Source organism: Neomonachus schauinslandi, chromosome 7 (assembly GCF_002201575.2).
Source record: "Neomonachus schauinslandi chromosome 7, ASM220157v2, whole genome shotgun sequence".
Lineage (NCBI taxonomy): Eukaryota > Metazoa > Chordata > Mammalia > Carnivora > Phocidae > Neomonachus > Neomonachus schauinslandi.
The window spans coordinates 77,068,640-77,212,818 of NC_058409.1; the positions used below are offsets into that span (position 1 = coordinate 77,068,640).

At 35.6% G+C, this 144,179-nt stretch overlaps 3 protein-coding genes across 19 annotated transcripts in view; 2 read left to right on the plus strand and 1 right to left on the minus strand.

Moving 5' to 3' along the window:
• Positions 1 to 4,846: 4,846 nt before the first annotated feature.
• GIN1 (gypsy retrotransposon integrase 1) lies at positions 4,847 to 32,869 on the minus strand. The gene is made up of 8 exons (XM_021699124.2): positions 32,803 to 32,869; positions 23,317 to 23,462; positions 21,274 to 21,467; positions 18,858 to 19,163; positions 13,951 to 14,142; positions 13,676 to 13,852; positions 12,899 to 13,184; positions 4,847 to 6,325 (listed from the first exon to the last, which is right to left on the minus strand). Exons 2-8 carry the CDS (start codon positions 23,456 to 23,458, stop codon positions 6,051 to 6,053), a joined length of 1,572 nt encoding a protein of 523 aa, XP_021554799.1. The 5' UTR covers positions 23,459 to 23,462; positions 32,803 to 32,869; the 3' UTR covers positions 4,847 to 6,050.
• Positions 32,870 to 32,979: 110 nt separating this feature from the next.
• On the plus strand, positions 32,980 to 102,438 carry PPIP5K2 (diphosphoinositol pentakisphosphate kinase 2). 16 transcript variants are annotated; one of them, XM_044917065.1, is made up of 32 exons: positions 37,063 to 37,295; positions 41,985 to 42,180; positions 44,705 to 44,795; positions 45,994 to 46,079; positions 47,554 to 47,708; positions 48,962 to 49,063; positions 50,201 to 50,362; positions 51,474 to 51,595; positions 53,050 to 53,151; positions 54,272 to 54,358; positions 55,100 to 55,175; positions 55,257 to 55,366; positions 56,079 to 56,164; positions 58,526 to 58,651; positions 58,795 to 58,916; positions 59,175 to 59,357; positions 65,252 to 65,393; positions 66,161 to 66,384; positions 72,249 to 72,376; positions 72,928 to 73,042; positions 77,738 to 77,782; positions 78,306 to 78,413; positions 78,505 to 78,621; positions 80,301 to 80,468; positions 82,816 to 82,989; positions 84,274 to 84,346; positions 85,902 to 86,021; positions 86,913 to 86,975; positions 88,786 to 88,845; positions 90,464 to 90,604; positions 94,411 to 94,536; positions 100,721 to 102,438. In XM_044917065.1, exons 1-32 carry the CDS (start codon positions 37,182 to 37,184, stop codon positions 100,831 to 100,833), a joined length of 3,837 nt encoding a protein of 1,278 aa, XP_044773000.1. In that variant the 5' UTR covers positions 37,063 to 37,181; the 3' UTR covers positions 100,834 to 102,438. The 16 variants fall into 16 exon arrangements, with proteins under 16 accessions (XP_021557237.1, XP_044773004.1, XP_044773005.1 ...); XM_021701523.1 differs by lacking the exons at positions 77,738 to 77,782; positions 88,786 to 88,845 and adding an exon at positions 82,021 to 82,137; XM_021701527.1 differs by lacking the exons at positions 77,738 to 77,782; positions 88,786 to 88,845 and adding an exon at positions 82,021 to 82,137 and having other exon boundaries at positions 58,798 to 58,916.
• A 36,276-nt stretch (positions 102,439 to 138,714) lies between these two features.
• Positions 138,715 to 144,179, plus strand: part of MACIR (macrophage immunometabolism regulator) — an 18,759-nt gene continuing 13,294 nt past the window's right edge. For both annotated transcript variants that reach the window (XM_021699107.1, XR_002480833.1), the window contains exon 1: positions 138,715 to 138,844. The gene's annotated coding sequence lies outside the window, so the exon portion shown is untranslated. The remainder of the gene's footprint in view (positions 138,845 to 144,179) is intronic.

Below are 144,179 nucleotides of genomic sequence, written 5' to 3' on the forward strand. Positions count from 1 at the left end.
ATTGTTTATTTACCACATAAAATTAAAAAATGTATATGTATATATTTGTAAGGATGAAATTCTAAATAAAAAGAGCAAAACCTAGAACAAAATACTGCTCAGAAGCTCAGAGACTATAGATTTTGTATTATGATGCAACATAAAAACATGATATTAGAGAAAGAGAACCATTCCATTTAGTATTTTTCTCTCCATCACTATATGAAAATGGTACAGGGGAAGGATTAAAGTCAGATGCCCTTTCCTTTAGTTTCTCCTCCATTCTCCACTTCAATTCCTGAGACCTTTCAGAACTAACAGAGACTTCACTGGGATGTAGGGGAGAGGAATGAAGTTGTCATTGGCTATCTGGTCTCCTCCAGCTGCCACCCGGCCAAGGAATTGGCTCTCCTGTGTGTTCCTCACAAGGACCTTCAAAGTTTGAACAATGAGGTGGTCAGAAATAGGAAGTCCCCTGGTCCCAGTGCCACTTACCTTCTAAACAAGTTGTGGGTGGGTACACAAAGGAAGTAGCATTAATGGGCATAAGGAAGAAAGGGGGTGAGGAGAACACTGAGGGATTGATTAGAGGAAGCAAAAGTCATTTGGCCTGGGACTCAAGCTCAGGGCAAGCTACCAATCTAGGTACTTTTTAATTTGATGGCACTGAATTGATCTTTGCCTGCTTAACATTAATTAACACTGCACAAGGCTAGCATTTCCCACTGAATAATAAAAGCACTTGTAGAAAACAAAAGTTTGAAATAAGTTTGCTTTTTAAATGCTTATTTTTTCTTTTAATTACTACTTATACTGGTTAGAAACTCCCACTGGAAGCGGCACAGTCCTTTTTAGATGTGTGAACAAAACATTGTTACAACTTTCTATACAGTCAAAAATAAGCAGAAGAGAATACTTACTTTTTTTTTTCAAGGCTTAACATAGGGATCCCAACAAGATGTCTGTGCAAAAGGCTACCAATGAGATTTTAAGATTGGATGTAAGTAAAGAAATGTATTCATTAAGAACTATGGGTACTACTTTACTATCCTATTGGAATGTAAGCTCTAGGAGGGTAGGGATTTTTGTTTCTCATTAATATAACCTCAGTGCCAGAACAGTACTTGGAGCAGAGCAGGCATTTAATACATATCTTTTTTGAGTGTATGAAAGAATCCCATAGCTAAATATGTATTAAGTTTTCTTTTATATATCTTAGTGAGTTGCTTTTTTTTTTTTAGACAGTCACGTAAGAAAATTTTACACTGGAAAAGTTAATCATATTTAAAAATAACTTTTCAAGCCAGGATATTATTCTCATTTAAAATATATTTCTCTTTTGGGGCACCTGGGTGGCTCAGTTGGTTGAGTGTCTGCCTTCGGCTCAGGTCATGATCCCGACATCCTGGGACCGAGCCCCGCATCGGACTCTGTGCTCAGCGGGGAGCCTGCTTCTCCCTCTCCCTCTGCCTGCCTGTCTGCCTACTTGTGATCTCTCTGCCAAATAAATAAATAAAATCTTTAAAATATATATATATATGCATATATATATGTATTTCTCTTTTATTGTAGCACAGCATCTCCATTTTCTTTCTTTTTTTTTAAAGATTTTATTTATTTGACAGAGAGAGAGAGAGCAGCAGAGGGAGAGGGAGAAGCAGAATCCCCACTGAGCAGGGAGCCCCATGTGGGACTCGATCCGGGACCCCGGGTTCATGACCTGAGCCGAAGGCCGACGCTTAACTGACTGAGCCACCTGCCCTTAGCATCTCCATTTTCTAGTATATGTTTTTATGTGTTCATAAAAATATACCACAAGGTGGCATACAAAACCTCAGAGACATTTCTGGAATTCTGTCAAAATTTTACTATATACTTATAGAAAACCTCCCTGAAATCCAGGCAAGAGGATTTGCTTGAGGGCTAGGCTCTGTCCCACTCTAGCATATGTCCCTCCCTACAGGGCGAGAAGACCACAGAGCCCAGGGACATGCCCCTTCTCACCTGGAGAACCTCTTCCAAGGCCTTCCTGGTCCGTTCTAGAAGGGCAGATGAAGCAGGCGAGCACATTCCAAAGGTCTGGACTGCTCAGGCAATGCATCTGCAGGAGCTGGGATAGGTTGTCCTTGGGACAAAGAGAGCTCTCTGAGTCCATCTCTCTCCCTGCTTTGCCACTCATTAGTGCAGGGCTTGAGGAGTCCAAGAATTCTGGGAACCTTAAGAAGGCATCTTTGTGAAGGTAGAAACAGTTTGTTAGTGCGATTTATAACTTCTGATTATTTACACATATGGTATGTGGACCTCCATTTTCACTGACAGGGCCCTGCAAACATTAGAGACAAGACTGTATATGTATATAATTCATTGATTTTTTATGATGTATATTTGCTCACTTATAATCTGTACCTGGAATCTCTACATTTCAGAATCCTGAGATTTCAATAACAAAATCAGCAGCTTATTTGAATAGCTTGTATTGGCTATCAGGAAGTAAAAATGATTCATCAAAATGGTCTACAATAGAATTTGTGAACAAAGGTAAGTACAGCAGCTATTATGCTTATCTACCACTATTTTGGTTTTCCTCCTTCCAGGAATATGGTAGGACTGTACTTACCTATCCTTTGGTGTTAGGTGTGGCTATGTGGCTAGCATTTTTTTGAGCTCTGGTTTATACTCTTTTTTTTTTTTTTTAAAGATTTTATTTATTTATTTGAGAGAGAGAGAATGAGAGAGAGCACATGAGAGGGGGGAGGGTCAGAGGGAGAAGCAGACTCCCTGCCGAGCGGGGAGCCCGATGCGGGACTCGATCCAGGGACTCCAGGATCATGACCTGAGCCGAAGGCAGTCGCTTAACCAACTGAGCCACCCAGGCGCCCTATACTCTTTTTATAGTAATTTTATTGAGATTGAATTCTCGTATCATAAAATTCACCCTTTCATAGTGTACACAGTTCAGAGGATTTTAGTATTTTCAGTTATGCAACTAACATCACTAACTTTAATACTTTTGTACCATTGCCACAGAAAGAAACCTGTACCTGTTAGATTATGACTAGGTTTGACCACTGCAACTTGAGTAGGAAGGTTGTACATAATGTGACAGCAAGTCTTTTCATAGCTAGTGCTGGGTTCACCACGTTCTCCCCTTGCCATGGTGGCTGGTGTATTCCACAGGTGAGGCTCCATCAGCCTGCATCTTGGAGGATACAAATGGAACCACGCCCTTAATGAACCAAGAATGTGGCTAAGAAATAAAGTTTCATTGTGTTTAGTCACTAAGATTTGGGGGTGGGCCCTAGACACAGCATAGCATAGCACACCATGATCCATACACACAGGATAAAGATCTGTTTGATCGGGGCGCCTGGGTGGCTCAGTTGGTTAAGCGACTGCCTTCGGCTCAGGTCATGATCCTGGAGTCCCTGGATCGAGTCCCACATCAGGCTCCCCGCTCAGCGGGGAGTCTGCTTCTCCCTCTGACCCTCTTCCCTCTCATGCTCTCTCTCATTCTCTCTCTCAAATAAATAAAATCTTTAAAAAAAAAAAAAAGATCTGTTTGATCAGAAACTATCTGAGGCAGAGTTTTTTTAAAGGTGCTTAGAAATTGTAATTATAAAAGACTCATTACTAATCACCTTCTTATAATGAAAAAGAGGCTGATTTTGAATGAGATGATTATTGAAGGAAAATCACTTCATTTAAGCTAAGAAAAGGACACTTCAACAATTATATTTACCATCGAGGGTCCAATATGACTCCATCATGAACTTTGGTCTGCTGATGGGAACATGATAGATATCACTATTTGGGACACTATGCTTTCTTAAGGTTTCTTTCTGGAATCCTACCTGGAATTTACTTGGGTCTATGGTATAAGATAAAGCCCCAGATTGGTATTTTTTTCCTCCAATCATTTACCCTTCAGCCCATATTAAACATAATTTAATCTTTCTTCTTAAATGAGTAATTGCAATATCTCAGGTCTCCATTTTCAGTATCATATCACTGTTCAGTATGGTTGATACATAAAATGTGAGATATTCTGTAGATCTTAAGGTATGCTCTATTCATTAATAATGCTACCAGCATAGTTTAGGTTTCCATTACTCATCATCACTATAAAATCGTATCAACGAATCCCCATTCTTTTCTTTTCCTCTAATCTTTTAGCTGCCACCAGATTAAACTTACCAAAATGTAGTTCTGATAATGACACTTCCCTATACAAAAGCCTTAGATAGGGGCTCCTGGCTGGCTCAGTTGGTGGAGCATGCGACTCTCTTCATTTGGGGTATTGAGTTCAAGCCCCACGTTGGGTGTAGAGCTTACATTTAAAAAAAAAAAAAAAGTAGTAGTAAAAAACAGAACCAAAAACCAAACAAAAACTTTCAAAAACCCTCAGAAAATAAAAAATAATTTAGCTAGGTATTCTATTACTTTTGCTAGGGCTGCCGTAACAAAGTACCACAAACTGGGTTGCTTATAAAAAAGGTTATTTATTGTCTCACAGTTCTGGAAGCTACAAATCTGAGATGAAGATGTTGACAGGGATGGTTCCTTCTGAGGGCTGTAGGAAGAATCCGTTCTATGCCTCTTCCTTAGTTCCAGGTGGTTTGACAGTAATCGTTGGCATTCCTTGGCTTGTAGAAGAATAACCCCAATCCCTGCCTTCCCCTTCACATGGTACTGTCCTTGAGTCTATGTCCAAATTTCTTCCTTTTATAAGGACATCAGTCATATTAGATTAGGACCCCATTCAACTCCAATATGACCTCATCTTAACTAATGTTTACATCTGTAATAACCTTATTTCCAAATGAAGTTACATTCTGAAGTACTAGAGTTTAGGACTTCAACACAGGAATCTGGAGGTACACAATTCAATCCATAACAGTATTCAAAGCCCTCCACAAGGTTTCCTACTTCCCTTTTCAGCTTTATTTTCCCATAGCTTACTACTTCACCTTACACCTGAGGCACTGCAGACAACAAAAAGCTTTCTGTGAATCACTACAGTATTTTTCTGTCTCTGTTCATTTTTCTTCCTCTAATTCTTTTGTACCCTCTCATCACATCCTGTGTATTCTTCAAGGTCAAACTCAAATGATCCTTTTAAGCATAAATCTAAGTTTTCTATTTAGAAGTAACTTCTTTTTTTTTTGACTCCCTAGGTGTATTATTTGTACTTCTCTAATGGCATTTTGCATGTAATTTGTAACTTGTGTTATACATGGCTTATATGGTCTATAATCCTTACCAGACTGTAAGTCCCTTATGAAGATAAGACACACATCTAACTCATCCTTTAACTTTCCCACGGTATCAAAGTGCTTTATAACAAATATTTGTTGAATAAAGTTATAAATATCATAGAGCTTATAGTTTAAAATCTGATAGTACTTATTTTATCATTAGCATTTACTCAAGACTACAGAAAAAAAATTTTATTAATGGGTGCTTTTGACTTTAATACATGTTATGGAAATGCACAAATGTTTTCAAACCACTATACAGATTCAAATACGAATTCTGAGCCTAGAAGGTGAAATTATCAATGTCCTATAAGAGCCCATTAAACAACCCTAAATTCTTTCCTACAATAGTATTTTTAAAAGTTCCAATGACACAAACAAGTTTCACTTAATTCATTGTTATAGTTGAATAAATATTTATTAATCCCATTCTAGGCAGTTCAAACTTATTTTTTAAAGGGGAGAAATACTCCCCCCTCCAATTAAACGGAAAACATGGTACCAATACCAGAGAAAGATCTGATACTCTTGAGCTGGAATTTAGTTTCCTTCCTAAGAAGCAATCATGCTTTGCCTAGTCTATTTTCATAAGAAAAAGTGAATTCCATATATTATATGCTTCCTTTGCCTTTCCATATATGTACTGACGTTCAAACATGACACAAGTTTAGATAAATTAATAGTTATAAAATAAACCTTCAGGATTTAGTCATTCAGAGCGTGTTAAGACACTTCTATACAACTTTTTTTAAATGGAAAAGATAAAGATTCAAAAAGAAAAGATAAACAAGCACTTCACATGCATTTTGGTATTTACTAACTTAAGTACTCAAGGACTTGGTTTGAAGAGTCCAACAGACTGAAAGTCTGCTTTTCAAGAGTACTATGATCTTCTATCAATGGAGAGATTTTGGCATTTCTAAATTCTAATAGTTCACGATCTTTGCTTGATGTTAGTAATTCATTATCGACTACGCCAATAGTTGCATCTTCTACCAGAATATTTGCTTGGTATGCTCCAACTGGAATTTCAGGCAATCCAATGTAGTCATGATCTGCCACTACTGAACCTTGTAAGAGATAAAGACTGTCTGAAAGAAGAAACATCGTAAGTTCACCTTTTAGAATTACAATTAAACATCATTTTAAAATTAAACAATGTTAAATGAGGACAAAATCCCAAGTAATAAAAACTAACTCTAAGATTAACTTCTGGTGGGTTCTCCTATCTCCTAAATAAATATACATGTCAAAGAATGAATAAAATGATACATACATTTGACAGTTCATATATATAGAATTCAGGAAAGACCAAAGATTTTAAAAGAGCCAACTCTGGGGCGCCTGGGTGGCTCAGCTGGTTAAGCGGCTGCCTTCGGCTCAGGTCATGATCTCAGGGTCCTGGGATCGAGCCCCACATCAGGCTCCCTGCTCCACCTCAGTGGGAGGCCTACTTCTCCCTCTCCCACTCCCCCCGCTGGTATTCCCTCTCTCACTGTCTCTCTGTCAAATAAATAAAATGTTTAAAAATAAATAAATAAAAGAACCGACTTTTCCTGTTCCCTTGATCTGTCTTTGGCAGGTATGTGAGGGAGTAGAAGCAGCTGAAGATTATGGTAAAGATTAAAAGCAAAGTTATAAAACTCTATTTTTGATGATGACAGGCTTAACATACTTTTGCAAGGCACTTCTGAGTCAATTAATGGGATATTGAAAGATATTTAACAAATTAAATCCTTATTGTAACTTTAATCTTCATAGAATCCATATTAGGATAATGTCAAGTTGTTGATAATTAGGGCAATAATATTGAGTTGTTTATAATATGAAATTATAAACTAAAATGAAGATGAAGTTACTAGCATCAGGCTTATATGTAAGTAGGCAGTTTAAAATGCTTAGCCTATTTTAGTCTAATTTAATACCAAAATGCTCATGAATTTCTAAGGTGGAGCTAAATTCATACTGAAATACTGACAAGGAATTTCCCTTTAATTCTATTTTTTTTTCCTTTAATTCTATTTTGAGCAAATTTATCATCACTATCAGGAAAAAAATGCTTAATATGAATGTTAAACAGATGGCAAAGCAGTAGCATCTTTATAAAAAAAGGTTAATGTATATAAAAGGATTCCTCCCTACGTGGTATTTTAATTCATTACAACAAGGAACTCTTCCACCATAGATGATTAACTTCCTGGACCCCTGCCTTCTCTTTCTGGATTTTCTCCCAAAACATTAATGATTCTCTTTAAGATTTTAATAGCTTAAAGAGCCCTCAAATTTTAAGTTCAAGAAATAGCAAAAGGAAGATTAATTGCCCATTAGATCAGAAATCAAGGGAAGTTTCTCAGAGCAGATAAATTTCCTAATAAACCCTGGAACACGATCCTATTCAACCCATTCTCGTACTAATATGTGAAAAGCTCACTGAACCTATTCCAATCCCGTAAGTTTACACACTTAAGAACTTTTGATTTAAAAACTTAAAAAGATCAAAGCCATGCTGTTCTCTACCCACAGATGGCCTAAGTGGACTTGAGTTTGTATGGACATTTAGTTTTGTACATTTTGTTCTTCATTAGGCAAAGTATACTTGGTATTTTAGTTGTGAGAGGTTTTTCCAAGTTTTACCCCACCAATTCTTATTCATGCAAAAGTAGTAATTAGATTGAAAAAGATGGTAAGATATACATATTTATGATGAAAACAAAAGTATGGATAATTGATTTTTATATGTTAGCATGGATGAATTACTGCACAAGAGAACAATTCTGAAAGATAAAAACCAAATCATACAACTCATGAGAAGTGTTATTGCCCAAGAGCAGCAAGAAGGAGCAAAAACATGACCAATGCATTTGAAACACTTTTAGAATGTGTTGCAGGAGGTTCAACATCAAAGTTCACTCTTAGGTTTGTAATACTGGAGAAAGCTAGACACTAATATGTAAGAGAACTTTAAAAGGTTAGGTATGGGGGCGCCTGGGTGGCTCAGTTGGTTAAGCGACTGCCTTTGGCTCAGTTCATGATCCTGGAGTCCCAGATCGAGTCCCGCATCGGGCTCCCTGCTCGGCGGGGAGTCTGCTTCTCCCTCTGACCCTCCCCCTCTCATGCTCTCTCATTCTCACTCTCAAATAAATAAATAAAATCTTTAAAAAAATAAAAAAAGGTTAGGTACGATAAAAGTATTGCTAATGAAATTTTTCAAATAAGCCATGGGAATTCCATATTTCAAGGCTTGCACAATGCTGCAAAGTATCGGTGACAGCAGATACCATAGATTTAAGGTATTTCCAAAGATCCTTACAAAAATCTTTGATGAAGGAAGTTTCCAGTCTCAAAAATTATTTTCCATACAGATAAAGCAAGTCTCTTTTAGAAAAGTATGTCCAGTAAATATGTATCAATAGGGAAATATGCATAGACATAAAGCTCTTAGAAGTTGCCACTTTGATGTCCTGGAAATGCATTCACAGACCTTGAGCTTAAGCACCTCTTAGTTACACTAGACTTTGAAACAAATGGACTTTATCAACCTCACTTGTTTTTAAGAGGAGAGCTTCTATGTGTCATATATCTATACATATGTATATGTCTTTATATAATACACATACTTTCTCTTTTAAATGAGTGATAAATTTTAATGTACCTATTTAAAAAAAAAAGGTACCTATTGTAATAAAACTGTAGAGAACAAGAACTATACCTGGCAAATTCCACACAAATCACTTTATATGAAATGGAAAATTACTCTGGAGATTTCAAGCCTTGTTTGTGTAGGAAAAAAGCCCCCAAATTCTCATTCATGTGTTTCAACTCCTGCTATGGTCTAAATCTACTGGAGCCAACAGAAATGCTCTTTAACATCAAAACAAATTACCAAAAATTATCAGAAAAGAGACTTTTGAGACCCTACACATACGATTAAATAATAATCAGATACACTAGGTTATATCAAATATATTATTAAAATTATTTTCACATATTTCTTTGTAATTTAACATGGCTACTAGAAAACTTAAAATTATATTACTACATAATTTTTGTATTTTATATATATATCTTATTGGTCAGTACTGATGTAGGATAATCCTGAATTAGGGATATGAAAAAGAACAAGATAAATACTGCCCCCGAGAGAGAGAGAGGTAAACATACCATATTAAAGCATTTTTCTATTCAGTCATATTACATAATAAGCTTATTTTTTCATTCTATTAATTTAATTATCATTATGACATTTGTTTGATGAAAGCATTATTTCAGTTTTGACCAGACTGAATAATTAAGTCTTTAGGTTTTTACAAACGAAGGTAAGGTGTTATCAGCCGTTTTGACTTACTTTTCCTTATGTAGTTTTAAGGAGTAAAAAAATGAAATTAAGAAATAAATTTTTTAATTTCTCTAAGGCAAAAAATAAGTTAAAATTAAAGTCTCAGAAAAGTCAGAGTGATTCGGATTAGTTTATTTCATCAAACATAAAGAAAAGTACACGGTTTTTGAATACTAAATTTTCTTATTCTGAAAAGAGGTGACCAGACTAATTCTATATATAGCCTGATATCCTAGAACTATTAGAATATACTGCCACACTAGTAATACCCGCCCTTTCTTATGATAAAGCAACAAATAACTGTAATCTGATAGTACGTAATTGTCACTATGATAGATAACCAACACTAACAACAGAGAACTGAATGACTCTCAGTTTAAAGATGATACAACTAAGAGTCCAAAGGGAGGCTCTTTGTTAATAAAGTAAAAATCATGGGCTTAATAATAAGGAACTAAGATTTGTTTTGTTTCATGAATGTAGACCATAACTGTGGTAGGGAGAATAATGGGCCCCTAAAGATGTCCATGTACTACAACTCCCTGGAAATGCATTACCTTACATGACAAAGGAGAATTAGAGAAGTGATGGAATAAGGCTGATAACCAGCTGACCCTAAAATAGGGAGATTATCCTGCATTATCCAGGTGGGCCCAACAACAAGGGTCCTTAACTGTAGAAGGGGGAAGAAGAGAAGGCTGCAGTGACTTGTGATGTGAGGAGGACTCTACCTGTCATTGCTGGCTTTGAAGACAGAGGCAGGAGACCACAAGCCAAGCAGTGTGGGCAGCCCCTAAAAGTTGGAAAGGCAAGGAAACAGGTTCTTTTTTAGGGCCTCCAGAAAGGAACACAGCCCTACCAATGCCTGATTTTAGCTCAGTAAGACCTATCTATGTTGGAATTCTAAGCTATAGAACTGTAAGACCTGTTTTAAACCATTAAATTTATGATAATTTGTTATGGTATCAATAGAAAACTTATAAAATAATGAAAACCATCTCAGAAACTGTGAAGGGCAATCAGCAGACAGAAATCTATCACAACTCCTATCCAAAATAAAACAATAAAACTACTCAAAATCTATATTGGATAGAATAATGAGTCAGTAATATTTTTCTTTTCAGAGGGGAACATTATGATTACAAAGAGATATAATGGTATGTCCTAAAACTTACTAAAATAATTAGTCTTGAAAAAGTACCTGGCATTGAACGACACAAAATGACATAGGCCTGCTTAAAATAGCAGAGAGAAATATTGTAGACCTAGTACTGAATGTGCTCCCTCTAGGTTATGTTCTAGATAAGAGTGGATAAGTGGTTGGCAACAGAAGCTTATCTGCTTTGGACAGTGAGTCTTTAAAACAGCTACGAGATCTCACAGCTGGTAAGAGTAGCAATAACAAGTACAGACAGACAAATTCATAGTTCTTTTGGCTATACCTCTTCCAAATTTATGTCAAATGAAAGAACAGGATTTAAGACATTCAAAGGCATTTAGTTTGCTTTACACTTTGTTCAAGGACTCTTTAAAATCAGCTTCTGAGGCAAAGATTTGCAGGATAATATGTGATACTGAAGAAAAAGATGGCAGAAATCACATTTATTTTGAATTTCTCCAAAGAAAAGAAACACAAAATAAGGAACAAATAGTAATCAAGAACAAGATTCCAGGATGGCCAGGTCACACTTCCTTTGGTTAACAAGAAAAAACAATTTTACCCATCTACCTCAGTTTCTTACATGTACTGGTACTAATATTATAATTTCCTTTATATTACTGGAAGAAATATGTGCAGAGAATTCAAGCATGAGGGAAAAATTAGACTTCCTCTGTTTAGAAACTGTTCTACTCAATTGGATTCTGAAATATGCAGGAGTAGCAAAATGTTTGGCCTCCTTTCTGAGAAAGTCTTTGGCAAGAGCAAACTGTAAAATGTTGAAGTAAATTCTGATACAGCAACATTCTAAATGTAAATTTTGTATTAATTAAGGAAGGCTAACACATTAGAAGGCAGTGAGTCCTGAATGCTGAGGTTAGGGAGAAAATCTTGCTAAAGAAAGGACAACATGTACCTGTATAATCTTTTTCTCTTCTACTTAACTTACATAAGACAGAAATCATAAAGGGTAGCTCAGTACTGAGAAGAAGTACAAGGAATGAAAGTGCCGATCTTCCAACAAAGAGAATGAAGGTACTGCGAGCTTTCAGAATTAGAACAGTCCAAGGTAAGTTTACTAATAGAGCAATCAGGCTGTCACAAGCAGAAGGAAAGGTAGGAAGAGTTTTTAACTTGAGAGTTTTGATCCAGATCAGAAGCAATGTTGAGCTATTTACTGCAGCCCCCAAGGGCCTTTTTATCCTAAAAAAATAAGGTAAGTGTAAATGTTGTTACTGTTGCTCTTGTAATATTCACTTATGCCTGTTAAATAACTCAGTTGTTTAAAAATGTACTAAATTCATCTTCCACTAATTGTTACTCATATTCAAATATTATTGATGCTTTATTTTTCTTTATAGGAAAAGTAAAATTAACTGGCTGAGGTACCAATTCACTCCCTCTCAGTTATCCACCCCAGAGAAACTCTAGGGATCAGTTACAATAGGACAGAATAAAACAGTCTCCATTAAGTGGAATTTAATCTGAGAGCCATAGCAAAATGTCATTTATCTCTTAATCTCTGCAAGAAAGGGTTAAAGAAATCAGGATATCCTTCTGACTGTTCAAAACCACATGTGGGGGCAAGTATAATCTTGTTCAGGCTATCGCCTCCTCTTATAGCACCTTACAGCATTCTGGTTACACCACACCCCACACCCTCCCCTGCATCTATCATGACCTGACTATGGCATAACACCAAAAATTAATCATTTTTTTTAAAGTTCCCTAGTATATTTATCTCACAACAGAATTCTGGATAGTATGTTTGGTTTTGGTATCATTTATCTTAGTTGGTATTTTCTCAAGTTAAACCGAGACACAAAGTGACAAAATATTGTGAAAGTGAAAATCGAGAAGATGTAATTCTTCCTTCTGTCAAACAGGTCTAGTATCTCCTACATGAACTGTGGGGTAAATGTGTGAAAAGTACCCTAGAAATCAGAATAGGATCTCTTACAAGCCTGACAGTTGCAGAAGAGTCATTCTAATAAAACAGAATACCTGAGATCTAAAATTATATACCACATTTTATAAAAATGAGAAGGGAAAAGAAAACCTAACTAAGAGAAGGGGTTTTGGCTGGGTTGCGGGTGGATTCTTATATTATTTTTAACTTCCCTCCTCATTCACGGAAAGTAAAAATGTAAAGAAATGACAGATGCTTACCTTGTTCACTGGACTCTCTTACATAGGGCTTCAGGTGGGACATTTTGATAGGTCTTTTAAGTCGAGTCCCAGTGTTGTCTCTCAGAACAGCACATCCACTTTCTGTAATATAGTCTATGACACAAGGTCCAACCCATTCAGACTGGAAACGACCGTCCTTCCACCAATTTTTCCTTTGTCTTAAAACTTCATGACCCACTTTTAAACGAAATGGATTTAATTGCTTTGGTTTCTTTTTAACAATGATTTTGCTTTTATTCAGTTCATCAGGATTGTTGTTCTCCATCTTCAAGAGCATAATAAAAGAGAGAACAAAGGGATGAAAGAGCTGTAGTTTCCTGAAGGTAAATGCAGATAATAACAAGATGGTTACTTATTGAGATACTAATACAAAGCAAAAATGAATCCCATTTAATCCTGAAAGTAATATTTCAAAACTAGTATCATTACCCCAACTTTACAAAGAAGTTAAACGGAGAAAGGTTAAGTAATTGGCCCAAATCAAACAACTGGAAAGCAACAAAATCAGGAATATGAATTCAGCTCTACTTGATTGCAAAGAACAAAGTTTTCCCATTACTGTCTCTCAGAATTTTAGAGCTAATAAGCACACTGCGTAATCAAAACAAAAGCAGAATTTAACAGAAAAAAATTTGGCTTTAGTATATCATATGTATACCACATGTGTGTGTGCATCTGTATGTATGTGTGCATGCTGAAAATTTTAAAATTACTTCATGGATTTTTAGATTATAGTTTTCTATTAAACAGAATCACCTGTCCTGCTGAAGTTGTCTTATTCTCCATTATTTTATCAGCTTCTTTAATTGCACCTAAAATTTTGGCAAACATACTTGTATCATCACCATCCACCTCATGAAGAACATCTGAAGTCTCAGGCATATAAGGATTGCGATTAAACATTTGAAAATATGGTGTATTTTTAGGAGGTTCCTATTTTAAGGCAAATGGAAAATGATTTGTAATAAATTATTTATGTAGCCAAGAAACAGTCATAACTCAAAAGTACAGAATTATAAAAAGACACATACCAAGTGAGTTACATTGAAGGCAAATGAAATGGCTGACAGGTGATCATCCCAGTTGTTTGGGTGGTCAGCACAGTGTTTAGAAAGAAATGCTTTGATTGTGCTAGGTGTACTTTCAGTTGGATTAACAGTTTGGGAGGTATGAGAAATTACAATTTGCTTTGTGCCAAACAATCCACACAGTTCAACATTGATCTGAAAAATATATAAAAGTTGACTTTAAAATTCATATTTTAAATGAGATCAGGACTTGAGCTTGACTGAAAGGTTTCAAAAGAATCTGAATCTTGCCTTTTTCATTGAACCATACCCATTCTATATAAAAACATACATACCATATTTTGCAATTACCATTTATTGAGTCCTTACTATCTACTGGTCAATACACTAGATGTTTTACATTACTGTCGTTATACCTTACAACAATCATGAATTCTCATTAACCCCATTTTAAAGATAAGAAGCTTTGGGAGGTTAAGTGCCTTGCCAAACATACATATACAGCAAGGAAATGGAAGAACAGAATTTAACACTAACTCTGAGTTCATATAACATTTTAATTCAGCAGACAATTTCTCAAATAAACACTAGGTCACATAAACCAGTTAATAGTTACATGACTTTGGCAGGTAACTAAACTTCTGTGTACTCAGTTTCCTATCTGTAAAATGAGGAAGATCCTACCCAGAACCCTTTTGAGAATTTTATGAGTAGATGTTTGTAAAGTACCTAAAACAGTTATTGGCAAGTATTAAGCACTTTATAACTTATAATGTTATTATTATTGTTGTGGTTATATTTATTATCTGCAGGGCCTAAAAAAAGTCAAAATGAGTTTAGAAAACTTCAAACAGTAAGCCTGTAAAATGTAAAATAACTTATTTTTCCCACCTTATGCCTCAGATTATTTTTTATTATTATTTTTAACTGGGTAAACTTTTGGTTAATAAACTTGTCTTTTAAAAGATTGTATTCTTATTGCCTAAGTGTAAGAAGACAAGTAGTATCACAGTAACTAAAAAGGTAAAGCTAATAAAAAACCTACCAAAACCAAAACCACATTTCCCAAGCTTCCTTGTAAGAAAGGAGTAGTCATGTGATATAGTTGTGGTCAAAAAGATGTAAGTGGAAGTTACTGGGCTTTTAAAAGTTGTTGGGTAGACTCAGCTGCTACTAGGTATTTTACCTATTGTCCTCCTCATTCTTTCTGTCTGAAATACAGATTTTTGTGGCATGGGCTCTGGCAGCCAAATTGTGAACCTAAGACTGAGAGTCACATCTCAAAGATGGTGGAAGAGAAAACTAGAAGCATGGGTTCCCAAAGACATTCAGGTTACTCTTCCAACCTTGGACAGCCTGGCCTTCTTTTACCTTTTGGAGTTTATATATTGGGCACGAGAGGAGTTCTCTTACTTGCAGCTAATACAGTTCCTAGCTGATATATGTACTAATTTAGGCTGCCACCTTTGAAACTTAAAAAAAAAAAAAAAAAGATTTATTTATTTATTTGAGAGAGAGAGCACGAGTTGGGGAGGGGAAGGGAGCAGAGGAAGAGGGAGAGAATCCCAAGCAGACTCAGTGCTGAGCGCAGAGCCTGATGTGTCCCATGACCATGAGATCAGGACCTGAGCTGATACCAAGAGTGGGATGCTTAACTGCGCCACCGAGGCACCCCTTCTTTTAATCTTTTAACTCAAAAGTAGTTAAAGAGATATCTTTAAAAAAAAAAAAAAAGGGAAAAAAAGAAATATTAGAGGGGCACCTGGCTGGCTCAGTGGGTAGAGCATGTGACTCTTGATCTTCAGGTTGTAAGATCAAGCCCCACATTGGGTATAGAGATTACTTAAAAATAAAATCTTAAAAAAAAAAAAAAGAGAGAAAAAATCTCAGAGAATTGGTATCATTTGAGTCAGCCTCAATCTGAGGTCTTGATCAATGCTTTTAAATGACTGAGCTCTGGAAAAGGGTCAAACAACTTCTTTGTTTCAAGAGGTTGTTGCCTAAGAATGATTCAATGAATTCATTTGTGGGATGCCAGCCTGATATCCTAACCCCAGAGCCTTTTTTTCTCCCATCAAACCAGACATTCTATTAGTTGTTACAATTTTGGTTTTCCATAAGACCTATTTTTAAAATCAAAGAAGCAGATTTTCCTTTGGAAACATTTATTTTCTTTCCTTTAGAGTTTTACAAAAAGTCTGTGCACTTTAGTGAAACATCTATATTTTCATCCAACTGTGTTTGTAATACACAAACTGTATGCATCCACATTGTAATATTCTAATCTTATTTCAACACTTCAGCAGTGTTTGGTACGTTTTTGCTGACAAAAGAAAACATCATTTTGTCACCATTATGCTAATATTTAAGCCATTTACATCACAGCAAAAAGAACAAATTTTCTCAATCATCTGTGATTTTTAGGTTTTTTGCTATTGAACTTCACAAAAGAGGCTTATAAACATTTACTGTTACCTTTGGTAAAATTTCCAAAGTCCTGGATTATCACATGACTTTAAACATAACTGGAAAAACTGGTGATTCATAATAGCTTCATACTGTCATTATTTTTATCTCTAAGCACTTTATGTACTTAGGGTGAGGCTTTTCATTAGATATGGTGGAAGCAAATCAGTATTTCAAATCAGTTTCTTGATATTTTGAATTTTGGTGACCAATTTCCTATCAGATCTAATTAGTTCATATTTGTTTTCATCTCATTAAAGTTTCTATAAAAGAACTAGTACCAGGAGTTAAGTAGAAGTGTCAGCTCTATCACTTTCTTGTGGTTGATAGGTAACTGCATTATTAGTATTATCTTATTCTCACTGTAAGAAACTTAAGCCACATGACTATTCCATGAGGAGTAGTTTGGTCAAAACTAGATGATATTCAGAAATGCAATTACTACTGAAAACCAAGAATGAGCAAGGGAACTACTATAAACCTCTTTCATGTTGTGGATTCTTACTCTTTTCTCAAGATACCTTCATATATCATGTGTGATGTACAATCATCTGCCTTGTCGATCCGGGATGCTATTAATCATCTCTACACATTATTAGCAAAACTTCCTTTCTTTCTTATTTATTAGATAAAAAAGAAATATAAGCAGAAGTTCTAACATTGTTATCCCATAAACTGGATTGTTTCATACACCTCATTTTGACCATTGCTGTGTCAGTCACAGCAGGCAAGATTATGTGATAGTTACAAAACACATTCAAGTCTCAGCTTTAATGTAACAACCTTATTGCTTGCTCCTATGAACTTGGCTATGGGTCAGGGTGTCTCTTCAAGGCAACTATTCTTGACTACGTGCCTTAGCAATCCTAGATGAGAGGAATTCCACCACCCTATAATGTAGTATCTGGAATGTTCAGTCAATTCCCCAGAAAAAATATTAAGTATTATTACTATTTTTTTCAGATAAGTTAAAATGGTCTTAGTTTGCAGTATTCATTCCTATTTAATTTGAACACTTTTCCACGTTTGTTATTTATTTCTTTACAGATTTACTTATTTGGCAGGGGGGGGAGCACGCCATATGTACAAATGCATGGGAGCCAGAGGGAGGAACAGAGAGGGAGAGGGACAAGCAGACTCTGTGCTGAGCACAGAGCCAACACGGGGCTCAAACCCAGGACCCTGAGATCATGACCTGAGTGAAATCAAGAGTCAAACACTTAATCAACTGAACCACTCAGGAACTGGGAACTTGGGGATTTTGGGAGGGTTTCCATCATTCCCTGATACAGATGGCTCACAGTGCTTAAACTATACAAACAAGGTAGTTTATGCTGAACACCTTTTTTCCTTTAGGAATCTAGGATTCTGGTACAAGCCAGGCAGAGGGTGCCTTTGTGACCGGCTCCCAGTAAAAATCCTAGGCACTGAGGGGCGCCTAAGTGGCTGTCGGTTAAGCATCTGCCTTCGGCTCAGGTCATAATCTCGGGGTCCTGGGATCGAGCCCCACATTGGGCGATCTGCTCAGTGAGGAGTATGCTTCTCCCTCTCACTTTCCCTCTGCACTCTCCCTCTCTCTCTCTCTCTTAAATAATAATAATAATAAAAGATTAACCTTAAAAAAAAAACCCTAGGCACTGTGTCTCTAATGAGCTTCCCTGGTAGATAACATTTTACATGTGTTTGCTATAACTCCTTGTTAACAGAATTAAACATGTCTGGCTGTGTCTGATTTTTTTCTTATACCAGTACTGTTTAATTATGAAAATTTAAAAATATGCCTTAAGTGTCATAGTCACTATTCCTTTTTTAGAATTTTCATATATATTCTTGCTTGCATATTCTTTCAAGTTAACTTTAATCTGGAAAAAGATGAGGGCAAGAAATAAGCTCCCTCCTTATTAATGCTGATTAGAAATTAATTACATAAATTAATTTTGATTTGGGAAAAAATCAGTACCTTTCAATATTGAATATTCTCATTCATAAACATGATACATTTCTCCATTTAGTCAATTCTCCCTCTATATGTCAATCATAGAATTTTTTTTATGATTTTATTTTTAAGTAATCTCTACACCCAACATGGGGCTTGAACTTCCAACCCCGAGATCAAGAGCCACATGCTCTACCCACTGAACCAGCCAGGGGCCCCCCCATCACAGAATTTTTAAGCTAGAAGTAAACAAGGATTATTTGGTCCAACTTCCTCATTTTAGTTTTAGGAAACCTGAAGACAGATTTACAATTACTGAGTTGCACAATTAATACAAAAATCCTGGTCTCTTAGTTTCCAGTCCAGCTACCTTTGTGCTATACAATATTAAACTTCTATACCTGTAGCAGTTTATATAAACTTACTAAGAACCCTATAATGCACAGGTGTGCTAGGCATTGAAGGTAAGTAAAATATGCTCTTAGACCTAACTAATTTTTTGTCTTACCTCATGAATGAACTCTTCTCTTTGGTCCATTATTATTTTGTGAGGCGGTCCATATAAGAAAAATATATTGATAATAGCTTTAGAAATTTCTGATGCTGAAACATCACAGAGAGGCAAAATCACAACCCATTTTGTGAACAAATCTGTCATGATTATAGTATAAACATGACTTCTGTTGCTTGCATGAAATGGGCCCATCAGATCAACAGTAACTATACTCCATGGATTCTCCACCTTGAGAAGGTGCTGTTTAGGTGCTAGAATAACTGTATTTTTTGCCACTTGGCAATGCTGACAAGCATATACCTATAAAACAGACACACAATAAGAAAAAAGATATATAGATGTTAATATATTCAACATAATAAAAGCAGTCTTATAAATATGAAGTTTTTATTAAAATTGTTAATAGTTACTTTGTGTTTCGAAGGAGAAACTTTTAGACTATTCTCAGAATAGAATAAAACCTTCTGTTCAGAAAAACAAGCAAATATGACTTGCTATTACAATCCACTGACTACTTTAAGGGGTCTTATTCACATAGAATAATTCTAGTTTACAGTCAACAAATATTATGTAAATAAATCTTAAAACCAATTTCTTACATCAAATTTGTTATATTTTTAAGTCAGTATCTGAATACACAATAATTTCTATAAGTAAAAGATTTTTCTTTTAAAGTTATCATTCCTTTTTTTTTAAATTTTATTTTATTATGTTATGTTAATCACCATACATTACATCATTAGTTTTTGATGTAGTGTTCCATGATTCATTGTTTGCATATAACACCCAGTGCTCCATGCAGAACGTGCCCTCTTTAATACCCATCACCAGGCTAACCCATCCCCCCACCCCCCTCCCCTCTAGAACCCTCAGTTTGTTTCTCAGAGTCCATAGTCTCTCATGGTTCGTCTCCCCCTTCTATTCCCCCCCTTCATTTTTCCCTTCCTGCTATCTTCTTTTTTTTTTTTTTTAACATATAATGTATTATTTGTTTCAGAGGTACAGATCTGAGATTCAACAGTTATCAATCTAATAAATTCATTCACTGTTCTATTTCAATAGTATTTATTAAAATGTAATTTTATTAAAAAAATACTTACAGATGCCAGCAATTCCTCAAGGCCCCAGCAAAACAGAACAAAAATAAAGCCCATGCTGCCATGGAGCTTTTAATGTGAGTGGGATGAGAACTGATTAACATATGGATGGTGCCAATGCTCAACATATTTCTAGAATTCCACTTTGGAAACCACTTTCAAACCAACTTGTGAACAAAATTTTATAAACTCTCTTTGAATTAGTTACTTTTAATCAAAAGTCTTATTGTCCAATTTATCTACTAGCTTTCATCATAAATAAGCTCTATTTCTAAAAATCATATCCATTCTCAAATGATAAAGATTTGACAAAGATCAAAGGAATGTGTGGCAGGTTCTAAAGGCAAATACAAATATTGAGGTCTTGGAATACATGCACAGACTACAAACTGATAACTTACAAACGCTATTTAAATGTTGGTTTAGTTCTTTATACCTGAAATGACAATCTTTTGATATACTATTATAATTATTAAAAGGATTCTCACATAGATACCAAGTCATATAGAGTACACTAGAAAGAGTAGGGATCAGATGATCTACCAGTAAGAATACCAGAATTCCTAAATGAATATCCTATAAGAAGCTGAAGGTTGAAATAAGTTATAAAGTTACAAAACTCAGACTAATTTCATCATTTTTACAACTTGATTTTGCCTTTAGTTGGTTTTGGGTCTCTGCCATATTTGACATTTTTTACATCAAGATGAGATATGCACAAAAGAAGAGAGCACACACTGGACCTGACCTATGAACAGATTCTCCTCTCAAGAAAAGATTATATGACTGCCATCAAAGAGGTAATCATTTAGTCAAAGGAATTTCAGCCCGATTTGAATTCTGTGATACGTTAAGAGTTCAATGATGAAAATCTGTTTATAAATAACCTATTTAAATACGCTATTTTTCAAATATTTAAATAATGTTTTAGTTCAAATTATACTTTAGTGATTTTAAAGGAGAATTCTGAAAAACTGATTTTTTTTCTTTTTTTAGAGAAGGAGGGGGGAGGGGAAGAGGGAGAGCGAGAATCTTAAGCAGGCTTCATGCCCAGTGCGGAGCCCCAAGTGGGCTGAGATCATGACCTGAGCTGAAATCAAGAGTCAGGTGCTTAACTGACTGAGCGACCCAGGCGCCCCAAAGGAGAATTCTGATGGGAAGTAAAACTCCTTTTAAATGTTTTTGTACAAACACTACCCATACAGAAAGTACTTAACAAGAGGTAATATCCAGAGTAAATCTGGAGCAATAATGAATTTTGGATATCTGGTACAAAGGTATTATTTAAAATATTCTTAATATATAAGCCATACCCACTGTTTGACATCATTGGTCACAGAAGTCCAGTAATAATTGGATTCCACTAGAGTAAGGGTCCTGGATATGCCATGATGAGCTCCAGTGTCATTTTCATGGCATTCTCTTAAGACTTTCTTTTTTTCTTCTTCTGAAACAATTACCAAACGATTTTGTTTTCTGTCTTTTCCAACATAAAACAGCTTTTTTTCTGGAATAAATAATAACAAAAAGACATGACTGCAATTTTTAGAGATCAGTATAATTTTAAGATAATCTAATCAAAGCCTTATCATCAAACCATTATGGTTTTTAAAAATCTTTTTCCCTCTAAGATAGAATATTTATTTGTAAGGCATCCATACAACCTGAAAGGTCCTCAGCTGTTATGCTTACTTGATATGTAGGAGGATCACTAGTTGCTATAATTTTGTAGCTATCTATACCAGTGGAGCTAGTTTGTTCACCAAAACATGTGATAACTACAGGAGTATGAAATTATCTTTCTATGGGAGTACTCAAACTGGAAAAATACTTGCAGGCATCTCCTAAAAATGGCATGAATTAGCAGATGAATTATGTACAGATAAGCAACTTCTGGAACAGAATTTTCCAAAATAGTGTTTCACCATAACTTATATTTTTGTAAGCAACCACACTGTTAAGTTTTTCTAGATTTGAACAGGAGGTGAGATCTGTAAAGCAGGAAAGTAAGAGAACCTTAATCCTTAAGACAGTTCTCTGTTTTCCTTTGGAGGGCACCTGAGAAGAAGCCACAGCTGGAAAGCAACTGAGGTAGGGAAAGAATCACTCTCTCTCCAGTGTGGATGAGGTAGCTATTCAAACTCCAAAATACAGCACTAAGTTACGAATGTGTTTAATTAAGCATATGCTGAGTGAAACATTCCTTCCTTCAATTAGAAGGTAAGCAACTTAAGGGCAGGAACCTTATGTACCTTATTCATCAGAGTATTAGGCCTAAAATGTGACTGACACACAGTAGGAACTTGGAAAACATTTGTTGCATAAATGTTTAAATAAATAAATGAATGAATGAATCATAACTTTACTAAGAGGTAATAGGTATACTTAAGAAGTATAAAGGAGTTATAGGAAGGGGTATACACAGAGAGATATGAGGAGGTATTTATATATTATTTTAAAGGTTTCTTGAACTGCTTTTCAGGAAGCATGATTTTATACCTAGAGGCAAAACTCCCATTAATTAATAGCACCAACATTCATTTAGTTGTCTGGTGATCTAACTTCTGGCTTATTTCATCGCAAACTTCGCTTCCCTTTTAAGGAAGAGGAGAAAGAAGGAAAAATTACCATAATCTTTCAACATAAATTTTCTATTGCCTTTCAAATATTTAATCCATTCAGGGAGATTAGGTACCCAAAAATGAATGTGATCCTGAAAATATCTGATGGCAGGGAGACCACAGAAATAAATATGGTAAGAAGTTAACGTCAACATTTTCATATCAGCATCAAATAAGCTCTTCATCGATAGTGACATAAGTGCTAGAAAATGCCATTAAAGTAGGAACTACCTGAGGAAAAGAGCATGAGAGGTTAATTTAGGTGAGTGTTTTTTTTTTTTTTCATGGTATCATTTTGTGTCTATGATTTAAAATGCCCTTTTCATGCTTACTGGCATTCAGTTAGTTCACTGTGATTTTTATTTTGCTTTTGACTGAGTGGCATCATTAATTACACCGGTAATTGTTAAGCAACAACAAGTTACCGCAGAAAATTCTCAGTATTCCACAAAGAACACATGGAAAAGCATCTATATTAACTCTACACTTGGGGCATAAAGCTTACCTTTGTTTCTTTTCTTTCCTTTTTTTTTTTTTTTTTTTTAGAGAGAGAGAGAGCGGGGTGGGGAGAGGGGGAGAGGTTAGTGGGAGAGGGAGAGAGGATCTTAAACAGGCTCCACACCCAGCCCAGAGCCCGACACCTGGCTTCATCTCAGGACCCTGAGATCATGACCTGAGCCAAAATCAAGAGTCAGATGCTTAACCAACTGCGCCACCCAGGCACCCCAGTGTTACCTTTGAAGATAAATTTTTTTGCTGCTCTTCTTATGCCACTTCTTTCACTTGGTAGTGTAGTTGGATGATATTCACCAGTTCGTTTATAATATGCAATCTGTTTAAGATGAAGGTCACCATTTTTTCCACTACGGACCATCATGAAACTAGGTAAAAGATATTTAAAGATATAATTTAAATGATAAGCTCATTCAGTTGCTATTTCAGTTCAGGCTTCTGTCATATTTCTGCTTACATATCAATTGAACATTCCCAGAATATTATCTGTGATGGAGATAAATATAGTACAGAAAAGGAACTGTGTGATGTATATGAACTAAAATATTCAAAAGCTATTTTTGAGATATATCACGTCACATTATCTTGTCTCTTTCCATGTGAAAAGAAATGCTGAAAATTTTCCACATACTGGGAAAAAACAAAATAAATAACTACACTTTAAAAAGTTTTGCTTAAAGTCTCTCACTACCATCAGTTGAAATGTTACTTACATAGAATGGTTCTGTTATGTGACATTTAAATACATGGTAGGTTATAAAGGGGAGAAATAGTTTTTTTTCCTTCCAAATACATTCATAGTCATTGCAAAATGCAAAAAAAAAAAAAAAAAAGTCCAAGTAATTTATGAAAAAGATCTATTTTGGAAATGTTTAAACGATAAATGACAGAGATGATATTTAGCTATGCTAGATCTCATATACTCTTCTGAACTACATATAAGCTGCTTTTTCTTGAATAGAAATGATTTTTGGTCCTGTACATATTTTCTCTATATTATAAAGAAAACTCTGGCCGCAATGGCCAAAACAAAACAAAACAAAATAAAATTTGTCTATTTTAGACCATAAATTATATGGGAAACCATTAAGTTAAAAAGAAAAAAAGCCCCTTTCATTCATATTTTTAGGTGAAACAAACTATTCTGTGCAGATTATTCTGTTTGCCACCACCCCCACCCATCCAGATCAATTTTTGGCCTTTCTTTCCCTGCTACTGTGCCCTAGGAGACTGACCCTTGAAAACTACATTTATAGTTTTCTGATTAGGCTTGTCCAGTGGGAGGTACCAGGAGGCAAATCAGAACACAGAAGAGGTCAGGATATTTATTTCCCAGGTCCTTCCTTAATTGAGGCTGCAACCCTCTACAACTACAGCTCCTCTTGAGTAGCCCATCTTCCATGTCTTTAGTTCTCACTGGAAGTTTGTAACATTATTTCTTCTTTTTGCTAATTCAGGGGCACTATTCCATCATTATTCCCTACTGTTACTAATCTCCAGGGGCCATGTTGATTTCTTTGACCCTGTTCTTTGGTCTTTAAATAAGAACTTAATTTTCTTCAAATTTCCAGGGAATGTATCTTCTGTTTCCTTTTTTTTTTTTTTTTTTAAAATTTTTTTTATTTATTTGAGAGAGAGCGAGAGAGAGCAAGAGAGAGCATGAGCAGGGTGGTGGGGGTGGAGAGGGAGAAGCAGGCTCCCCGCTGGGCAGGGAGCCCAACTCACGATCCCGGAACCCTGGGATCATGACCTGAGCCGAAGGCAGATGCTTAACTGACAGAGTCACCCAGGTGTCCCTATCCCCTATCTTCTGTTTCCTACCAGGACTCTGACCCAAATGCCTAAAATTTTTAATTTCTAAAAACAATATTGATGTTTACTGATTACTAGAAGATCTAGAGATGAAGCTACAAGAGAGTATTACTGCAGAGGGAATGTTAGAATAAAAAAGAATAGACTGTGCCTAGGAACCTATGGCTTAAATAGCCTATTAAGTCTCTTCCCCTATGATACAGCACTTTCCACATTCAATAACCATCTTTCTGATCTTTTTATAACTTCCAGTGAGGATATCAGTACATTTATAATATCTCTTGGGTCAGCACAGTGCAAGCTATTTTATGGGATATATAAAGATCTCTCAAACAGGACACAAAAAACACATTCTTAGAAGAAGAAAAATTATAACAAATTGTACTTCATCAAAATCACAACCTATTCAAGAGACATCTTTAAGGAAAGGAAAAGGTAATCACAGACTGGCAGAAGATATCTTTAATATATATATATATATCTAACAAAGGACTCATACTCCGCATATATAAACAACTACAAATCAAAAAGAAAATGATAAAAACCCAACTTAAAAAATGGGAGTAAAATCTTACATGGCACTTCAAAAAAAAAAAAAAAAAACAAACAAACCCAAATGGTTAATAAGCAAGTGAAGATCAACATCATTACTCCAAAAAGCAAATTAAAAAGTCATAATTTTTGTAACTACACACTATCAAAAAGGGTAAAATTAAAAACACAGACAACGCCAGCTGTAAGGACGGGTAACAAATGAAACACACATGGTGGGAGTGCAAAAGGCTACAGCTACCTTGGAAAATTGAGTTTCTTCTAACTAAACACTTGTCTACCCTAAGGACTTGACAAATCTACTTTCAAGTTTATACCTCAGTGAAATGGATACATGACTATCAAAAGATGTGTACAAAAATGTTCACAGATTTTTTGTAGTCATAATAACCCCTAACTGGAAATAGTAAAGGCATCAAGAGATTTTACTATGTATATACTCAGTCCTTGTCCTGTGGCCGTTTTCAAGTTCCATGATGCTCTACCTCTTAGTTCTTCTCAAACTGTCTTTGGTGAAGTACACCATTCCCCCTGACCCCCACCACCCACCCAATCTGTCACAGAAGACCTCTTGATGGCTTTACTTTAATGTCATCTTCATTATGGTTTTTCCCCTGCCAAATGATTCTATGGCAAACTTCCACACTTCATCAATTTTCATTTTAGGAAAACTTGTGTGGTATCAAGGTAATACAGACTATACAGACTACCTAACCATTTGCCTGCCTGTCACTCTAGCTCTGTATTAAACCTCCTCAACTCTTAAAACAAACCAACAAGCAAAAATCGTTTATCCTATTTTCGACTCCAGGGTACACTGACTCAAGCTCTTCCAAGTCCAAGGGAGAGAAAGAACTGTCCTTTCTCATTTCTTTTTTAAGATTTTACTTATTTATTTGACACAGAGAGAGAGACAGCGAGATAGGGAACACAAGCAGGGGGAATGGGAGAGGGAGAAGCAGGCTTCCTGCTGAGCAGGGAGCCCGATGTGGGGCTCGATCCCAGGACCCTGGGATCATGACCTGAGCCGAAGGCAGACGCTTAACAACTGAGCCACCCAGGCGTCCCTCTCATTTTATTTCTTAAAGATTTTATCTTTAAGTAATCTCTACACCCAACATGGGACTGAAACCCACAACACCCAGATCAAGAGTCACATGCCCCACTCACAGAGCCAGCCAGGCACCCTGCCATTTCTCATTTTAGATTAAATCACTAGGGTCTATATTCTGTAAAATATATGACCCCAAATTATTATTTTCTGTGAAGGGCTTTTGGAACCAACAAATTATTATTTTCTGTGAAGGGCTTTTAGATGGTTCTAAACCATCTAAAAGAAAACCTTGAAACATCAAATCCTAGACAGCAGCTGAGCATGGATATCTGGAGGAAGAAGTGATTTAACAAATAAGATAAAATCCTTTATTGCCTCCCTTTCAGAGATCAGTAAAGGTTGCAAAACCTGAAGGACCTTAAAAAGACAAGGCCGTTTCAGGCCTATAAAAAGCCTCCAGGAGCAAAACACTAAACTCTTACACCTTAGACAAAATACAGGTCCCATAACACATAGGGGTATGGGTAATTTTTACTGGTAGAAAAAACCCGGCTATTGGACAACATGAATGTCTCCCTAAACCACACTGATGTCCATTATTTTGTCCTTATACTTAAAAACTTCTGTCTTTTAAGTTCCCCCAACTGCCCCCTCCAATTCTCTAGGGTATCTTAGTCCATTTGCGGTGCTATAACAATATACCATAGACTGGGTTGCTTATTAACAACAAACATTTATTTCTCACAGTTCTAGAGGTAAAAAGTCCAAACACAAGCTGGCAGATTCACTGTCTGGTCAAAGTTTGCTTCCTGGTTCCTAGATTACCTCTTTGCTTTGTCTTCACATAACAGAAGGTGCTGGAGAGCTCTCTGACCTCTCTTTTAAAAGGGCACTAATCCCGGGGCGCCTGGGTGTCTCAGTCGGTTAAGTATCTGATTCTTGATCTCAGCTAAGGTCTTGATCTCAGGGCTGTGAGTTCAAGCCTCACATTGGGCTCCATGATGGGCATGGAGACTACTTTAAAAAACAACAATGAAGGGCGCTAATTCCATTCTTGACGGCTCCATCCTCATGACCTAATCCCTTTTCAAAGGCATCACCTCTAAATACCATCACACTGGTGGTTATGATTTCAACATACAGATTTGTGGGGGGTGTGTGAGGGGAGGGACACACAAACATTCAGTATATAGCACTGGGGATACCAGAAAACCTTTTCTCTAATTACTCAATATAAGATGAAGCCCTCAGTACATTCAAGAATCTGTGCTATGAGGATACTCTTGGCTGTCCTACCTAAAATACATGAACGAAGATTCATGTTCAGTAAAGTCTATTCACTGAAATTAACCTCTCCACTTTCAAACCCTTAACTTTTAAAGAACTGAAAATACATCAAAATAGAATAATTCACTCTCCTCAGAGCAAGCCCATAGTACAAAAGGTCAAGGAGTAAAAGAAATCAATAAACAACATTTTGGAGACTGAGTTCTTTGAGGTTTTTGGCTTTTTGTTTGTTTGTTTGTTTGTTTGTTTTGGTCATCATTAAAATGGTAGAGTGGACTCTTCTAATGGTGGAAGACATAAAAATCAGAAAATTTCTACATATTTTCATATTTCACAAGTGTGTTATATAAGGGTCAGCTGTCTTAGTAAAGAAGAGAACATTAAAGGGGTGATCATTTATTTGACACAGTTACCTTGAATCTTAATTTAAACTATTCATCGTCCTAAGCACATTTTTATCTTCCAAATGAATTATTAGAGTGCTCCTGGCCATCTCCACTGCTTACAGACAAAGTCTGAACTACTTAGCCAAGCCTCTACAACCTGGCCATCTCCACTGCTTACAGACAAAGTCTGAACTACTTAGCCAAGCCTCTACAACCTGGCACAAAACAAGCCTTACAGTTTCTCCTCTCTCTTCTTTATATACCTTTGCCCACATCCCAACCATTCTCTGTACCTTGGTTTATGTCACCATTTCCCCTGTGAATGGTTTATCCTTCCAATTCTATCTTATCAAATCCTTTTTTAAAAAGATTTTATTTATTTATGAGAGAGAGAAGCAGACTCCCTGCTGAGCAGGAAGCCCGACTCGGGGCTCAATCCCAGGACTCAGCTATCATGACCTGAGTAGAAGGCAGATGCTTAACCAACTGAGCCACCCAGACGCCCCTATCTGATTAAGTCTTAACCAGTTTTCAAAATAAATCTCTAGCGCCTCACTGAAGCAAGCCTTCCATGATATCTGAGTCTGAAGTGATCTCAACCTCTCCTGACTTTCTCTGTACCGTTGTAGAACTTCCTATGTTTTACTCTCTACTACAGTTAGGCCTTTCATCCATATAACTTTTTATTTGTTCATTCATTTACCAAGTCCTTAAATCCTTATATGCACTAGGTTATGGGAATACAAAGTTAAATAAAAAAAAATCAAAAATCTTTTGTTCTTTCATTTTTTTAAAAGATTTATTTATTTATTTGAGACAGAGAGGGAGAGCACGAGTGGGGGGGGGAGGAGGGGCAGAGGGAAAGACTCTCAAGCAGAAACCCCCTCAGCATGAAGCCCATTGCTGGGGCGTGATCTCATGACTCCGAGATCATGACCTGAGCTGAAATCAAGAGTCAGATGCTTAATCAACTGCACCACCCAGGCACCCCCAAAAACTTTTGTTCTTTTAAAGGCAATTTTAAGAAAGTGAAAAGAACAATCACAGCTGGAAGAAAATGTCTGCAGTACACAAATATAATAAAAAACTTGTTTTCAGAACTTTAAAGAACTCTTATTTTTTTCAAGTTTTTATTTAAATTCTAGTTAGTTAAAATACATGGTAAAACTGGTTTCAGGTGTAGAATTTAGTAATTCATCACTTACATATAACACCCAGTGCTCATCGCAAGTGTGCTCCTTAATACCCATCACCTATTTAGCCCATCCCCTGCCCACCTCCCTCCACCAACCTTCAGTTTGTTCTCTATAGTTAAGAGTCTCTTATGGTTTGCTTCCCTCTCTTTTTTTTCTTCCCCTATGTTCATCTGTTTTGTTTCTTAAATTCCACATCCAAGTGAAATATGGTATTTGTCTTTCTCTAAGTGACTTATTTGACCTACTATAATATTCGAGCTCCATCCCCATCATTGCAAAGAATTTGTAAAGAATTCTTAAATCTCAATAATAAGGTACAAATAATCCAATTTAAAAAATGGGCAAAAGATGTGAACAGACCTTTCATCAAAGAAAATATGATTTGCAAATAACACATGAAAACATGCTCAACACAATGAGACATTTAAAAATGCAAATAAAAAACAAAATACTGCTATACATCCATCAAAAAGGCAAAAAAACAACAAAAAAGAAACAAAACCTAACAATATAAGTACTACCAAGGATACAAAGCCTCGCTGGTGAGAATACAAAATGGAACAAACATGCTGGAAAACAGTTTTAACTCAAGAGAAATGAAAGTACATATCCACACAAAATGTATATGTGACTGTTTCTAGAAGCTTTATTCCCAGCTGAAATCTGAAAACAAACCAAATATTCATCAACTGGTGAGTGGATGAACAAATTATGGTAGATCCATATGGTGAAATACTACTCAGCACTGATAAGGAACTAAAAATATACTTAACAATTGGGATAAATCTTAAAAATCATAATGATTTTTATGCTAAATGAAAAAAGTCAGACACAAAAGGCTACACACTATATGCTATTATTTAAATGACATCTGAAAAGCCAAAACTACAGGGACAGGGAACAATTTCTTTTAATTAAAGGAGAATTTTTCAATTAACTGCAAAGGCAATTTTTAAGAATTGCAAACATTTATACAATGCTTTACTGTGATGATCCTCACAACATCCTATGAAGTATGCACTAGCTGTATATCCACTTTATAAGAAAATAGAGTTTCAGAGAGATTACCCAATTTGCTCAAAGCAACACAGTGAGTGGAGGCACTGACATTTGAACCTTGCTTTCTGGGGCTTCAAATTTTGTTGGCTTTTTCCCCCTGCTACACTAATAACTTCTATATTGTCAACCTCAGATTTCATAATACTTGGTTGAGGCCTCTGCTAGTTAAGTTATAAAATGATTTTGTAATTAATAATTCAGATTACATATGAGAAGTGACAAAGTTATTAATCTTTAATGTTTACATCATTTCACATAGTTTGGGACACAGTGGACATTCACATATTTGTGAATGAGCAAAGAATTATTTGCCTTTTCTCATAGGAAAGATAGCAGTGAATTAAAAAAAGAGCACGTTTCAAACGTAATTGCTATTTCACTTAGGAAAACATTACTTCACTTATATATACACACACACACACATATATATATATATAGGGCACTATAAGTAGGGTGTGTCTAAGAAGTCATGGCTTTTAGTAGTCAAAATTTCTGGTGTATGAGTTACTTAAGCTTCAGTATCCACATTTGAAAAAAGAAAATAATACTTATCCCTCCTTTTCCATAAATATCAGGATCAATGAGATTAAGGATTTGAAAAGTCTTTTGCAAATAGTAATTCAATATATAATTACTATTAAAATATTTAGTTATTGTTATCATTCATATCAAGCTGTTCAAAGTAATAGAAAACACTTTCCTTTCTCAAAACCTTTATCTACAAGGAAAAAGATTTTAAAATCTCATTTTCACTAATGGTGATTAATGTTTTACTGCTAACCAGGAAACCCAAAAGACTCAAGAGTTGTATACTTTATAATGAGTTTATAGTCTACTGTGGTTCAGAAGCTTAAATACATAAGAAAAATCTGTTCACAAAAAGGAAAATCATCCTCCAAATCAAAAATTTGCTGCTAATATTTGGCATTTATATACGGGAATAATTTAAAGAACCAGTAGTTTTTTCTTTTCAAAATACACTCACCATTTGATCCCTAAAAACCATCTGAGTAGTATGAGAAAAAAGCTTTAGGCTGTAATATTAGAACAAACATAAAATATCTTCCTATAACCAAATATTAAACAAAAGTATTATTTACAAGGGAGAATTAAGTGACTTATGTTACCAAAATGAAGATTAAGCCTTCTTTAAATAGTTCTTATTTTTAAAAATTTGTGTTATAATAAGTACTTGTGTATTAAAATATGTAGGGATGAGAAGAGGAGGTGAAGGTGGCTGATTACAACTTCTAATTTTGCAAGAGGAACTGTCAGGTTCAAATTTAGTTGAACTTTAACACTAGGTCCCTAATACAATGTCAAATAAAATCAATAAGTATTGTGTAAATATTTATTACTTAATTCATTTAATTTTATCTTGTGTATGCAAAAAGTAAGGCAGTTAAGTATCACTTTAAATAAAATGAGAATTGGACAAAACCCATCAAGGCCAACAACTCTCCAAAAAGTTGTAATATGCATGTGTTCCAGCTTAAAAACTTAAATTTTGCAATATTTCAATAAACATATTAACTTGTGATCAGAATTTTTACTTCGGAATTAGTCTACTTTAATCTCTGAAAAAAAGAAGAGCATAATTTTATGTAATGTCTTAAGACTGGGAAATCTAATTACACCAGAACACTTCTAATCGGCTTCACTTCAACCTACAAATTCGCTTAACAAAAATGCCTTCATCTCCATACGCATATATATAAAGCCACATATGATACATGAATTTCCATTTTGAAAATTATTTCTCTACTTTGGCTCAGAAACGCTCATTTAAGGAAAAACCACACTGAGGTAGTGTTTTCCTTTAAAACTACCGGACAAGATTCTCCCTTGAACTCGCGATTCTCCCCGCCACACGCGGTTTTAATTTGGGGCAAAAAGGTAATATTCTAGATTAAATGACAACTATGGTGAAGTAAGTGGGAGAATTCTTTAACGTCGGCCAACTGCGGCGGTCAACTTTTGAACCTGCTCGCGGTCTCGGACGCTACTTTAACTATCAGAGAGCATTTCCAGGGAGTTTTAATGGCTCGTTAATCAACTCTTAAGGGCAAGGTCCAGCTAAACTTAGCATGATCAGGAAAACGATCTCAAGTAAAACTCGGTTACACAGACGAAGCACCTCCCCACGCTCGACCACAGAACTCGCCCCTTTTCGACTCAGCTGGCGCGGGACACCGCAACGCCCAAGCAAGGCCCTCTAGCCCCAAGAGCGCCTGCGCAATCTCCACAGTCAATTAAAACCGTCCTTAAACTAGTCGATGCAATGGTTTTGAAATTACTGTCAGGTGATGCCTCACTTTAAAAATCACTAGATATAACAAAGCATACCGGAACGACCACTCACCGAAAGTGGTCCTAAACGCAAACGACAGGGTCTAAGCTTCCTCTCGCGACTTATCTGGTGCTGCCGGAAACGGAACTACCGGTGTCTTCAAGAGGGGTGTATTTATGGGGGCCGTGCGGGCCGTTTGGCACTTGCCGGAAAGCGTTCCGCCCGGTGAGGTTTCTGTGTGAGACCCGAGGCGGGAGGGGAGAGGCGTGACCAAGATAAGGGAGGCGTAGTGCTTTGCAGTACCTCTGTGTGACCCTTCAGCTGCTACTGTAGAGAGAAGACCTACGTCCAAGCTAACAGCTGGAGTCTTTTGAGGAACACTTCACTCCTGTCTCTGGGATTAAAGGGGAAGCCGAAACCTGGGAAGGGCACGGCTATCTTCTGCAGCTTGCGTGGCTACTGCAGCAGTAGCAGGTGAGGACTCAGACCCGAGGAGAGCCGAGATGCCGAACTCGGTCACCCGAGGCCGCTGCTGGGCAGTTAGTTGCTTTGTCTTTTCTGCGCTTTGCGGAGCTTAGACACGCGCTCTTCCTAGGGGCATGTGCCAGAGCGAAGGGCGTCGTGGGCGTGGAGGAGTGACACTACAGCCTTTTCGCGTCTTAATTTCTCCTCCTCCTCCATTGTCCCCCTTTTTTATTCCTTGGGTTTGAGATACCCGAAATTTCAGATGAACCCGAAGGGAGCTGCCGAGCGTCCAGCTGGCACTCCAGGCTGTGGGCTCCCTCCTCCAGCCTGGAGTTTGAGGACTGATGTGGGTAGCGATGGCTATTTTTATTTTCATTGCTCAGTCTTTACCCCTCTTCTCCTCGCCGCCTGTACCCCCACTTCAAAAGAACAAAAAGGCCCTTGCGTTGCAGCTTTCCCGAATAAAAACGGAGACTGCAGGTCACTCACTGCCTCACCTAATCAGTTCGAGAGTGTTGCACCTCGCGCGCTTCGAGGGAGACGGACCGAGGGTGGTGACCACTGGATCTCATTTACTAGGTTCTGGACTTCTGGGATTTGGCGACTTTTGGATTCCTGTGGGTGATACTTGGTTTGCTTTAGTGTGCTAGAAGGCTTAGATGGGGAAGTAGGAAGCGTGGCTGGCCCTAGCACCCAGCATCTTTGTCCTACACTGGGATAGGGTTTTGTTTTGCTGTTGAAAATTCTTCAATGAAAAATACAGTTTTTGTTTCAGGCAAATTGAATATTGAAGATAATCGCCACTAACTGAGTTCTTAAGTGTGCCAAGTGCTTTACGTATTTTCTCATACACTTCTCTCAACAATTCCATGAGGTATATTAGATTATTATTCTCTTTCCAGAGATAGGTACTGAGGCTTAGAGAGGCCGCTTGTCCTAAAAAAACTTTTGTTACTAGTAAACATTTAAAACTGGATTAAAAGCCACATTTTTTAGATTCCAAAATCTGTATTCTTAATTATACTACTGTTGTCTTACCATTATGCTTCTTTGCTTCCAGTTTCTTCACTAACATTTTCAGTGGTTGAAAGTATTCATTTAAAAAAAAATACAGTATGCCTATTTATGTGTCTGATGAGATGATCTCTGTCCTCATGGAGCTTCCATATTGATGCAGAATTAAATAGTTCAGAAACCAAAATACTAACTGCAGCATGGGTGTTTTGAAAGCAGATGACTAAACTGATGTGCAGAAGATTCAAAGTTGCACAGTCAGATCTTGCTGTTTTAAATTTTAAACTCATGACTTGTGGTAGGTGTTGTGAGGATATTACACTTAACAATTGGCGGGACATTTATTGATCACCCATATAAGTGCTATGCACCAGTTAAGTACTAGGAATATACAGATGAGGTCCTTGTTCTCTAAAAGCACCCACACAGCTACATATAAATAGTATTAAGGAACTATTGGTTTTCCTAAGTGGAAATCATAATTGGTTATATAGCAAGATGTCCTTATTTTTAGGAGATGCATACTAAAGTATATAGAAATGAAGTATATTTCTGTCTATAACTTTCAAATGATAGAGCAAGTATATGCTAGAAAGTAAATATGGTAAAATGTTAGCAATTGTTGAGTCTAGTGGTGAGTGTATGAATGTACATGTATAGTGAACCATTCTCTCAACTTTTCTGAATATTTGAAATTTTTCACAATAAAAACTTGGGGAGGAAAAAACCCTAAATCTAATGGAAACAGGTAATTGTAAAGATATATCCCAAACGCTGTGGATCATGGAGGATGGGAAAGATACTGATGTGTATTTAGGGGTTGGCAGAAGCATGATAGTTGTCAGAAAAGCATTTATTGAGGACTTTGCAGTTAATTATTGAAGGAGGAATTGGAACTTTCAAGGACAATAGTGAATTATAAGTAGAAGGAGAGACAGGCTCAGCAAAATATAGTTCATGAATGTTTGAAGAAGGGAAAAATCAGTGTGAAGGTTTTGTGAAACTTGGCATGGGCTTTTTTGTATACACTTCTAAATGATGCTTGGTTGCCTTTGCCAGCATGCAGAAGCCTATTTAATAACCTATTATGTAGCTGTAGTAATAGTTCCCTGGAACTGGAGTCACCATTTACAACAGTGCTTTCATTGGAAAATGCTTTTAGGATTTCAGGGAAATTGGTCATGTGTCTGTTCAGGCTCCTCAAGGAAGGAGGCTTTCTGAATACTACATAGGACTGATGGATGATCCATGGTATCATTTTAAGGATTAAGCAGCTTTGACCATGGCAGATCTGTGAAGGAGATGAGTGTTTATTCCAGGCAGTAGTGTTCATGATAGTCTCAAGCAGTGTGGTAAGACTGGAAAACATGTTATGAGGTCTCCAGCAGCAGCGGCGGTGACAAAAAGGAGTTTCCGTGGCTTCATTACATGGGTAGTAAATAGGTTCCTTCTAAATTGAATTGTTTGTATTTGTTTTGTGCTAGTTAAGTTAGGTAGGAATCTCGGTCTTAATTATAAAAGCCAGCAAGATAAATAAATAGCTAACATTTACTAAATGCTTACCTTGTGCTAATTGCTGTTATGTCTTCATTGTCATTTAATTTGCAAAATAATTAATGAGATTTATCCCATTTTACAGATGGTGGCTAGAGAGTTTCAATAACTTAGTTAAGGACACAGAACCGAGCAACTATCAGAAAAAGCTTTTTAACCCACTTTTGTCAAAGTCGAGAGCAGTGGTTCTCAATGTTGATTTCCAGACCAGCAGTATGAGCATCAGGTTGGAATTTTTAGAGTATCAAGTCCTGCTTTGAGACTTTTTAGTTTAGTATTTTAACAAGCCCTCCTGGTGATTCTGATGTGTGAAGTTTGAGAACCACTTCTTTGATTGTGGCTACTTAGTAGCATGGTAGTTTCCAATTTAAAAATGAGAGTTGAGTAGTATTTGTCTTCTGAACAGATATTTTACTTTAATTTTTTAATCACCAACTGTTTGAAATTTCATTACACTGTGAAATTTTAATTTGAAAGTTGCATAAGGTGAAGCCTGGCTAGGTACACTAGGGTTTTAATATTTAATAGGGAACCACCAATTAAACTAAAATTAGATCTTTAGGAATAAGAGTTTGGGAGTTAGACTTTGCAGTTCTATCTAACATAGAAAGAAATCTTGTTTTTATTCTAATCTTGTTTTGTTGATTTTTTTTTTTGAGTCTAAAATGCAAAACGGTTTTATCCCCTGAGCTTTCTAGTTAAAGTCTTTTAAAAATTGATTTGACGAAATTTCAAATTGATTTATAGCTTTCAGTGGGTTTTAAACCCACATTACATTTGATCTGGTTTTGTTTTTTTCCATTCTATTCAGGTATTACTTAACTGTGTTGCAGAGTTATCTAGCTTTTAATGGAATTTTGTTATAATTTGAATAATTTTCTCATTTGTTAGGTATTTTTGGACTTGAATTTAGTGTGTATTTTTGTTATTGTTACTTTGTTATTTTATTACTTTCTTTTTGTTATTTTTGAATCAGTTTGTCAAATTGATAAAATGTAGGTTATTGACGAGGAGAGCCTAATTTTTTAATTTTATGGAAGCAAATGTCTTTTCATTTGAAGGTATGGTATGCATCAAGGTACTAGTCATGATTTTACACGTGTCATTTACTTTTACATGAATGTTTTTGAAGTACAGCTCCAAAATTAATTTTTTTATTGCATTTTAGGTAGAAAGATTACTGCATCAACTCACTGAAGCAATAGCCTCACTCTTTGTCTTTTAAACTTCATCAACAATGAAGCGATGATATCAGAGAACAAAAGAACATTTGCCAACTAACTGTCATCACAATTTCAAGTGCTTGTATAAGCAGAAACAAGCTGCAACAGAGCTCTGTGTCAGCTAGTATAGAGAGAATGGTTTATTTAGGAGCAGTTTTAGTATAGTGCTTTATATCTGTATCAGATGAAATAAAAATGAGTGAGACCCCCAGATTCTTTGTTGGACCTGAAGATACAGAAATAAACTCAGGAAATTATCGACATTTCTTCCACCATGCAGATGAAGATGAGGAGGAAGAGGATGAGTCTGTAAGTTGTTTGTTTGATGAGAAAAGACCAGTACACTATAGACTTCTTGCTAATCACTGTCAAGGTGAATTAATACTTTCTAAATTGTGAAGACATTTCTGTACATAGAAATTTATTGGAAATCTTCTGTGCTGTAAAAGCATGTTATGTTTCACTAGTAGCATTATTGAATCTATGATGCATCAAGAAATCCAATTAGGGGTCAGACTTTTAAGTTGTTTAATGATGTCTTTCATGATATGTTCACTGGTATGCCTAGCATAACACAGGAATCAGTTGAAAACGTGGCAAGGAGAGAACAATCAGGGCCATAAACCAAAAGGGTTTCTTGTATGTAGAAGTACCTAAAAAGTACAAACTGAGGGTTCTAGAGGGGAGGGGGTTGGGAGGATGGGTTAGCCTGGTGATGGGTATTAAAGAGGGCACGTTCTGCATGGAGCACTGGGTGTTATGCACAAACAATGAATCATGGAACACTACATCAAAAACTAATGATGTAATGTATGGTGATTAACATAACATAATAAAATTTTAAAAAGTACATCAAGATAAAGAAGTAAGTTGGAAGAAATAATTTTAAAGGTACTAAAGAAGGACTTAGCCAGCTTCGTTAAGTTTGTCATGCTGTCAATACAAGTGGTGGTTGACCCAAAGATAGCCTTATATATTAACTATTCAGAAGTCTGTAACTGTGTGACTAGAAGAAGAGGCTACCTCAAATATCCAGAGAGGTGTATAAGTGCATAAGTCTTGTTTTCTTTTTGATCTGATCTACTAGGAGGTATAGCTGTACTGGATCTTTAGGAATAACACACATTTATTATGTTCATTTTACTGTAGTTACATTAGCTCAACATTTTTCTTGTTTTCCCTTTAGAAGTAGATTGCTTTACTGGGAAAACTGATTTAAGATGCAAACTTATGTTTGTTCTTTCTTACATTTCCAGTTGAAAGATAATTTTTTTAAGATTTATTTATTTATTTGAGAGAGAGACAGACAGAAAGAGGAAGGGTGGTGGGGAGGGGCAGAAGGAGAGTGAGACAGTCCCAAGCAGTCTCCATGTTGAGTGCAAAGCCTGACGCAGGGCTTGATCAGGACCTTGAACCCAAACCAAGAGTCAACCGCTTAACTGACTGCGCCACGCAGGCACCCTGATAATTTTGTTTTCAAACCAAAACCTGTTATACTTGGTAAAAGTAGTAAAAAACAAACCAAAAATAGCTACTGGATGATTATTGACATCATTTTCCATAGTTATTTAACACTTTTCACCATGCCGTTACACATATCTGAAATGCAAATGAGACTGTCATTCACTTAAAACCTATTCTACCCCCCACCTCACCCCAGAAAAAATTATTTTCAGGCTTCTCTTAATGGCAAAATTTTTCTTCATCTGAAGTGTTATCCAGAAGTCCAATAAATAAAACATGTTTTATCTGTCTCACTTAAGCTAGAAAGTACTATTGACTCAGCCTCTACTACCCCTACCCCTTTTCGCCTGAGTTCATCTGAACATTCTGTGAACATCACTGACAGATCAAGTCCATTTCTTACAAATAAGGACTTTTGTCTGTCCCTTATATCTAGAATTGTACTAGTCTCTCTTCCCTTCTACCTTTTATGTTTCAACAATATCAAATTTTTGTTTTTCATATATTATTCCATGTTGTACCATGCCTCTTTGCTGTTGTGTGTATTTCTTCATCTCTGTGAAATGCCCTTTTCTGAGGGGTACCTTATGAATTGTTTTTCATTCTTCAAAACCTTGCTCATATTCCCTATTCATTCTTCCCCTTCTCGTTACAATCTTGAATACTTCTTCCTTGGTACTATTTTTTTTTTTTAAGATTTTATTTATTTGAGAGAGAGAGAGAAAGAGCATGCACAAGCAGGGGGAGGGGGAGAGGGAGAGGGAGAAGCAGACTCCTCATTGAGCAGGGAGCCTGACATGGGGCTCAATCCCAGGACCCCAGGATCATGACCTAAGCCAAAGGCAGATGCTTAACCAACTGAGCCACCCAGGTGCCCCCTCAGTACTATTTCTATACCTTGACGTATATACTTGTATTCCATGATCATAATGTACTACATTATTACTGTAATCTGTTCGATTCACAGCACTTTGAGGATAGGTAGTTTCTGTATATCTAACTTCAGCACTTAGTGTAATTCTTGGAATATTGGTACTAATTAAATTGAGTCACATTTGTGGTGCATAGTTGACACTTTTGAGAAGCTTGATTTGGTTCATTTGGCCTATAGATTGACAAAATGATTTGTTCCAGATCATTCTCCTATTTTTAGGATTAAAGGTATAAATTTCAGAAAAATAAAATAAAGGTATGAATTTCATCTTAGACATTAAATCTATCAAAGTAACTCAGATCTGTCTAAACAGTTATTTTCATGCTTCCAAGATTTTACCTATAGGAAAATTTATAGTTTTGTCTTAATAATGCAGGCTTATTTGTTCATTTTAAACTTGGAAGTTTCTAGTTCATCTTAGCTAAGGAGTAGATATTAAATAGATCTGTAATAAATACAATTTAGCTTAGTAGCCTTTTTTTTTTAATTGTAAAGCAATGGGAAATGTTAGGTTGAGTGTTTTTTTTTTTTTACTGGAGTATAATTGACATAATCGTTTCATATGTACAACATGGTGATTCAGCAATTATATACATTACAGAATGCTCACCATGATAAGTGTAGTTACCATCTGGTCACCATACAAAGTTACTGTTATTGACTATATTCCCTCTGCTGTACTTTTCATCCCCATGGCTTATCTATGTTATAACTAAAAGTCTGTATATCTCTTAATCCCCTTTGCCATTTTTACCCATCCCACCATCCCCCTTCCCTCTGGCAGCCACCAGGCTGTTTTCTGTATTTGAGTCTATTTGTTTTGGTTTTTAGATTCCCCATGTTAAGTGAAATCATAGGGCATTTGTCTTTCTGACTGACTTATTTCACTTAGCATAATACCCTGTAGGTCCATCCATGTTGTTGTGAGTAACAAGATTTTATCCTTTTTTATGGCTGACAAATATATATACTATACCTTCTTTATCCATTCATCTACTGATGGACACTTAGATTGCTTGCATATCTTGGCTATTGTAAATAATGGTGCAGTCAACATATCTTTTTGAATTAGTGTTTTTGTTTTCTTGGTAAATACCCAGAAGTAGAATTAATGGGTCATATGGTATTTCTATTTTTAATTTTTCGAGGACCCTTCATACTATCTTTCACAGTGGCCATACCATTTTACATTCCCAACAGTAGTACTACACAAGGATAGCACTTGATATTCTTGTCTTTTTGATACTAGCCATTCTTACTGGCGTGAGGTGATATCTCATTGTGGTTTTGATTTGCATTTTCCTGATGATAAGTGATTTTAAGCATCTTTTCATGAATCTTTTGCCCACCTGTATGTCTTCTTTGGAGAAATGTCTGTTAAGTTCCTCTGCCCATTTTTTAATTGCATTATTTGATTTTTTTGGTGTTGAGTTGTATGAGTTCTTTATATATTTTAAAAATTGACCCCTTAATGGATATATCATTTGCAAATATCTTTTGTTGGCTGGGGAAGTATTCATTAGGAACATCATGAGCTATGTAGAGGCTTTTGATCAGGGAAGAATTGAGTAAAGGAACATAAAAGTGGATGATCAAGGGGGAAAAACAGCAGATCCCAGGGAGATTAGGATTTACAATGAAATTTAATACCAGTTTGAGCTCTAAATTTCATATGAGTTAGAAGAGGCAATGAAGAAATCTAATTTTAGACATAAAGAATGGTAATTTAAATCTGATGTTACCCAATTTTATTTTTAGATTTATAATAAGAGAAAGTCTAGTAAAACACTTTTGAGCTCAGATTACAATATCATGTGAAATATATAAAATATGGAAGAGGGAGAACTAAAAAAAAAAAAAAACTGAGCACAGCTTTATTTATTTGATAAAACGCTTAATTACTTGAATGCAAAGATCTCAGAATGAATCTTGAGTAATTTTGTAAACCTGTGAGCTACTTATAAAGTATTTCTATATCCTGTTTTTTTTAGTTTTAGGCCTTTGAGCTGTAGCAAGGGTGTCAGAGATGAGCAACACCAGTAGACAGGAATACTGAGTATGAAGATTGGAGTTTCAAAGAGCATTGACACCTCTGTTAGTTTGGCTTTCTCCAAAATTTTCTTCCAAGTTGTCACTGGTGACCAACTCCTATTCAGGCTCAATCTACAAAAATAGTTTAACACTGTATACTATCGCTTTGTAGTCAGAATATCTTATTTTAGGCAAGAGAACTCTTTATCTCACTCGCATTGGTCTTTTTACCTGGATTAGATAAGTTTTGGCCCTCATTTTCCCCTTTCTGTTGTGGCAAAGGTAAATAAGTACTAGAAACAGTTAAGGAAGGAGTATCTGTTTAAGTTTAAAATCAGAATGAAAATAGTAACGATGTCCTGAAAGCTTTCCAGACTTTTGTAGACAACTATTATTTGTTATTTATTATAACAAAAATGTAATTTTGAAAAATGCCTTTTTCGGTTAACGTATCATTTGTATTGATTACATCCTGCATCTATTTCTGAAAAAGATTTAATATAGCTCTACTTTGGATTTGTATTAAGTCAACCTGATTTTTTGTTGTTGTTGTTTTCTTTCTGTTTTAGCCACCAGAAAGGCAGATTGTGGTTGGAATATGTTCCATGGCAAAGAAATCCAAATCCAAACCAATGAAGGAAATTCTTGAACGGATCTCCTTATTTAAATATATCACAGTAGAAGTATTTGAAGAAGATGTTATTTTGAATGAACCAGTAGAAAACTGGCCTTTATGTGATTGTCTTATTTCTTTCCATTCTAAAGGTATTAAAGAATGGGGTGGGAACTCCCTTTATCCTCTTATAATAAGCCTAATACATATTAATTGTAGAGTATTAGATAAAACAGAAAAATAAAATTAAACTCACCCATCTCCCATATCAGTGATGTTAATATTTTGATATATTTCTTTTCAGTCATTTTTTTCTCTATGTATTTTTTTAAACAACTTTACTGTGGTTGTGTGTATGTAATTTTATATTTAATTTTTTCATTAGTTATATCAAGAGGTTTTTTTCCCCTCCATTACATTCTTCAAAGACCTGATTTTTAACATCATCATAGTGTGTCATCATGAGGATGTCCTATAACATATTTAACTGTTATCCTAATAGTTAGATAGTCTCCAATTTTCACTATTAGAAATAAGGCTATTATGAACTCTTTTAATGCATATCTTTTTTTGCACTACTCTAAGTTACTTAGAATAAATTCTTGAATTATTAGATATTTTAAGCCATATGCTTTTGCCATATAGAAAATGATCTGTCTTTCCTCATATACATATTCATATTTTATTTCTGAAGAACTTAATGTTTGAATTTTCAATTTTACTTGGTTTCTTTTACAAATCGAACAGAAATATTAATTAAACATAAATATTACTTGATGGTAAAGTATGCCTTCATACTGATCAAAATTATTAGTGAATATTTGAAAATTTATAACCCAGGAATCTGTGAATTAAGTGAATTTCTAAGAACTATAATTTAAAAGATGCATGCTCAGTTATAAATGTATTCATATTAAATCACTTTGTTATCAAAATATGTAATCTCCAGCTGTGTTAAAGTTTTACTTTAGTTAAGTGTTCAAGAAACTTCTCCTTCAGCAAGAAGGGGATGGAGCATGATTGAGACTTTTTGTGCTCCTGTAGCCTATAGAGAAGCCAAGGCCCTGGTCTTCTTTATAAATTGATGTCCTTTACTTCAGAGAATCTTAAAATTGGCTTATCCTTCAGGGTTAGGTGGTCTTCCCTCACTACCACATGGTTCTTCCTACCAAAGCGTTTTTTTTTTTTGCCTGTAAAAACTAGGTGCTATCTAAGGTCATATCCCATATGCTGTCTCTTGGTAAGGAAAAAGTTCCTCTTTAACAACAACAGAACCAGAGAACTGTTACAGAGGTTCCTATATGCTGAATTCCGTTAGGATGCTTTAAATCATAGACATTGAGCTATCTTGATGACAAGTGATGAATTCTTCGCAGAGTCTTTACAACACGAGAAGGGTTTGTAATTTGTGGAAGTGATTCTTGTTATAGAGTACTTTTATTAAATTTTAAAAACTAAGAAGAATTTAGGAATAAGTCTTTTTTAACTGACTATAGTTTTTTGTTTAGTTTTGTTAACTTCAGTATGCCTTAGTACTTACTTCCCCTCAACTGTTCTGATAATGGTACAAAATACAGTGTCTTCACAGGTATTCTGTAGTACCCAAGGTTAAATTCTAAAGTTATGCATGCTTACTGATTTTTCCTCTTTTCCTTAGACAAGATATTCTTTAAAATATTGTCATTTAAGGAATAATAAATATTTATTGGTAGCTTACTCTGTCAGGGACTATGTTAAGTGTTTTATATACACTCCTTTATCTAGTTCCTCAAAAAGTCTACTGGGTAAAACTTCTATAATACCCATTTACAGCTGGGAATCAGGGACTTAGAGATGTTAAATAAATTTACCCAGGGTCACATAGCTAATGAAAGATGGAGCCAGGATTTTGAACCCTGTTTTATTAGACTCTATGGTGTACTGCCATACCATCTGTTAATAATAGGTATTGTTGGATAAAATTGGAGATTTTTAGTGTCAATACAGAGAGTGTGGTATAATTATTAAAATGCTTTAGATTTTTTTTAGACCTCTTACTATAGTTGCCATTCTATTTGTTTTCCATGTAATTAGTAGTTTTATCAAAGTCTAGAAATTTTAGGGAGTTAATTTCTGATACCTTAACACTGACCTAGTTACAGCAAGTATGATTCTACTCATATATTTTATATTTAGAGCATATCTATTGTACGTGAATTAACTTTTGTTTTTGCTATTTTTAAAGATGCATAAGTTCTTTGAATTATTGGCAATTTTATATGTATAAATATCAAACTAAAGTGAGAAGAAGTTATATTTATTTTTTTTTAAATCACCAGTGACTGTGATATACTTATTTATATAGAAGTTCTGTTTGTGTATGAGGTAATCTTAACCTGTTATCAGGTGACTTTGAATAATCAGGCATTGACTAACATGTCAGTGCTCTCCATTTGGTTATATAGCCACTGGCTTGTTGTGCCTTATCGATCAAATTAACTAGGAAAAAATAAGACTTATTAATAGTACCAGTTATGTCAAGTTTTATGTATTTTTCCATGCATTATATGGAAAGCAGTTATATGCATAATTAAATTAACCTTTTATGGGAAGTGGCATAAAATCAAATAGATATAAGTTATAGATGTCAACTTATCTTGAGATTGTACAGAATATGTTAATAATATGTGTTCTTAGGATTTCCACTGGACAAAGCAGTTGCCTATGCAAAACTCAGGAATCCATTTGTAATCAATGACTTGAATATGCAGTATCTCATACAAGATAGGTGAGTGATGGAGATGGCTGAATTAAGGGAAGAAAAATAACATTTATTTAGTATCTACTGTAAGCTGACCTCAGGTGTTTTCATATACATTAATTTGTGGTATCCTCTAAATAATACTTAGAAATAGTTATTTATACCCAGTTTTATAGATGAAGAAACTCAATCCTGAATTAATTTGCCCGGAGTCACAAGTAGTTCTGTCAATAGTGGAACAAGGACTTAAACCAGGTTTGTTTAATTTCCAGAGCCTACTGAACCATTGAAAATTATGAACAACTTCTCTGTTATGTGACTGAAGATGAAATTAGGGTTATACTCATTATAACTAGACTTTTTTTTTAATTGAATAGTGCAACAATTTTGAAAAATATCTCGTGATGTATCTTAGCGTTCATTTTACAGGCTGAAAGCATGGATTTCTAAGGGAAACTGTAGAATACAAATATATTTATTTATTTTGTTTGAGTGATGTTTCACTCTGATGGCTACCCTTACAATTTCACCAACATTCAGTTTTCTTTTGTGGATAGCATTACAATATGAGATTATATGTGTGAAAATGCTTTATAAAATTTAAGGCCCAATAGTTTTTTGGTTTTGTTTTTTTTTTCTGTTCTTCCACATAGTAAACATTATCAATAGCTAACATTTTAAAACATTTTCCATAGATTTACATATTAATACATGCTTCTCTGTTATATATACATATATATATAAATGCATATTTGCTTTAAGAAATTTGGAAAATAAAAGCATAAAGGTATTTAACCCTGCTACTGTCTATCATATTTTTTCATGTAGAAAGCAATGCATACATCCACTCACGTTTTACTAAATTAGGGTCACTTTTCTCTTAAAATACTATGAACATTTTCCCATGTCATTAAATATTCTTTGAGTATAAAGTTTTTAATAGGTAATATTCTGTCATTGCCATATAGCAACCTTGTATTTAACCATTTCTTTTTATATATTTATATTCCCAATTTTAAATATTAATATTTTAATATGCCACATGAAGTATTGTGTGCATCCATTTTTGTTCTAATATGGCTGAATATTTCCTTAGAAATTTTCAATATTTTTAAGGATTTATTTGTTTATTTAAAAAATAAGACTTGATATCCATGCCTTTTTTAGTTATACAATAGTAATAATGTACTCTTCAAATAGAGCAAATGTTTTCCTTTTTCTTCAGAAGAGAAGTATATAGTATTCTTCAAGCTGAAGGTATTTTACTTCCTCGTTATGCAATTTTGAACCGTGACCCAAATAATCCCAAAGGTAAGAATATGAGATTTTTTTTTTTTTTAAGATTTTATTTATTTATTTGACAGAGACACAGCGAGAGAGGGAACACAAGCAGGGGGAGTGGGAGAGGGAGAAGCAGGCTTCCTGTCGAGCAGGGAGCCCGATGTGGGGCTCGATCCCAGGACCCTGGGATCATGACCTGAGCCAAAGGCAAACGCTTAACGACAGAGCCACCCAGGCGCCCCAGAATATGAGATTTTGAGCAAGCTACCTTTTGTCACTCAACATACTTTTGAGCCCCTTCCTTTCTATAATTAAGTAGAAGGAATTCAAAGAACTCATACTGTTCTATTTACTTTTTTTTTTAATGAGCCACGTAAGCATTATGTTCAGTTGAAGTGTGGTACTATAAGTTAAAAGGCCCACTAATAATTTAAGAGTTCTATATCTTACTTTTCTTTGTTCTACATTTGACATATATCTGGGAATCATAAAGAATTTTTAAATTACATGCTTAGTAAATTTGTATTGATTAGGGGTAAACAAGTGATTTATCTATGACTATTGAATTCAGGATTAGAAACTTCATGCTAGGATACCATAATTTCTGATGATTAGGAGTTTAGAAATATTACTACTTATTAATATCCTAAAGCACCCTTTGCTTCATTTTTCTGGTTATCTAAAATGTAGCATGTAAGTTATATGTAACAGTCTAAAAGCCAAGATAAATGTTTATCTGCTCTAAGATTTAATATTCTGACAAGGGTATTTTGGGGAATTTTGATGATTTTATTGTACCTTAAAGCAACTTTTGTGAAAAACCAGATATAGTATTTATTATCTGTAACAGGGAACTTCTCTCATTTGTCTAGAGGTAAAAAGTTAACTTCCTGATTCGATTGCTTGCTTACTTTATATAGGTTACTTTAATAACTTAAATAATTTCATGTTTTATGGTATCTGTGATACAAAGGATTCCATACAATTTTCAGAAGATGAAAGCAATCTAGAATAATTTCTCAGCCTTTCTTGTTGGCATCAGTTCGTATCTAATGTTGAATTCTATGGGATGATAAGGTAAAATGTCAGGTTTATAAGATTTTGAAGAACAACTGTAGTTTTTAATGTCATAGATCATAAATCTTGGTATATGTTGTTTGCATAAATATTTTTTTAAAGATTTATTTATTTTTTTAGAGAGAGAGATGGGGGAGGGGCAGGGGGAGAGAATCTTGAAGCAGACTTCCCTCCTGAGTGTGGAGCTCGAGGCTGAGCTCCATCTCCAGACCCATGAGATCACAACCTGAGCTGAAACCAAGAGTCGGACACTTAACCAACTGAACCACCCAGGCGCCTCTGCATAAATTTTTAATTAAAATCAAATCATACATTATCCAAGGTTACTTTTCTTTGTAAATCTATTCTAGTAAAAACTTTAACAATATTATTATATGTAGATAATATACAATATGTAATTATTCCTGCTGTTATGTTTGATGTTTAGAATGCAATCTGATTGAAGGGGAAGATCATGTAGAAGTAAATGGTGAAGTTTTTCAAAAGCCTTTTGTAGAAAAGCCAGTCAGTGCTGAAGATCACAATGTTTACATTTACTATCCAACATCTGCTGGTGGTGGAAGTCAAAGACTTTTTCGAAAGGTAAACCTTTGTTATCCTAGGGGATGCTGTTATTCACACTTCATACAAATTCTACTAAAAGTAATCAAGTATTTAATGGAACTAAGATTAAATAAGAATGTATCATTCAGGGATAAATTCAAACTGATATCCTTCTTTGTTAGAAAAGCAAGGCATTATTTTAGTTATTTAATGTTGTTTATGCAAAATTTCTACATACAAAATACCAAGAAAATTACTTGATTTTCTTTCTATCTTCCATTTATGTATCTGGCATATGAGAAATTCAGGTAAAGATCAGTAGTCTTTAAGAAAAATGGCCCCCAAGATAGATAATTCATAGACACAAGTAATATCAATATCATTTACATTTATGAAAGTATGCTCAAAACTGTACCCATAATAAAAGAAATGCAAATGAAGTCTAAAACGTAATGACATTGAATTACTTTTTGGATTGGCGAAAGATCAAAAAGATTGAGATAGTTGGAAAACAAGCACAAGCCCAAATGTTGTTGGCAGAAATGTAAATTAATATAGCCTTTTATCTCTTAGCAACATAATTTAACAATATATTAAGGTTAAAAATGCACGTACACTTACAAGCAATTATGGAAATGCAAGTAAGAACACAGTGAGATACTATTTTATATCCATTAGAGTGGCAAATATTAAGTTTAACAATACCAATTATAGACAAGGATGTAGAGCATTGGGAACTCACATCCATTGCTAGAAGACTCTAAATTGTTAAAACAGTTCATAAAATATTTTGGCATTATCTTTGTAAGTTGAATATGAGCCACCTAGTAATTCTATCACCTAGTAATTCTACTTGTAGTTTGTACCTTAGAAATGCTCTTGCAAATGGGACACTTACAAGAATGTTGAAAGCAACACTGTTCTACTGGCTAAAGCTTAGAAAACAACCTAAATATTCATTAATAGAATGAATGAATTATGGTGTACTTACACAGTGGAAAATTCTGTGGTGGAAGAAGTGAACAAAAGAGGGTTACGTGCAAGAACATGGTTGAATCTTGGGAACATTACTCTTACTGTTCGTTGTATTCTTAGCAATTTAATTTACATGTAAGTTATATTACAGCAGAAAATAATACAGTGTCAACTCTATAGCAAGTGTTGTTAAATATTTGTGCACCAATAAAAGTTTCTGGAAATATCTAAGATGGAAATAGATGGTAAAAAGGTTATATTATAAAAATGAGATGAATATTTTAGTTTTTATATTTGTGGACATCTTTTGTTTTCAGATTGGCAGTAGGAGTAGTGTTTATTCCCCAGAAAGCAATGTACGAAAAACAGGCTCATATATATATGAAGAGTTTATGCCCACAGATGGTACTGATGTAAAGGTAGGACTGATTACAGTATATTTTAATTTTGTATTTAGTTTACCAACGATATCAGAAAAAGAGAGTACCCTGAGAATAGACTCTATTCTGGATCTCTTTCTTTTTATGACTAGGGATTCTTTACCTGTTTTGAATTATGAATGTCTTTGGCAGTCTGAAGCCTATGGACCCTTATTTTAGAGTAATGTTCTTTGGTGCTTAAAACAGGATTGCCAAGGAGACAAATTTTATTGAAATGTAGTTACAAAAATATTTAAAAACCAACTTTGTGATACAATAATATGTGTGCTTCTTTAAAAGGACATTAAATAATAAAATACAGTGGATAAGGGTCTAATAGCCACTAGTTTCTAAGCACTGATTAGTGTAAATGATGTTCTGAGATCTGCAACAACTGTAGTATAATACAATCAAACAATATGTTTGATTTGGTGACAGATAAGGTCTTAATTGCTATACCTTCATCCAGTCTCTGTCTAACGAGACTGTCTTTTTTTCTAAGGTGTAGACCTGATCATGAATCTCTCCTTTAAAATTCTCTTGTGGATTTTGCTGACCTTAGGGTAATAATCAGGTTCATAAGGGTGGCATACAGAATATTTCCCAGTCTGTCCTATGAACCTTATTTCTTACAGAATAAAAGGCACCAAATAACTTACTCTTACCTGAATACATCGTGCTCTTTAATGCCTCTGGCCTCTGTGTTGATTAACTTTTACTCAGGGTGCTGTTCCCTTTCTTGTCTGCCTTTCAGCGTATGCTGTCCCTCACCACCACCCCCAGTTTTTTAATCTTTCTTTTGGCCATTACTTCCTTCTGTCATGTACCTCTCCTTTGGTTAAGCTAAAAAAATTTGGAAAAGATCACATCCTATACAACCTCGTGTTCCCTCGTAATGCTCAGTATAATCATTCTCTGTAGAGAACAGAACTTCATGTTAGCAGTTTTGCCATGTAATTAATTATTTATAATCTTTTCCAGTGTATTGAAAATTTTGGCATGTGAAATAGAAGTGTGAAAAGAACAGTCTGGAGACTGAAGTATTTTTTATTGATTATTTTTTCTTCTGATTTGTTGTCTGCCTTTTTAATACATTTTAAATAATATATAAATTTTTAATTTTAACATTTATTAAAGGTTTATACAGTGGGTCCAGATTATGCGCATGCTGAAGCTCGAAAATCTCCAGCGCTTGATGGCAAGGTGGAACGAGACAGTGAGGGAAAAGAAGTTAGATACCCTGTTATTCTTAATGCACGAGAGAAATTAATTGCCTGGAAAGTCTGCCTTGCTTTTAAGGTAGGATGTTTTACAGGCCATATAGACCCCTGTAAAAGAAATTCTAATTTTCTTTCTTGAGTAAAAGAAAATTTTTTACTTCTAACATTTGACTAATTCCCTCAGTGAAATCATTAGGCTTCCAATAATGTATGTTAAAGATTTAAACCGAAGTAGTACAACTTGATCTATTAAAGGATAAACTTTACCTTTTGAAGTCTTGTCTTGGGTATATAATGTAAAACTAGTGTGTTACTGGTTATTAAATAATAAATACTTTATGTCTTAATAATTTGAAGTCACTTTTGTGGAAGGAATGTTAATCTATAAATACATTTTAATAGCTTTATATAAATTGTTTTAATTATGTAATAACAGGATTCCAAAAGACATGACTTAAAATCACATATACTAATATGTGGTGATTTGAATATAAGATGCAGAAAATAGAAAATTTCAGGAGCTTGAGTAGGAAATTCCTACCTTGCAACTGTTTTCTTCTCCCAAATAAAGTAAATTTATTTCAAGTGCTCACGAGGATATAGTTGTCAGGGTGTAAAAGATTCAGAGGGAGGAGCACCTGGCTGGCTCAGTTGGTAGAGCCTGCGACTCTTGATTTCAGGGTTGTGAGTTTGAATCCCACACTGGGTGGAGAGATTGCTTAAAAATAAAATCTCTTAAAAAAAAGATTCATAGGGATAATTGGACATTTCCTCTGGGACATATCTTCAAAACTATTTTTCCTTTATGCTTTTTTGGATTAAAGTGATATAATTTCTACTATCACAAAATTTAACAAAGCCTTTAAAAATTTTTACTCTTGTTTTTTAATTAAATGTTACTTGAAGAATGTCTTGTAATAGTTTGTTATTTTTTGGCCTCTCTTATCTCTTAAGCATTTTTGTTCTATATTTATTTCATGGGGGAACTCAAATGATCATATGGTATGTTTTACATATTTTCAGAGTACTCAGGTTACAGATGAATAATTTCATTTATTACTTACTATGAAATAAACTAATAAGCAGTAGTGAATTTTTAGGCATTTATAAAATTTGATATGTTAAAAGACTAAAAAACTGTGAATCCTAATTCAAATGTAACTTTAAAGTTTATAATTTATTTTAAATAGCAAACAGTTTGTGGTTTTGATTTGTTACGAGCCAATGGACAGTCCTATGTCTGTGATGTCAATGGCTTCAGTTTTGTGAAAAATTCCATGAAGTATTATGATGATTGTGCAAAAATACTTGGGTAAGAATTCTTTATATTTCTCCTCTTTACCTTTGTTACAGCTAATGCAGACTAGCTATTCAGAGACCAAATTATTGTAAACATCAAGTGATCAGGGTCCTGGAAGCGCTCTAGAATAAAAATCAATGTTCATAAAATGACATCCCCAAAGAACTATGCCAAATCCTGAGTTATACTATGGGTTATCAAAGTCAGAGTCATCTATGGCCAGTATAGATGATGGCTTAAAGATATTTTAACTTAAAGATTTAGAAGTGCTATACAGTTATTATTCCAGCTAATTTATTAGATTACTTTGTTCTGCAAGTTTTTGATATATAGATTACAGTTGAAAAAGTTTCATTCTCTTACTTTAGGATATAAAAACGAACACTGATGAAATAAATAACCAGAGTAGAATAGAAATATTTGGAATTCAGGGTTTTTTTTGAATGATACTGCTTTCTATAATTATATGTCACTTAAAGATAATCTCATGAGATTATCAAGTGAACCCAAAAGAAATTACTGCATGTAGAAATGCCATTTTTATTTTCTTTGACCTATTTTCTTATACCTTGACTTAGAAGATTCACAAGACAAATAATTTTAAACCATTTCAAAATATATATGACAAAGCCATAAGAAACTTACACTTTAAAATGTATTGTCATCATTGGAGTCAACTTTTATAGTATATTTTAAAGATTGGTAAACTTCACTTAAGGTGAAATTTGGGGGAGCTTACTAAATTTTAGCATGAATAAATGCTAAATTTAAACAAAACAAAAAATGTTTTATAATTACTTAACATGTTTCCATTGTTAACCCTATTAGTAAAATATAATGGAAATTTGTTTAAAAAGAGCCATGGTATTTAGAGTAACTTCAAAAGTGATCAACAAATAGGTAAGAAATGATCCCTGGGGCACCCGTGTGGCTCAGTCAGTTGAGCATCTGACTCTTGGTTTTGGCTCAGGTCACAGTCTCGGGGTCCTGGGATCGAGCTCCATGTAGGGCTCCATGCTCAGTGGGGAGTCTGTTGGAGATTCTGTCCTTCTCCCTCCGCCCCTCCCCCTTCTTGCACACTCTCTCTCTAAATAAATAAATAAAATCTAAAAAAAGAAGAAATGGCCTGTGGCCATAAAGAAGAAGCAAGCAATCTTGGTTTTCAGAATGTATCTGTGAGTAGATTTAATGCAATTATAGTGATTTATTTGACTCCATTGTGATTTATGCTTTAAAACTAAATAATAAATAATTCCAAATTTATGGCATCTCTTCAGCGTGTCCTGATGTACCAGTTTAGGACTGCTAATATAATTTTTTAAAATCAGGATTGATTCTTTGAGTTACTTTTTATGTGCTCACAGAATCACTAGTTTGACCTTTTATGATTCTGTGTCGTTAGTCATTGAGTACTGAGTTTTGTCTTAAAATGAACTAATTTCTACTTTTTTCTTTTTGTATCAAAGCAATATTGTAATGCGAGAACTTGCTCCACAATTTCATATCCCCTGGTCAATACCCTTAGAAGCTGAAGATATCCCAATTGTACCAACTACATCTGGAACTATGTAAGTTTGAATATTTTCCTTTAGAAATTCCTTGGGTTTTGTACATCGGTCTCTGCTATTACAATAGAGATTAAATTTCTGAATGATTATTGGACACTTTACTGTGTATGTTTTCATATGATTCACTTGGCAGATGGAGAAATAGGTTATATGCTTTTGTGGGGTCCACCTAGACCAAAAATCTTTTATATTGTTAAAAAAAAAAATTCTGGAAAAACAGTCCTGGAAAATGCTTAGTTATAGAACTATTGAATTAAGTCATAAAAATAAAGGAGGTGCCAACAGGTATATCACTTAAATGTTCATAATCCGTGGTCATACAACTTCTGTATTCTGAGTGTGTAAAGAAAAAATATACAGGTATGTCTTGAGGTAAATTAATTAGACCAATATTGCCAAAGTGTCTAATAACATTCTACTAGTGAAAATTACTGCTTGAAACTCACCTGCTACTCAAATGAGTTGACCAAATGCTTCATATTTATAGCTTAGACGTTTACATTTAGCGTGTTAAAAATTCTGAGAAGTCCTGGTTGGGGTGGGAGGACAAAAGAAATTAATTATGTTTTTAAACCAGTATTCTAAACTATTTAACATAAAATTTTTTTGGGTAAATCCTGCAGGGTTGTATGCTGTGGCTTACAGTTTGGCATACACTAAAGTATACCCTAGCCTTCTTTCTAAGACATTATTATCTTCTCGTAATTTGAGTTTGAAATACTTGTTCTGTTCTTACAAGGTCAAAATAAATACAGCAGCTATAAAGTAAAGCTTTATTTTGTTTTGATTTAATGAAATCTCAGTCTGTAATGATCTATGCTACAGGGCAAGTAGTTAATGAAGTTCCAGGATTGCCATTTGTTTACTTTTATCCCATTGTGAGTATAGCCATCTCTAGAGAGGAAGCTGATATATAGCTTAATATTACTTCCCCTCCAGCTTCTTAAAATCTTAAGATTGAATTTGATAAAATCAACTGGTTGTTACAAGTACTGTTCTTCATGGGAAAGACCTCGAAACGGTAAAAGATGGCTCTAAACAAATAATGAGATGTTGTATTAGTCTCAATTATATAACAGAAATCTTTGTTAGAAAATTGAGAACTTTTTTTTTATTTTAGGATGGAACTTAGATGTGTCATAGCTGTGATACGTCATGGGGATCGAACACCAAAACAAAAAATGAAAATGGAAGTGAGGCATCAAAAGTATGTTTTAGGGGGAATAATTTAACACTCAGGAGATAATTTAAGATTTATGATAGGTGATTACCTGATTTGATTAATACATCATGTAGAAAAACTGTTTTCCCATTTCTTGGCCATTAATTTAAACCACTGGATGCAAACAAAATCCATGTAAAATAATTGTATGTATCAGCATTTGAAAATTATTATGGTAATATCCATCAATTATCGTCCATCTGATCTGGCTTTCATTTACTGTTGTAAAGGCATAAACATCCTTAGATGTTGTGTTTAATCTTGGTTTGTTATTCTCTTCATTGCTTTCTATGAGTCTTTAACCTCTCAACCTTCTAGAAGAAATTAGTAGAATGGAAGTTTATCTTTTTTCTCTTCAGTATTTGATTTGGAAACAATAAAATTTAAAAACCTGAGCCAATCAATATGTGTTGAAACATTTTTTAATATGTATATGTATGCAGTGACTTCAGAGAATATGATACTTAGTATTACAGTCATATACTCAGTTTCCATCATGAGAAAAACTTTTAAAAATGATCTAATGATTGTTAGTTTCATGTGCTCAGGAGAATAGTAACTTTTATCACTCAGTGGAGGAGCAACCTTCTATAGTGAAAGAGGACACACAGTATTTGAAATCCATAGATCTGAGTCCCGTATCTTCATTTATAAGTGATTTGTGTAAGTGTATAGTGTTAATACTAATTATTGCAAGGAACTAACTGTGCTGTCTTTTTTTATAAGATTTTTTGATCTTTTTGAAAAGTGTGATGGATACAAATCTGGGAAATTAAAACTCAAAAAGCCAAAACAGTTACAGGCAAGTGCATTTTTGTTCTTGTTGGTTTTAAATTGCTAATGACAAAGTTACATAAAAATTCAGTTCTTTATTATTTTATAGGAAGTGCTGGACATTGCCCGACAACTTCTTATGGAGCTGGGGCAAAATAATGATTCTGAAATTGAAGAAAACAAGTCAAAACTTGAACAACTTAAGACTGTATTGGAAATGTGAGAATCTTTCTGAAACTCTTAACTTTTATTTTTACAGTGTTCTTTTTTTAATGTATGAGTTTGTTAAATTTCCTTCACAGTTTGATCTTTTTGCACTTTATTGCTGAAGCTGAAGAGAAATTAGTGAAAGTCTAGTGAGATTTTTATTGGTACAGTGAGAAAACAGATGGTTGTTTTGAAGGTTATTGTTTTAGTTTTACTTTTCATTTTGGGATGAGAAGAATTTGGATATTTTATGAAATACTACTTAGGATGAAAGCCAAATTACTAACAGGACCACTGATTAAATGCTGTTTAATTAAAAAACAATTTTGAACTATGTTTTAATCAAGTGAAATTGATAACACCGGTATTCCAATTATAAGCTTTATGTATTTAACCCCTTAGAATCTTATTTCCTTTAATTTTTTAGATACCCATACATTTATTTTTTTATATTTCTATACTTTGTCATCTCTTCAAAATTGTCTAAGTTTTGTAGAGAAATTTTTTGTATTTTCATTTTTGGTGTGATTAGAATGAGTGAGTACCTATGGTACAGAGATTTTCTGCTAGGATATGTTAGAGAACTCATCAATTAATTAAAAATAGAAGGGCACATTAATATGTAGATTTAGGTTTTCTCTAGATGGATTTTAGTTTTTCTTTAGGAGGTTGCATTGAATACTTACTAAAAATTGTTTGTTCTGCTTGTCATTTTGTTTTTCAGGTATGGCCATTTTTCTGGAATAAATCGTAAAGTCCAATTAACTTACCTCCCTCATGGTTGTCCTAAAACATCTAGTGAAGAAGAAGGTATATCACTATTAATGCCTCTTGTGTTTTAATTATGTGTAGGGACTTAACTACTGATTTTACTACCTTTGGACCCTCTTCTGTGTAATAATTTAGGGACTGACATGCTGAATAAAGGAAAAATAAAGTAGAGTTTTGTTAACTTTCTCTTCAATCCTTTAAATAAAGGATAGATTTTATTCTTGATCCTTTGAGTAAAGGATAGATTTTATTGTTTTAGAAACTGCTTAGGACTTCCCTTTTACTCTGGGATTGTTTCAGAAAGTTTATTTATAACTACATGTTACTTAATGGACCCCTTTCTTCCTCTTTTGGTAAAAGAGGGCAGAGTATACAGGAAGAAAACTCAAAAAGTACAAAAAGACTGAAAAAATACATAATAAACATGTTTCTAATATAGCTATTTTCCTCCACTGAAAAAGTCAGAATAGGCATTTAAAGAAGGTCAGGTCCATCTCCTAAAGTAGTCAGCATAAAACTCCATAAATTCATTTACCTTTTAAAAGAAAAATGGGCAGGGGCTGGAGAAGCCATTTCATAGAGAAATGTAGATGCCCAATAAAATAATGATAATAGTAGTAGTAACTACTTTTGCCTAACACACTAGCAAAGTATTTTCTTGTTTTATTCTTTTGTCAGATTGATGGTAAGGAATGTTGATGAGAATGCAGTGTGAGCAGATTTCAGTTTATTGGGAGGAGTATAAATTGACATAACTCTTTGTAAAGTCATTTGGCAATATATATTAGAAACTTCAGAAAATGTTCATATGCTTCTATCTTAATTCTACTTAGAAGAATCTATCCCAAGGAAGTGGTCATATATTCAGGGAAAGATTGATCTTTGGGGATATTCACAATGTCATTATTTATAGTGGCATAAATTGAAGTAATGATTGTCTTAAATGCAAGCACAAGTTTGATTATGTTGATCTTTATAAATGTATTTTAAAATTTGACATGTTGCTGTTTTGTCACACTTGTGATTAATAGCAATACAGATTAATTTCTTATATTTTAATGTTCGTGATAAACATTCAATAAATAATTGAATTGATTGAAAAAGCCTGTTAATTAATTGTCCTTCCATAAATTAATATTGGCCTGCATAATAAAGCACATACAACTAGTGTCTAGTCCCAGGAAAAAGGTTGATTTCTATCACTTTTAATGAATCATCATTAAGTTTTTTAGCACTTCTATTGCTTATTTTTATTTTTTTAATTTATTTATTTTAATTTTATTTTTTTAAAGATTTTATTCATTTATTTGAGAGAGAGGGGAGACATAGCTAGATCCCAGGGGGCTAGAGGGGGCTAGATCCCAGGACCCTGGGATCATGACCTGAGCTGAAGGCAGATGCCAAACTGATTGAGCCACCCAGGCACCCCTTATTGCTTATTTTTAAATTACCTTTGTTTCTGTAGCCCAGTACAGATCTTAGGACATGATAAAGGGCAGATAAATTAAGTATAGAAACTCATTTGCTTGTGGAACTTCCCTTAATATCTGAGAAAATCTTTGGTCGGGAACATAAAGAGATTGCACAGTTCCAAATTTAAAAAGCTGCTCTTGGCTACAGTTTATTATATATATAATTCATAAATTTAAATTATAATAAATTTCAGGCTTTCTCATCTCACGCCTTCCTAAAAATTATGCAAATCATTGATTCCTCATCATAAAAATGTATACACCTTCACTTCAGCTAACATTACCTTTTATGTGAGACTTTTGATACAAAGACAAGATCTTGATCCTTTGGTCAAGGAGCTCTTAATCTAACATTGCTAGCACAACTAAATTAAATATATTGGGCAAATACTATTGGTGTCATGTCACTATGAGACCAGGGAAGGTAGAAACAATACTTCTTTCAGAAAACTGAGAAAGAGCCTTCTTCGTAACGTATGGAAGAGATTTTGAAATTTTAGTAAGATTTTAACAGAAAGAGCAAAGGGTGTTCCTGACAGAAGCAAAAGCCTACAAAGATAGGTATGTTCAAAGGAACAAAATAATTTACATAAAAGCTATATTCCACTGCAGAAGATAGAACAAAGAAAAAATTAATCTTGAAATACGTCTCTTTAAAAGAAACAAACGTGGGGCACCTGGGTGGCTCAGTCGTTGAGCGTCTGCCTTCGGCTTAGGTCATGATCCCAGGGTCCTGGGATTGAGCCCTGCATCGGGCTCCCCGCTCAGCGGGGAGTCTGCTTCTCCCTCTCCCACTCCCCCTGCTTGTGTTCCCTCTCTTGCTGTGTCCCTCTCTCTCTCTGTCAAATAAATAAATAAAATCTTTAAAAAAACAAAATGAGAAAAAATAAACTTGACATTTGCCTCTCTCCATTCACATGTGTCTTAGACAGCCGAAGAGAAGAACCATCCTTACTTTTGGTTCTAAAATGGGGAGGAGAACTAACTCCTGCAGGCAGGGTCCAGGCTGAAGAACTTGGAAGAGCTTTCAGGTGTATGTATCCTGGAGGTCAAGGTAAATCTTGGCGCTTCTTTCATTTGGTTAAATCTGTGCATTATGTTTTCAAATCTTCGTTTATTTTGCAATGTTACTAAATAGTTTATAGAAATATAGTGAGACAAAAATATAGCTTAAGTGATTTGAGTATTTATTTTCAGGAGATTATGCAGGATTTCCTGGCTGTGGTTTACTGAGATTACATAGTACCTACCGACATGACCTCAAAATATATGCCTCTGATGAGGGACGAGTCCAGATGACTGCAGCTGCTTTTGCAAAGGTACAAGTAAACGTTTCTTAGAATTGCTAGGAATGTCATTGAAGACTTTTTGGTAAGGCGATGTTTAAAAATCCCAAATTTGAAATTTCAAACTCGAGCCCTGAAATGGTGATGGGCTGTATTATTAACCAAGTTTATTGCAAATAGTTAGCTTATACCTTGCGAAATTTGGCATGTAACAAAGTAAATATTAAAATGCTTTCTATTAATTTGCATACTAATTTTAAGATCTGTATTGGCTTTATCCAATATGTTTAGGGGCTCTTAGCTCTAGAAGGAGAGCTTACACCCATTCTTGTTCAGATGGTAAAAAGTGCAAATATGAATGGCCTTTTGGATAGTGACAGTGACTCCTTGAGCAGTTGTCAGCAACGTGTGAAAGCAAGACTTCATGAAATACTTCAGAAAGATAGAGATTTTACTGCTGAAGACTATGAAAAGGTGGGTCTTAGCAAACTCTTTTACCTTGTGAACTATCAGGCGCATACAGAAATGTATGTAAAACAAACTTAGAGCCTATCGTATTATAAAGCAAATACTCCTATAGCCACCATCAAGATACAGAAATAGACCACTGGGACACCTCTGACCCCTGTGTGCCCCTTCTCAATGGCAACTCCTTACCAATCTCCTAGAATTAATTACTACCCTGACTTATTAGTGCTCTTTTTTATAGTCTTCTCATATCAAGAAACTTATTTGGCTAAGTATGCATCCCTAACTGCTGCAGTCTCCGTTTGGGCTGTTTTCTAAACTTTCATACAATAGAGTAGGTTTTCTTTTATGTTTGGCTTCTTTTGCTCAATATCATGTTTGTGACATTCATCCATATTTTTGAGAATTTCCATAGTTAATCAGTAATCACTTCTATGTAGTATTTTATTTTAGGGATTGGCAAACTTTTTCTGTAAAAGACCAGATAGTATACTTTAGGCTTTGTGGGTCACATTTGGTCTCTTGTTGCACATTCTTTTTGTTTTTTAACCCACCTTTTAAAAAAGTAAAAACCATTCTTGGCTCATGGGCTATGCCACAGGCCACATTTGGCCTCCAGGCCATAGTTTGATGACCCACGTTGTATTTTATGAATATGCTATAATTTATATAGATTCTTGTATCATTGTTACGGTTTTGTGCTCTTACGATTAGTACTGTTATGACTGTCATTGTGTATCTACTAGTGCATATGAGCATACATTCTCTTGGATATTCTACGATTGGAATTGTTGTGACCCACAGTATGCTTATGTTTCAGTATGAGTAGGTAATGTCAAACTGTTTCCCAAATTCATTGAACCAACCTACACTTCTACCAGAAATCCAGCAGAATAATAATTATTCTACGTAGTCTCTATTCTTGGTATTCTTGGTATTCTCAGACTATTTGGTTTTGGCCATTTTGAAGGTGGTTGTGTAATAGTAGCTCAGTGTGGTTTTAATATTTTTTGACCATTTAGATATCCTTTCATGAGGCCTTCTCTTCAAGTCTCTTGTCCTTTTTTTCTACTGCTTGTCTGTATTTTTCTTAGTGATTGGTAGAAGTTCTTAAATTATTTTGGATATGAGCCCTTTTTTATATGTATTCTAAATCCTGCCACCTACTCTGAGCCTTCATGATGTCTTTCAATAAGCAGAGGTTCTTATTTTTCATGAATTCCAAGTTTAATTTTTTCCTTTTTGCTCTGTGCATTTTTTTATGTAGTCTAATATCTTTTTTTTAATTATTGAAACATAATTGACACACGTTTTATTAGTATCAAGTATACAACACAGCGATTAGACAGACAAGACTATATGTTGTGCCGTGCTCAGCACAAGGGTAGCCACCATCTGTCACCACACAACGCTATTAAAATACCATGGACTATATTCCCTGTGCTGTACCGTTTATCCCCATGACTTGCTCATTCAATAACTGGATGCCTGTAGCTACCATTCCCCTCTAATTAGAGGTCATAATATGTTCTTATGTATGATCTTCAGCACCATATACTGAAAGACTGTCCTTTTCCCTCTACTTTGTGGTACCATCTTTATAATATATATATATGTGTAGTCTATTTCTATACTATATTCTTTTCTTGATCCTGTGCCACTGAATACAAGATCACCCAAGACCTACATGGTTCCTTCTTCAAGTTTTTCTTGGCTTTTCTTGCATTTCCATATAAATTTTAAAATAAGCTGTCAAAAATCCTGTTGCAGTATTGATTTACATGGATTGAATCTGTAGTTTCTGAAAATGTATATCTTTTAATATATTTTTAATGCTGTTGTAAATAGTACCTCTAAAAATTTTATTCTCTGATTATTGCTATGTAGAAATAGCTTTTTAATATTGACTTTATATGCATCAACCCTATTGAGCTCATTTATTAGTTTAATAATTTATCTGTAGATTTTTCTTTATCCTTTAAATGCATCCAGGTTTTTTTCCTTCCTTTTGGATCTTGTTTATTTTATTATTTTTTTTTCTTGTCTTCAGTAACTAGCAGCTTGAAAACAGTGTTAAATAGAAGTGGCATATCTTTTCTTGTCCACGTTCTCAAAGAAAGCTTTTAAGATTTACCCACTAAATGTTTTCTGTAGTTTTTTTTAATAGCTATTCTTTTCAAAATAAGGAAATTCCATTTTGTTCCTGTTTTGCTAAATGAAAAGTTAGTGAATTTTATCATTATTTCCTTTTTATCTCTTGTATCGTATAATTTTTTGGGGGGGATGTAAAGCTATCTTGGTTCCTAGAATAAACTCAACTTTTATATGTATATGTATATATTTTGTTATTGTTGTTGTTAATATATCTCACTGGTTTGGGTTTACTATTTTTTGGTTAGGAGTTTTACAGCTGTGTTCATGAGTCAGGTTGACCTTCACATTTTTATTCTTATGTCTTGCTCTGGTTTCAATATCAGAATTATGCTAGTCTCATAAAATTAGGGAGTCCTATTTTGGGGAAGGAGTTTGTGTACATATCTTTAATTAAATGTTTTATAAAATTTACTAGTAAATCCTATGGGGATTTTCTTTGTGGGAAATCATGTAAGCATTGTAATCATGGATTCCAGAGTAATTAGTAATTTTCAGTTACTACGTTTTGTGTCAGTATTAAATTACATTCTTGTAGAAGTTTATCATATCCTCTTTAAATTCTTTGTAACGTCTGCAGGATCTGTAGAGATGTCGCTTTTTGTTTCATAACATTGTACTTTTTTTCTCTTGATCATTTTAACTATGGTTGATGCATTTTATTACTCCTTTCAAAGAAATATCTTTAATTTGTGGGTCCTCTTTATTATGCAGTTGTTTTCCATTTGACTAAATTTGTTTAATATTGTATTTCTTCTACTTCTGTAAACTCGTGTTACTGTGTGCTTATTAACTCATGAATATTCAGTCTTTTCTAAAATACAGACTTTAGGCTATAAATTTCCCTTTATGACTGCATGCATAAATTTTGAGGTTTGTGCAGTTTGGGATATTTTCTGATTTCCTTTGTGATTTCTTCTTTGATCATAGATTAGTCAGAGGGTTTTTTTTAGAATTTCAAAACCTATGGCATTTTGAGTTAAACTTTATTTCTAACTTTATACCATCTTAGTAAAAAAAAAAAAATTCTTCCTGAATTTTTTTGTTTGTTTTTTCTTTCTTCACTGTTGTGTGTGAAAATTTCCCACTCTAATTGTGGATTTTCCTTGTCTTTGTAGTTCTCTTAATCTTTGCTTTACATATTTGATGCCGTGTTATTAGATAGATACAAATTTAGAAACGATATATTTCCATCAGTACTTTTTGCTTGAAAGTTTGAGGTTAATATAGCAACAACAGTTTTTCCCCCTCTTACTTGGTTTTGCATTGTACATCTTTTTTACCTTTTTACTTTCAGACTTTTTGAAATTACATTTTTAGGTGTATCTATTACAATCCGCATATAACTGGGCTTTTTTAAATGTATTATGAAAATCTTTAGGGCAGTTTTATTTACAGTATAAATTATTGACAAATTTATATATGAATCCACTATATTTTCAAGGGCTTTATATTATACTGCCTTTATAATTTTTCTCTCTTCTGTTGTTGAAATTGGTACTTTTTACTTACTTATTTCTCTGTTAGCTTAAAAATTATATTTTATTTTATTTTTTGTTTTGTCATTACCCCAGAGATAATAGTAGGCTTCTATAACTTCTTAAAGTCAAATGTTTATATACATAGTGCTCTTACTCTTCCTGGACAATACAAGGACTCTAGAAAAATACTATTCAAATGTTAACTTGCATAAGAATCATCAGAAGTCTTGTTAAGAATGCAGATTCTGATTTCTCATATCTGGGATGGGGACTAGGATTCTGCTTTCAATAAGCTTCCAGTTCATGCCAATGCCTGCTAGTCCTGAAACCATACATTTAGCAGCAAGCCTTAAAATCCTTGTAACATTTGCATAGCCTGCAACTTTTATGCTCTTAATATTGTTTATTTTAATTTTGTATCTTTTGAACTGTACAATGTCATTTTTATTATTCTTTTATGCAGGGAGTTTTTATTTAGATTTATCCATTAATTTGCCCTTTTTTGTTTTTTTGTTTTGTTATATTTTGTTTTAGTAAGCTCCATGCCCAGCGTGGAGCCCAATGAGAGGCTTGAACTCAAGACCCTGAGATCAGGAACGGAGCTGAAAGCCACCCACGTGCCCCTCATTTGCCCTTTAAATTACTTTTTATTCTTTCTGAAGTCCATAGTTTCCATTTAAGAGCATTTACCTTCTGTCTGAACAACTATATTAATTCTATTGGTCTACTGATGGTGAATGCTTTTCTGTCTGAAGATGTTTTTATTTCAACTTTACTTTTTTTTTTTTTAAAGGAAGGGAGGGTGAGGGAGAGGCAGAAGAAGAGGGAGAATCTTAAGCAGGCTCCACACCCAGCATTAGAGCCTGACGTGGGGCTCAATCTCGCAACCCTGAGATCATGACCTGAGCTGAAATCAAGAGTTGGACATTTAACCAACTGAGCCACCCAGGTGCCCCTCAACTTGACTCTATAGGATATTTTCACTGGGTATAGAGTTCTAGGATAGAATTTATTTTCTTTCATTGCATTGAAGATATTGTTACACCCTCTTCTAGCTTCCAGTGTTTCCCTTGAGAAGTCAGTTGTTGATCTTATTGTTATACCTTTGAAGATAGTCTTATTTATTTATTTATTTATTTATTTATTTATTTATTTATTTATTTATTTATAACTCCTTCTGGCCACTTTTAACATTTTTACTTTTGATTTTCAGCAGTTTTTCTGTTGTATGTTTAGATGTAGATTGTTTTTTTAAACTGATCCTGCTAGTAGATTAGTATTCTTGGATCTGTGGGTTCAGTTTTGGGAAGTTGTTTTTATGGTTTTGATTTTTGTCTTTAATGTAGCATTTGTTACCTTCTTCTGGGTCTCTAAATACATGTTTGTTAAAAATTTCTCGGGGCGCCTGGGTGGCTCAGTTGTTAAGCGTCTGCCTTCGGCTCGGGTCATGATCCCGGGGTCCTGGGATCGAGCCCCGCATCAGGCTCCCTGCTCAGCGGGAAGCCTGCTTCTCCCTCTCCCACTCCCCCTGCTTGTGTTCCCTCTCTCACTATCTCTCTCTCTGTCAAATAAATAAATAAAATCTTTAAAAAAAAATTTCTCTTCTCTTATCATTTTTAAAAATTTTTTTCATCCTTTGGTCTCTATGCTTTATTATGGATAAAATTTTCTCACCAGTCTTCCAATTTACTAAATTTATCTTTGGCTGTATTTAATGTGCTTTTAATTCAGCCAGTGTATTTTTCAATTCTAAAATTTCTTTTTGCTATTTTAATATTTAATTTGTTATTTTTCAGTCATTTGCATTTTTTTATTTTTAGTGTTTTATCTTTTTGAACACAGGAAGTTTCCTCATTTTTCAGGTGTTGTTTTATTTTTATGTTCTTTCTTTTCTTTTTTAATTCAAATATAGTTAATAGTATTTTATTAGTTTCAGGTATACAATATAGAAATTCAGCAATTAGGGTTATTGCATGTAAATATATGTTGAATGGTTAGAACCATACTGAGTCAGCAGTTTGTCACTATAAGTTAGAGTACTTCTGCTAAATTTTCTCTGTGAGTAATCTAACGATAACTAATCTTTACTATTTTTTAAACATGAAATCCTGAGATTTTTACTTCCTTATTGATCTTATTACTATATTTTGGGCATCATCTTAATTTATGATATGGAATTGTTCTCCAGCTATTGGAAAACTTTTTATATTGTTCTCTTGGACAATTAGGCATAACTAGATGTAATATTTACACTTTCCTCATTTGTAGCTTACTCCATCTGGAAGCATTTCTCTTATCAAATCAATGCATTTAATTAAAAATCCTGTGAAGACCTGTGACAAAGTTTATTCCTTGATACAGAGTTTGACTTCTCAAATCAGACATCGAATGGAAGATCCCAAATCATCAGGTAAATATTATGTGTTCCTTGGAACATGAAACAAATGAAAATTATTATCCAAATACTATAAACATTTTAAAATAAGATGTATCAATCTTAAGAAATTAAGCCTCATACTATTCTAGTTATGGGTTAACATACATCCAGGAGAAGAATAATAGCTAGGTTATGGTTTCTTTTCTCTATGATAGCATGAAAAAGATAATAAAATATTATTATTTGAATAGTTCTGTAGCATTGCCATATAGTTAAGCAGCAAATAGGCAGCATAATAAGAAACAAGCAATAAGAAGATGATCTGGGCTCTAACTCTGAGATTAGCCTTGTTGTAACTTGGGCAACTTTGAAATCTAGGATTCTTACTGGTAAAAATAAATCCCTTAAAATGTTTAATTTGTAAAGGCTCCTTTCTGCTAAAGACTGTCCATTCTGTTAGTTTTGTGAATCTAGTAAGAAAAGACTAATACTTAAAATTCAGAATTGAAAATAGCCTAAAAGAGTTTTGTTATAATTGTTGTTCTTTTTCTTTTGATGATTGAAGTGTGTAACATACGGGAAGGTCTTTTATAAACCCAAGTCCTAAACCAATTATTTATATCTTTTATTTAGGTCTACAGAATATATGGTTGCTAATGGTATATGACTATGATAACATTCCCTACCTTCTTAACAGTTTTACCTCTGACATTTAAAAAAAGTTTCTAATTATCAACTTTTTGTATATACCCTTAATCTGATTCTAAGTTTAATATGCTAAATATGTTATGTTGTTTTAGATATTCAGCTTTACCATAGTGAAACATTAGAGCTTATGCTACGTAGATGGTCCAAGTTGGAGAAAGACTTTAAAACAAAGAATGGAAGATATGACATTAGTAAAATCCCTGACATATATGACTGTATAAAATATGATGTCCAGCATAATGGTTCCTTGAAATTAGAAAATACAATGGAATTATATAGGCTTTCGAAGGCATTAGCAGATATTGTTATCCCTCAGGTAAGTAAATCTAGGAATCAGTTTTCTTATAGTGTTTTGTAGATTCTTTTAAAATGTCTATCACTGGATAAAAGACAGTTGATTTTCATCTCCCTATAAAATCCATAAATTTTAAAAGGAAAGTAATTATGAATTTATATTTTAAGCTTTTTATTATATTAAATCATTACTTGATTTTCTAATAGTTTGATTATAGTGACTTTAAAATCTAAGGATTGATACTCCTAAAGAACAATAATACACTAACAAGACAACTGAAAACAGAACAGAATAAATCACTGAAATATTTATTGGCTACTTATTATTTACCTACCAATTCTGTGCTATGGAAGTATGTGACGAGTGGGAGAAAAAGGTAGCTGTGGCCCAATGTAAAGTTTGCAAGTATTTTGAAAAAAAAATTTTTTCTGAAAGAGAGCAGGGAGGGAGGGGCAGAGGGAGAGAGAGAGAATCTTAAGCAGGCTTCACGCCCAGTGCAGAACTTGACGTGGGGTTTGATCTCACAACCCTGAGATCATGACCTGAGCCAAAATCAAGAGTTGGGCACTTAATTGTTACCCAGGCACCCCTTAAAAAATTATTTAGAGGTTGAAGTGTAAGTTGTTATTGGAAGGGTGCAAGTCATGGGTCTTTTCATTTATAGGAGAATAAAAATAAAGGTGTAACCAGAATTCAAATAATTGAAATTAATTAGGCAGAGAATCAGATTGATAATAAAGAGACAAATGACAAGACAAGTGAGATATGTTAGCAGAAAATGGTTCCAGATTCCCTGAGCTGAAATCCAGAGTTGGACACTTACCTGACTGAGCCACCCAGGTGTCCCTCAATTTCTCCAAAATTTGGGATCTGTTTTCAACTCAGTGACTAAAGATTATTTGGATATTATAAAGAGGAGATTGGAGTAGATCAGACATTCCACCTATGAACCAAAGTTAAATAGCAGGGAAAAAATGAATACATGAAAAATATGAAGATGCTGAACAAAAAGAGCCTTACTTAATAATACATATAAAAATGGTTTAAATAGTATCAGTGTCCCTTAATTTTCACACAAAGTTCAGGAAAAACTACAAACTTTGAAAAACTGGGAATTCAGACAGTACACAACTTACCTATAATTATTTGTGTACATGTTAAAGATTAGCTTATTCTTTCAGCCTGAGAGAACACTGCTTACTTGTTTGGTCAGATGTATAATATAGACAATCTTAGGTATATTGTATGATTCAGTGATTTGTGAAATGAATTCTTAAAAAAGAAGATAAAAATATCTCACATATCAAGAATATATCTTTGGGCCTCTTAGGAAACACTGACTTAGCAAACAAGGAATTACTATCTGACTTCTTTTTACTAAATGGAAGAGAGCTTTTATTCTGCAAAAGAGAAATTTAGGGGCACCTAGGTAGCTCAATCGGTTTTGCATCCGACTCTGGATTTCAGCTCAGGTCATGATCTCAAGGTCCTGGGATCAAGTTCTGCGTTGGACTCATTGATCAGTCAGTGGGGAGTCTACTTGTCTCCCTCTCCCTTTGTCCCTCCCCACAGGCACATGTGCACGCTCTCTCTCTCTCTGAAATAAAAAAAAATCTTAAAAAAAAAAAAAGAGGTACAACAAATAATACGTTATATGTAAAAAAAAAAGATAGCGGGAAGGGAAAAATGAAGGGGGGGAAGTTGGCGGTGGGGGGAGACAAACCATGAGAGACTATGGACTCTGAGAAACAAACTGAGGGTTCTAGAGGGGAGGGGGGTGGGGGGGATGCATTAGCCTGGTGATGGGTATTAAAGAAGGCATGTACTGAATGGAGCACTGGGTGTTATACACAAACAATGAATCATGGAACACTACATCAAAAACTAGTGATGTAATGTATGGTGATTAACAGAACATAATAAAAAAATAAAAATAAAGAAATTTAATTTTACAGAATAAAAAGTTTTATAACAGGTAAGATATTTTAAGATTATCATCAGAGTGAACACACTAAATTCTGCATAACTCAGTTTTAGCAGCAATGTATAGACAGTCATTGAGCTAACGCTGGTTTGATTATAACTGAAGTTACTGAGTTAGACTCATCTTTGTTATGAAATTCAGGAAAGAAAGTTTATTCAAATTTTTCTTATTAACTTTTCCAAGAAGAATGATTGCTGGTTTGTTTGTTTTTAAGATTTTATTTATTCATTTGAGAGAGAGAGCACATGAGCGAGGGGGGAGAACAGAGGGAGAGGGAGAAACATACTCCCCACTGAGCAGGGAGCCCAACGTGGGGCTTGATCGCAGGACCCTGAGATCATGACCTGAGCTGAAGGCAGATGCTTAACTGAATGAGCCACCCAGGCGCCCTGGAATGGTTGCTGTTAATTCTGCTAACCATATAATTAGTTTACATTGGAAGTATTAGTAAGATCCACTTTTTTTTTTTTCCATTGTTTTGGATTGCTTTGACATTAGTCCAGGCTCAGTGCATATTAGTTATACTCATTCTTTCAATGATTATTTAAAAGTATGCTTTTTAACAGGTAAACTTAATATAAGACAGTCTTAAATATTTAGGGTGGCTATATGCATTCTTCAGAGTAGGCGTTCAGTATATCTAAGCTTAGCACCTCAGTGGCTAAGTACACAAATGATTTGTTAGCATAATCACGTCTATTTTGTTACATGGCTTATTTAATCTCATGTCTCTTCTTTCTCAGTACTGTATACTAAAAGTTCTAGAATTGGGAATGAAAGGTTGATTTCTAAGAGTTGGGCTTAAGATACTCAAATGTTAATAAGGTTTTAGATGTTAATTTCTCCTATGTATCATGTATGTATTTCAGGTATATTGCTTAAATCACTGAAGAAACTTCTTACCGTCTCCTTGTAACTTAAATATTTATAATGGATTTTTCAAAGCTGTAATTAGAAGAATCAGTAAAAATGAGAATGGGCTGGAAAGATTTGAAACATCATTTATATCTTTTAAAGTAATTTGTCATGCTCAACTGTTCTCAGTCTTTATTACAATAATTGTCTTTGGATGCAGTTAGGTTAGATCTCAGCAGTCTGAGAATTTACTTGAAGACATCTCTAAAATTTCTTTCTTGGGTAAATTATTTATTTGAAATCTTTGGACTCTTCAGACAACATTTTGCCCAAGCTTACAAGAAGCAGTCTTATTTTTGATAAATTTATAGTTACATTTTGGAAAGTTATAACTTTAAAAGCAGAGGTTTTTTTATATGCTTTCCTGCAGTTCTGAGATTATAACTTGAGAGGACAGCTTTGGGTTTACCTCCCTAACTTTTTGGTTTGATATTCCTTATTGTAGCAGAAATTTGGGATTTCTTCTTTTTAAATGGAGTGTTGAATTCAGTCCAGTAAATATTATTTTGCTTTATTACTTTAGCCTTCATAAATCCAGAACTATGGACAAAATGCAGGCATTTTCAGTCACTTAACAAACTAAAAATTACAAATGTATTTATGGTAATTATAATGAAATTGTAGTTTATGGAAAAAAATGAAAATTTTGCCTACTTAATTCTCAAGGAAATAAAGGATATTTCAAGCTTAGAGACTTGATGATTCAGTCAAATAATGTAAAAATTTAACTTGTTTAGAATATGCTAATTTAGATTTAGAGACTCACTATGATAGTGGGTATATGCTCTGGTGTACCTCAAAGTGTTGTTATGCCTCTAAAAATGTATTTCTGTGCTTACGTTGAATTGATTAATTCTTATATCTATGCTGTGTGAATTATATAATTCTAATCATAGCTAAGCTTAAATATAACAAACATAGTTTATTACTTTTATTTAACAGTTAAACTAATTTTAATTATTAGAGATATTTTTGCTGTGATAGAATTAACTTTCCACTTTTTAACCAATCTCAATTTTCATCAAATAGAGGCTCTGGCTTAAAAATGATACTTTAAAATAGTCATGATGTTATGGCAATAGAAAAGAACCTCTCAAGACTAAATGTGGTATTAAGGTTCTCCTAACTGAGATCACATTTACCAAAGTTTGAAGACAATTTGTTTAGTTACTTATGGATTGTGAAATGCAGAGGATTGTTTATAATAGCATTCGCCATATAAAGTCCATTGATACTCTAATTAAATATAACCACATAATAAGCTTTCAGATAGCCTCATCTGATATTTTAATTAGTTCTATTTATGGCAGAAATATTGTAATTACACATGAGAACTGGGATATCTAACAATTATTTGATCCTAGTTGGTGGTGGCAGATGAACAAAATATGTCAATGTGTTAAAGGGAAAAATTTCTTTATTACAAAATTAATATATCTTTGTGTAAAATTAGAAAATGTAGAAATAGCAAAAAAAAGTCACTGTGATATTACCAATTAGAGAAAAACATTTTAATGTTTTAGAAAATTCTTAAAGGATTTTCTCTTAAATTCATGAAGATACAATTTTTCTCATACATATACAAATGTATTCTTTGCAAAAATGGAACCAGGAAAAGCATACTCTTTTACAACCTGATTTTTTCCCTTCACTTAGCACCAAGAACTTCTTTCCATATCATTAAAGCTATATGTACATCATTTTTTCTAATGGCTAATGGTATGGTGTAATAATTATTTAACCAACTTTTCGTATTTGGGAATCTGGACTCTGTTTCTTTCACTATCTTTACACATGTCTTTACATGTACTCAAGACCATTTTTGTAGCTCCAGAAATCTTTTGCCAGTTTTCTTCCAGGTAAACAGAGTGTGAGAGCACCTGTTTCCTCATACCTTGCTAATAACAACACAAAAAAAATTTCACCTAATGATTTTTAGTTCCAGTATTTTCCTTTTATTTGTACATACACAATTACATATATTATCTTTTTTGCATACTCCATTCACAGTCTTCTATGTTGGCAAGACTATTGAACCAACCAAGTTTCAGTTACCGGTAAAGAAGTTCTATTTTCATGGGCCTTCCATCTGTAATCAGTCAGCCTTTTCTTTATTTGACAGTTTTCAGTTCTATTATCCATATAGAAATTTTGCTATTTGGGAAGTACCTGATAGCAGGAAATAGTCTTTAAATTCAGGTATTGTAGAATGAACTTGGAGAGGGAGGGTATGCCTGTTTATTCCCTACTCCTTTCTACCCTCTCCTTTCCTCTTTCTCCCTCTTTTCCATCTACACACATATCACAGTTTTTTCTCTTTACACATCAGGTCATTTTCTAATCTGTTTCTTTGAACTGTAATTTTTATTAGAATTATTATTACAATTATGTTTTCTTTACACTTCATATTGTAATTCCTCATTGTAAGTTTAATTAACTCATAATTATGATTATTGAAGTCATTAAATTTGATGATTTCATTACATTTTTTGCTTACCACTAGGTAAGTCTTTCAAAGCATTAGCCAAAGGCTTTTAAATGATTTGTTAGCCTTTTTAATCTTTGACATTCAAATAAACAAAATCTTATGGTTTCATTTATATTTCTTTTCATAGGTTTGACTGTTGTTCTGTGCTTTAGTGTTTGTGTCCTTAATCCATCTTTCTTTTAGGATTGTTTCTACATTTGAAACCTTATGATTGAGTTGAACTACTGTCTATAAAGATTACATTCATTCATTCATCCTCCCGTCTTCAGAAATTACTTGCTTTTTCAGTTTACCAAAAAAATCTTTCCAATTATACTTAAAAGTTTTAGAATAGTATACTTGCAGTTGCAAAAAATGTAAACTGAGAAATTTGCAGTGTTCAGAAAAAAGCTTAATCAAGATATTTGTCTCTTACTAGAATGTTTTAAGTAAGCAGTGCATTTGTTAGAGCACTTTGTCATTATACTCTTTTTCTAATACCATGTATTTTCTGCTCAGGAATATGGTATAACTAAAGCTGAAAAACTGGAGATTGCCAAAGGCTACTGTACTCCTCTAGTTAGAAAAATTCGCTCAGACCTCCAGAGGACACAAGATGATGACACTGTAAATAAACTCCACCCTGTGTAAGAGACTGTACTGGTATTTTAAGTCTATAGGTGTCTGTTTTTGCATACTTCAAATCTAATGTTCCTATGAAGAAATCAGGAATGTATTACTTAGTGCATGGTGGTCGTAAGGATTACCCAGATAGTCCTAACAGGTAACTTCCAACCAAGGTTTTTTAGGGCTCCAGATTGAGGAAGAACTGAGATGAAAGGGGATAGGTGTCATCTCTCACATGGGATCACTCAGCAGCATAAAATATCTGTGAGCTTCTTTAGGGCTATGACCTTTGTCATTGCTATTAGAGGAGTTAAAATGACCTATTTACTGTGAACCTGACTAATATTAACTCTTTTTTGACTAATCTCAGAGGTCCCAGTTAGTTCTAGTTAATCTTCATGTTAGAGGAATATCTCCGAAGATAACTCCTCAGTTGTGGTTGGAAGAGGGATAGATTTACCTATTAGGTCTTTTACTTCTAGTAAGATTAAATTCCATTTTACAAAATAATTTCAATACTTAAGGTTTGACTAGATGGTTATGTTCTAACATTGTCTGCTACTAACTTTAGGTATTCCAGAGGTGTTCTGTCTCCTGAACGTCATGTCCGTACCAGGTTATATTTTACCAGTGAAAGTCATGTACATTCTTTACTATCTATTCTTCGCTATGGTGCCTTATGCAATGTAAGTAGAATAAGTTATTCCAACCTACTTAAAAAATATGGTTCCTTGAATTTGTAATCAAATCACTAGCACCAGTTTTTACTGTGCAATTTCAATAATTGATCATGTGTCATCATTTGTCAAGCAAAGTCTACTATATACCAAGCACTGTGCTAGATGTTGGGGATAAAGACATGTTCTCTTCCCTTTGGAGAAGTTTAAGCAAACAATAACACAAAGCATTTTAGGTAATGTTATAGGCTGGTGGTAATGAGATAAAGAGAAGCTGATGAATTTGAGTTATTTAGGCGTTAGAAAGAACTTGGTGTTTGGCTGGCTATTGTGCCTCTCATCTATTATTAGTAATGAGCCATACCAAAATTTAGCTTGATACAACCACACTTATTTTTATCTCCCACAGCTTAAAGGACTGACTGTGATATATTTAGGCAGTTTCACTTTGGGTTTCTGATGAGGTTGCAGTTAGACAGTGGTTGGGGCTTGAATCATCTCAAGGCTTTCCTCTCATGCCTGGTGCTTGATGCTGTATGTCAGCTAGAACTTCAGCTGGGATTGTTGACCAGAATACCTACATCAGGCCTCTTCGTGTAATCTGCTTGCTTCCTCAAAACCTGGTAGCTGAGTTCCAAGATTGAGTTTCACAATGGAACAAGGTGCAAGTGCAAGACTTTTTATGATCTAACTTAGGAAGTAACATATCACTTCTACTGAGCTGAATTGGTTGAGGCAGTCACAGAGGTTCATCCGGGTTCAAGGGATGGGGAAATAGATCTACATTACTGCGTGCGTGGAATGTCACTGTCACAATGTAAGATGAGTACTTGTGATTAGATACATTGTGGTGGCCATCTTTGGAAAATAAGATCCATCACAATATGTCTGTTGGCTACACAGTCCATATTTCTCCATATGCAAAATTCACTTAACCTCTTGTCCAGTATTACCCATCTTATTTTATTACATCATAAACTTGACATTCCAGGTTTATTCATCTAAGTCAAGTCCAGATGTAGATGGGGCTCCTTGGACACAACTCCTTGAGTGCTCAAGAGCATTCGATCTTAATTCAGAGACCTATGAACTGAAGAAACCAATTATCTGTCCTTCCAATACCCAATATACAGTGGTGGGTTAGGCATAAGGTAACTGCTGTAAATAAACTTTTCAAAAGAGGGTAAAACAGAAGGTACACTGTAGTCACTATAGTCACTAGCAATTTTGAAATCTGCCCAGGTCCATGTTGCCCATTCTTTAATTAGGGGTCTGTCGTACTGCCAGGCAGTTGTTTCCAATGGCTCATGGCTTCATAATTTGGGTTCTTGATTGCTTCATCTGGGTCATCCTTCCTTTAAAATAAAAAGTAGCTCATGTTTGCTGTTGAGTAGTTTTCTTCAACCTGCTTCCTGCCCAAAGAAGTTTGGGGTTCCAGAGGTCTGTTTATTTTTAGTTGAGGGTGATGTAATTTAAAAAAAAACAAAACAAAATGTAGTAATTTAGAATATACTGTATTAAACACATCAAACCCAAAGATCTCTTAAGGATAAGCCATTTTCTACCTTGGGTTCCCTAGGTGGTTACTGAGGGATGGCACTCAGCAATCCTTGCTGCTTAATACTGAGCTTCTGAGAGACATACTCCTAAGATCCTGAGAAAGTCTTTTGTTTCTTTGGAAGATCTGTGAAGCACCTCATTACATCTTTTGGAGGTCTTAGCAAGTGTTTTTATAATCCCACCATGTTTTCATAGCAGAATCTTGTGTTTCCTTTCTTCTCAAAAGCCACTTGTTAATTACAGCATTGTTTGGTCTCTAAAAAGGCTGGGAATGAGAAACCGTTTTATTTTTGGATCCAGCAAGCTTCTTTATAATTGACAATTTCCCTGTAGCTTATCTCTCTCCTAGTTTATCATAGGCAGTGAGAAGAATCTTGGTGACATGTTCAGTACTTGTCCTAGAAATCTCCGGAGCTAGTTCATTAGATACACTTTTTATTTATTTTCCACTGTCTATAGGCTCGTGTTTCTATGCTTTATGCCCTACATAGCAGGAGTTCATTTTTCTGTAGCTTCCAGTAACATTTTTCTTACCTTTATATAATCCCTCACCAACAACCTCCTCCAGCCTGTTAGGCTTTTACTAACACTCTCCTCAAGACCCTTCTAGTGCTCACAGGTATGGAGAGTGAGAAAGAAAAGAGTCAAGAAAGATTCCCATATCTCTAATGTAGATAATTTGGTAGATGATCCTACCATTCACTGATAAAAATAACACTTGGGAGGAAGATCGGGTCTTAAGAAGGAAAGTAATGAGTTCAGTTTTAGACAGCTTGACTATGTTCATATGTGAGGATAGAGGTTTCGGTTAAAGGTATAGAGGAAGCCAACATACTAATGACAGCTAAGACGGTGGCTAGTAATAAGATTCCCAGGGAGTTTGCATTTGAAATGATAAAGAACATGACATTGTAGGGATTGGCCATGGAAGTGAGAATTTACAAAAGAGACTTAGAAATTTTAATAGCTTGTTTCTCAGTACACCCAAACCATAGATTACCTAGAATACAATGTCACTCTATTATATATCAAAAATATATTTTCATCCATCTTTAAAAAAGCAAAAAATAAGAATTTTCCTTCAATTTTCTGTGTATATATTGGTGTAATCATCCATATACATCTGTTAACAAAGTGGTTCTTAAAAGAAAATTCAGTTTTGTTTTACTTTTTAATAAAGGGCAGTTGGATGTATAATAAAGATTTGTTACATCTCTTGATTCTTAATTTTAGTATTAGCCTTGATGAATAGTTAATATTAAAGTTACCCTAAAGTTATTTTAGCCCTCTGTTCTCATCACATTTTCTAATTCATATGTTCTTCCCTCTTGTTTCGGTTTCTTCTTTGTCCCATTAAGGAATAGCAAAGTGACATCCTTTGCATACATATGTGCATTAGTTGAGCTTTAATAAAAGAAATCATTTAAAAAAATGATGCTTAATTAGCAAGTCAAGAACTTACATATCCAGTAGTAATGATGGAATTGTTTTGGGGGAGGAGAACTACATCTCTTATATGGTTCCTTTTTGACTCTCTTACACTTATTTAGAAGGTAGAAAAAGCATGGAAGATACAGGAGCCAATAGAACAAGCCTATGGAGCATTATAGCGAGCAATGGATGAAATGGCAACAGATAAGATTAGAGAGCTAGTGCCTTGAGAATCCTAAGGAGATTGGGAAGCCATTTTTAAGTAGGGAAGTAAATGGCTTTGGTTGCTGTGTGGACAGCAGATAGTCTGGAGTAGATACGAAAAAACCAGTTAGGAAGCTCTCTCGCAGTGATCTGAAGAAAGAATTTGGACTAGGATAGTGGTAGTAGAATTAGAGCTTGTTGAATATATATTGCATTCAGCTACATTTTTAAAACAGAAGCTGAACAATTCATTCTTTTAAAAGTCTGCTTCTAGGATTTCAAAAAAATTATTTTTCACATTAGTAAATACATGTAGTGTCTTTAATATCAATATGATGTCCCATTTTCTAATATAAAAAATAAATTTATTTGAACTGTAAGTCATTATTGCAGCTCATGTTATCTTTATAAGACCCTGTAACTAGTATACGTAAAACCTTGTTCAGTCTCCCCCCAGTTGAAATTTTTTATTTTTCAGTGTGAACTGGGTAAAATCTAGCTCTCCATAATAGAATTTTTCAAAAGGTCTTTGTTAAGGAAACAAGATTATAAGTAAGATTTCAGGGAATATATTTAATAAGCCTTAATTAAAAAAATATTTTTATGGATTCTTGCATGTTAATTGTGTTCAGGAAGATGCTACTAAATATTAATTAATTTCATATGTTCATTAGAACAGACCTAGCAGAACATATAACTGCAACACTGAATTAGAGATTATTAGATTGTATTCTTATTAGTATAGGATCACAAAATCTAATACATCCTTTCACCTATTGAAAATTTTTGGTATTTAAATTAAATCCATTATTTATAGTAATTCACATTGAGACTCAAATGCTATGCTAATATTTTCCCTTACCAGTTTTGAAAAAATGCGTATACATCTTTGCACATATACCTCCCCCAAATACACAGGCAGACATACAGATGCAGTTTTTTCTCTGGATTGTTGCTTAGGTTGGGAGTAGCTGCTTTAATGGCTTGGCATTAGGGCATTTAGAGGTGTGGATAGTCATTTATTAAAATGATGCTAAGCACACAGGGAAGAATACAAATTATATGATGTATATTTAACTTTACTCTTCTAAAAACTTCAAAAGGGGAATGCTTCCTTAGAGATATATAATGTCTAAATTTGAAAAAGAATACATGCCGGTTTTGGGTTTTGTTTTGTTTTTTTAACAGGTAATCAACATGTGGTCTTGTAAGTTTAGGCTTTTGTGGGTCAAATTTCATTTTTAAAAGCAACACACATTTTATGAAGTCCAAAATACGGTATACTCTTATGGTATGCAAAAAATTGTTGTATGCATTTTTTTCTAAAGTTTATGACATATGAAATGAAGGAAAGTTATCTGTGATGTAGACCCTGTTGCCCATTGACTGTAGATTTTGTACTTTAAGTAGTTTTACCTTTTCAGATAGAATTTTCTACTTTGAATGTTTGTAGTACATGTTCTCTAGGATCCCTTTCAGTTCTGATGCTATATGATTATATGTTTAAAGACCAGTGATTATCTAAATGAAGATGGAGGAGCAATGAAAGAGATGGTAAGATTAATAGAACTTACATATGCCACCTCCTGCTGATTATTTTAAATACCACTGCAGTATAACGAGGCATATTTACTGATAAGCATGTATTACATACATTGACTATATGATACTGGGAAAAATAGCTCTACTTTTATAGGATAGTATTCAGTTTATGAAGCATGATTCCACAGTGGGTACTTTGGGACTTAAGGTTAACGATTCACTGCTCCTTACCCTCAGAATATAATTGTGGGTTTGTATTTCAAGAGATTTTTATTTTTACTTTCTAGAAGCTATTTAAAAAGTTACCATTAGACTTTCTAATACTGCTGATAAGAGATTTTTAAAATAATTTACCTAAACATAAGTAATTTATCAAGACTTAAATATAGTTGAGTTATTTTGAAAGGTTGAGCGTATGCATACTTACCTTATTTGTGTGGTATCACTCAGGACTAAATAAACTACCATAATGAAAATAAAGTGACTTTCAAGTAAAGTGAAATGAGAAAATGCTTACCATATACCTTTTGTTCAGGAATCAAAAGATGAACAGTGGAAACGAGCTATGGATTACTTAAATGTTGTCAATGAACTCAATTACATGACTCAGATTGTAATCATGCTTTATGAGGATCCTAACAAGGTAACAAGAGTTTTAGATTTGTGTGTATTATCAGAGGTAAATAAATAGCCTGTAGTTTTTCATTTTGGAAATGTTCTATAATATTTTTTAGGATCTTTCCTCAGAGGAACGCTTTCATGTTGAATTACATTTTAGTCCAGGAGCTAAAGGATGTGAAGAAGACAAAAATTTACCATCTGGCTATGGATATAGACCAGCTTCAAGAGAGGTAATAAATATGAAACTCTCAGTCTGAGTTTGGTTACTATAGTTCTAGAGCCTCATAAGATTTCTATAAGAATTTCCTGTTAATGTACTTCAATTCTTATCTCAACTACTAAGTAGCAAGACGGTATAAATTTCTTTATGTATGATTTGGGCAGACAACATTTCTAAGCATACTAGAATTTTATATCTTATTTAGATTTTTTTGTATTTTTAAGACCAGTATTTAGAATGCTTAACTATAGTTTTGGTTCTGGTTTTCGTTGTTGTATTTCTTGAGGACTAGTGCATGGTAAACAAATTGTTGTTATTTTAATCCTTACACTAACCTTACAAAGTTAAATATGTATTCAATGTAAAACTTTTTACTAAATTATAATTCATATTGATAAATCAGAAGTGTATAGCTTAATGATGTATTACAGAATGAACACTAGTATAAAACAGCCAGCCAGGTTTTGGGTAGACTAATATCATCATTCCAAAAGACCCAGTTGTGCCCCTCGCTATTAAAACCTCCCTGTCTTCTCTTCAAAGATACCTACTATTATGAACTTTAGCACCATGTTTTAATATGCCTATTTTTGAACTTTTTATAAGTGAAATCACAAAATACATGCTTTTGGGGAGATTTGGGTGGGTTTGGCTTCTTTCCTTTATTATGTTTATGAAATTTATCCATTCTGTTCTTCATTTTTGTTGTCATGTAGGATTACATGGCAACAATAAATATAAATAAATACAGTGCAATGTATTCATCTCTTCTACTTTGATTATTTATTTGTTTCCAGTTCAAGCTATGAAGATGAATGCTTTCATGAACATTTTTGTACAAGTCTTCTGGTGAACATATGTACACATTTCTTTTGGATATACATCGAGGAGTAAAATTGCTAGGTCATAGGGTGTATAAGTTCAAGTTTAGAAAATACAGTCAAATAGTTTTCTAAAGATACTGCCATATCCTTGTCAGCGCTTGGCATGATCATTGTTTTTAATGTAGCTATTTTGAAGGATATATAGTGGTATCTTGTCGTGGTTTAGATTTACATTATCCTCATGACCAGTAAGGATTAGCAATTTGCATATGTTTATTGGCCATTTGGATATGTTTTTTTATGAAGTGCTACCAGCATGGTGTTGAATAGAAGTGTTGATAGTAAACACTTCATTCACAGGGCGCCTGGGTGGCTCAGTCAGTAAAGCTTCCGATTCTTGATTTCAGCTCAGGTCATGAGCTCAGGATTGTGAGAGTGAGCCCAAGTCCAGCTCCAGGCTGGGCGTGGAGCATGCTTAAGATTCTCTCACTGCCCCCCCCCCAAAATAAAAATAAAAATAAAAAAATAAACGCTTCTTCATTCTCAAACTAAAGTAAAAAGTAATGTTCCAAAGAGAACTTTTTGGGATTTTGGTTGAGATTACATAAATTCTGCAGATCAATTTTGAGGGAAATAAACTTACAGTAGTACATCCTCTAGTCCAAGAACTTGATATATCTCTGAATTTTTTTAGCTGTTTTTGTAGACTAATACTAGGCTGTTGTAAAAATTCAATTAATATTGATTCATTTGAATCAGCCTACTTGTGTATGTGCTTCAACTGACTTCACCAGTTGGTGGTTGAATTTGTCATAAGAGACTCTTGCTTTACCTGAATTTTATATGTTATATTCTTTGCCCATAGAATGAAGGCAGGAGATCTTTTAAAACTGATAATGATGATGAACCACATACTTCTAAAAAAGATGAAATTGATCGTGCTGTGATACTGTTCAAACCTATGGTATCAGAGCCAATTCATATACACAGGAAGTCTCCACTTCCAAGATCTAGGAAGATGGCTACAAATGAAGTAAGTATATGTGTCAGAGTATGTTTTTCATAAAATAAACTAACTATATTTTAATAAAACAGAAAAGAAAATACAGCTTTAATTATGGAGCTTGGGAACCTAACATTTTTAATTGTCAACTTTGCCTCTTTTTCTAATAAATATTTTTAAAATACAGAGGCCATTAAAAAAGAGATTAAGATTTAAGAACCTGTAGCTTTATGTATAGTTTTCATAACAAAGTTGAATAGACATAGTAAAATAAGACCTTTCTATGAACTCATCTATTTTCTTGCCCTGTCACGTTAGGTTATTCTAATAAAGAACTTTTTTAAAAGTCTGATTTAATACGCAGAGAATAATTTTCACGGAATAAATTTCACGCAGAGAGGAACTGCCAGAAATGCTTCAACAACAACTGATTCTAATGACACTGTAGATTAAGATGTGAAATTCTAAGTTCTTAGTCTGATTGCAAAAATCAGTATAGGAATTTGAAAATTTGAAGAGATATTTGAAAATTTTACCTTTTGTATTAAGATCTACAATTAAATAAGGCTAATTCTTGTGTTCTCTAGTAGAATAACATTTAAATAACTACTAAAATAAGATTTAACAAGAAAGCTGAACAGGTGGAATGTAGCTTGTTGAGTAAATCTTTAACACCAGTATGCATTTTTATACTTCAAATACCTATGTTTTGGGTTATCTATATTCTCTATAGGATGATTCTCCCAGCACTGATTGAGATTAGTGCTTATAAATGTTTTCTAAATGCTAGAGTAAAAGTGTAGAGCAAGATTTTAAGCTAGAAACAACCATCAACTTTTAAGTTAGAAAAATATTTTTGTTAATAATGAAATATGCCAAGTCATAAGAGTTAAGTATAATATTTAACTAGCAGTGGGTAAGAACATAAACAACAAACCAGAATTATGCTCATTTCTGTTACCTCAAATTATACAAACAACAGTGCTTTATGATTCTCAAATTTCAAATAAATATGTTACCCAATTTGACAATTATGTATAGGAAAAACATCCATCAATAAAGAGATTGTGGTACTTTTATAATGGAAATTGTATACTAGTTAGGGTTTCTATGATTGTGATATTGTAAGTTAATTATAAAAAGAGGATGACTAACAGCTGTAGAATTTGGGACTGTGTTCTAGTATAGCTTAATTTAAAAATGAGAAACCTGGGGTTATGTTCAGGTATCTTTAATTTCAGAAAATTGGGAAATGACATTAATATAACTTAAACTACCATCTGTGTGAGGGCAGTGATTTTGATGTTGTTGAACAAAGCAATCTGCAAATTTCAGATTGTTCAAAATTTCACCATTAAACTTTCTTCTGCACTCCAAAAAGCTTATAACACTAATACAGCCAAATGTGTTGTGAGTCTTCATTTTGCAACACATTTGTGTTTGTAAAATCTTCAACAAAATCACTGCCCTTTGTTAATTCTTAAGATGCAGAACACATTTATAAACCTTCTTCTCATAAATACTTAAATAGTTGCTTTCAAGAGATTATTTCTATGCCATGCTAAACTTTTACTTCCATAAGGTAAATTATTCAAGTAAAACCTTGAAGACTTTTTCCAGCGTCCACCATCTTCATGGATATCAGAAGTTTGTACTTCCAAAAGACACACAGAGAAAAAGACTATTCTCTTCATTTTGTGCAAGTAGATTTTACTCTGTCCTCACTGTCTGAAACCTGAACATGCAAACATGTAAATGATAATGTTTGCTGCATGTTTTGCTTACTGAACTCTATAAATAATCTTTGGAGGGGGTAAACAAACAAATAGCTTGAAAGTGGAAACAAGTGCAATTTGAATCTATCTTACCTCTCTTTTTTTTAAGTGTCTGGCAGATAGGTTTTCTTTTCTACATCATATAAATTGAAACTTCTCTAACCCTTTGCACAATTCTTTAGCGCTTTGGGTTGGAAGGTTACCCAGTATAGCACAGAATGTCTTGAATATTTAAAATAAAGCAGAATACTTTTACATTTTAAAAGTTGCTAAGACAGAAAATTGTTAAATCTTTCCAGTTTTAAGAGAGAAGGGACAACTATTAAGCAGTATAAATATTTTGTAAATTGAAGATAAGGTAATTCTTACAATTGTTATCACATACAGTTAGATTTCTAAGTCATTCCTATGAATTTCTCAAATATTTGAAATATTTGGCTCCCAAATTACTGTTTAATAGTTTTTTAAAAAATTGATAAACAAATGCGAACAAACTGTATTTTTTTTTCTTTCTGATCATTTGGCTCTGTTGTATCTAACTTTGCATGCTCTGCTTTTTTTTTTTTTTTTTTTTTTTTTTTTGCCCCCTTTCTCACTTCCAGGAAGAGAGCCCCCTGAGTGTGTCTAGCCCAGAGGGTACTGGTACCTGGCTGCATTATACCAGTGGTGTGGGTACTGGGCGTCGAAGACGCAGATCAGGGGAACAAATCACTTCTTCCCCTGTCTCCCCCAAATCATTGGCTTTCACATCCAGTATTTTTGGCTCATGGCAACAGGTTTTTAAACTTTACTTCATTAAACATATTCCTACCCGCATTCAGAGCAACAAACAGCTATCTTTGAGGACATCTAATCCCTTATATTTAACATCAGAGTAAATCCTTCTGTATTTTAATTTTCAGTTCATTTAAAAATGCTTGTGATACCTGACAATATTTGAGAGAAAGAAACCTCTTACATTGCATGTGTTTTAGGATTTTTACTAGGAGGGTTTTAAATATCCAGGATTTAAAAATTAATCAATAAATTTTACATTCCTGGAACTTTAGTGTGTTAATAAAAAATTTTAAAAAGGAAAGAAATCTTTTTTGGCATGGTTGTCCTTTAAAACATTCAGAAACAAAATTATGTAATTTGATGGTAAGAAAATTTAATAACCTTTTCCCCCATAATTGAAAAATTAGATTCCATTTGGAATTTGCTGAGAATATAAACCTTTTTTAAAATATCAAAATTTATGTGGTCCTGTGTTAATTAACAGGGTGTACCTAATATTAATTGTTCTCTCCCTCACTATTCCATTATCTGGAAGTATCTAAGGGATACATACAGTGGGGGTTTTTTGAGTTGTATGATATTTTAATGCTCTCTTTATATGAGCATGTAATGTATAGGTGCCCATCAGTAATATGGGTCAAAATAAAAGGACTTCAGAAGGACTTTCTGTGATGACATTTGGAAATTTAAAATACTAGGATTTTTTTTGTTTTTTTTTTTGTTTTAAGAATGGAAGGTTTGCTGTTACACATGACTTTTCCAAGAATTTCAGCAATTTCCTTTTGGAAATAGAATGCATTTGATTATAGGAAAAGGGATTACGGTATCCATTAAGGCTGTGAATATTTAAAGGTTACTCTGATAAAGCCCGTGCATGGATCAGTAATTGTATGGTGACCTCAGCAGTCTTTGTCTGTCTTTTCTTTTGTTTGTGATTGTTTTTCCCCCCTTCAAATACAGGAGCTGTTTAAGAGTGGGCATTTGGCTTCTTTTAAGAGTGAAATTATATCAATCTATTAATTGTTTCTTTTCATCTGTCTTATTTCATACATGATATTTCATTCTGAATGCCTGCTTCGCACCACTTCATTGCAAGGACTTCATATGAAATGGACTCCCTTCAGAAGGGGATCTTGCATGATCTTTCATGTTTTATGTATTTCTACTAATATTTATCATACAGCTTATTAACCTTTGTCTGTCTGGAACAGGCTGCAAATGAAGTATGGACTTTTGAATTGATTTTACTGTTTTACCTCATTTATTTTGCTTTCCTTGCACAGGTTGTATCTGAAAATGCTAATTACCTGCGAACACCAAGAACTCTTGTGGAACAAAAGCAGAACCCTACTGTAGGTATGTGGTCTAAAGGAAATTATATTCCAAACCTTCTTCAACTCACTCTTTCACACACATGTAAAACTCTTCAGTGATGAAAGCATGACCAAATGCTATGCTTTAGTTTTTATTTAACGTATACTAATTGAAAAATGTTAAGTTGTCCAACTCAAAGTGTATAGTAAAGTGTCAATAAAATGAACAAGAAATAGCATTTAATTTGATTTATAACTGTTTGACTATCCGCAGTGTAAACTACTTAGTCCAATTGCCAATGCTAGTTTTTAATCTTGTATTCTATAAATTAAAATCCCAAAATATTTTAATTTAGGAAGGAAACGTCATTTTTCCCAGTTGATAAAATTGTAAATATGCTATTGCCTACTAAAAAGAAAAAAAAAACCCTTCTTTTCTGATAAAAAAAAAATTTTTTTTAAGTGGGGAATGTTTTAAACCCTTTCTCGGTGTATTAATTTTTCCTTTTGATTATCTCCTAAGGAAAACCAAAGCAAAACTAATGCATAGGGGCAGTTGTTAGTCATTATTGACCTATAGAACATAATTGATTCTTTGCAAATAGTGTTGCAAAGCAACATTGAAAAAGACCTTTCTAAACTTACTAGTTTTAAGCTCATTGTTGATAAACATAATGGCATAGTATTTTCTCTATAAATAGTTGTCTAAACAGGTTTAATAAAAGCATAAATAAGGTTCAACTATCTATGTACTTTGATCTACATACTAAGTATATGAACTGTTTGTTGATGCCTATTTACTCGAGGATCTTCTTTAGTTAATTACACATAGCTTATGTTGATAGCTTTTAATATTCCCACATTGTCTTCCTTTATGTATCATAATGTATTTGATAGAAATTTATTTAAACTTTACCAAGTGGTAGAAGTTTTCCTTGGGTATAAAGATTTTTGCTACAAATTAAGCATCAGTTTATACTGACTGTGTTTTATTTGCTAATAACGTGTTTTCTGGGGTCTTATTACTTAAGATCTAAAGTCATTTAAGTATTAGAAATTTAAGGTGATTTTGGCCTGGATGACCTACAAGGAATTGTTCTCAAATGTTCTTCTCACAGATTAGTAAGCTTTAATTTGCTTTATTTCATAACATACATTGATGATTCTTAACTCAGGGTATCAGAAAAGATTCTTCATTTATAGACATACATTAAAAAATACTGATCTATTATGACTAGATTTGTGCTAGGAGAGGTTTCTTATATGACCTGTTCATGCAAACTGACAGAATCTGTTACCAACCTAAATTAATTCCTAGTAGTATTTTTAATACTTTTAATATGTATATGTCTAATTATGGGGTAGATATATTATTTTCCTCAAAGGCAACATTTTATCCAGTGTTAAATACCCTCATTTGTACATATGACAAACGGTAGTGGTGATTATTTTAAAGTTGACATTACAAGCGAATTGTAAGTCTATTCAAGGCACTGCCAGATAAGTGTGGTAAGAGCCATTTTATTGCATGCTGCATGAATTCCCAATGTGAATGGAAGAACACCCGTTGTGTATGTATTTTCTCTAACTCCCATCAGGGTCTCACTGTGCGGGCCTGTTTAGCACCTCGGTGCTCGGGGGTTCTTCAAGCGCACCTAACCTACAGGATTATGCTCGTACTCATCGTAAAAAGCTGACTTCTTCTGGCTGCATAGATGGTATGTGCACACATGCACACACAGATTCATATAGACACCCATGCACACACCCATGAGCATACAGTACTTCTCAAAGGCAAGCCTAAGTCCACTCACTGATTCAACTGGAATCCTGGTACCCTTTGATGACACCTAGAGCCTAAATGACAATCACTGCTGTCTTACCCATAGCTTGGATCCGTGTTTCATCAAAGAGTTAATTGTAATTAGACTCACAGTACTTACTCAATGAATAGTTTGTTGAAATGTGAAATTTAGAACTGCATCATATGTATTGGTCTTTTAGACAGTCGGTAAGCCATATTATAAAGAATAAGTCTTTCTTTGATCTTTTGAACTTTTGTTCATTGTTATCCCTCATTTTACTTAGTGATAGTGATCTAAATGAAATAAAGTGAACGGAATGTTTATAAGTAGAAGAAAATATTTTGGCAATATTTTTATAAAAATAAACATAGCATGAGAATGTTTTAGAATCCCTAGTTGGAGAGCCTCTCACTCTTGTTAAAATACCTTAAGTGTTAATATTCAGATTGTCTTTTGAGGCTCGTGGAAGCTTGTGCCTTCTGTTAATAGGAGTGTTTATTAGCCCTTTCAGGATTAGTTTTATTTAAAACTTTTTCTCATGTATCCACAAATTTGCTTAAGTCAGTAAAACGGGGATTTACCAGAATTGCTGGCTCATCCTGCTTTTCTTTCTTTTATATATTTCATTAAACACTTTGCCTCTATCATCAAGCCATTTTACTTTTAACCAGTACCCTCTCTCATTCCCTTCTGCATGTCACCTAATCCTAACCTCCTTATATATTTGTTTTTTCCCTCTTTTTTTAAGTGTTCTTCTTTTGGTAGCTGTTACGAATTTCAGGTACCTGTTTTTCTCTTTCTCAGACGCCACACGCGGTTCTGCTGTTAAAAGGTTTTCTATCTCATTTGCTCGACACCCAACCAATGGTACGTTTTGCTTTTATTTTAAAAGATACTCCCCTGCTTCATCCTTTTTTATTTTTCTTTTATTTCAAACTGTGGGGTATACAGTATCATTCATTTCTCCATTCTTAATTTCAGTTGGCATATAATTCCAACTTATTCACCCAAAGCATTGATACTGTCTAGCTCTCTTTTTCAGCTATAATTTACACAATCATTTAACATCACTCATCAAACTTTTAAATGACCACAATGATGATGAGTTTTAATACTAAACTAGCATGTAAAAATCCCTTCTAATTTCTCAAGTGATCAGTCTACACAAATTTTAAAAATACAATTAGTATTCTTTGTTTTCTTTTTAATTCTTAATCATTTTAATGTTTTTTTAATTTCTAATTCATTTTCTGATCACATGGTTGTTTTATTGAGTTACTTAATAAAAATACAGAGCCACAACTTGTCAAATAGCCAAATGAGATGTGTTTGAAAAGTTCTTGGGAACTAGGAGATGCAGATTTCACTGTGTAACATCATTTATCTGTGGCTCTTTGTCTAAAGCAAAACTCAGTTTGGTCTGGAGCACTCTGAAAACTTCATCTAGCATTCACTTTGTTCTCATGTGGCAATATGGTTTGCTATTGTCAAGCAACCAGTTTTTTGTCAAGCAACCAGTTTTTTTTGGTACCTCTGCTTTTTGTTAAAATTTGGAGAACTCACAATAGGAAGGAGACTAAGCTAAAAATCTAGAAAGCTAATTCAATTAAATCAATTTCTGAGGCTGAACAGTGAAGCGTTTCGTGGCCATTGTTTATAAACTGAATCGTTGCACTATTACAGCTTTCTTACACAGAGCTTGTTCTTCTGGGACAAGAGGGAGTATTTACTGATCATTTTTAAATAATTGAGGGTCAAAGAATTTAAAAGAAAACATACAGATTTTTGCTTTTATTCCGAATGAAGGTACTTTTATCCCCTGGAAGTTTTTCTTTTTAACTGCAAATAAATCTTTCAAAAACTTGCGTCAAGTCTTTCAAAAACTTATATGAAACTAAAGAATTAAACACAGCTTATGGTCATTCTCCCCTTTCTGGATCCTTTAACAGCACACTTAAATAACAGTGCACTAAATACTTCCTGGAGGTGGAATAAGAAGATCTCATCCTCAACAAGAGAAAACGTAGCCCTAAAGCCTAATGTGCTTTCCCTCCTTTGTAGCTCTTTAAATGCTACTTTCTGAAGAAAAAGATCATTATTTGATACAGCTGCAGCTTCTAAAGAATCCACATGAATAAGAACCTCTTAGAAGAAAAACCAAAGTTACAAGAAAAACAGAAGCCACAAAATTCTAAGAAGAAACATTACAGGTTTAAGACTGACTATAGTTTTTGTGCGGAATGCTTATGTATTTATAGCCAGTATTGCAAGTTTTTTTTTTATAGGAGGAATCTGTGTTTATTGAAGCTTTAAAAAAAAAAGTTTGTTAAATTTAACAGACAATAGAGTAACTATATTCCTTTGGCTAAGACTTTTTTTTTTTAAATGTGGGTTTTCCACACATGTGACTTAATGCATATAAAATGCATTCCTTTCAACTCTAGAAATGTTTCTTTTGGGTTTTCAAGATTTTTTTTTCTTTTTTATACTGTGTTGTCTTATCTGTCCTATGAATTGTCATTTGACTCTTTCACTTTTTATTTCCCCTAACTTTTATGTTATTTCCATCTTAATACATGTCATGGACTTACCCCTCCCTTCATCTTTAGTTCAAGGAACATGGTGAAACAAGTATCTTCTGACAGTGCTTTACCTTATTTTCTGGGCCTCTGTGCAGAACACCTACACCTCTATAGGTGCTGGTCCGTTTCCTCTGTGGAATGTCTAGGCTCCAGTGGTATGTTTTTATAGCTTCTAAACATGACAGCGGGGTGGCTTTTTAAATTGCTGCGCTAACCCTTTCATTGTGCATTCAATACAGTTTACTAAAGATAAGTGGGGAAATGTGTCACCAGAGGAACTTGATTATATTGTTATTTGCCTGTTAGAAAATCTAACAGGCAAATGCAAGGAAATAGTTGTTATAAAAAAAAAAAAAAAACATTCTGACGAAAGGATAAAAAAAATCATATTGTTAAGTTTAGTGTATTGCAAAGAAAGGGTTTGCGTGTATTTGCATGAATCTTGTACTTTAAAAACATGTAATACTTGTGCAAGCCTAATTTTTTTAGTGCTTAATTTAGGTGCTTTAGCTGCTGTTATGGTATAGTTTCTCTTTTGTTTTGTTTTTGAGTATATGTAATGTTCCGTTATGCTTTGGTTTGCACCTGAAAATCAAACATACCAGTTTTATAAACCTTTTTGTTGTTTTCATAGGAAGACTAGATTCTCTTTCAACCATAGTTTCCCTACTTCAGCCAAGACTTAGGCGGTTCTCAGGTTACTTTTTCCTCCCCAAATTAAGTAAATATCAGCCAATGTTAAAATGAGCACATGCCTATTGAAGCAGAGAGCTTTGCAGTCTGTTTGAGTTTAATTAATTTTTACTTTTTATTTAATAATATTAGCCTTTATATAAAATTGGTATTAAAAGTATTTTCTTTGGAGGAAAATTAGTTTGAATTTTGGAAAGAGTAGATGCAGAAGGACCTGTTATTTCAGTTGTGTATGAAAGCAATTTTAAAAGCCATTCAGTTGAATAAAGTTTAAATGAACAGGCAATTTTATAAAAAGCAAATAATCTATATTCTATTTGTTTTAAAAAAGACCTGTATATTTAAGCATTTTTGTTTCACTGATGGTATTAATATATATGTGCATGATTTGTTTCATGAAATTTTTGTATTTCTGTGCCATTATTGAATGCAAACATGTCTGTATTTTGTATTGCTTTTTACTTGGCCTGACTTTACTCAGCTAACAATTTCAACAATAGAATTATTGAGTTAATTCAATAAAGGTAGGTAAAATGTGTTTTGAAATTTCATTTTCAGCATAAATGAATGAATGTTGTTTTCAGGTCACACTAGAGAGTATCGTTGGCCTTGGTATGACTAGAAAAGCTAATTTAAATCACTCTTCACAAGTAATTACAACATAATTATTCTTCAACAAGAAGTTAATTTTAGCATTCTGGCATAAGGGACACATCATGGCATCAACTTATTCACCTATCAAGTAGACCTGATTTTTTAAAGTAAAAACTGAAACAATATAATGTTTTCTGCTTTTCCCCCCAGGTTTTTTCTTTAAGTATCATTCTTAGATTTTACCAAAATATAGAATGAAATTGTGTGCATGCTGTACTATGTGATTACATTTAAAATGAAATCTTTTGTCACATCTTGTTCCAATCCCATATTGCATAGCATCTGGTGTCATGACTTCAGAGATCTCATGTGTTTGCATGTGATAGATTGGAAAGACCTAACCCATACAGTTCTAAGCAATGGTCATCTTCCTTCTTAATTAAAGATTTTTTAAATATCCAAATTTTCTTCATTTCTTTTTTTCAGGCTTTGAGTTGTATTCCATGGTGCCATCTATTTGTCCTCTAGAGACTCTTCACAATGCCCTGTCTTTAAAGCAGGTGGATGAATTTCTTGCTTCCATTGCTTCTCCATCAAGTGAAGTTCCACGGAAGACTCCTGAAATTTGTAGGAAAATTATTTTTATTACTATTATTATTATTCTTATCATTTTGTGGCAGTAGATATTATCTAAATATAAAAAGAATTATAACAACAAACTCAGCTAGTGGTAGTGAATAGAATTTTACGAGAAAAGGGGATATAAAGGAACATTATTTGGAGATCTTTGGTGTAATTACTATGCAGTGTGCCACTTTTCTTGACTCTTCCCAAAAATCTTTTTCTTTCCAAAAAGGAAAAAGAAAAATCTAAGACCCAGCAATAGAAGTCAACAATATAGAGTCATGGTCTTTTTTCACATTCTTATCGTGTGTCATTTTATAATAAGCTTTTTAAAAATTACAAAATATCATTTGTCATTAACCCACACATGCACACATGCCTATCCCCACAACAGCTCTGGTAAGTAGTCATTCTGATTGAGAAGGAGCTCTTGACTAAAGAGAGCAAATTAGGACAAAAGGGTTTTCAAGTTATGTTCTTCAGAAAATATTCTGAAAAGGTTCATTCATCGAAGAAAGGGGATTCATGGCTCAGTAAGTTTTGGAAACTGTATATTATATCCTACCTCTCTTTGGAGAGAGAGAGTTATATTAGTGTAGAAATAGCTAAGGTTCTTTTGTAAGGAAAGCTGTATACCCAGATTTTCCAAAACTTATTTTTTGAGAATGCACATTTTTGGTGACACACTTAAACATTCTATAGCACTATTGTAAGGGACATCATTTTGGGAAACCCTTAGGGCTACCTTTTTGGGTGTGAGAAGACAGCTGACTGCTGTCATTCTCAGCTCTATAAGATCCGTCAGCACGCTGGAATTTCCAGTTTAGGAAGCATCCAGTTTGGGGAGAGCATGCTCTGCTCTGTTAAGAATCTTGCTGGGGCTAGTCATATCTTCGGAAAGTCACAAACTTTCAATGTATACCTTTCTCCTTCTCATAAGGTGCATACTGTAAATCTCTTTCTCTGAAGAATGAAATTGGAGGTCTGGGAATGAAAGCCCCTTTCACGTGTTGCTGTTATCCTCTTCCCTTTCTGACTACCACGTTGTATTATTCTAGAGAGTTCTGTTCACATTGTATTCTGTCTGAATGGTGCCCCCTGCATTTCTGGAGTATAGTGGCTTCTTCCCTTTTCTTACACTTTTGGTAGTAGAGGTCAACATTGAATCATTAACAGTAATGGAGAGATATCTGGGCATTCTAAAATACTTTTAGGAATGGTTTTAGGAAGTGGTTTTTAATTTCAAAATCTGCATATGAATGTGTCTGATTCTGAGAATTGATAATACTCCAAATGAAATAACTTCTCTAAGCTCTATGAAGTCAAAGTTAGGAAAACGGAAGCATGTTCATCTCACTTTCTTCTCTGTTAGCTGATAGAATGGACAGTGCTTTTCCTCAGATTGCAGTAGAGAACCTGAATGAATTCTCATTTACCCTTTACCCCCTTTATACTTGATGTTTCACTTCTTCCCTGGGTAAGGATTTATAATCTTAGAATAGAGATGAAAGAAAGATTCTAATTAATAAATTAGAACTTAGGATAGATATCAATGCTATTTAGACTTTAGAAGATTTTCAGTGAATGACAAGGGAAATAGCAGTAATGACATCTGTTTTGGGAAGAGAATTGTGGGATATTTACAAAAAGATCATCTTTGAAGTTATATTCTGTGATGCTGTTATATTATGTTGGCTTTATTTCTGTGGTTAGTGAATTCAGTTCATCAGAGTATATTATTGAGGTATATTAATGAAGGATATTAAATTCCTTTTCCAGTTCAGGTTAGCTCTTCTCTATATCATGGATACAAGTTGTACCCCAAGCCCTGTAGCTCTTCTAAAATTTCCTGCCATTACTTACTAAAGGAACTAGATGAGAACATAAATACAGTTAATGCAGTTCATAGAATTGGGTAAACCTTAGAGTCCATCTGGTTCATTGGTCTTCAATCTGTATTCCCAAGAGCTTTTAGAAGTTCCATGAGGGAGAGGATGCTGAGTGGTTAGGCCTTATGTCTTGCATGGCTGCTTCAACCAGAGTATCTGTTTTCATCCATTTTATTTAAGATTTCATTTGGGAAAAATTTACTGTTTAAAGAAAAAAACTTAGACACCATTGAGGAAATCAAGTAGTTAGTGATCAAGCAAGACTAAAATCCAGGTCTTCTAAAGTGTATGGTTTTTTAAATTATTTTTGAATAGTAAAGAAAATAGATGCTAATTATAATAAAAGTTATCTGAAGCCTACATTTTATACTGTAACTGCAGAATTAATAGTAATCACAGTATATTTACATTATTTATACTTAATTCCCTGAATTGTCAAGGAATTAGCATCATAATATAGACTCTACTGATTTTGTGCTGTTTATAACACAGAAGCTGACATTGTTAATCCTCTGTCATTCGGAAAGGCTTTTTCCTCACTTAGGACAAAATTAATCAATTTTGTGGTAGCTAGTAGATAGGTTACAATGGGACACTAACAGAATCAGATGGGGGGGAAGGTGTGGAAATGCTAATTGGATAAGTTAGAGATGGAAGTTTACAGGATAAAATATACAAGCAGGAAAGAGCTTAGTAGTGGTGTCCTGCTTTACATGGTACTTTAGGGATTTTTTTCATCATTTGTGTATTAGGTCATTAAAATTGGAACTTCTGCCATTGGGATTTATATTCATTCAGTGTAGATAGATAGCAGCCATCTAAGGCACAGTTGCTATAATTTAGCCCACATATTTATTTTTCAGAGACATGCTGTTTATTGCTATCATATCCTCCCCTCAAATTGCAAAAACAGCCAAATCTTGTTTTTTTTTGTTAACTCCCCACCTCCCTTTGGTTAGGAACTCAGAAGCTCATGCCAGTACCTCTCCTGCTCTGACCTATCCTTCCCCAGAGGAATTCATACTTAAGAATTATCCCTACTTTTTCAAATAAATAAATAAAAATCTTTTAAAAAAGGGGGGGCGGCGCCTGGGTGGCTCAGTCGTTAAGCGTCTGCCTTCGGCTCGGGTCGTGGTCCCAGGGTTCTGGGATCGAGCCCCGCATCGGGCTCCCTGCTCCATGGGAAGCCTGCTTCTCCCTCTCCCACTCCCCCTGCTTGTGTTCCCTCTCTCGCTGTCTCTCTCTCTGTCAAATAAATAAATAAAAATCTTAAAAAAAAAAAAAAAAGAATTATCCCTACTTTTCCTTGTCACCTCTTAATTGCCCCACTGTGATTAGAAAGAAAGAAAAGAAAATCTTTAAAATTCCCTTTCATTAAGATAAATCTCAACTAGATAATAAAGGAAGACAATCTGATTTATTTTATTACTTATAATCTATTAGTTTATTCTTAAATATAATAGTTTAATAGACCATAGTATTTATAAATTAACTATCCCTGAATCTCTACTTCATATTTTTAAGAGAAAAAGAATTTGGGACCCTGTCTTTTTTTTTTTTTTAACCAGGCAGTAAAACTGTCATAAGCCCTCTGCTATCCCTTAAGAATCTGAGTTTCTATCAGGGCAGTATAAAATTATGTCTGTTGCTCTATTCTTGTTGGCATACCTTTGGTAAAGACTGTTAAATGCTTATTATTTACAGTAGAAACAGAACATCTATTTGGCTAAGAGCATGAGAGAACTTTTTATAGGAAAGATGATTTTGCTGCATTTACTCCATAAGCCTTACATTGTCTATTTTCTCCTGTAATGTATATTCATAAGTCCACTAAATATGTCATTAGAAATTTCTAAAATGTAAGAACTTGGCAGAAATAATCAAACTGCCATATCTGTTGTGGTTTTTTTTTTTTTCCAGCTTCTACAGCTTCACGTTCCAGTCCAGTAATGAGAAGAAAAATATCTTTAAATACATATACACCTGCAAAGATCCTCCCAACACCACCAGCTACCTTAAAGAGTACGAAAGCAAGCAGCAAACCAGGTTAGAACTGTGTGTGAATTTATGGATTCTGTATAGCAATTAGAGGAGTAATAATAGCTTGCTTTTTGAGTTTAAAATCTGTTTTTAGGAAGGATCATTACAATTCCTAGAGTTAAAAACTGTTATTGTAGTCTATTGATGTACTTATATTTTTTTCTCTGTTGTCTCTCCCACCCCTGTATCTGTTAATAAAATATATTTCATACTGATACTTTTCTGCAAACCAACTTATGAACTCTTTTTGCTTTTCTTTTGAGCCTAGGCATTATTTTGTCATTTTATATGAAATTTTTTTCTCTTTTTTTACAGTGTCTTAATTCTCCATTCTCAGTCAACATGTTGTTGTGGTTTTTTTTGTAAGGTTTTATTTTTTAAGTAATCTTTACACCCAACCTGGACCTTGAACTCACAACCCCAAGATTAAGAGTCACACTCTACCAACTGAGCCAGCCAAGCGCCCCGACTTTTTTCTGTTTTTACTTTTTGGCATATTTGATTGTGTGATTGATCCTTCCTGAAATCTTATCTTATTCTGACTTCCACAATGTACTCTGTCTTGGTGCTCCTTCCCTTTATCTGATTCTTCTACTTTTCTTGTTTGACAGTCATTCTTCTTCCTACTTTCCTATGCCAAACAAGGACATTCAACAGTTCCCTTTTTTCTTACCTTATATATTTTTTTCTTCAGAGAATTCTAGGTAGCTCTGAGGTTTTGACTGTATCCTCACTGGAAATCTCTTAATTCTATTCCTCATGTTAGTGCTCTCAAATATTCTTTTGGTTAAGAGTTTGTGCTTGGGAGTAGGAGGAACCTAGATTAAAATCTCAGCTCTACTACTTTTTAGCTATATGATCTTGGGTAAGTTACTTAACTTCTCTGATCCTCGATTTCATAGTCATAAAATCAGGGTAATAGATCCTCCTTTAAAGGTTGTCAGAAATGAATCCAATAATATATGTAAAGTACTTGACACACACAGTAAACACTCACTAAATGTTAGCTGCTATTATTGTTACAGTGTTGCCAAACTATTCACTTCCCCCCAAATAAATCCCTTTGACACTCAGGTCATTTTTCTTCTTCTAAAATGTTCTCCCCTTACTTCCCACTCTTCAAACCCCAACCCAGCCCCCTCCACTGGTGATGTATTTATATGATTACCAAAACAAGAACTCCAATGACACTCTACTACTGACTTGTTTTTATACCTAATTATAGCTCTGTCAGATTATCAGGCCTTACAAATTAAAGGCAGTATCTTAAATATATTTAAACTTAGTACATTCCAACTAATCAGAATATGCAGGTACAGACAACTGAAATCTTAAATATAAATCTTAATATCTTAGTACCTTAAATATAAATTATCGTGTATTCCATATACAGCTCAAAGCTAACATTTGTATAGTTTTTTTATGCTACAAAGTGCTTTTTTATTCTTAAATTTCTAAACGTGGCCCATGGCCATGCCATTATAGATGAAAAGTTGCAGAGAGGTTGTGACTTATCCCTGTTCACATAACTAGTAGTTGGTAGACCTAGGATTTGAATACTCTTTGAATCATGGTACATTGTTGTTCTCTACATATTAGACACATAATAAATGCATTATTTCATAAGCATTTTTAAATAATAACGATGAAGTGGTATTATATTTGACGTCTCAAATAAAACATAGGCCAATAAAAGCCAATCTTGCATTTCTGGGATAAGCCCTACTTGGTAATGATGAATAATTTATTTATATGTTGTTGAATTCAGTTTGACTTTGACGATTTGGGCACCTGCATTTGTGAAAGATAGTGATTGGTCTGTAGTTGTTGTTTTTATTTGTTTGTTTTGTTTGTTTTCTTGTTTTTTGTTTTTGTAATGTCTTTTAGATTTTGGTATCAGGTGGATGCTGGCTTCATAAAACGATTTGGGAAATATTTCTTCCTCTTTCTCTTTTCTGAATGAGTTTTTGTAAGATAGGTATTTCTTAAATTTTGATAGAATTAATTTTTTGTTTCATTTTAGTGATGGCTTTGCTAACTTGTATATTTCAAGGAATTTGTTCATTTTATCTAAGTTGTCGACTTTCTGATTACTTTAGTATCCTTTTAATGACGGTGGTAATAACGTCCATTATTTATGATACTGATAATGTGTGTTGTGGGTTTTTTCCTTTATTACTCTCACTTTGGTGTTCTCAAAGAGCTAGATTTTAGCTGTTTGTTTTATATTTCATTGATTTCTGCTCTTTAATATTTTCTTCCTTCATTTATTTTGGATTTACTTTTATCCTCTGTAGTTTCTTAAATCACTTTTTGTTAGACATTTCTTCTCTTGTTATATAAACATTTAAAGCTGTAAGTTTCCCTCTTTCAGCTACATTTCACAAAAGTTAAATTTTATTTTGATTCTCATTCAGTTAAAAATATTTTCTAATTCACATTGTGATTTATTCTTTGGGTCATGGAGTATTTAGAAACATATTGGTTAATTTCCAAATATTTGGGGGTGGGGATGTGAATATCTTGTTACTAATTCCTTGTTTCATTGCATCGCAATTACAAAACATACACTGTTTTGTAACATACACTGATTGCAGTCTTTTACATGTGAAACTTTTTTTTTTTATGGCTTACCATTTGGACTTGGTACATCTTAAATGTACCAAGAGCACTAAAAAAGAAATTTTATTCCATAGTTCATTGGTATCATGTTCTATCAGTACCCATTAGGTCAGAATTGCTGATAATCTTATTCAGATTTTCTGTGTCTTTACCATGTTGAGGGGTGGGGACATGTGCACAGGAGGAGAGGTTCTCATTATTGTATCAGTTGCTTAGAGAGCAATTTCCACTCACAACTGTAGAGTTGGGTGTTTCTACCTTTAATTCAGTCAGCTTTTATTCTGTGCTTTGAAGCTTTTTTATTACGTACATATATATTTCATATGCCTTCCTAAGGTATTGACCCATTTATCATCATGAAATCTCCCTCTGATTCCTAGTAATGCTTTGTCTTAAAGCTAATTTAATCTGTTGTGAATCTTGCTACTTCACATTTCTTATGCTTACTGTATGCATGGAGTATTTTTCCAAACAATCTGTGTCTTCATATTTAAGGGATTTTTTTTTTTTTTTTGTAGGCAATATACATTTGGCTTTTTAAAAAACCCATTCTAGGGCACCTGGGTGGCTCAGTTGGTTAAGCGACTGCCTTCGGCTCAGGTCATGATCCTGGAGTCCCTGGATCGAGTCCCGCATCGGGCTCCCTGCTCGGCAGGGAGCCTGCTTCTCCTTCTGACCCTCCCCCCTCTCATGTGCTCTCTCTCTCTCATCTCTCTGTCTCAAATAAATAAATAAAAATCTTTAAAAAAAAAAAAAACCCATTCTAACAATATCTGCCTTATAGTTGCAATGTTTACAGTTCATTAACATTGTAATTATTGATATGGTTGGGTTAGATCTACTGTTTCATTATATTTTCTGTTTATACCTTCTGATTGTTATTCTTTTATTCTTTTCTTCCTTGTTTTGTATTAATTCAGTATTTTTTAGTATTTTATTTAACTTATCTATTAGCTTTTTAGCTTTATCTTTTTGCATTATTCTTTTATTGGTGGCTGTAAATACACATCTCTCACTTTTCATGGTCTACTTAGAGATAATTTTATACTCAAAATATGGAAGCCTTGCAACTATAGGTTCATTTACCTTCCTCTCCTCCCATCCTTAACACATAGTTATCCATGTGTGTTACTTCCACATATATTATAAAGGCTACAATACAGTGTTAAAATATTTGCTTTAAGCAGTCATATGTATTTTAAAGAAATTAAGAAGAGAAAAAAAGTCTTTTATTTATCCACACGTTAGCCATCAGTTTTTATTCCTTTTCCTAAGTCTTTGTTTCCATGTGGTTTTATTTGCTTTCAACCTGAATCTTGTTAGCATTTCTTATACTGCAGGTCTGTTACTGTATTTAAAAAAGTATTTATTTTACCCTCATTCTTGAAAAGAAGTTTTGCTAGATAGACATAATTCTAGGAAGAAAGTTTTTTTTTGTTATTTTTGTTTTTTTCCCCCAGCCCTTAAAAGGTGTTGTTCCTGTTTTCTGGTTCCCATTGTTTCTGAGAGAAGTCTTTGTTAATTGAATTGTTCCAATGTATGCAGTGGGTTAATGAATTATTTTTTTCTGCTTCCTTTTAATATTTTCCCTTTATCTTTGACTCTCAGCAGTTTGACTATGGCAAGCCTGCCTAGGACTTTTTTTTTTTTTTTAATATTCTAGATTGATGTTCACTTTTTCCTCTCCATTCTGCTGTTAACCTATCTAGTGGATTTTTATTCTTTAGTTTTAGACACTTTTTGATTCTTTTAATTTTTTCTCTTCAGAGATTTCCTATATTCTTATTCATTATAAGCAATCTTTTCCTTTGTTCTTGAGTATAGTTAAAATACTTGCTTTAAAAATCTTGTGTAACTAATCTGGCTGATCTCAGGATTGGTCTCTATCAGTTTATCCATTCTCAAGAAGAAAGATGTTTTCCTGTTTCTTCATACATTGAGTAATTTTGGATTGTATCCTAGACATTATGAATGAGATGTTGTATAAAGGCCAAACTGTTATTTTTGTTATATTTCTCCCAAGAGTATTGAGTTGTTTCGGTTCTTTTAAAGCAAAGAGTTAACCTTGGCTGAACTCAGATTGCAAAACTGTGTCTCTTGAAGTCATTGGCAGCTCACATTTCACTTCATTTCTTTTAGCCTCAGCTGGACTTCTTGGAGCTTACCCTGCTCAGGACATAAATGTGATCAGGTTTATACAAAGAATTGGGGGCTTTCCCTTTCTGGAATCTCCCACCTGATTTCCAGCAGCTATAGTTGCTCCAATACTTATCTTCTGGTTTTTAATGCTACTAAGAATGAGTTCTGTGTTGGAGTTTTAGTCATTGCACATGGTTCAGACTGGATACTCTGGATACTGTCCTTAGGCCAAAAGCTTTTTTTTTTTTTTTTGAGAGAAACAGCTTGTGAGCCATGAAGCGGGGTCAGGGGGAGGGTGGGTAGAATAGAGGGGCAAAGGGAGAGGGAGAGAGAGAATCCCAAGCAGGCTCCACACCCAGAGCAACGTGGTCACAACCCTGAGATCATGGCCAGAGCTGAAATCAAGAGTCATACACTCAACTAAGCCACTCAGGCACCCCATATTTTTAAGGCCAAAGCTTTTTAAAAAATGTGTGTGTTGGGGGTACTCAACATGAATTCCCTTCTTCCAAGTGTTGATTTTTTTCCAGTATGCCCCTGCTTTTGTTTACTCTTCAGTGTCTTCAAATAGTTGTTTTTCATATTTTATCCAAAGTTTATACTTGTTATCTGTAGGAGAATTGGTCTGACAGAAGCTTCCCATCCATACTGGAAGTGTAATCTGGCTTAGAATAGTTTTTTAGTAACTCATTAGGGCTTGATTTGGGTTTAGATATAGAAGGATGATTTCTAAGTGAAGAATATTTATAGTTTTCTAACCTTCGGAATTTTTATTTATTTTTTTTAAGATTTTATTTATTTATTTGACAGCGCACAAGCAGGGGGAGGAGAGGGAGAAGCAGGCTCCCCACTGAGCAACGAGCCCGATGCGGGTCTCGATCCCAGGACCCTGAGATCATGACCTGAGCCGAAGGCAGATGCTTAACCAACCAAGCCACTCAGGCGCCCCACCTTCAGACTTTTTAAATAGTGGTGACATAAGAGATAGAGTAGAAAGTAGATGTTTATAGGGAAATGATGAGTTCAGTTTAAAACATATTATGTTTCCTGTCAATTATCTATACAGAGATTTCTAGTAGGATATACAGGGTATACAAATCTTGAAGTAAGGGAAAAGACCTGGAACAGAAGTGCACATTTGGAGATTGTTAGCACAATAGATGGTAGTTAAAAATGATGAATAAATTAGTTTTCCAGGAAGAATGTAGAGTGAAAAGAGAAATTTGTTTTGTGAACACAGCCCATTGGCATTACTTTTTGGATTGGTGTTGAATTCTAAAAAGTTAAAAGGTTAAAAATGCTCTATTGAGCGTTTACAATGTTTCATTTATATCACAATTAAAATTAATTATTTTTGTCACTTAGCAGTATTATTTGAACATGAATTGCTTGTGAAAATCTAAGCAATAGTTTTTCTCTTTTTGTATAGCTACCAGCGGACCTTCTAATGCAGTTGTTCCTAATACCTCATCTCGAAAAAAGAATATAACTAACAAAACAGAAACGCATGAACACAAAAAAACCACTGCGAAAAAGAAATAAAATTTTAGCAGAAGCTGGACCTCCTTAAATATATGAAAATCACGTGTTCAATAGAAAAGGACACATAATAAACCTTGGCTGAAAACTGTCAAAGCAAGTAGTTTATGTTTCTCCTTATACGTCTCTGAATTCATTTTAAAATATGTTAAATCTAGAGAATTCATCATATATATTCAGGTAAGGAACTTTTCTCATGATCTTGAAATGTTTAAGACAATGTTCATTAACATTTTATGAGCAGCAAAAGTTATGGTGATGAAGGTCTGTCATTCTTAATGTTATGTTTACCATGTGCCCTTGGTAAAGACAAGGACAGAAAAGCCCAGCTAGCTTGTATCAGTGTCACATCAATAATGCTGTTTACTCAAGAATCTGTGAGGTGACCTCTATATACACTTTCATTTTCATGGGATTTTATCTTAGCTGTAGAAACCTATAGCTTGGGTTAGAATTTGGCAGTCAGGATTACTGATTGCAGATTTTTTAAGTGTATTTCCAAAGAGATTTCATTGACCATTTAGATTAGAAACTCTTCCCCCCAATTGTTAGAATTACAGATATGCTGCATTATTTAATAACTGGAGTATTAGCATATGGATTATTTTTTCAATATGTGCTTTGAGTTTTTTTATTGTGTGTTATTTAAAATATTGCATATACAGCTGGGATAACTACACCTTTATGCACATAGATTTCTATATTAATTTGTAGAAAATACTTTCTTTATATATTTCCTTACCATAAGGTGCTTTTGCTTATCAGGAAAATTTTGCTTCATGTGTTGGGAAGAAAGACAGCTTTAGATTTTTTTTTTTTTTTAAGAGATATAGTTGACAAGTTTATAAATGTTACACTTATTTTCAGAGTTCTTTTTAGATCTAAGGAAATCAGGTCAGAAATGGATATCATCAATGTGAGAAGAATGTCTGAATTCTGTAGTTAGTAGATATTATGTATAGCACCTCCTTTTTTAGCATTTCCATTCTTATCTCTAGTGTATCAGTTGATCTCACTAAGAAAGCTTAAAGATTGAACACTTGCTCTTTTCAAATGATTAGATTTTGAAAGGATGTTGAGATCATTGTTTTGTGATTTCATCTGTGATGTGAAAAAATATTTATTATCCTTGGTGCTTTTTTCCCCCTAATGCACAAATAATTATAAACCACTTGAAATGACTTAAACAGTAAACCAAACAGTACAAGCTGATAAGAATTCCATGCATTGCCATACAGGTCACTTAAATTGCTAAAACTTTAGTTTGAAGCTTATGTTTAGGCAATTACTGAATTCTCATATGAACACAACTATTAAAATTCTTCAGGAGACTCTCCTGACTTTAGATCATCATCTAAGAATTGACTTTTAGAAAATAAGCATATTATGTGTTAGTTTTAAAAGTACCAGATGCAAAAGTCACAAATATATACAATTATATGTTTATATACTTCACGTGAATGTAATTGTATTATGTGGAGACATGTCTTTTAAACAACTGAATGTACCTAGGCTTTCTGTATGTGAAAATGTTAATGTGCTCAGTGTGGGAGTAAGAAACTACTTTTATTTTTTAAGTGAAACTGAATTAAAATATTTTATTTCCAGAATCAGAGAGTGACTTATATTGCAAATTATTTTTTATTCCTGTTCTTTATCTCTTTCCTTTTAGCTTTCAAAGTAGAAATAAATGAAGAAAACTATTTGAGTATTAAACAGTGCTATCTTAGATATGAAATAAAACTTACTGTTGGCCGTACACATTGCAATATATTTCCTAGACATTAACTAGAAAAGTTTAACACAGCTCACTTTTTCCATTGTTATACAAGAACTATGATTTCACTGTAGTCACTAAACTCGGTAATATTTTTGTGTAGACTGGACAGTCTGATTTGAAAGAATCTTTGAGTCATTTTCTAAAACGACAAAAAGGCCTATAGATAAGAGCAAGAAATTATAGTTATCACTATTTAGTGGAAGTTTGACTGAATCCTCTGTTTCTCACATGCTTCTGTCCCTGGAAGGTGTATTTTTCGTTTGTTTTAAATACTGGAAGACACTGCTTCTCGCAGTCTAATCCCGCAACCAGCAAAGAGATGAGAAAGTGCAGCCTGAAGAACCGCCCAGCATTCTGGGATGTTGGTCTTCATAGCACATTATTCATTCTTTCTATCCTCATCCATACATCTGAACTCAGACTTAACTTTGCCTGTGAAGTTGTTCTAGCAGCTTTTGCTGTCCTGGTTCTATTGAGTTCTCACAGTCCATCCTCAACACCAGGAAATATTTTGGGGGTGTTTTACCAACCTCAGGTTAAAGGAGAAAAATGTGCTGAGCAGCTTTCTCCTGTTTCCTTTGAGCAGGAAATGGAGGCAGAAGAGAAACAGTAAAGGGAGAAAGCACTTGTGACAGTGTGCTTCGTGTGCAAAAGGGCAATAGATGGCCATGAAGAGAGAAAAGTTAAATGTACAGTTCTTCAAGAAATACTTAATTAAAACTCTTTAGAGGAGAGAAAAGTCTATTTTGAACAGTATTGCCCAGATTTCCCTCCAGGTTTTGCTGACTCTTGCCCTGCATGTCCACTACTACCTAGTTCCGTGCCAGTTTGAACTAAGATTTTACTTTTTTGTCTTGTATTCATATGTTAATGGAAAGTCCTCAGTATTTCCTTTTGTGTTTTTCAAAGTTTGCTTTCCATATAGTGTTCATTAATGTTACATCATTTTATCCTTGACTTATCTGGACAGCATCGACTGCCTGTATTCTTCTTAGTCAGGTACGGATCGTTTCTGCAATGGCTCAGCGGTTCCCTCTCTAGCCCCTCTCCACTTCTCATAAACTACCTAGAGCTGTCACCACCAGCAGCATTCTTACCGTGGGGACGATTTTATATTCCTTCTGAAGGAGTCACTTGTCATAAGGAGTCCAAGTAGAAACAGCTCTCCCTTTGTACAGAAACATGGGTACCAAACTATTGCCATGTGAAGTTTTCTTTATATGGGTCAATTTTTTTGAAGGTCTACTCTATTTTCAGAGAATGGAGAACTATGTAAGATCGATTATTTTATACCATATGTAAATTACATTTTGATTAAATATATGATTTAGATCTTCTATAACCTTTTCCTTTGGTCCATGTGCTTAGTCATGACTTGAGACAGAGGTAAATGAAACTTTTCACTTAGGGATTTTCTCCTTTTATTATCTGGTTTTTATTGTTTTTCTCTATTGTATGTGGCTATGTTTCCTGTTGCATATGAATTCGTGACTGCTAGATTTCCAGTGTGGGCATTACCTTTATCATTATAGCAATATCTTTTATTGTTGTTTCGCTGGATGCTTTTGTCCTGTAATTTAAAATGTCAGATATTAAGATTAAGACTAGTGTTTTAATTTAGCTCACATTTGCTTGATATACCTTTATTCATCCCTGTATTTTTTTGTATTTTTGTCACTTTGTTTAGGTATTTTAAAATAGTATATAGTGAGTTTTGCTTTGTGATTCAATTTTAGGATTCCTCTTATTTCATGCATTAGTGTAGTCTTTTCATATGTAATATATCTTTGCTTTTAGGTTAATGCTTTCTATTTTTATTGCTTTTGTTATTTTTTTTATCTTTTTGTAAAAGAATACTTTTCATTCCAAGTAAGAAAAACTCCAGTTGAAACTTAAAATCATTAAGGAAATTTATAACACATTTCTGAAAGTCCACAGATGGGGTGGGTTCCAGCCACAGTTCTCTCAGTCCATACTGTCTTCGAGGACCCAGGTTCTCTCCCTCACTCCTATAGCATAGTACAGGCTTTATCCCAAAGTTGTTTTCCCTCATGTTCACAAAATGGCTGCTCATGGCAGTCAGCATTGTATGTTTCCTTGTTCATGTCCAACACAACAAAAATTGAGGAAAATTCTCCCTTAACCATGGAATAGTAAGTCTTTCATTTCCATGTGATTGGGCCAACATATTTGGTCATCTATCCACTCCTGGATGATTAACATTGTCTAGGAGAATTCGATGGGCTTGTTGGCTCTGGAGTTGGTGATAGGGTCAAGTTCCCCCAAAAGCCTCAGCATTGTGGATAGTTTGGACCAATTAATGCTTTATCGTGGAAGGCTGGTCTGTGCATAGTAGGGTGTTTAACGATATTCCTATGCTAAGCTGCAAGAGTTGAGGTAGTCAATTAAGACAACGAACCAAAATGAAAATAAAAATCAAGTCTCTGTTTACTTACTGTGATAATGTAAGCAAGAGGCCAAAAAGAAAAGTAGTATTGGCTCCTCACTGTTCTTCCTTGTCCCCGTCCCCCGCCTCACCCCCCATTGGCTCCTCACTGTTCTTCCTTGTCCCCGTCCCCCGCCTCACCCCCCACTGAATGGCACTGGGCAAGGGTCAATCACATGACATGCAGTGCAGATGGAGGAAATAGTCTCACTGCTGAGGAGCACCGAGCAAAAGATTCCTGCCATTTCATGAACCCAGGGGACAGGAGAGGGAGAGAAGGAAAGGCTAGAAGTGGAAAAAATAGAGTGGAGAAGTGCATCTTGGTCAAGACCTCTCCCCAATAAGAAGGTCTCAGTGGAGACACCTTAACATTGCCTTAGCCAAGGTCCCCTGAGACGGCCTCTGGATGGAGGTGCCAGGGCTAGGAATGCAGATACGAATATGAGAATGGTGACCTGAGTCCTTGACTATGGCTCCCTTCAAAGACTGTGTGGGGAGGACAGCTTTCCCTCATAAAGCCTACCAGGGAAATCTTTTGTAATTGCCCATGATAGGGCCTGAAGCTGGTCTCCTCATCCTGATCTCCAACCTAAATGCCAGTAACTCCCCCCAGAAGAGAGTCAAATATGTCTCTAGATATTGCCAAATGTCCGCTGGAGAAGCAGAATCACTGCCAGTTAAGAATCCCTCCTTGAAGCACATGATTATGTGAAGAAAGGATGGACACAGGACCAAAATTAGGGTTCTGAAGAGGGGTGGAGGGATGAATAAAGGATAAATAATCAACAATATACATTGTACACGGCATTTTTATTATATTATCCATGTTTGCTCTAGTTTCCTTTGTTCCCCTAGTGGTTTTCTTAACTGTAATTTTGATTTGTGTATTTCATTTTTTAGATGCTATTGACTCCCTGCTATGAGCAATGTCCAATTAGTATACTCTTTTTCTGCCTTTCCTCTAGAGCTCTTTTAGTTGGCTGTATTATTTCCTTGGTTCTTCTTGTGTTTAGCTTTATACCTATAAATATTTTATGCCTTTATCACATGCTTATCAATTTAAATGCCGTATTTTGAACCCCTGATTAATCAAGATGAAACCATTTCCACCTTATCCTCTCTTGGCCTTCTCTCAGTTTACTTAAGTTCTTTGTATTCCTTCTGGTGTTGCATTTGTTTTAGGGATGACTTTTTCGCTTTTCCGTTTCTTTTCTGAACTCTGTTAAACTCCTATTGCATTTCCTTTGGTTGTGGTGCCATGTGGTTTCTGATCACCTATATCTCTGGATGAACTTTTTGTTTCCTTCAGTTGAGTTATGACAGTATATTTGGCCATGTATTTCATATGCTCAGTGGATTCATTTTTTCTGTTGAACGGTTTTATCAACAGTGGTTTTATCTGCTATTATTTCTCCTGTTCCTGTCCTCCTTTTCTTGGAGTGTTTGTGCAAGTACCATGCAGGTTCATTTCATTTATCACTCATCTTGAAATACACTTCTTTCTGGCTCACCTATTTGGTATACATCCATATAGTAGGTAGTGCAGCGTTCTGGACTAACAGCTCTTCCTGGGTAATAGGGAAGCACTTACTACAGGATTGTGGCTCTGTGAGAGCTGTTTTAGCCTTTCCTTCTCTCCAGCAAACAATAATTGACAACTGCAGAGCTATTCCCTTTTGGAGTCTCTTTCCTCCACTCTTGTCTCACCCACAGACAGCTTCTTGTTGGTGACATGTCTATATCTCCTCCTCTGGCTTTGCCTCTCTTGCTACTCGATGGTCCCAGGCAGTATCCAGAAAACCTACGATTGCTGGTGCTCACCCCATTTCCATTGTTTCAGACAAGGAATTGGTTGTGCCCCTCAGTTATGTCAGCTATTTTGGAGTCTTTTTGTCTGATGACGTTGAGGTCTGGAGCTAGAAGCAACCTCTCCAAGCCTCTTCCTGTTCGGCCTGTTCTTCATTTGTCAGCTCTTTTCATCAGTTGTGTCTGAAGTTACAAGTGTTTTCCAGTTTTGTTGAAGACAGTTTATGCCTCTGTTTTATATTTGGGGCTAATCATTTTTATTGAGAAATGATTTCTGCATTTTCAAACAGGGTATCACTTCTTTTTTTGTTACTATCCTTTGACGAGAAGGAAGAGGAGGAGGAGGAAGAAGAAGAAGTAAAGGAGAAGCTCCTGTTTTCATAACACAGTTAATATTTTTTAAATGAAATTAATAATGCCAGTTTTGCCTCAAGTCCAGTGTTGTCAGGGATCAAATGAAGTGGTAATCTGGTAAACTGCAACAGGAAGAACAAATTTGAAGGATTATTTGTGTCCTTTTGTTGTAATAGAGTTGTATATAGTCCAAATGTCAACCAGGCCTCCGTTTTCAATTGCATTTCAGCATTTTTCAGTCAAGGATGTTCTAGACAGCTCCCAGTACTCTTTTATGGTTGCTTTTGTTGCCACGGGAACAGCCTGCCTAGTAACAATCTGACAAACCAAAAAAAAAAAAAAAAAATCAAGGTTATTTTGGCATATTTTCCATTTATAAACTCTTTAAGGCAATACATTCCTTCTTAAAGCAGGGTTTGAAAAAAAAAACCCACAGTATTGAACAAAACAAAATGAGGTCTGCCCTCCCACTGTCCATCTCCTGTGATGTATGGTGTGAATGACACACTTGTGTGGCCCTGGCGAGATAATGGATGTATGGTTTAGGTACCCATTTTACAAGGATGTATCTCGATGAAGAAAGTAGGCTACGTATTTATCATTCTATGTGACATGCTTCACGAGTACTTGATATATAAAGGATGATTTTTTTAAAAAGGAAAAAACCAGTGTGCTTTCTGAAAGTGTTTTCCTACTTAAAAAACTAGATTTTTTCTCAAACTAGTCAATACAGTAGAATGTTCAGTGTTAAAGGTGGATGGATGGGTAGATGGAAAAATGAAGGGAAAAGAAAATGAAGGAAGATGAGGAAGAGAGAATAAAAGAACATAGGCTCCACTATTTTATTATCAAAAAACATTGTCGATGTGAAGAAATTGGAAGCCAGGTAATTAAAGACTGTCTTTCATTATACTAGAAAGGCTAATTTGTCCTATAGGAAAATGAGACCTGGGAGTCCCAAATGTTATAACTCACAATGGTTTTGTATAACTAATTCTTCTTTGGTCATTTAGAAACCTTTTTGAAATTTTCTAATATGCCATATGTCAAATCTACCTCCTTTTTGAACACTAATTTAGGTAGATAGCAATAACTAAAATAAGAGTTAGTGGTACTGATATCCAATACTACTCCTTCTTGCTCCCCAGAGGCTCTTTTAAGGAATTTACTGTTAATACAATTGATGCTACAATATTTGTAATTATAATTTTAGAATTATCTACTTGAGGATATTTACTGGCTTCCACTTATTACCCAGAGTGCATTTAGTTCTAGATATTGGTTGATACTGTAAAGGCAAACTATATTTTATATTAGCCTAAACAGTATGAAATATAGTTAGAGAAATGTTTTTACAGCAAGAATAAGAAAAAAATTATACCTAGTATATTGGTGATGTACTACTATAAATTGTATAAAAGCAGATGACTAATAGGAAATCTTTGAGTATATAGAATATGTTCTATATTTCTGCATGTGCATTATTACCTTGTTCATTTGTTTTAATGAACATCTGTAGTTATTCTGTAAAATGATCATCTGGGTTCTCAGCTCTCTTTATAGTCTATGATGTGATTCTAAGAAAATTCTTTTCCTTGTTACTTTCTGCCCTCTATATTCTGACCAATGCTGCAACCACAAATAAGTATCTGTCTTGCTGTATGAGAAATAGTAGACCTGATATCATTTTATCATAACATGGTTGTAACTCTTTTTGACCAAAAAAAAAAAAAATCCCTAAAAAACTAGTTACCCCATAGGAAGCAGATGACCTCATATTACTGAGTTGGGCCAGGAGGCTACCACATAAGCAGAAAAGTTGGTTGCTAAGTAAGGAATGGGAATTTGGGAGGAATTTATCTGCTCAAAATCTTACCTACTTGCTAGATACAGTGTCTGAAATGTCAACAGTGGAGATCATATGGGGAAAATCATTAAGAAAGCTCAATGAACTCCCTGCCAAACACATAGATAGCCCCTTTTAAAATGCAAATACCATTGGAAGGCTTAGATCATTAATCTGGCCATTAACCCCATAATTTATCAACTGCTTTTCTCACAGTCATCTGAGAAAGGCATTCCTTCACCAAATGTGTGCTGGATGCCGATTATAAACCCATTACTGTGCTAAGCCCTGTGATATGAAAAGTCCTGTTAGCATCCTTCAAGGAATTTACTGTCTTTTGGGGACCAAGTATGCTAAAGCTATCACAGAGACCATGGCAAAATGAATAATTAACTCTTATATTCCAAACACTTAAAAATTCTGGATAAAATATTTATTTTGGAAATGGCATGTAACAGCTCAAAAGCAAGAAATTAAAACCAGAAGGTATTGGAAACAAAAGAAAGCAGCATCTAAATCAAGCTTGAAGTCTTTTTGTCTAAGGGATTTAAATGGTACCTCAATCCCTGATTTTTCAGGGATAATTTATTTGATCAGCATGAGCTATATAGCTAAGGGTACTCTTGAGGAAGTATGACAGGGATTGAGGTTGCAGACTGTATGCATGGCAAGTTGGTGCAGCTGGGCTCCATTCATAAAAGAGAGCAGGAAAGGCTCCATGCTGTGCGAACCAGAATTGTAAAATCTTATACCTACTCATTGTCTGGAAAAGCCCAAGTCCACAAAAAGAAGCAAATGCCGAAACACATCACTGGGACACTTTCACAATCCAGGGCACGCACAGGGAACTCCCACAATAGAAAATCACACTGAAAAGAATCTCACCATTAAAAAAACAAGTTGCAAATCCCATGAGAAAACCACAGGAGACATTGGGCATGCTAGGAGACTTTTTATCTGAGGAAGTAGATGGTGGTATGTTATTGTGGCATGAAAGGAGCAGAATAAGGTTGGAGCAGGAAGATAAAAAAAAAAATGAAAATAAAAATAAAGGGGAAGATAAGAAAGGCAAACAATGACTTCATAAATGTACCTGTGGTGGTGTTGAGTGGGAGGCTTTAATTTAGGAGGCTTAAAGAATTTCATTAACTTTGGAGTATAAACTACTAGAGACAGGGATGGTTTCCATGTTAATAAATCTCAAAGTGGGTACTCTGAAGTGGTATTCTGTAAATTGTGATAGATTTTCAAAATAAGTGATGTCAAGCTAATGTTATAACATGAAGTTAAAAAAATTTTAAGTCATTTTTATTCCATCAACCTAGTAAGACTGTTTTCATTTTTTCATGGTCTCTTCCAGTTACCATTCTTAGTTATCTTTACATACTGTAATTATTGTACCTTAAACAGAAAATGTTATTTTTCCTAGGTTCTTTATTCCATATTACATGACACTTTCCCATGATCCATAGTATATTTCACAGTCATAATTATCACTTTAAAATTCTGTCATTTCATTTAAAAATTTTTTAAAGTTTTATTAAAGTAATATATATATACATTAGGTCAAATGTTACTAAAATGAAACAAAAGTGCTTCACTTTCCTTCCTCTTTTGTTTTTTTTTTGACCTCTACCCATCCCTACCCTAAGTCTCATTTTCTAAAGGCATCTCCTTACACGTTTTCCAGCTCTATCTTCAGATACTCACCTCCACATTTCTATATAATAATCTTACACAACTGTGTTTTGATGTATCCATTTTAGATATTATCTATTGACTTCTTGTTATGGTAAGTAAGAATTTAACTTTCTAAACTCTGCTTTTCTTTTCTACTATCTAATAAGGTTGTTAAATCATTAATCAGTGCCTACAGTATGAGTGGCTGTGTAAATATCGCTTATTGCTGAGCCAAGTAGTATGCTCTGGTTGTTCCCTTTCTTGTAAAATACTTGTTTCTTCTTGAAACTTCCCTTAGTTTCCATTTAGTGGATGTATTGTGAGTTCTTTAAATTCTCCAATGAATATGTAAAACAGAGTTCAATATTATTTTCAACAACTAGGTAACTACTTAGTTCCCTGTTTTCTCCCTAAATAGCGCCTTCTTGTTTTTTTTTTTTTTTAATTTTTTTTTTTAAAGATTTTATTTATTTGCGAGAGAGAATGAGAGACAGAGAGCATGAGAGGGAGGAGGGTCAGAGGGAGAAGCAGACTCCCCGCTGAGCAGGGAGCCCGATGTGGGACTCGATCCCGGGACTCCAGGATCATGACCTGAGCCGAAGGCAGTCGCTTAACCAACTGAGCCACCCAGGCGCCCTTTTTTTTTTTTTTTTTAAGATTTTTTATTTTATTTATTTATTTGAGACAGAGAGAATGAGAGAGAGAGAGCACATGAGAGGGGGGAGGGTCAGAGGCAGAAGCAGGCTCCCTGCCGAGCAGGGAGCCCGATGCGGGACTCGATCCAGGGACTCCAGGATCATGACCTGAGCTGAAGGCAGTCGCTTAACCAACTGAGCCACCCAGGCGCCCCGCCTTCTTGTTTCTTGTCAGTAGGATGACTTTAGAAGTTGTGCACACAAAGCTAGACAGAAAAAAAAAATGACAGATACTCAGAAGTCAATCCAATGACATATTGCTATACTTAAGAGTTGTGTGGTCCCACCAGTCAGGAAAAATTTGAAGTGAATGAAGGATTCATAAAGTTCAGTTTTTAAAGTTAGGCAGGGGGATATTTATACTTGAAGAAGGGCCAACGAAATTCAGAATCCCATCAAGTCACATAGCCAATTACATAAAGGTGGCCAACTAAAGACTTCTTTGAGTAGACAGAAAAATTAGGTAATGTGTGTTTACAGTCTAAGAGATCCAGGCTGCTTAAAAGCCTCTTTCTTCTTAAGGTCATAGCATACTTAGTATAGCAGCAATATACTGTGCTCTGTAAGGCCCATCAAAGTTGAAGGCAAGAATTCCATCCTTGTCTAGTCCAAGGTCTTCTAGGAACAGAAAGAAACTTTGAGACATGCTAAAAGGTGGCCACAAAAATGGGATGGTATCTTCCATATTTTGTTGGTGGGTAACAGTTTTTTCCTTAGTGGGAAAGAATCATTTATCTTTTAACCTTGAGAAGACTTAGAATTAAGTAGAGGAATATTTAAGGAATCGAACTGAAAGTAAAAATATATTTTTTGTGTTAAAGAATCTCTGCAGTTTTGAGTTTTATGTAATTGTAGTATTTAAGAAAACTTGGCTAATTGGAATTAACAAATCAGCCTTGTGATTCTAATTTTAAGGTGTGTAATTGATTTAATTTAAGTTGAAATCTAACATTAAATTTATAAGAATTTATAAATTCTTGGAATATTTGTCACACACTTAAAGTATTTAAAATACAGTTTAAAAAGCTTGCACAAGTCTCATAAACCAAGCTACTAAATAAATGGGACTGAATATTAATAAAAGGATCACTCAAAAGTGATTAAATTAATTAAATTAATACTATTACCTTTAAGTCAACGTAAGTGCTTAGGAATTTTGAATTTATAACTTCACTAAATTGGGCATTTTAAAAACCAAAGAGCTCTCTGAATAATCTTTTTTTTGTGCTCCCAGGCTGAGCCTGATGGTATTACAGGACTCAATTAACAGAGTCTCCCACCCTTTGCTCCATTCTGGGCTCCTTCTCTCTGAGCCGGCCTCCCCTGCTTTCCTGTGTTAGCTTTCCATCTCCCAGATTCTCTGCCCATGTCCTCCTCTGAATCACACGGCCACATGGTCACACTCAGAGAAGGACTCCGCAATCTTCCAGGAAGGAGAAAGGGTGAATATAGAAGGCTGGGTGAGAAGCAGATGTTGAAGAGAAAACCACCAGAGTCTGTACACAGCCTTTCCCCCAAGCCCCATCCCATCCTCACCTCCCACTGAACCATATGCCCCAAGCCCTTCCGGGCTTCCTGGAGTGGCTGGTGTGCTTTACTTTCGTGTCCCCATCTGCAGTGCCTTGCAGTTGCCTCTGCTCTTTACATCCAGTAACACAACGTGGTGTGCTTTCTACTTTCCATAAATCTGTTGACACCTCTCATCTGATGTTTCTTTTCATTCATACTTGCTTTGTGGTTTATTATTTTTTATCTTTCTTTTCTTGTCACTTTAGAGTGATTGGGGAAGGAAGTGTAGATACACTGCAAAAGTTCAACTTTCATTAAGAAGAAATCTCATTTTCACAATAGGTAAATAGTCTATTGGATCATCTACCAAAATTTGTTTAAATGTTTGTTATTATAAAGACCTTAAATTCCTTCTTTTTCTTTCCTGTCAGCTTGTTTTTTTAAAAAAATTATTTCCTTGCAGTAAATTACAAGAGGTGGAATTATGGGATTGGAAATTAAAAGAGGATGCAATGTGGGCTAGTAGAAAAGTGTGGGTTTTGATGTAATAGTTCAACTCCTAAATCCGCTCTTTGCTGTGTGATAAGCAATTTATTTTTTTGATTCACCTGAGTCTCAGTACCCAAAATTCAGATTAAGACAGAATCTTTATCCCAAAAATCAAAATATTCTGCAAAGTAAATAAAATAAAGAAAATTTAAAATAACTAAATATGGCTTGAAAAATAAAAGGTAAAGTAGACTTCTTGGTGTTAATATACTGCTACATAACCTCCTTAACAAATTTAACTCCATTATTTGCCATTTTCCTAAAAAGTCTCTAGGTTTGACAATTTCTATGCATCAAATCACTTCTAAGTTTTATCAAACTGTCCACACGCTCAAGGCTTTCTAGGGCAGGCATCTGACGGTTGAACAGTGTATTTTGCACCTAATTAGAGCTTTGCAAGTGGTATTATAATGAAAAGAAGTTCTTTTCTCTAATAGTCTTTTGCAATTCATATAAAAAGTTATTATACCTTTCTGAATCTTGCCAGCTTTTAGAAATTGACTAAACTAAGTACGATCTGGAGGATGGTTTCTTTGCCTCATTGTCCTACTTGCATTACTAAGAAGTTGATTTCCAAAACTGCACAGAATAGATCCCTAGCTTTTCTGTTTCTGTTTTCACTTTGAAGAGACCAGTTTACTATAGAATTTTTTCAGATCGAAGCCTCCCCAGTTTTTGGTTCTTACTTCACTCTCCTCAGACTACAGATGAGACATTAAATATTTCCTTGAGTATACATTCTGCTTTCAATCGGCACCTTTATTAAAAAGAAAAGCACAGGGCGCCTGGGTGGCTCAGTTGGTTAAGCGACTGCCTTCAGCTCAGGTCATGATCCTGGAGTCCCTGGATCGAGTTCCGCATAGGGCTCCCTGCTCGGCAGGGAGCCTGCTTCTCCCTCTGACCCTCCCCCCTCTCATGTGCTCTCTGTCTCTCTCATTCTCTCTGTCTCAAATAAATAAATAAAACCTTAAAAAAAAAAAAAAGAAAAAAGCACAAGTGAAATCAGAGTAAATGGGGGTAGTCATTAGAACATCAGAAAGGAATATAAAATAATTTGTTTTCCTGAATGTTACACACATTGCCAGAAATAAAATACACAATTTTAAGAATGCTAAGCCTATACATTATTCACATGATTTAAAGAGAGCAGAAGTTCTAGTCAAGTAATTCAACTACAGTCCTTTCATTTGAATGAGACATATTCTTTTCAACTTCATCATAAATTATTTTGCCAAGCTCTTTAAAGAGCCTGGGGAGGTAAGCAGAGCATGTATGATTATTCTTACTTGACAGATAAGGAAGTTGACATCCAGAGAGTTTGCCAGAGGAAACACAGTAAGTCAGTGACATTAGTTGGAAAAGGAATTCAGGTGCCCCAACTCCTGGGCATTTTTGTCTCATAGAGCCATCTCTTGATGATCAGCTCTCTCACTGTTTATTACTTTAACTTGCTAACCTTGCTGAGTGGCTGAAGTTCTCAGGGAATATCACTGGGTGTTTGTAATTCATTATGCAGTTACTGAAAAAATATTTTTCAAATCAGAAGTATTTGCACAGAAATTCTGGTATCTTGACTGGGTTGCAGGAGTCTTCATTCAAAAAATATAGCTCAATCTTGTCTTTCATTTATTCATTCTATATCTCAACTCTGACTGCAGTGTGGTTATGGAAAGAGAATGGATATAAATCTGGAAGGTCTGTCTGTCTCAGCCCTGTTTTCCACTAGTTCATCTTCCTGGTCACCCTCCTCTAGTCTCCATTGCTTCATAGATAAAACTCAGAATAATATCCACTTTTACTGCCTTCTCAGGCTTTTTGTGATAAGCAATACTAAGATGATATATGGGAGAATGCTTGGTAGACTGTAAAGCATACCACAGAGGGAAGATACTATTATTTCCTCCATACCACAGAACAGGTGAAGAGATACCTCTTAGGCTCATGGAAGAGAGAAAGAGGGAGGCCATTTAAAAGACATTTCAGTCTTAGCTGTTGTTAGGATTTATTTGCTTGAATGATACAAGTTGACCTTTAGTAAAAATTTCTGCCATGAAAGCAATTCAAGGATGGCAGTTTACAATAACCTGGGTGTCTCTTTACAAAGTACAAAAGTATACCAGTTAGAGCTAGGTTAACTTCCTAGTCTCCAGGGATGAGAGTAATAGGGAGCAATCTGTAGGATTAAATCCACGTTCACTGTAATTTGGTAGTTTACGAATTGTTTTCAGACTTTCTATCTGGCTACTGAATTTTCAAATTCTCTTACCTTAAATAAACAGTATCTTTTGAAAGAGCAATAATGTAGTAAAGTTTGTGTGTATCTATCTGTGTGCATGGAGGTACTCATGTAGGCAAGAACTAAATGTGGTATAATACAAGTTCGGATTTAAGTTTTCTGTTTGGTGGAGAGGGAGGGGAGCAGAGTCTGCCAGATTAATATGCCTCTGTGTGCAGGTTGTATCTGTGGTTGTCCAAATGTCTCAGTGCTTTAGTTGCCCTAAAGATATACACCAGTGTGTCCATTTCTACCCACTCTGCCTGACTTTTGAAATGCCTTTACTGTAGAGTTCTGAGATAAGAAATTTGGATCAATAAGTAGGTGAATAAGAGAAAATAGGAAAGAGGGAGAAAAGGAAAGAGAATTGATTTTTAAGTCAAAAAAGTACCATAGAGGGATGCCTGAGTGGCTCAGTCAGTTAAGCATCTGTCTTCGGCTCAGGTCCTGATCCCAGGGGCCTGGGATGGAGCCCCGCACTGGGCTCCTTGCTCAGCAGGGAGCCTGCTTCTCCCTCTCCCTCTGCCTGCCACTCCCCCTGCTTGTGCTCTCTCTCTCTCTCTGACAAATAAATAAATACAATCTTTGAAGTACATTCTCTTTGCCCTTAAAAAAAAGTACCATAGAAAATAATCATTTATTTTTCCAATTTCAAGATAACTTGTTTTCTAATGTATTTGAACACTCTCTAGTATATTATTGACCTTTTAAGAAAATTACATGTGCGACATTGGTCAAGTCATTAAGTGATGATGTTCAGAAGTCCCTTAAACATAGAGCAGTTTTGCAAATGATCTTTCTGCATCAGGATAACCACAAGCTATGCCACTTAAGTAGAAAAATAGGCTTAATTTTTCAATTTTCTGATAAACAATTGTTTATGATTAATAAAACCAATGTGAGAAATTAATGCCATTTTTCTCCATTAAACACATTTTTTTGACAGTGGATTGCATTACATGTCTCACAAAGAAGTTTAGAAATGGTTCTTACCTTTATGGCATTTATAATGTAGCAAGTCTCTTTGACTACGAACTAAAAATCAAAAGCATACATTTATTTTTGTTCTTTTATGACTACTCTCTTGCTCTAATCTTTGCTAAACTTATCCAAAATACAACCTGTCCACATGTAATATTGGTAGAACTAGACCTTTTTTGAATGGTTGGTAATATGCTGTTCATTTAATACTGAACAGTATTAATTCAGGTCCTCTGGATGTTATTAGCAATTACTTGGAAAAAGTTCAATGATTAATTAAATCTAGAAATAAGCTTAGATGAAACAAAGTTAAATGAGCTTCATTAATGCAGGAGTCCTTCACAGCCTTTAAAAATGATAACAAGTTTGTGATTCTTCCAATGGAGAGTTTAATAGAGTGTTCCCCAAATGCATTTGACCTTAAACTTCTTTTCTCATGAAGGCATCTCTTGGGAAAGAAAGATAATTTAGAAATTGACATTAGCCTGGATATTAGGAAAGCCTTTAAAATGGTCTGGCTCTGGATTAGAATCAGACAGAGTTCTAGTCCTAGCTCAGCTACTTATTAACTATGTCCCTGGACATGTCACAAAAAAACTTTCTGGATCTCAATTTCCTCATCTGTAAATGAGAGTAAAAATACTTCAAATTGTAATTAGAATTAAAAAAAAAAACAAAAAACAAAAAACTATGTGCAAGAGCCCTGTAAATTGCAAGGCATTTTAAAGATAAAAGCATCACAAAAAAAATGGGTATAGCATTAAAAGTTGGTCTAAGAATGCTTGACCCACTCACTTTTTTTTTTTTAATGTGCTCTGACAGTAGATGAATAATATGTAACAATCAGATTTCCTGATTCCACAAAGGAGAGTTGTTCTCTTCCAAACCATTCAGGTAGTGAAGTATTAACTTTAGGAGAAATAACTATAAGTTAATGAGGCAAACATTTCCATGTGGGGCATTATTTTATAACAATTTCACATGCAAATTCTTGCATAGTGCTTATTGAACCAGAAATGATAGATGTTAAAGAGTACGCTTCATTATGGTTGATGGAATATCAGACTATAACTTTTCTCACTTGGACTGGCAGTAAAATACTCAGAAATGAGGAAAAGAAAATTATGTGAGTAAATAGCAAGACGGTTTTGAATTTCTGCCTAGCATCAACTTAGATGACTGGTGGAGATCATAATAACCCCATGAAATGTCAACAAACAGGTTAGAGTAGAGCGAGGAGGCAAAGGGCCTAAGACATCTAGCATTACTGAAATAGAGTGAAATTGTTCTTCTCTACTAGAGAAACATGACAATGTAATAAAAGAGTGAGATTTAGAGCTAGGTAGCCTAGGATCAAGTCCTGGTCCTGCCAGTGTATAAATCATCTATAAAATGGGTATACAGAGGAGCCTGGATGGTTCAGTCAGCTGAGCGTCAGACTCTTGGTTTTGGCTCAGGTCATGACCTCAGAGTCTTGAAATCGAGTCCTGCATCTGACTCTGTGCTCATCACCAAGTTGACTTGAGATTCTTTTCCCTTCCCTCTCCCTCTACCCACTCTCTCTTTTTTTCTCTCTCTCTCTCAAATAAATAAATATTTTTAAAAAAATGAGTATACAAATAGTACCTATTTCACAGGGTTGTTGTGAAGATTAAATGACTTAGCTGGATGTAAAGTTTAAACCATGATCCAAAAGGTGTGTAATGTTAAGCTTGCAATTCATATATTCAACACCAGATGGCAGTGTCGCCATCGAAGGTCAGATTGCCGGGTAGTCCAACAGATGAGCCATAATGAATATCTGAAATACAGGGTAACCAAATTCTAGAAGATTTCTATGAAAATAAGATGAATTTAAAGGCTTTATGCAGGGCACCTGGGTGGCTCAGTGGTTAAGCGACTGCCTTTGGATCAGGTCATGATCCTGGAGTCCCAGAATCAAGTCCTGCATGGGGCTCCCTGCTCAGCAGGTAGTCTGCTTCTCCCTTTGACCCTCCCCCTTTCATGCTCTCTCTCTCTCTCTCTCATTCTTTCTCTCTCAAACAAATAAAATCTTTTAAAAAAATAAAATAAGGGCTCTATGCAAATACTTCAATATAAGGTCACAAAAATATATATAAAAGAAGAGCTTTAAAAAAAGAAAAGCTTAAATAAAATACATATGCTTACCATTAATTGCTTTCTGCCACTAATTATTCAAACCATGGCTCCCTGGTTCACTAGGTGAATAAGCTTGGACAAGTTACCTTTTCTAAGCCCCAGTTTTCTTATCTGTAAAATAACACATGCATTTAAAATTTTGTTGAGCCGCTGTGTGTCAGGCATTGTTCTAGGAGCTGCGGATATACCACTTTTTAAAAGGACAGAAATCCTTGCCTGTGTGATGCTCTCTCCAGTACCCAGAATCCCATGAATAATCAGAGAACCTCTATCGTTTAAAATCAGACACTGGTTGTATACCAGGCTGTCAGAGTGAGACTCTCTACCTCCGTTTTCACTGAATCCCCAAAGGTCTAGAACTAAATCATAGGTTCAAAGTATCTGCATAGTCCAGAGGCCACTGATACAGTACCTGCAAAAAGAGTTGTCAACCACGGCAAACCTCAGCTCAATACCTACCTCAGGCATGAAGAGAGCTTGGATGGGTCAAAAGAAAGAATTGTTTTTAAAGAGAATTTATTTAGAGGTGGTTGTTGGAGGACTAAGCATCCCCACCACAGTGGAGTGGGTAACTTCCTTCTCACCTACATGAGAAAGGGACCTTCGAGAGAAGCCGGGTGAGGGGGGGGTTGACACGAGTCTCCTGGAGTCGAAGCACATAAAGGTCATATGAGAGACTGTGGCTGCTTAGCCCTGAGGTGGCAGAGCTGAGAGAGGAGAGCTGAACTGCACACAAAGTATTTGTCTATTGCTGACTAGCTGAAAAGCAGGAATGTTTCTCATGGGCAAGATGTGAACTCCAATGATGTGAAGAATCCCTATCTGGAAAGACTATCTGATACCCACTGTTAAAAGATAACCTGAGGCACATTACAATTTTCAAGAGTTTGTTTGAGCAAGCATGGATTTTTCTGAAGCAGTGCTAGGAGCGCCCCGCGGACAAGGCGGGGGGAGGGGGGGGCGCGGGGAGGCTTTATAGAGCAAACCCGGAAGTAAAGCAAGGGAATGATTTGAGTGGCTGTAGCTTAAGTGGTTGCCTTCCTTAGGAACAACCAGTTGGCTGTTTGTGATTGGTTATTCTTAAATTTCATTTTCCTTGAGGGAGTGCGATTACAGGAACTGACTCAGACTTAGGTTTCTGCTTGCTTATGTAGGCCACCAAGACATTAGAGCCTCCTCAGTCTCCTGGCTTCCTTGTTTAATTCCTTTAACACTACAAAGGCCACCAAGTCGATGCCCAGGACAGGAGGGAGGAAGCATGATGACCACGTGGGGCAAGGCACGGTGATCCTCACGGTGTGAGGACCCCAGCGGCAGTGTCTTTGAGGAGCTCCGCCAGAGAAGGAATCACGGCTGGTGGTCCACCAGCCCAGGAGCCCCAGGACCCATATCTGTGCCACCTGCCCCTTCTCCCACCCTCAGTCCACCTCTGGAGTGAGGACATGTGGAGTTGCCCACACTGGGACAGGGGCGGGGAGCTGGAAGAAAGTTTGGAATAGTAGTTATTATACTGCACTGGACATTTTAATTATTAAAATGAGAATATTCTTGCGCTTAGAAGGGATTCGAGGATGTATGTTTTTGTTAAGATTCTAAAAATTATGGTACCTGCCTGACATTTCAACCAGGGACGGGAAAATACTTAGCCCTCCAAGTAGATAGTAAAAGCAGATTTAACATAAAGTGCCTAACATAGTAAATATTTTCAGGTTTTGTCACTGTTCGTATTATCAGCCCGTGTAACTTGTTGGACTCTAAGTTGGATGACTCTTACACTGAAGACTGAATGAACATGGCCACGGACGCCAAAATGGTGTGCTGTGAAGAGCGAACCAAGCAGAACTCACAGCACTGTTTAGTTCCTTCACCATCCATCCACACCTCAGGCTGGCTCTGTTCTTGAGCATCCTAAAGGAGGGGGAAAGTCTCTTACCTGAATGTCTGATTCATATTTTCCAATCTTTGGCACATAGTCCTTGTGAACTATCAAGCAAGGCTCTGTAGTCCCCACCAGGGAAACAAAGCCAGGGCTGCTCATCGAGAACAGCTCCTGCCATGTAGCTGGCCCTCCATAAAAATTTGTAGAATGAGCAGAGGCCTGAAGGCCTGTGGCAAGGTGAGGGGGATTCAGTCACTTTGGGGATTTTGTTGATGAACCCATTCTGGTCACCAAAGCAAAATGGTGTGATTTGAATAGTGTCTTCAGAAACATTTGTTTCCCACAAGATTGTGGAGTGTTTTCACCACAGAGTGTCACTCCTTTCAGTAAAGACAGACAGCATTTTTCAAAGTGGTGTTCTGCCAACTTTTCCAGCAGTTAATAGGAATACGGAGAGAAAATTAAAGTTTCCACCAGGCAAATAAGCTTGAGAAATGCTACACACTTTGTCTTCACCACCAGAACATACACATTAGCATATTATGAGCCCTCAAAATTGCATACATTAGTTTTGCTAAACTGAGCATATTTACTGACTTTTTAGGAGCTCAGAACACCATTTCTTTTTCTCTTAGCACACTTGTTAACATCCCTCTGACCACTGTTCTTTGTCACACCATTCTGGATACATAGGATTGAGGCATTATCTCCAGAAAGGCCCTGTGGAAAGGAACAGCATATAGATAAATTAGTGTGGATTATCCCCAGCCATGATTCTGGAAAGTAGAAAGCAAGACTGCAAGGATACAGGATCCATGGGGCGAGGTAGCTTTTGAGGAGGTGATGGAAGATAAAGGGTTGAAAACCACTGTATCTAGAAGGCTGGGAGGTCAAAAGGGAGGAAGAGCCCAATGGAGAAATGCAATGTGTTTCCCAATTCTGTGTATGACAAGACACAGAGTACAGACGAGAGACTCATCAGATTCTCAAAATAATTGTAAGGTAGGTACCATTATTATTGTGCCCATTTCATGGATGAGGGAACTAAGGCACAAAGATACTTACTAGCTTGCTCAAGGATTGGGACTCAGGCCCACATCCTGTCTTCAGAGTCCATGCTCCTAATCTCTGCTCTCTGCGGCCTTTGTGAATCCATGAAGTCAAATGGGACACTGCTGGAGGTGATCCCAAATCATCTAACAATACAAACAACAACTGCAACTATAAAGGGAAAACTCCCGCTCTTCTAGGGCCTCTGACATGGGAGGAAGTTCTCCACTTTAATCAAAACTGACTGACGTTAATGTTTACTCCCGTAACTTCTTGATATGACCTTTCATATGCCCAAGATGAAACTAAAATTGATGTGAGGGAGAGAGCGTTCCAGGTAAAACAACTGAAGTGATAAAACTTGTTACCTCAGCAATGTTGCCCAAGGGGCAGACTTAAACAGTGTTCCTGGGAGATGTTAGGCAGAAGGTCCTGATGCCATTTCATGCACCATTTAATCAGGTTTCGCTGGAGAAACAGGGAGAGATGGAAAGCTGTATTTTTATTTTTAAAAAAATAGAACTATTTTTAGTATGAAGGTAATTCATGCTCACTCTAGACAACTTTGAAGAAACATAAATTATAATTAAGAAAATAAAAATTCTGCGTAATTTTACCATCCAGAGACACCACTTTGATGTATTTACTCCGATTCGTTTTTTTTCTGTGCCGAATATATATGTGTGTGTTGAACATAATTATGGTCATTCTGAATACATTTTGCATCTTACACATTTTGTTTAACATTATGTTGTGAACATTTTTGCATTTCTCAAAAAATCTTTAACATTATATAATGTTTGTTTTGTCTGTCATGTTGCTTTAAGTTTTTTATTTTTACGTTTTGGTGCCATGTCCTGTGTTCTTTGTCTTTCAATGTAAGGAATATGGTCCTTTTGCTTTTGTCTTCTGCAGTGATTTATACAGTTTTCAGTTCTTGCTTGTACTTGCCTTGAACAAACAGATCTCTAATTATGCAAGTCAAGACTGAAACTGAGTTTTTTTACTTAGCCCACTTCAATGGATGGGAAGCTTTCTGTGGTTCTGTTGCTTCACACCTGTCCTCCTCCACTTCTTGATCTTTGCTAGCATCATTTGGAGTTTAAACTATTATTTAATATTTAATAAATTAAATGTAATTTATATTATTTAACATATTGTATATATTTATATTTTAAGTATTTATTGTATTTGTATATTCAAATATATCTTTAAAGATGATTTGTTAACATTTATAATTCTTGTGACCATATTTATAATGATTTTTTCTTTTTTACTTCTTTATTCAGAAATAATTTCAGGCTTTCAAACTATTGCAAAAACAAGAAGATGTAGAAACATTTTTGAAAGTACAAACACTCCTATATGAGATTGAAAAAGACCTCAATATATACTTGAGCAAAGAAAGTAAAGATGGCAAAAAGCATACGAAAATTCAAAAAAATTACTAGTCATTAAGGAAAAGTAAATTAAACCCACAATGAGATACTATTACACCCTTGTTAGAATGAGTAAAATTAAAAATACCGATTGTACTATGTGTTGGCAGGGAATCAGAACCACCGGAGCCCTCATCCACTGCTAGTGAGAATGTACAATGGTATGATCACTTTGGAAAAGAGCTTGACAACTGTGTTAAAAATTACACATATACCTATCATAGGAACCAGGCAGATATCCACCCACAATCAATGAAAGCATATGCACACAAATTCTTGATCCTGAATGTTCATAGCAGCTCCATTTGTAATGTCTACAAACAGGTGAATGGATAAACAAATTGTGATATATCCATAGCATGGAATATTATTCAGCATTAAAAGAGAACAAACTATAGATACATGCAGCAACAGGAATGAGTCTCCGTATAATTGTGATGAGTGTAAGAAGCCAGGCAAAAAAAGAATCCACACTGTATCATTCCATGTATATAACATGTTAGAATATGAAAACAAATCTAATGCCAGAGCAGATCACTGGCTGCCTGTTGGGAGGCAGGGTGGTGATGTAGATCACTGTGGAAGAAAGGATGATGAAGGCGCCAGGCAACCCTGGACTGTTGGGTATCTTCATTATCTTGATGTTGCGATGGCTTCACAAGTGCATGCATATATCAGTACCTATCAAATTGTACAGTGCATTTTAGTAAGTGCAGTTTATTTTAATTATACTCCAATAAATCTTTAAAAATTCATAATAGAGTATTTTTTGTATATCAGGTACTGTTTTCTGGCTCTTTATAAAAATATAAAAGATATATAAAAGCATTTTAGCACTCTAGTAGGCAGTTATAGGAGATACTCAATATAATTTAGTTGAAAATAAATCTGTTTAATATATAATCTTTTCTATGAAAATGTTTGATATGGAGTAAAAAGTTTACTTCTAATTGCATATAGAATCATAGTTTCCTTTTGATATATTTTCGGGCTAAACAAACAAAAAACAATGCAAGAAACAAGTTTTCCTGGCCGATGGAACCCAGTAACAAAGCAGCAAAAACAAGAGCCACATCATCTGCCTTGCTCTCTCTCTAGATACATAGACAGATATATATATATATGTACACATGTCTATATATATCCATACATATTACACACTGAGAAATGTACAAATTTAACTCCATCTAAGAGGATTTGATAGATTTTTAGAAATCTACTCATTGGTACCTGAATGTCAGAGATTTCAAAGTCAATTTATTAACAAGATGCCTTAAGCGCTGTTGTGTTCAATAGACATTTTTAAAAAATGAGTCAATGAACAACTTTGTTTTTTGAATTACTTACATATTCATGTGAAAGTTTTAATGAAAATAACTTTCAATATTTTATTTATTTAATTTTTGAGAGAGAGGGAGCATGTGAGTGAAAAGGGGTAGAGGGAGAGAGAGAATCTCAAGCAGATTCCACGACTAGCACAGAGCCTGGTGCAGGGCTCCATCTCACAACCCTGAGATCATGACCTGAGCCAAAATCAAGAGTCCAAGGACCAACCAACTGAGCCAGCCAGGCAACCCAACTTTCAGTATTTTTTAAAAAGATTTTATTTATTTATTTGAGAGAGGGCAAGAGAGAGCACAAGCAGGGGGAGCAGCAGAGGGAGAGGGAGAAGCCGACTCCCTGATGAGCAGAAAGCCTGACGCCAGGCTCAGAACCGACCTTGGGATCATGACCTGAACTGAAGGCAGATGCTTAACCAACTCAGGCACCCCCCAACTTTCAATATTTTTAAAAATTAGTTTGTTTTGGTCCTGTAGCCCTAAAAGTTGCACTATTTATGAAAAACACTACTCTTAAATAGTTTCTAATTGAAGATACTAAAAAAAAATAAGTACTGTTTCCAAAATTATTTTGGCATTGAAGTTAGTATTATTTGTGTAACACTGACTAGAGATAACTAAAAATGAAGATAATCACTTGATGGTTTAAAGTGGGAAATAAAAAAATAATACTTTGTTTTCTTGTTTACTTTTATATTCTTCGAATATCCTCATGCTGTCATTACTAACCAACTCTGGTCTATCAAAGGCCAGAGCTCATTACAGCATTAATACTGTTTTTTGATAGTAAAGTTAAGGTGTTAAGGTGAAGAAAAAGGTAGAAAGAGGAGTAATATGAGAAAAGGGAGGTAGAATACTGAAGATTTCTACTATTAAGTATAAAAGATTACTAAATGTGCATACCAAATATGGACTTTCTAAAATCACCATTTAGCCTTGAGCTGATATTTAATTAGTTCACCAATAACTCAATATTTATTAAACTTCTATAGTCAAGGGAGTATGAGAAACACTACGATACATGTTTCTTAAAGCTTCAAGAAAAATAGTGCATAAGAAAAGTAGCATGTGGCTGGAATCTGAACCTTGGGAAACATCTTTATAATGGATATGGAAGAAGAAAATCCATTGGAAAAAACAGAAAAAGAATAAAAAAGCTAAGCGGTGAATCTGCACCGTGTGTCATCTTGGAGATGAAACCTGTAATGTAAATACAGGGACACAGCACTGAGGCCATGTGGTGCTCATCAGTATCCAATCTCCTCTCCTTTCCGCAAAACAACATATTCCAGCCCTGCTGCAGGCTGACTGGGCCATGTGACTACTTCTAGCCAATGAGCTTTCACAGACCAGGCCATGTGACTAGTTCTAGCCAATGAGTTTTCAGCAGCAGTGACGGCCAATTTAGGATGTCCCTCCCCTCTCTTCTCCCACCGTATGTAGGCTCTGCGGAACGTCCATCAGCCTGTGTCCTTGAATGACTACATGAAGCAGAGCATCTTTATGGTGACATGTAACATGAGAGAGAAACATTAACTTGTGGGGTGTTAAAGGACGGAGATTCGAGGGTTGATTGTTTTTAAAGCACACAGTAAGCTGTCTTGACTAAGAAAGCCAGAAGTTAGCACTGCTCTGTGTCCGAGCAGCCAAGCAATTTCTGCCAGCCAGATTTTGGTGGGCCTGTGGTGATTTACAAATAGGTAGGATGGTATCCTAAAGGATTTTCTCTTTCTGGATCAGAAAAACAACATCATCATGTGTCTCAGGTGAAGAGATAAAACAAACATGGCCACGTTTCTTGGTGGTATGTATCAATTTACCATTTCCTATCTCACATCCTTAATATATCGTATCATGGAATCCCAGTTACATGCCTGAAAGTTCCATATTGCAGTTCTCTGCACATTGTAATCAAGCATCTTATCACTATGGGCCTATACAAAATGTTAACAGTTTTTATGAAGCACTGGAGGACCACAAAGGATTTTATATGGAGTTTGAGTAAAGTAAGTTTTAATCACCCCTTCCAGTCAAGACATTGTGCCATGAAGCACCACAACATCACTCCCCCAAGATCAAAGCCAGTGGCAGTAGAAACATCAGGAGAGACATGAAGCTGTCAGAAATTCCTGGGCGGACTGAGGGCTGTTTTGAACTGTTGTGTGAGGACATGACGGTCCTTGCCTCAGGGCCATCGATGGTGCCAGGATCAACACTGATGCAGGTGGTGTCAGGTGTAAAATCTGGGCAGTCCAAATATTGGTTAGGGCTTTCCAAAAAAGCAGATGGGGATTGAGAGTTTTTGGATGGTCGCTTCTCTTCTTCTGCCTCCTCACCCAAACCTCCAGGACTGGCGACACAAACTAAGATGTTTCGGGGCGCCTGGGTGGCTCAGTCGGTTGGGCGTCTGCCTTCGGCTCAGGTCATGATCCCAGGGTCCTGGGATCGAGCCCCGCATCGGGTTCCTTGCTCAGCGGGGAGCCTGCTTCTCCCTCTGCCCCTCCCCTTGCTCATGCTTTCTCTCTCTGTCAAATAAATAAATAAAATCTTTAAAAAAAAAAATAAACCAAGATGTTTCTCTGGTGCCCACCACACTCCACCTTTAGGCTCACACCTCTCTCCTGCCCTGCGAACAATCCAGGGGCACCAGGTCAGAGCTAGACTGGACTTTGACCCTTGGCCTTCCCCTGTATATGTTGCTGGACAGAGCAATGAGTACTCCAGTCGGAATATTAACTGATAAGTTAAAATGAGGAGAAATCTGAGGAGCACAGCTTTTTTTTTTTTTTTTTTTTTTTTTTAAGAAAACAGCAACCTGGATTACAGGGTCCATCAAAAGGGTGAGTTTTACAAGTGATGGGACAAGGATTCAAAATAGGCATTGTAAATACACTCAAACAGATTAGGAACAATATTGCCAACACAAAATGATAATAAGAAAATATAAAAAGAAATAGGTGGAAATATTATGTGTAAAAAAGCATAGGAGTTGAAATAAAGAGCCCAATAGATGGGATAAAAAGTAGAGTTGGTACAGCCACAGAATTAATGAACACATTAGAAATTTGATGGAGGCACTTTCCCAGAGGGAACAGGTAATAATGACACAGAAAATATAAAAGAAAAGTTAAGCAATATGGAGGCGGTAAGTAGAAAGCCTAATATCTGAATATTAGGAGTCCCAGAAATAAAGAGAGGAGTTAATATTTGAAGAAACAATGGAGATCAATTCCCCAGACTGAAAGATGAATGCTTTCAGTGAAAAAAACTATAGCATGACAAACATGAGAAATAAAGGAAAAGCCACATTTAGGCATAGTCTATGAAATTTAAGAATATCAAGGACAAAAAAGTTTAGTAAATTTCTGGAAAAGCAAATCAGATACCTCTAAACACTGACAGCTATTCATTTGTGTTGGTTCTGCTTATCCTTGTATGTCCTGTTCATAAGAAACTGCTACATTTCTAAGCTATCAACTTGTCTGCAATTGAAACAAAATAGCACCTATTTGCCAAGGCTGATTATAAAGATAATCCATCCTGGTTTGAGGATATGACTAATTAGTAAAAGAACAAAACAACTTATTCACCATGGCCAGGAAAAATATATTTTTCCTTGAATAGATGCAGTATTTCCTTTGACTCTTTTAAAGTCCTAAGCAATATTCTGAATAAACATATCACCATGCTACAAGACAACTATGAAGAAGTATATATAGATAAATACTCTAGGGGGATAAAATTATAATAAAAGTAATCTTATCTATTAGAGTGTTTATCATCATTATCATATTGCAAAGTAATCTGGCTTAGATAGAAGTAGTTCATGTAAATGATTGTAAGTAATATTATTATAACCAATCAAAAGTTTGTTCTCTCCTCATTTTTTTAGTCCTCCAGTTAAAAATCAGTAAGTTTTAGTAAAAATTCTCATCATCATTGTTGTCGTCATCATTATCTTTATCATCACCACTTTCATGTGTATTAGTAATTTTACCCCCTGCCCCACAACCAGTCTTGGTTCTGATTGTCTTAAGTAATGGGATGTCCTTGCCACCAACGCCCTTATACCGTGGCTTAAAACATAAAATGCCCAGTTTTTTGCTTGTTTTTTGCCAGATCATTTGCAAAATGCCCCTTCCTTCCTTGCTTCTCTCAATATTTATTGAGTATTCACTGTGTACTAGCACTAAATGATGGTGATAAAAGAGAAAAAAAAGCTTTGATCCCTGACCTATACCTTCCATAAGACCTCAAGACTGGTGAGCAATTGCTCCCTGCTCAACAGTTCTGTGTTGAATATCCTGGGGACTAGGGGACTGGAGGAATAGAATCTGGACCATGAAGATATTGAAGATATTGATTGTATGTCACCGGTATGCTCCCAGGATATCAGAATGAAGAAAGTTCTCATCCAGGATTTGTAGCAAGGGAAAAGCAAGAATAAAAAATGTGGACTACAGAAATATGATTAAGTTAAGCTATTTTAGGGGAAAAATGATGATCAGCAACTCCTCCACGAATACAGGAATGTCTTCTCTTTCTCTCTCTCTGTCTCTCAATGCCCCCCCTCCCTTCTTCTTTCTGTCTCTGTCTCTGTCTCTCTCTCACACACACATACACACACACACACGCGCCCCAGGTTTGATTTAAGGACCAACCTTAAGCATGCACGGTGTGATTTTTTTTTTAATTTTAATTTTTTTTTATTCTTATGTTAATCCCCACACATTACATCATTAGTTTTAGATGTAGTGTTCCATGATTCATTGTTTGTGCATAACACCCAGTGCTCCATGCAGAATCATGCACGGTGTGATTTTAAGAGCCAACTCTTTCTTTCTGACTCTAATGACTTAGCACAGAAAAACAAAAGCTTTCTTTTGCCTGGTAACTATGAACCAAAGAGCAGATTTATGATTTCTGGCTGATGAGTCAATAAGAATGGACTTAAGTTTCAAAAATAATCAATAAAGTGATAGTGCAAAAATCACAATGCTTTATAAGGAAGTCATAGTTACCTTACTGTTTGCTTATGGTGCTTAATATGATAACATGTTGATGAAGCTCACCAAATTGTGGTGGGTGGAGGTACCACTTCCTCAATAAACCAGGAGCTGTCAGATGTTTAAAAAGAGGTTCACGCAGAGAGGCTTTCTCTGTAAGACAGCCTGGGGGGCTTTTCCAGGTAAATACTTAGATGTTCAAAGGACAGAAAGGGTAGCTTGGAGAATGAAAATCTAGGCTTGAGAACCATTTAGAGCTCTTCTCTTCAAATTGCCCAGGAAAGAGAGGTCCAAATGGGCCAACAAGAGGACCTGGACAATCTGACCCAAACCTATGATGGTATGTGAAGTTCTTACTCAAATTCTAAATAAGTGGGCTTCTAGTATCAAATTGCTTTCTCTACCAGGAAGAAATATTTCCCTTGAGAATGATTAAGTGGACTTTCTGCTCCACATTTGTCTCATAGGACTTTGGGTAGTGAATTTTTCCAGGAAACGGAGAACCTGATCTTTATAGTTGGAAGATCATCAACTTTACCATAGGCTGAGAGAAAAGAAACTGCACAGTGCTTTTTGAATATCAGTTTATCCTTTACAGATACATAGCTCTGGACATTTCAAAGCCTTTATCATGTGCAACAGAAGGCGAGTCCAGTCTCATAATAAGACTATCTTTTTCGTAAATGAACATAGAGAGGCAGAGATTAGTGACTGTTGAGATCTATGCCATTCTGTCCCTGTGAGTCTTCTATTCATAAATTCTGCTGAATACTTAGGTAGGATGATAACTTCAATATAAAAATCTCTTAGAATTCCAAGAACTCCAAGATATGATAATCACCTGTGTGGTGCACATTGATATATGTGTTACAGAAACAAGGATATGAAGGTTCTGTGATTTGACTGTCCTTTTAACTACATTAGAGTTTGAACAAAGAACTTACTGTATACAAATGGTACATCAACAAAGGCAGAATACTTGAGAATGTGAATGTTGAAGTTACATGTTACTGTGGGGACTTCAAAAGGGCAACCGGAAACTTACAGGAAAGACATCTTAAATACTTATTCTCTACCGACAACATTTCAGAAACGCATCTGACACATGTGGCTATTGAAACAATATGGAAATACAGAAACATCAAGGGAATGTCACTTAGAGATTCATAAATTTGGGTTGATGTACATTAGGTTAATGTCTTATGGAACTGCAGCTCTGTCTGTGTCATCCTCAATTAAGGGGGACGCTCAGGCAGATACAGTGTATTACTGCTGTTAATCTACTGATTTAATAGGAGCTAACCTGTTAAAAGGGGCTCAGATTGATTTGTTGTCTTATTTAGTTAGATGACTACACAGCTGATAATTCTCTGACATTGGAAGTTTGTCCTAATCAAAGAAAGCACCCAAGATAAGAAGGGGAGAGGTGAAGGTGGGAACTGGGGTTCCTTGTATTAAGGGTGGTTTCCAAGTTGTGAGAAGGGCTGCATTGTGTCTGCTGAGTGTGATCTATGTGGCAACCTCTTCCCATTTCACCAACTCCTACTCTCTCTTTATAAGATTTGCAAAGGAGAAAGTTCATTTCATACTGACCTCTGAAGCCTCAGCTTGGCAACTTCTCCTCCACACCGCATCCTCTCCACTGGAGGCTGCTACCACCTAGAGCTCCCTACTCTCCCCGCTAGGGCGCTGGCCTGGGCTCCATGTTCCTGTGGTTGGAAAGTCCACACTTGGTTTGCTTGCTGTGTAGTCTAACTCTCCCAAAGCATTAGCAGCCAAGGCTGCACGGGTGAGACACTTTTCTCCGAAGATGAGGAATAATTAAAGAAAATTAATTACAACCAAGGATTAGAACCTTTAACCTCTCTTTAATCCAAGAGAGAGAGAAAAAAAAAGAGGCAAGTTCAGCCCCTCAGAAGGGGTCATTTAAGAGCACACACTATTTCTGTCTGTTCTTCTGCCTTCTTTTTTTCCTGCTGTCAGTGTTCTCCTTCCTCTTTTTAGTAAAATCTACTGCCTGCCCCACGGGGATTTACCTTGTGCTTGTTTCCATCCCCCTCCTCTAGGGAGTATAATCCAGAAAATGAAATCATCTTCAGCCACATTTGTAATGAGATATTTAATCTGGAATAACATGAAGGAAAGTCCAGGTGGGCTTTGGCACTCAAAAGGTGGCGTATCCTAAGGTTTAAGGCTCAGCTATGCCTATTCATCCTTCCTAGGGGTAACTAGTGAATAACACATACAGAGAGACAGAAGGGCACAAAGACAGTCAGAGGCAGAGAGAAAGAGAGGGCACTGAACAGTAAGTTTCAGGGCAGAGAAGTTCTAATTTGTATTAAGGAATAGAAACATTTTCCTAACTGTAATAGAATACGGGAGGTAATGTGTAAGAGAATCTATCTTTATCTCCTACCTTCCTTGTTAATTTCTTGAGGTCAAGAAAACTCCCCAAAGTCCCGTCCACCTGTAAAGATTTCTTTGGTGGTTGGGTTTCTGTGGCTGTGCTTAACTGGGAGCCAGGGAGCCTCAAGTGAGCTGAGTGGATTCCTCTCACCAATACAGGTGCACAGGGCGCCCAAGAGCGGCTACAGAGAAAACACGCCCTCACGGCCAGTGCGAACAGCAAGGGAGAAGGCAAGGACTCTGTCACTTTACTACTTTCCTTACCACTGCCGAAGAGTTCCATCCAAAGGAAATGGATAGTTACTGAGTTAAAGGGATCTGCCTCTTGAACTTCAGAACCCGGAAGGAGTGACTGCACCAAGACCGGTCTGTCATCCTGAGAAGCTCCCATGGGTATCAGCCTTGGAACTTCCACAGATTTAGGAAACAGACACGCGATGCTCCCCTTCGCTGCTTCTGCCACACACTGGGTCCAGACCGGGGAACCAAGACACTACAGAAGGAAGACTCGGTTCTCCTCCACCAGGGAAGCCTCTGGTTTTTACATAGAGTGAACTGTAACGCAGCAAAAGCTCTTGCCCGACAATACGTTTTTTATTTACTATAACCACCCCTCAAAATGTCCCCAATACTATTGTTAGAAAGTTTAAGTTGATTTCTTATTCAAGTAAACGGATTTTTAGTGGGGAAGGGAAATTTAAGAAGAAACTCATATTTTTGAGCACCTTCTGTACGCCAAAGCTACGCGCCATTTCTATCACTTCATCTTAACCACTACTCCACGAGGAGGTATCACCTCCCTTGTAAAGTATTCCATCAAGCAATGCTATTTGAGAGTCAGGCGGGAACTTGAACCCCAGTTTGTCTGACTCCGAAGCCCACTGGCTTTGCTTTATATACATGTGGCCTCTGTTCAGTCATAAGCCCGGATGGACAGCTTTTTACACAATAACCATGTTCCTGAAAAATGTAAATTAATTTCTGTAAATGGAATTCTATTTCAAATGTGTGGGGAGGCACTTTATTTTAAAGCTTTATTGCCTCACTTGTGAAATGATTAGAAGGAGGTGGTTTTAGCTACTAGTTCTAGTGTTATTTCCAACTTGAAAATGCTCTGCAGGAAGCCTGCTTCTCCCTCTTCTACTCCCCCTGCTTGTGTTCCCTCTCTCGCTGTGTCTCTCTGTCATAAATAAATAAATTCTTTAAAAAAAAGAGAGAGAGAGAGAAAGCGCAAAAGCGAGGGGGGAGAGGGGCAGAAGGAGAGGGAAAAAGAGAATCCCAAGCATGTTCCACATCCATTGCAGACAGAGCCCAATGCAGGGCTCGATCGCACAACCCTGAGATCATGATCTGGGCCAAAATCAAGAGTCGGACGTTTAACCAACTGAGCCACCCAGGCACCCCTACTCTACTTTTTTAAGATTTTTTTTTTTTAGCTGTTCTGGTACTTTACCTTTCCATATAAATTATAGAATAAATTCATCTTTGTCTACATAAAAACCCTTACTGGGATTTTGATAGGGATTACATTAAACTAATAGATCAGTTTGGGGAGAACTGATATCTTCACTAGGTTGAATCTTCCAATCCATGAACACGTACTTCTCTCCATTTACTTAGATCTTTGATTTCTTTCATCAGCATTTTGTAGTCCTATATTTCATTGGTTAGATTTAAAACTAAGTATTTCTCTTTTTTTGAGTGATTATAAATGATACCATATTTTTAGTTTTGGTTTCCATATATTCATTATAGGTAAATACAGAATTTTTTTAATGTATATCTTGAGGCCTTTCTGAACTCACTACATAATCCTAGGAACTTGTTTGCTTGCTTTTGTTTGTAGATGTTTTGGGATTTTCTACATAAAATCAGGTCATCTGTAAATAGGGGTAGTTTTATTTCTTCCATTGAAGTCTGTTTGCCTTTTCTTGCCTTATTGTATTGGCTAGAAATTCCAGGACGACTTGAATATGAGTGGTGAGAACAAACAATTTTGTCTTTTGCCCAGTGCTTAGAGATCATATGAGTTTTCTCCTTGAGTCCATTACTATGTGGATAATATTGATTTTTGAATATCAAACCAGCCTTTCATCGCTGGAATAAACTCACTGTCATAGTGTATACTTCTTTTTATATATTGCTGATTTTTATTTGCTAATATTTTGTTGAGTTTTTTACAATTGTATTCACGAGGGATATTTGTCTATAGATTGCTTTGTGAATAGTGCCTTTTTCTAGTTTTGGTATCAAAGTACTATTAGCTTCATAAAATGAATTGGGAAGTGTTCACTCCTATTTTCTGGGAGGGACTGCAGAGTTGGTATTAATTCTTTAAATGTATGATAGAGTTTTTCAGGAGTTCTCTAGACCCAAATATTGCTTTTTTGAAAGATTTAAAATTATGAATTAATTTCTTTAATAGTTACATGGCTGTTTGTATTATCCACTTCATATTGGGTGAATTGTGGTAGCTTGTATTTTTCAAGGAATTGGTCCATTTCATTTAAGCTGTCAAATTTATGAGTATAGAGTTGTTTATAGTATGTTCTTATTGTCCTTTTAATGTCTGCAGGGTCTATAGTGACATCCTCTGTTTTGTTCCTGATTTTGATCATTTGGGTTTTCTCCTTTTTTCTTAGCTTTGCTAGAGGTTTGTGAATTTTACTGATCCTTTCAAGGAGTCAGCTTTCCATTTCATTCAAAAACAGAAAAACCGTTTTTCTGTTTCAATTCCATTGGTTTCTGTTCTGATCTTTATTATTTCTTCTCTTCTGCTTGCTTTGGGTTTATTTTGCCTTTCTCTCTCTCTTTTTTTTTAGATTCTTAAGATAGGAGATCAGATTATTAATCTGAGATTTTCCTCTTTTCTAATGTACACATTTTAGTGCTACAGATTTCTCTTTTGGTACTGCTTTACCTGTGTCTCACATGTTTTGAAATGTTATATTTTCATTTTCATTCTGTTAAATAAATGTATTTTTAAAAGTTTCCCTCAAGAGTTCCTCTTTGATTCATGGATTATGCAGGGGTTTGTTGTTTTGTTCCAAGTGCTTGGGAATTTCCTGGTTTTCTTTCTGTTATTGATTTCTAATTTGATTTTATTGTAGTTGGAGAAGATGCTCTGTATGATTTCAATTGTTTTCAATTTGTTCGGATTTGATTTATGAAATCCATGGGCATTTGAAAAGATTGTGCATTCTTCTGTTTATGGGTGGACATAGATGTCAATTACATCCTATTGGTTGATGATGTTCTTGATCCTTGCTGGTTTATCGTCTCATTGTTCTAAAAGTTCTTAATAGAGGGGTATTGAAGTCTTCAACTATAATTGTATGTTTGCCTATTTCTCTGTTCAGTTCCAACAGCTTCTGTTTTACATAATTTGCAGCTCTCCTATTTGGTGCATTATACATTAGTCTTTGGGGTATGTGAAAATGCTCCCTTCTGTCTGTCCATTTTCTTTGATCTGAAGTCTACTTTATCTAATATTAATGGAGCCACTCCTGCTTTGTTTTCAACAATGTGTGCAAGGTATATCTCTTTTTTCATTCTTAAACTTTCAACCTGCCTATATCATATATTTGATGAAGGACCCTGAATACAAATGATTGATAATGTATGAGGCTTAACAGGACAGTCCGAGACCTTAGAAATATTCTCTGGCTCCAAGTGTGGTGCTGGAGCAGGAGAGAGCTAAAGGGAGTGTTCAAGTGTGTAGAACAGAGCTATCCCATCTATGGACATGTTGTGCACTGCAGCATGTTGCTGTAGGTGGTAGCTCTGGGAAGGGACACTAGAAACCTCTGTGGATAGATGCATATAAACCAAAGGACTTCCTCCCACTCCCTGTCATCACCACCTACACATAGCAATGGCATGGAACTCTTGGAACTTTGACCCTACAAAGGAGTGGGGAAAAAACTTTAAGGAAAACTGAAGCCTTGAAAGTGAAGTAAAAAGATGTGCTGATTCAGGGCCTGTCTGTCCTCAGATGCATGTTCTGTGCCCTTACCCTATTTGCCTCTGTGTTGCAGAAGGGCTAACCCCAAAGGCTGTTTCCCAAGTTCTCAGGATGGCTGTGATCTAGGTTTGGCTGAATGTCAGGCACTGGCAGGAGATGAGAGGGCACGAGGAGAGGAAAATCAATGTACATTTTCCCCCCTTCCCTTGCCACAAATGACTTCTTTGACAGTAGCTGTTTCTCTTCCGTGGCCGCAGCTTCCAGGTTGGCCATACTGCCAGGCCCCTGGGGTCCAGTACCTCTGTCTCCTCCCTTTACTTCTCCAGCGAGGGGCCATGCTTGTTAATTTCTGGATTACCTCACCAACCCTTGCTTAGCTTCTGAGTCCTTCCATTCTCTGTGTTATTGTTTCCTTGCCCTGAGTTGTCTGTTTGTAAAGACTTGAAGTCATCTCTATTTTCCTGGTTAGCCCCTGATGGAAACAAATGGGTTTAGAGCACGGACTGCAATGTGGTATTTCTTACACACTTGGCTTTGTAGTTTATATCCACTATGTTATTATCATCAAATCTAACTATCTTGTTCTCTCAAGCTGGCTGTTTGCTAAGTGGCACTGTTACATTCATATAGAAGCCTTCTCGGGCAACCATCATTTTCAAATGATTTTTCTGGGAAGGGTGGCTTGAGGCAAAGATGGAATTCACACAAGGGATCTTTGAGATGGAGTGTTGGACTCCTCAGAATCAGGCCTTTCAGATCACAAGGTCTTTTCTACATTTGTCCCTATTGTTTATAAGCATGGCTTTTTTTTTTTTTTTTTTTTTTTTTTTTTGATTGACTAGATCTTCATAGAACACAAAAAAGATCCGGGAGGAGCTTTTGCATTCCCCACCTCCCCTCAGCCACAGCCCCTACTAAGCCACAACAGATCCGAATTAAGGCAGTACCCAGTCGGGGTACTGAGGGGCCACACATAAAGTTATTATCAGTCATTAACTACTTCATGAACTGGCTTAATAGGTAGGCGTTCTATGTGATACTCAAAAACTGACTGAAATTTTGATGCAGCGAGGAGTTAAAGGTAGGATGGAAGCACCACCCAGAGAGTAAGGCAATTTGGAGACAAAGCCCTTTCAAGATGGCTAGCCTGGAGCCTAATAAAGCTAAGGGCAAACCAGCACTTTATTGCTTTTGGCCAAAGAACATTGCCAAACTTTCAGAGCAAAGGGCAAGTACAAGTCATTCTTCTGGAAGGTTATAAGATTTCAGACAGGACAGAATAAAAGGAAGTTTCCTAATATAAAATATACAATATTTTGGAAGTGGTTTTATGAGAATGATTATCAGAACAAAGCACCACTGTGTCAACAATCTGAAATAACTTCCAATTCACTGTTGTGTCAAACAAATTATAATCTGAAATAATTGATGCAAAAAAAAAATCCATTCATTTACTTATTCAATACATAGTATATTGTGCCCGGTTCTATATTTGAGAAGTTACATACATATCTATGTTGGAAATAAAGTAATTTATGTTTTCTAAAATCGTTCTTTAGAGAATATTCTTCGAAGTGTCCTCCTCCTCCCTCTTCTCCCTCTATCCTCCCAAACTTCAGGGCACATAGAGGTGATATAAAATGTCTTCTAGGGGAGAAGCCGGCAGGCATCACTCTGTTGAAATACGGGTGTTCAGATTTACTTGCCTTATATTATCAGAGGCATATGTAGATTTTGAAATATGTTTGAATCAATATTTATTTAAATTTGTATTAATTTACACCAAATTTATGCCTTTTATGTTCAGATAAAGTATTTTGTTAAAAAAAAAAAGAAGAAACAACAGTAACAACAACCTCTCTTGGATTGAGACTGAAACATAAATTTGCAACATTTATAAACCATTTTGTGGTTTCACTCTTTGGGTTCAGACTCAGCTCAGGCACTAAGTAGGTGTGTGACCTCGAGGAAGTTAAATTTTCCAAATCTTTAAAATGTGGATAATTGGTCACATCCTTACAGAAGTGAGAGGTGTAAATTTGGAAATGCATGTGAACAGGCTTGGCACATGGTGAGAGCTAAGCAAATGTCATATTCTTATCGCCGAGTTTATTAACTTGTTTGGCAGAGGAGATGCACAGGAATTGAGAATAGAAAAGTCTGATCAAGGAAAGAATGTCTTACAAGAATGGAAAAGATCAAGTCTGAGGATTCAAAAACAGCGAATCCAATCAGAATCTAAATCTGAATGCACCTCACCCCTCAATTTTCAAGATTGACCCTATAATTTGTAATTTCATGGGCTTCCGGTCTTCTCTACTTCGGCTCAGTGCAGAGTCCTTTAAGTAGAGACTCACAAGTGATAAACATCACACCACAGCCCCTAACCCCGAGGAAACCTGAGCGTAGCCGGGCCTGCGAGTCGTAGCTCCCGAGGCAGAGTGCCGGCTGGGACTGGGAGGAGGCGTTACGACTCCTCCTCTCCTCCCCAGGCCGCAACTCCCCCGCCCCCGCCAACTACTTCAGGCCTCTTAAAGCCTTTCTCTCGCCCGCCCGCCCTTGCTCGGGGTGTCGGAGCTGGGCGCAGCAGGCGGGCCCAGCGCTGACGGGCGGCGCCTCCGCAGCTAGAGGGAGGAGGGCGGGAAGGCGGGCGGGGGAGGAGGAGGAGGAGGCGGGGCCTACGCCGGGCGGTAGCTAGCGCCGAGCGCGGTGGGAGAGGAGAGGGTACCCGGCTGGCTCGCCTGGCGGCCTCTGCCCGGATCTCGGCGCCGCAGCCCTGCGCCTCTCCCGCCCTTGTCTCCGGCTCCGCGGCCCAGTTACAGCGGAGGTGGCGGAGCCGTGGGCCACCGGTAGGTTGCACGGGGACGGCGGTTCCGCCTGCAACCTTTTGTGCTGCAGAAAAAGGTGGTGGTGATGGGCGGGTGGGTTGGGGGGTGCCCCAGTCACCGAGCCCCGGTGCCAGCCCCAGTCGCGGCACCGCCCCTTCCTCCCTGCCTCGTGTCGGGGCCGGGCGCGCGGTGTCCGCGCGGTGCTGGGGAACCCTGGGCGGGCGGGCCTCCGGGATGGGCGGCGGGTCGGCCCCAGGGGCCCCGGGCCTCGGCGGGCTGGTCCTTGGGCGCCCGGGCAGGAGGCTGGGGTCTGGTGAACTGGGTGGGGCCCTTACGGGGTGCGGGGAGCCCGCGGCTGCTTGGCACAGGGGTGGGGCCGGAGACGCCGTGAGTGTGCAGCGCGTGTGAGTGCGGGGGCGTGCGCCCCCGTGTGCGCGCGGCGTGCGCTCGCCGGGGAGGTGCGGGGACTCGGCGAGCCGGAGCGCCTCTCCCGCGGTGCGGCCGTGCGGAAGTCGGGGCGCGTTGGCGCGCACGCTAGTTCCTCCGCCGGCGCGCCCGCACCGCGGGGCAGCCGGCCTCGGGGCCCCATTGAGAAGTAGCTCTTTACCGGGCTGGCGGCGACTCTGGCCGCGCGCCCCGGCCGCGCGCTGGGTGCGACTGCCCCGGCCAGATAGCGCCTGGGGGCGAACCCTGACGGCCTTATCTCGTCGGCCCTCCTCGCCCGAGCTGCAGTCCGGGGGGTGAGGCCGCCCTCGAGCCCGCAGCCCGCGCCCGCTGCGCTTCTGCTGGTGCAGCGAGGGCGGACGGACCGGCAGTGCCCGGGGGCGCGCGTGTAGATTGGGGTCGGGTGCTGGACAGAAGCGAAAGCGGCAGATTTGTCGTTGGGTATCTCCGCCCTCTCCCCACCTGTCGCGGGTGGACTTTGGGGCGGGTGGTAAGCAGAGGAAAGGGGTTTCCAGGCGGGCGGCAGCCAGACGTTGAGCAGGCGGCCCCATTGTGAAGCTGCCAAACTCTCTCTAGTGGTGGAATCTGCAAATCTGCCAGCGAGGCGATGGGAACATGAAGGGAATGATGGCCCCGTCCTTTTCCCCTTGCAAATGTTCCACATCCTTAGGGTCTTCCTGCTTCTCCGCCCACATCAGTTTGTACCCGGGTGGGTTAGTGGTCTGTGTCGAGCCAAGATGCTGAGAGGGTATGCGTATGGTTGTAGTGAACAGGTAAAACTGGGGCTGGGAACTTTCTAATCACTTGAGCAAGAATGGAGGCAGTAGCATTTTACTGCATGCTCACTACTCCTAGCCGAGAGAGCAATTCTTGCACAACATTTCTGACGTTAGGAGAACTCTTTATTTTACATTGTTTTTCTCAGATGAGCCACCCTACAATTTAGAGTTGTTAATTGTTAGAGGAAGTTACACACTAAGGGAGATAGAAGTGATCTCTTCCGAAAGTTTATTTTTTCAGTGATTTCAAAATACAGTATTGGTTATTACTGCAGAAGCGTTTGGTACTTTATTAATTCAAGACCAAGATTTTTGCGTACACAATTATGTTTAATGAATGTTTCACAGATTTCAGTGTTTCTGTGATGTAGCTATGTATGCATTATAAACTCAATAAAATGACCAGGATGAAATATTAGGATTGATGAGCCCGTAGACCTTTTGATTTGATAGGAACGGTGTATACGATATGCTTCTGTCAACATTTTAGTAAATTGCAAGTGAGACTGTTTAATAGTGACTATTCTAGGACATAAGATATATGCGGTATTTATTGACCTTGCATAATAGCGAATTTGTTTACTTTGTATAATTTTGTATCCTTTGGAGAGCTCTTGTACACCCTTAAAAGTATTTAGTGTGATAGGAGTAACAAAACTTTACATATAGAGTTGAAATTTGCTTTGCTGTTGCTGATTTATTTATATCCTCTGGGGAAAAAAAATCAGCTCTTTTCCTCCAGGGAGAACTCTCGATTCATCACCAGCCTATCAAAATAAGTTCCTGGATTTAAGCTTTCATGTGGAAGGTTAGCTAATTCCACCGTATGCACCTGTCCCATTTCGGTTATGCTTTCCTAAGAGGCAAATTTCTTGTAAAGACTGCTTGTAGATCTGCAGTTCCAGTTACTGTCAGTCATATTTGTAGTGAAAGCAATTTTTTTTTCTAAAAGTAGAAGAGTGACTTTACATAACAGTGAGACAACGTTGGTAATCTAGCTTTAATTTCTACTAACAGAAATAGAGGGAAAATGCATGCTGCACTTTCAGGGGGTTGCTATTAAAAGAACTGATACTAGGAAGAGAAACACATTTTGTTGCCTTACTGAACTGATTATGGGTTGTCTTACCCCCTTGGTGAGGTTTGTAAGATCAAGGATGGTTTCAGAAATGTCACACACAAACTCTTCTTAAAAATTATTGATGATTTAGTTTTTATGAGTTACAAATGGAAAAGTGAGATTGGAGTAATCCCTACGAGGGGCACGTAGGGTAGGTACAGCTAAGCATTTTGTTCTTACTGTGTGTGTTGTACTAGCAGTTAAACCATTTTATTTCTGCTCCGTGTTCTATTACTTGAGAGATGTTTTGGTCCTTATCTTTTTTGTTTTTAGAGTAATCTTTGAGACTAGTTGTTGCAAAATATTTTCATTAATCTGAATACAACTTTTAAAAATCTGCTTTTTAAAATTATTGATCTCTCCTCAAATAGCTACTCTGAGAAATACTGCCTGTTTCCTTTTTTTTTTTCTTTGTGTTTTGGGATCTAGAATTAGAACCCATAACTTCCACCATTTTTCTTTGCCTAAAATGTATCTTGTTTTCCATAGTATACTCTTTAATGATTAGTGGGCTTTATTTACCAAAATTCACAAGGGCTATTTGCTGGCCTTCATATTTATAACCATATGATTTGGAAGTGATAGATTTTAATTTTTTTCTTTAAAAAACAAAACAAAACTCTTTTAAAGTAGGCTTCACGGTGGAGCCCAACACAGGGCTTGAACCCACAGCCCTGAGATCAGTACCTCAGCCGAAATTAAGAGACAGACCCTTAACTGACTGAGCCATCCAGGCGCCCCTGATTTTTATTTTTAATTTTTTTTCTTCCAAATTTTTATTTAAATTCTAGTTAGTTAACATATAGTGTAATATTGGTTTCAGGAGTAGAATTTAGTAATTAATCACTTACATATAACACCCAGTGCTCATCATAACCAGTGTCTTCCTCAATACCCATCACCCATCTAGCCCATCCCCCACCCCCTCCCTCTGTCAACCCTAGTTTGTTCTCTGTCCGTTAATTTTTTTTCTTATTGCTATTTTGTTAGTAGATCTGTGCTGAAGTCTGATACTTACGGCTTTTTTATACATAGGGATTTTGTGTGGGCCTGAACAATTCGTGTGGAGCTTTCTGTATTTGGGGGAAAAAAACACTCCCTTCTCTGGGTTCCCAGTACCATTCAGGTTTACTGTTCTATGCATTAGATTTCCATGTCTGTCTGTCTTTCCTTCTCGCCTGGTCTCCGGCTTCACTTTTTGTATTTGCCCCAGTGCCTGTACAATGCTGGGATATAATAAGACTCAAGAAATATTGTTGAAGGACAGGAGGAGTAAATGAATAATTGAGTGGCTGAGTGGATACAACCAAAGAAATACTCCTTGGATCTGTATGGGAAGCCACTGTGCAAGCAGAAGGGTCTTTTTTCCTTCCTCCTCTCCCCACCCCCAGTCTTTTAATTCATTGCCTTTTCATTGTTAAATATTACTTTTGAGTAGGATAACAATGTAATTTCCAAACCGGGACACTTTGGAGAGATAAAGGGGGTGCTATAAATAATTATGCCGCATTACTGGCTGTGAACTGAGACATGTGGCCACCCTACTTTTGCAGGACATTCTTCTTTATTTACCTGTTTTGATATCTATCACCATGCCTGAGATATTTGACACGCTTCCTGGTTAATGTTTGCAAACTTTCCTATTTGCAGTAGCTGCATTTGCAGTCAAACGTTGGGTGTCTTTTGCTTAGTCACTCATGGCTTCCCTATCCCGAGGCCTGCGGGAAGACCTTGGCCATGCTGACTTTTTCCTATTTTCATTGCTTCCAGGATAATGTCACGGGGTTTTCTGTTCGATTCAGCTGTTTGTAGCTGGAAGCATTATGTATTCTAGCCTCTGCTCTTTTTACCTCAGTCTGTTTTTCTACACGGCATTTAGTCCATCTTGTAAGCATTTCACATGAGTTCTTTTCCTTCTTGCTGACCGTCTTTGAGAGGAGATCCGTTGATACCTTGCCAGGCCTTCATGGTAAAAACATTGGCCAGAATCAGCTGCAAGTGTTAAAGATTTATAGATTTTTAAAATATTCTAAAAATGCTATTTCTAAACATTTTTAAAAAAAGATTTTACTTATTTATTTGACAGAGAGAGACACAGCGAGAGAGGGAACACAAGCAGGGGGAGTGGGAGAGGGAGAAGCAGGCTTCCCGCTGAGCAGGGAGCCCAAGATGCAGGGCTTGATCCGAGGACCGTGGGATCATGACCTGAGCCAAAGGTAGACGCTTAACGACTGAGCCACCCAGGTGCCCCTAAAAATGCTATTTCAATCTAAAACTTTATTCTAGATTTGAAAGCAGCGGAACCTTAAAGTGATTGTCTACTCTTGCCCTGGAGCCGAAGTGGAAATTTAGGAAATGCTCGGTACTTTCATAGTAAACAAAATATATTAACTCATCATCCCTATTCTCCCAGTGTCTGTGGGCTTTGGAGTCAGACTTGTAGGGGTTCAGATTCTTGTTCTGACTCTCAAATAGTTATTACTTCATCGAATACTTTAAAATGGGGGTAATATTTTCCCCATGGAGTAGCTATAAAATGTTTGTAGCTTTTGGCATAGAGAAGGTGTTCAAAAATACTGGTTTCTTTTTATTAAAAATCCAGTTCTTTGGGAACTTTCATATTAAAATCTTAATTGTTTCTAGCAGGACATGGGGTAAAGCCCATACTGTAATTTTTCTTCTTCTTCTTCTCTCTCTTTTTTTTTTTTTAAGCAAGATTCCTTTATAGGCAATCTCTTCAAGAAGATATATTCTTATACTACTCTCTGGTCTCGTTCTTTTAATTCTTCCTTTTTTTCAACATCTTTATCCTCTTCCTCTTAGCCTCTGTGCACAGATAGCAGGTGGTGACACACACAACAGTAAACAGAGTCAGAAATGACTAAAAACTGAGACAGGGAATGGAGCTGCTGCACCTTGGTTTCGCCTGGGTGGCTCCCTTGGACTCTATGTTTGTGTTCTATTTTTGGCTTGGCACTGCTGTAATAGGGATAATCAGTTACTACACTTTGTT

Coding starts and splice junctions, on each gene's coding strand:
- GIN1 (XM_021699124.2), bottom strand. CDS start 23,458: ATGATGGTCCGTAGTGGAAAAAATGGTGACCTTCATCTTAAACAGATT. Junction 19,164..21,273: donor CCAATGATGTCAAACAGTGG/GTATGGCTTATA, acceptor TCTGTTTTATAG/GTATATGCTTGTCAGCATTG. Junction 13,185..13,675: donor AGACAACTTCAGCAGGACAG/GTGATTCTGTTT, acceptor ATGCTCTTGAAG/ATGGAGAACAACAATCCTGA.
- PPIP5K2 (XM_021701523.1), top strand. CDS start 37,182: ATGAGTGAGACCCCCAGATTCTTTGTTGGACCTGAAGATACAGAAATA. Junction 53,152..54,271: donor CCAACTACATCTGGAACTAT/GTAAGTTTGAAT, acceptor TTTTTATTTTAG/GATGGAACTTAGATGTGTCA. Junction 55,367..56,078: donor CTTAAGACTGTATTGGAAAT/GTGAGAATCTTT, acceptor TTTGTTTTTCAG/GTATGGCCATTTTTCTGGAA.